The sequence below is a fragment of the Staurois parvus genome, unplaced genomic scaffold, assembly GCF_062004578.1.
Source record: "Staurois parvus isolate SC_StPar_1 unplaced genomic scaffold, SC_StPar_1.0 ptg000989l, whole genome shotgun sequence".
Classification (NCBI taxonomy): domain Eukaryota; kingdom Metazoa; phylum Chordata; class Amphibia; order Anura; family Ranidae; genus Staurois; species Staurois parvus.
This window is the reverse complement of record NW_028318785.1, coordinates 556085-700263: the sequence shown is the minus strand read 5'-3', so window position 1 is coordinate 700263 and position 144179 is coordinate 556085. Positions and strand designations below refer to the sequence as shown.

At 43.2% G+C, this 144179-nt stretch overlaps 1 protein-coding gene across 1 annotated transcript; it reads left to right on the top strand.

Annotated features, from left to right (window-relative positions):
- Positions 1-43674: 43674 nt before the first annotated feature.
- On the top strand, positions 43675-97909 carry LOC149441397 (speedy protein 1-B-like). Its single transcript, XM_089657406.1, has 6 exons — positions 43675-43907; positions 75993-76051; positions 77180-77265; positions 95076-95247; positions 95315-95609; positions 97370-97909. Exons 1-6 carry the CDS (start codon positions 43703-43705, stop codon positions 97438-97440), a joined length of 888 nt encoding a protein of 295 aa, XP_089513532.1. The 5' UTR covers positions 43675-43702; the 3' UTR covers positions 97441-97909.
- The last annotated feature ends 46270 nt before the right edge of the window (positions 97910-144179 follow it).

The following is a 144179-nucleotide window of genomic DNA, read 5'->3' as shown; positions in this document are numbered from 1 at the left end:
CACTCAGTTTCTAAGCACTCCTGTCAGACATTTCTCCCCCTTCCCCCCACTGTTACATGCTGAGTTCTCACCAGTCTGTGGATTCTCCTCCTCCTTGGGCTCCGTCACTCTCTCCTCTCACCAGACCGGACTCGTAGCAGGCTTGCACAATCCACCCTGCGGCCCTCCCCATCCTTTCAGGAGCCTGTCATAGGACCTCCTAAGGACTCTGGGCCCTTGGGTAGTGTGCGAGTGCCTAAAAGCTTATTTTGCCTCTGGTTTCGGCACCCCGCTCCATATCCATCGGCTGTTTGATCGATCTGTCCCTCGCCCCCACTCGCGAAACGAGAGCAGAAATTTCAAGGCCTGGTCTAATATGTTAATTTCCTATAACTGTCAACTCCATCTATATAATGAAGTATTTTCCTGATTGATGTATTTCAGAGAAATACTGCATCATGGGTGCTAGGTGGAACTGATGATCATAGGAAATATACATATTAGGCATGACATGGGGATTTTTCATGACAGCAGTGCAATTTCACACAACTGTTTTCTATGTGCCTTGCTTGCACAATACACATGACAGTGTATAGAAAATTGCAGCTCAACAGATATGGTGCAAACAAGCTCTGACAATCTAATTTGCAGGTTTGTAAGTAACTCATAATATTAGTGCTGAAAAAAAAAAAAAAAAAAAAAAAAGCCAATAAACTAAGTTGTAGTATTCCTAAAGTAATACAAGCATAATGTTTACAGGCTTCCTTCTATTAAAATGTACTGACAGACAATCCAAACAGATGTCCCTATAATGGCAATTTTAAAGGAGCCATATGATATGTGATGGAATGGAATAATTCTATATTGACTTTCATTGGGTTGGTGCTGTATCTGCTTAATTCAACTCTAGAGTAACGTTTCCACATATAGATCAAGCTGCTACAAATATTTAAAAATTGATTCTTGGTAAATATTAGGAAGAAACATCAAACCCAGTTTTAAAAAGGTACTTGAGATAAGCCTACACAGAAGAGGTTATGTGGCAAACACATTAGCCATCATAATATGATACATACAAGGGCTCAGGTACATGGACAATTCAAAGCATTTTAGAAGCCTAGCATAAATATCCTGAGGTCTTCCTGCACCCAGGAAGCCACAGGTACAGCTTACAGCCTGCCATACAAGTGAACAGCTGTACGCAGATGTACTCTTCTTTGCATCAGAATTTATCCGACTGTGAGCATCTGACATATTTCCTGAATGCAGACATTTCACATTCTGAAAAAACGTCAGCCTTGCATGCACAGGTAAATGCTGATACAAGGAAGTATTCCGTTTACAAGGGAACAAGCAGATACAGACATTCACTTGTATGGCCGCCCTGTACAATGTGGTATCAAAAATTTTCTAGACTAGTTTTGTAACACACCAACAGATGGCAGCACAACGCCAGGTGCCTGTAAGCCAGTTTAGAATCATTGTACTGCAACACAGACCCACGAAAAGTGCAAATGAAGGGGGAGGAGCCTGAACATTGCGCTGACAGGGAGCTCACAATGAACACTCCCTGTCAATAGGAGCTCCCTACGACCCACCACATAGAGGAACCCAGGGGACGGCGATTCACCTGGGACCCGGTACTTACCTGGATAAGCCGGGTTTAGGTGACGGTCCCCTGGCCGTGGTGCTGTTGTGTGGAGGGACGAGCTTGTGGAGAGCAACAAGGCAGAGCGAAAGGAGCAGGAGGGGAGACGAACACCGCCGAAGCCCGCAGCAGTGGAAGCCCGGGCAATCATGTGACCGCAGCCACAAAGCGGTACTGGGAGGCCTGACGAGCGGCTGCCAAAACACAGGAAAGGGAGACCCACACATGACGAGCCTGCCCCGGATCCCCAAAGACCCACAGAATTTCATGTGGGAGGTCCCCCCTGGACACTGCATAATTTCTAACTCACTGGAAAACCATCAGAGAACAGCGACAAGAGGGAGGGGGGGGGGCACCTTGACAGTCCGGTTGCAGGTGAGACCCCCGTTGGAGAAAGGCCGAAGGTCGGTGAGTAGACTTAAGAAATCTTGAAAAAAGTTCAAGAAATGGATTTTGGGGACACTACTCCTAGTGGGGTTCAAATCTAGTGCTGCTCAGTGAATACAACCCCCTGACTAGGAAAAAATTCAGTATCAGTTGAAGTAATCCCCAAGACCAGGAAAACCTGGGAAAAAATGAAAAAGGAAAAAAAAACATTATAAAACATCATGAGAAATAAAAACTGCAAAAAGGGGGAGGGCCTAAGATACTCCAATCAAGCTCAATTAAAAAATATATACCTATATAAGATAAACGTATGGAGGGGCAAACTCCAGAGAGGCAACAAGGAATGAGTAGAAGAAGGGAGACGGAAAATGTTAGTGGTGACCACACCAGGTTGTCTATGGGAATAGTTAACATTAGTCAGAATGCATAAGCCAAAGATACAGATAGATAATGAGTTGGCCACCGAGAACCCTGAAGAACAAGAAAAGTCCCTGCAGATACTAACTAAATCGGATATAGCAGATATGTTTATGAGATTGGAAAGATCCTAAAAACAGGAAATGGCGATAATACACAAAAATCTGGGGCAGATTTGGCACGAGTAGAGGAGACTGAAGGGAAATTAGATAAACATGCCCAAGAAATAACAAAACTAGAAAATCAGATGGAAGAAATGAGAAAAGAGCAAAGTGGCCTGGTATATAAATTTGAAGATCAAGAGAATAGAGATAGAAGGTGTAATCTGAGGATCTGGGGGTTGCCAGAGACGGCACAAGAAGAAGATTTGATGGAGATAATGGATAAATTGTTTAATACATTAATGGAAAGACCAACAATAGCGCAGTTGAAAATTGCTAAGAGTACACAGAATAGGAAGACCTCAGGGAAGTGGAAACGGAAGAAAATCCCAGAGAAGTGATCATACATTTCTATCATTACAGAGACAAAATGGAGCTATGGAAGAAGATAAAAGGAAGATCAATAATAAATTATGGAGAGGCAAGCCTACAGATTTTTGCTGATATATCAACGGAAACATTTACTAGAAGAAGAGCGCTGAAACCATTATTTGAACAAATGAGGAAACAGAACGTACGATACAGCTGAGGATTTCCAGCATGCCCGATAGGATGGAAAGATGGCCGCTCTGCGAAGCTGAGATTCCCAGAAGATTTGAGAGACTTCTGCAGGAGACTTGAATTACAGAGACTAGAGGTTCCAGGATGGGGAGAAGGTGGAAAGGAAGACAGGGCTGTAGAACAAGAGAACTGGCAGTTGACCACTAGGGGGAAAAGGCACCAATAATGAAATACAAGGAGGTAGGGGAGGAATGAGAGGAATTATTTTTTTTTGTTTTTTCTCATCCCTCCCCCTTCTTACAGGAAAAACATTTTTTTTTTTTTTTTAGATGAAATAGGGAGTAGCATACATATCCAGACATGCGGACTAGGGTAGAGGAGCATGGTCTGGAGGGGTGCATGTGTTCAGAGCTCCACCCTAGTATAGGATTGACTATGGGGCCAAGACCACAAAATGATCCAAAGGCAAATAAAGGGCCTAAGGGGGGGAAGGGGAGGGGGAATTATGTAAGAGTTGGCCCTGTGTTCCTCTGGAGGGATGACGATACTCATGATGAAAAAAAAAATATATATATATAAACAAATATATAAACATACCATAAATGGAGGAAGTTAGTTTTTTTACCTATAATGTTAAAGGACTGAATAGCCCGGGGAAAATGCATAAGATCCTTAGAGAATTACAACAACGATCGATTACAGTAGCGTTCCTACAGGAAACGAATATAAAACTCTACTCTAAGTGCTACCCAACCTGGTATTATGCAGATTCACCAATTAAATGTGCTAAAGGCGTGACAATTGGTATAGCAAAGCATGTAAGATTTAAATTGGAAGAAAAGGTGGTTGACTCCTAAGGGCGATTTTTATTTTTGAAGGGGAGATTACAAGAAACAGAGTATACATTGGCAAATATTTATTGTCCGAATAGAAACCCATTAGCCTACTTGAAAATCGTCCTGAGGAGGTTGATGGATTTCAAAATGGGAAATTTGATTGTGACAGGAGACTTCAACTTTTGCATGGATCCCCAGTTTGAAACGACATCGCATGGGCAGAGAGAGGAAGGCAGATGTTTGAAATCTATGCGGAAAGTCTTATTTCAATGTCAACTTTTGGATGTTTGAGGGTGAAACACTCCAGAGATAGAGACTATACGTTCTACTCTCTGGTACATGCAACATATTCTAGATTAGACTACATACTAGTAGAACATAGATTCAAGTGGGTTTATTTACTAAAGCTGGAGAATGCAAAATCAGGCTCACTTCTGCTTAGAAACCAATCAGCTTCTAACCTCAGCTTGTTCAGTTAAGCTTTGGCTATATAACCTGAAAGCTGATTGGTTTCTATGCAGAGGTGAGCCAGTGTTTGCACTCTCCAGCTTTAATAAATAAACCCAAAGGAGTCAGTGGTTAACACAATTATAGAAGTTACAACTATATATCAGACCATGCACTTGTCACAATGAAATTACTCTGGGGAAGAAAGCAGGATAAAAGAAACATGTGGAAATTAAACGAGATACTCCTTCAGGATCATGAGACAAAATTAAAAATAAAAGATGAGATTGAACAGTATTTTGAAATAAATGAGACTGAAGGAGATTCGATGGCTACGATATGGGAAGCACATAAAGTATATTTCAAGAGAATTTTGATAGCAATAGGAGCAAAGAAAAAAAAAAAAAAATGGCAAAAGAAAATAAATACGCTTCTAAGGGAACTATACGAATTAGAACAGTTACATAAGAAGAGAACAACAAGAGATACAGCAGAATATCATAAATAAGAGAGAGAGGAACTATGTAACTTAATGGAGGAAGAAACAAGGAGAACATTTAATACGATGGCAAGAGAGATATCAGTGGGGAAATAGACCTGGTAAATATTTAATGAGAGCTCTTAGAAATAAGAAATCAAGGAATTATATTGAGAAGTTTAAAGGAGAAGATGGAGAACTGGTCTATGCAACCACTGACAATGCTAATGTATTTCAAAAATATTATAGTAAATTATATGATGTTAAACTGAAACAGTCAAAAGAGGGGGAAGAAGTAAGAACTAGAAAGACAGATGTATTTGAAAGAGGCAGGGCTACAGAGAGTGGAAGAGGAACGACTATTAGGTCTAAAAAAAAAACAAAAAAAACAAAACAAAAAAAAAACAAAAAAAACATTATCACAAGAGGAAATTCAGGCGGCAATAAAGAGTACAGTGTCAGGGAAGAGCCCGGGGCCAGATGGGTATACTGTGAGGTGTTATAAAAAAAATTTAAAGAAAAACTAGTCCCTAAATTGAGTTTATATATGAACACTTTGGGAGAAGGGATGAAAATGAGGGATGAATCATTACAAGCCTACAGTATATCACAATCATTGAGAAAGGGGGGACGGATGGAACTCAAAGCGCTAGTTATAGGCCCATCTCTCTATTAAATTCAGATACCAAATTATATGCAAAGGTCTTAGCAAATAGGTTGAAAGACCTAATGCCAGACTGGATTCATCTAGACCAGGTGGGGTTTGTCCCCGAGAGGGAGGGAAGAGAATGTGTTGAGATCATTACTCCTCATTCAAAAAAGTAATAAGGAAAAATCCCCCATCTTGATACTATCTGTAGACGCAGAGAAAGCTTTTGACAGGGTAGATTGGGATTTTGTGTTCGGAACATTGGAAGTATTGGGAATTGGTCACAAAATGAGAGCGTGGATAGGAAAGCTATTTAGCCGACCCTCAGCAGCAGTAAAGGTCAAAGGTTCATTGTCAGGGTTTTTCAGGATGTATAATGGGACAAGACAAGGGTGCCCACTTTCGCCATTGCTGTTTTTTCTGTCTCTGGAACCTCTCTTAGCAACGATAAGAAATATAGACATGAGGGGAATACAGATAGGGGAGACTGAACATACAGTGGCAGCCTATGCTAGTGATATGCTATTTTATGTGGTCAGTCCTAGGCTGACATTACCCAACTTGATGAAAGCAATGAAATATTATGGTGAGCTGTCAAACTTAAAAATCAACCTGGTAAAATCAGAAATTATAAATGTTAGTGTTTCGACAACTGAAAAGGAAGCTTTGTATAGAGAATTCCCTTTTCAATGGAGGGAAAAAGAACTAAAAGTATTTGGGAATAAAACTAACCTCCTTCTCAAAGAAGTTGTATAAAATAAACTATATCCCATTAATAAACAAAATTAAGGAGGAATTAAGGAGATAAGCAATAGGACCCACATCTTGGATAGGATGACTAAATCTGGTAAAAATGGTAATAGTCCCGAAAATGTTATATAAATTTCATATGATACCTATACAGGTTCCGGGAACCTATTTTAAGATAATGAAAACAAATTATATTGAGGTTTATATGGAAAAACAAAAGAAATTATGAAGTATTATGCAGAGATAAGGGGAGTGGGGATTAAATGTGCCAGATTTTAGGAGATAATACCACTCAGTATTATTGTCACGCATTTTGGATTGGACAAATAATGTGCCAAAGGAAAAGTTGGGTAAATATAGAAAACAGAGAGCACAAGCACTTATACATGTAATGTAATTAGGGTTTGGGACATAATTCAAACACAAAAGGGGTGGGAATTTAACTCTATAAAAAAAATATAAAGATATATTGAAAGAGGGAAGAAATATGCTCCTTCCAAGAGCTGAAAAATAAGAAGGAACTGTTCTCTAGGTTAGATGAGCGACGGTACTTCCAATTAAGACACTTTGTTATAATGCTACCCAAGCCCCTTAGGACAACGGCGGACTTTAATCCATTTGAACAATTATTTAGTAGAAGAGAAGTACGAAACAGGATACATCTCGAATGTATAAAATTCTTACTGTAGAATTAGGAATTACCCCCCCGTATATGGTAACATGGGAAAGGAATTTGGGAATGGCACTAGACGAGCATCAGAGAGAAAATATATAGATTAACACAGGGAGCTATAGATATGAAGGTAGTAGAAATGAACTAAGTGTTTTGCTATGTGGTATATCACACCGAGTGTGGTGCATAGGCAACAAATAGATAAATCACCCTTGTTTTGGAGGGGATGTGAGAGTGTGGGCACAATGGCACATATTTGGTGGGAGTGTCCTAAGATACAGTATAAGTATTGGGGTGAAATAATACACCAAATACAGGGGATCACAGAGGTTAGTGTCCCGAAATATCCAGGTACATGTTTATTCCATAAAACAGAGACCACGGTAGAAAAATATAAAAATACACTGATATTCCATCTTATAAATGCGGCAAAGGGACTCATACCTAAATTTTGGCAAGAACAAGAAGTACCAAAATTAAAGGACTGGATAAGCAGAGTAGACTATGTGTACAAGATGGAGGAACTCCACCATATGTAGGAGGATAAAATGGTGAGATTTCGGGAAAAATGGGAGGTGTACAGAAAACCATATAATGGAAGAGAGAAAAGAGGGAGTAGGAAATTAAGAAAGAAAAAAAGGGATAGGTAGATTAGGAAGAAGGTGTAGGAAGTTCCGAAAGTATGTTGGAAATAAAGAGGAGTTGAGAGCTAAAAAGAAGAAAAACACAGAGGAAGATGGGGCCAGGGATGGGAAGGAGGGTGGGGGAGGTTGGAAATGGGAGGGGGGGGGGGGGGGGGAGGAATAGTTTTTTTTGGGGAGAGAATTGTTTAAATGAAAATGTCTCTGTATGTGAATAATAAATGATTATTGATAAGTGGAAAACTTGAAAATTAATAAAATACTTAAATAATAATAAAAAAAAACAGATGGCAGCACAAGGCTGCACGCACAGTCACAGGGAGCACCGACCTTCATAAGACAGTGTGCCAAAAGACATCATCCTGTGTACATCGGGAGCTGTGCAACTGGTGCTATTTTGACCATATGCACGTTTGCCATTTCATCATGGACAGCAAGTTAGAACAAAGAGCAAACATGAAATTCTGCATGAATCCTGTACACCCAAGTTTCATTACCAGTAATGACCCTTGACATGAAGGACAGGTCGACCACGGCACGCTGGTGGAGTTCTTGGCAGACTTCAACACAGTATTCCTTCTGCTCCTGGGTCAGCAGCCTTGGGATAAACTTGGCAGCAACACAGTGCATGATCAACTCACACATAAGGATTGCCTGGACTGTTCCGTAGGACACAGACAATGGCAGCAATGTTGTAGATTGTTCTCCGACAATCATCATGCACAAGTTGCCGAATGGTATCAGCACTTTTGGGGGTTGAGCTCATTGAAGGTCTTTCTGATCTCTTGTCATCTTCCAGTAATGCTCTTCCCTCTTAAAGTGCATGTGCCACCCAAAACACCTCGGATGACTCATTGCAGCATCGCCGTAAACTTGCCGAATCATGTCAAACATCGCTGTGGCAAATTTGTCCAGATTCATGCAGAATGTCATGTTTGCTCCTTTATCTAACTTGACGTGGCAGACGTGGTAACGCACGTGATCAGAATAGCACTAGTTGCACACCTCTCGATGTACACAGGACGATGTCTTTTGGCACACTGACTTATGAAAGGTCAGTGCTCCCTGTGACCGTGTGTGCTGCCTTGTGCTGCCATCTGTTAGCATGTTACAAAACTAGTCTTGAAACTTTTTGATACCACCTCGTATGGAGCGCCTACAGTTCCCCTCTGTGTGGGGAAACTTGCTGACAAATTTACATATGTTTATAAAATACCTATAATTGTCTATATTCATCAACTCTAAAAGCACAATACCTCTGTTGAGCACTGAGCACTCATCAGAGGTATTGCTTTGACCAGATATGATCCTCTGCACCTGCAGGAAACATCTGTTCACAGGAAGCCAACAATCACATTTCTGTACAGGTTCTGACATCTATTAATACCGATATGAAACATCTCACAAAGAACATCCCACCTGCCGTTACAGGTCTCTGGCAGAGTAAAGGGAAGGGTACAGGACCAATAGTTATCCCTATTTATGTAACATCATTTAAGTGCATCTCTAGAAAAAGTCTCTTTTTAGTTTTAGAAAGAATGGGGGAGGATTAAACCCTCTTTCAAGTTTTTAATGTTTCACCTCTTTATCTGTACTGGTGATCATTGAAGTAAAGTGAGGTGAAATGCAAAACTTTAGAGTTGTCCCCAGAGTAAGAGTTAAGGGGGAAATCTTTGAATGGGGAAACCTGTCTAAAAGGGGAACTCCCCTTACTTTGGAAGAGTTCCACTAACGTCCTGTTACAGCTTTGGGGCAGGAAGTGAATGCCCCACACCATGAAAAACCTATTTTTTTTCTAACCCTCTTGCCCACCCCCCTCTAAACCATCCTACTTGGTTTTTTATCCTTACCTTGTAAAGCCAGATAAACCCACCTAAATCCCTTCTCCATGGCTTTCGCTGCGGTTTCCAAGTGTAAGGAAAACCACTAGTTCAGCCATGCAATTTAGCCCAAAGCCACTGATCCCCTTTACTCCCCCTCTGTTGATGCTAATTCTCCTTTGGATCCTAAAAGATCCCCAGCTGATGGACATCAGCTGACCACAGCTTACAGCAAGTAAAAAGGGCAATCAGATAGGAAATTGGGATACGAGGGGTAGGCAGGGGATGAAATTTATCCTTAAAATGGGCTGGAAAAAAACACTGACAGATAAGATATTTATAACAGAAGAGACCCTATTGGTCATTAACCATTCTCGCTGCCTATCAGCATTTGTGCGCAAGGAGCCCCACCCCCACATGGCCAAAGAGGCAAAACCCACAAGGAAGATGAGAAGATGGCAGCTTCCCTGACCAAGAGAATCACTTGTCAGGTAAGCCTGTCATAATGTGCTGACATGCTGCACATGCTAGCACATTATGGCTAAAAGCTCCTGGGGCTATAAATGGTTTGTCGCAACCCTCTAACTGTCACTTTTGTAGAACAGCGTGGTCTGTTAAAGGAAATTGAAAAATAACAGATTTATTGGCTGGATCACCAGGTGAAAATAAAGGGAAAATCCTAAAAAAGAAAACAAATGCATTCCTCAAATCTAAGAACTGGTAAGCTGCAATATTCTACTTTTTTGTTTTGTTAATTACCACTGTAAGGTAAGTAAACATTATATCTATCTATTTCATAGGTTTATCCTTCCATAGAGTGGAACTAAACTCACCCCCTTTGTTCCTGCACCGTCATCTTCACTTTCTCATGGGTTCGGAATATTTATCAATATTGACTGGCTGATGGGGAATGACCTAACACATGTGCATGGGAATAGATTCATTTTGGCTCTGAGGTGTGCGGAGGATGTACATGGAGCTTTGCATGTGCAGCATGGTGTACATCCTACAGAAAACTGGGAAAAAAGAAGTAGGCTTGTTTTATCACAGAAGAGACACTGAACACTCATCTGCAATAAAGAGCTTGCCTGTTCACATTTCTTTTTCAGTTTTAACCCTTCCCCTCCCAAAAAAATTGTTTATATACACATTAAAATGGTAGCAAAGCTTACCTGTAGGTAAAATAAATATCTCCTAAACATTGCTCCATCTACAGAGCAGCCAGTGACAATACCGGCCCAAGCGCTCTGAAGGAACGGCATATCTGTGCCGTTCCTTCAGAGCTGTGTGCCGTGGACAACTCCCATGCACATGTGGAGGAGTGACGCGATTGGTGGCTCAGCCATTCAAACAGCCTGCGGACCTAGAAGGAAGGAAGGCGGAGTGAAGATGGAAGCCTTCTGCATCGATGACAGCGTGCTGCTGGAGGGATTGTTCGAAGGAAAGTCTTTCATAATGTGCTTGTCGGTGATGCATACTAGCACATTATATTACCATGCAGAAGGAAACTTTTTTTTCCTAACTTTTATTACTAATTTAAAGCAGAAAGTAGGGGGAAAAAAATGTTTTTAATTTTTGATGGGGGGGGGGAGGGGGTCATCACCTCTGTCAGTTTTTTGCCATCTGTTTCCCACTGGGGAGTTTTCCCTTTACTTCCTGTCCCATAGCCAAAACAGAAAGTTACAGAAAATCCCTAGTAGTCACCAGAACCACAGTCCCCAATGGAAAATGTCCCCTCTATTTCTGCTCTGGTGACAACGTAAAATGTAGCATTTTCTTTACCTTTCCCTCTTGGTGAAAATGGTAAACAGAACAAATAGAGAAAGTGAATCTCCCTAAGGGCTCATTCACACTAGTGGTTGGAGGAATGGTAAAACCCCACAGTTGAGCTGTGTTTTTACCCCCCTCAATCGCTCCCCCCTTTACCTGCAAAGGCTGTGGCTGGAGGTGTACACATGCTGTATCAAGAATTAAGTCGCCTGTCACTTTCTAAGGGTGTAATGCCCGCTGAACACAACTCATTCAAGTAAATGAGGCCACTCTGCAAGCGCTACACATCCGTGCAAGATTCAAGCAGGCAGCGATGACAATATGATGCCTCCTCACCACCTGTCAACTGCTATCTGAAAAACAATCGAAACACAGATCACTCTTCAGAATCTAACACTACTGTGAATAAGCCCTAACAGGGGCACACACAGCAAAAAAACCTGATCAGTGTGCTAACCCCTCTCCATTCTATCCAAAGCAAAAACACTTTTGTCTTTAGACCCCACATTTTCCTCCATAGTGATAAGAAGCCAGAGGGCAGGTGAATGGTGAGCCCCCGACACACCCGATCTGTCACAGGTAATAGGAGTGAAATAAGCAGGCGTCTAACACATTCCTACCATTTAGAGGATTTTACAAATAAAATACAACAGAAGTGATAGAAAGGTGCTGGGATACTGTAATTCCCACCATGCACATCTCTGCCTCCTTCCTGTATAATCTATTAAGTTCCATCACCAGGAAACGAAGCAGTCCCTGATCTGTCCCATCACCCAGCTCTGTACCCTCATCAGGACCCCGTGTGCCTGCTCCTTACCTCTCACCCTCAGTAATCCTGCACAGTCCTTCCCATATATCATGCCTGTGCCCCCTCCAGCCCCTCCCTGCCAGTCACACATCACCATCAGCATTACCCCGCTGGCTCAGTCACAGCTCCGCTCAGTCCCCGATCCTTCCCAGATGTTGCTGTCACTAACACCCCAAAACAGGAAGCGCCTAAATCAACAGACACCTCACTTCCGGTTGGACGTTCCCAAACAACAAAGCCATAGGGGAGACACACAAACCCAGCATCTCTCACCTCGGTGCTCAGCAAGTCTTCACCTGAAGAACTGACATCGCTCAATATAATACGTAATTCATAAGCAGCAAAGACTTTGCACGGGTCGAACCTAGCGCGTTCAGATATAGATTTTTGTATGTAAAATACTCCTATTTTTTCTAAGTGGCACCGTCCTTGCAGCCTCAGCTGGCGGAGAGGAGCGTACCAAGTGTCACACCTGTAGCGGGGTTTACTAGTAATTGGAAAGTGAATGGAAGTTTTTCTATTGGAATGTTGGTTAGTCAGCAGTATCGTTCTACCTTAACTTGTCATTTGTTTTGTTTTTTATTTCTCTCGTATCTTAGAAGAGCTCCGTATGCTCAATATACTCATTGTAAGTCCAAGCTTGTATTAAGACCGTGGCTGCACCTGATTGGCTGTTTCCCGCGAGTATTAACCAATCAGATAAATTAATGAGGCAAAGGAGGTTGACGCGGCCCAGTAATAAAAAAGGGGATTTACTTGTTGCTAGGTAGAAGGAAACATACTTGTTAATTGTGGTACACTTGCTGCAAGCAGTCTAATAAAACATGTATAGTAAAGGTGCAGCGCTAAAATCACAATAAAAGGCTAAATGTATCAAGTGGAAGAGTAAAGTGCATCACATAAGTGTATAAAACTTGCGAATAAAATGAACAGCAAATCGGCAAGCAATAATGTCCGTGAGCAAAAGGCGATAATAGGTGCACTGCAAGTGCAACTAAAATAATCAATAAATAATAATATTACTGATATTCGTGGTTGCACATTGGTAATTAGTAACAATTCAATCAGTGTCTATAGAATCACAAAGTGCAGTAATCTAAAGTGCAGGATGTGGACGTGGAATTAATCACAACAGGGGAATCCACCACCTCGGTCAGATGTACACTCACCAGAAGGTTAATGATAATAACAGGCATATAGGTATGTTACATCTGGAGGCATAGAGGCAGCCAGGGGGTTAAACAAACTGCACTACTATTACAAACATACTTTTACACCTAGCAATTACAACACTGCATTGTATTATAACAATAATCACAGAGATAGATTTCTTTTTTTTTTTCGTTTTTTTTTTTTTTTGCACACTTGTTACAGCTGCTGTTTTTGGCTTTTGACATTTTTTTTTCTACAGCCAGTAAACTACCCAGCATGTTATCCTATGTGTCCATGCACACATAGACTAATCAAAATTTTTGGCAGGGGCATTTTTTGGCTGGAAAAAAACACAGAACTAGTGGGTTTCTAGGGGAGTTTTTTTAGCTGTAAAACACTCCAAATCAATGCCATTCCCACACCCACAACTATCTGCAGCTACATTGTTTTTCTCTTGCGAGACGTGTGGTGGTGCCATTCATTCTGAATGGTACCCACACACATCTCATCCCACAGTACGAAAGCAAGTGTGGGAACCGCACGGAAACCGTATGGTAATAAAGACCATGCGGTTTCCGTGCAGATGCGTTTTGGAATAGGTGCATATACCTTTTCCTTGTGTGAAACACGGGCACAGCAGCCCATTCAAATCAATAGCTGCCATGCCCATGCAAACACAGGCTGCGCGGCCCGCACTAGTGCGAACCAGGGTTAGGTAAATGTTGTTCCCAGAACAAGTGAAAAACACGGCAATATGCAGTAAAACAAGGTGAATCGTGACAAACCAGCATTTTTGCACTTTTTTTAGAAAAAAAAAATTGGGGGGGGGGCCAAAAAAGGCGGCAAAACGCTGCTAAACACTAATGCAAAAATGCTAAAAATGCTGAAAAACGCAAGTTTTTAATGTGACTTTACACAGCTAACGTTACCAGCGTTATTAAAATGCCCAGCGTTCATGGCGCCTAAAGGTAAAAGAAGTATCAGGGATAAAAGAGATACAATTGACCTTCGCTGGTAAACAGTGCAAGGATCAAAGCTGAAAGACAGGTCCTTCAACTGATGCTCCACATCAGAGAATAGAATACTCTGATCCTGGTCTTCTCTGATTTAAACCATCTGACAGTTATACAAACTTTGTGCAAGTGTGCAATGAGAGAAGGTGAATGAACTGACAGTTGAACTGACTTTTCTCTGAGAGAACTTCTGAGTAGATTATGTTGTACCTTATAAAGTGAGCCATGTTGGAGGGTTTGACAACATAGCTTCTGAGTGCTTGCTAAGGGTTAATCATTTTTGTACATATTGCATTGATCCTTGTGCCATTTTACAGGATTAAAGCGGAACTAAACCCATCGATTTAACAGTTTCAAAACAGGGTTACATTCCTGGCATGCCGGAATTGCTAACTGTCGCCTTTGCTCGTGCTCTCAACCAAACTGTCAAACCATCAAATGGCTGGTGTCATAACTGACCACATATGCAGCACCATGGTATTTACAGATCAAACAGAGGCCAAGATGGCAGGTTCCTTGGCTGAAAAGGATAGGAGGGTTTAGTTCCACCTTAAAGTGCCTGGGCATCCTTGTTGAAAAAGAGACGGGATACTTTTTAACACAAGTACATGGTACAGCAGGCACATATCAGGAATATGAAATGTTGGGGTAAGGTATTCCTTCAAGGGGTTAAAGTGTGTTTGTCCCCAACCTTATTTTAATTTTGTGAAGAATGAGGAAGAGCTAGAATTCTTGTCAACTTTTTACTGCTGTCTGTGTCCCTACTGGGGAGATTGATTATCACTATTTGTCCTGTTGGGTATCTTCACTTAAACAGAAAATGATAGGTAAACCAAAAATGTACAGGTGTCCCCAGAACAGGAATAGAGGAGAAATCTTTCAATGGGGACACTTGTTCTGGGAACAACATCTACCTAACCCTGGTTTGCACTAGTGTGGGCCGCGCAGCCTGTGTTTTCATGGGCATGGCATCCATTGATTTGAATGGGCTGCTGTGCCCGTGTTTCACACAAGGAAAAGGTATATGCACCTATTCCAAAACGCATCTGCACGGAAACCGCATGGTCTTTATTACCATACGGTTTCCGTGTGTTTCCCACACTTGCTATCACACTGTGGGATGAGATGTGTGTGGGTACCATTCAGAATGAATGGCACCACCACACGTCTTGCAAGAGAAAAACAATCTAGCTGCAGATAGTTGTGGGTGTGGGAATGGCATTGATTCTCTCACCTGCAACCAGCCCACAGAGTGTGACCTAGTGTGAACCTAGCCTAAGAGGGGAATCCCCTTTAATTTGTGGAGATTTACTGTTACTTCCTGTTCATACTCCATGACAGGAAGTGAAAGGGGTCTCCTCCATCAAGAAATAAACTGGATTTTAACTTTTTCCTGCTGTATCCAAAATTGAAAAAAAAAAAAAAAGTTTTGAATATACAGTACATACACTTTAATACATACTAACATGTAATTTCAAATTCATTGCAATGTGGTTTTGAATGTTCCTAATGAGTTAAAGTCCTACCAAAGCCATGTTATTTATTAATGAGCAGTCAGGCAGCACCCAGTCCCTAGTGCAGGGGCATAGATAAGGGGGAGGTCAGGGGGGTCTGAACCCATCCCCCCCCACAGGAGAGTTGTCAATCATCCCTGGCTGCAGCCCTTACTTCCATCCTCCCTCCCTACCTTCTATCCTTCTACCTCCCCCCTCCCTCCCTTCCAACCCCCCTTCCTTCCATCCTCCCAACCCCCTTTCCTTCTGCCCTCCCCTCCCTTCCTTCTACCACCCCTTCCCTCCTTATACCCTTCCCTTCCTTCCACCTCCCCTCCTTTCCTTCCACCGCCTCCCTTCCTTACTTCTACCCACCCCTTCCTTCCACCCACCCTTCCTTCACTTTACCCCTCTCTTCCTTCCTTCCACTCACCCCTCCCTCCTCTCCTTCCTTCTACCCACCCCTTCCTTCCTTCCTTCCACCTCTTCTTTCCTTCCTTCATTCCACCCCTTCCTTTCTTCCACCCACCCTTCCTTCCTTCCACCCACCCCTCCTTTCCTTCCTTCCATCCACCCCTTCCTTCCACCCACCCTTCTTTTCTTCCACCCACCCCTTCCTTTCTTGTTTCCTTCCACCCACCCCTCGCTTCCTTTTACCCACCCCTTCCTTTCACCCATCCACCCACCCCTTCCTTCCACCCCTCCTTTCCTTCCTTCCACTCACCCCTTCTTTCCGTCCACCCACCCTTTCCTTCCTTTCTTCCACCCACCCCTTCCTTCCACTCACCCCTTCCTTCCTTCCACCCACCCATTCCCTCCTTCCACATACCCCTTCCTTCCATCCACCTCTTCTTTCCTTCATTCCACCCCTTCCTTTCTTGTTTCCTTCCACCGACCCCTCGCTTTCTTTTACCCACCCCTTCCTTTCACCCATCCACCCACCCCTTCCTTCCACCCCTCCTTTCCTTCCACCCCTCCTTTCCTTCCTTCCACTCACCCCTTCTTTCCGTCCACCCACCCTTTCCTTCCTTCCACTCACCCCTTCCTTCCTTCCACCCACCTCTTCTTTTCTTCCTTCCTTCCACTCAACCCTTCCTTCCTTCCACCCACCCCTTCCTTCCTTCCACCCACCCCTTCCTTCCTTCCACCCCTTCCTTCCTTCCACTCACTCCTTCCTTCCTTCCACTCACCCCTTCCTTCCACTCACCCCTTCCTTTCTTCCACCCACCCCTTCCTTTCTTCCACCCACCCCTTCCTTCCTTCCACCCTCCCTTCCTTCCTTCCTTCAAGGGGGAGAAGTTGTGGGGGCGGGGGCACGGCAAAAATGCGAGCTGAGCCCCCCCCCCCCAGATGAAAAAAATATCTACAGCCCTGCACTAGTGTGAAAGAGCCCTTACAGCAGTGGAGGAGAAATGTATGAATGGAGCTGAACTTTAAGGGTGAATTTAAAGCACAGCGCAGAGCAACCAGAGCGATTCACTGCTCTGGCTGCTCTGCGTTCCTGGCTGTGCTAAGGGCAGTGTGATGTGGGATTCAGCTGTGCTGCCTGACATTGCAGTGCGATTCGGTCTGGTGCTCTGCGATAAAATGCAGAAAGTCTGCATTTTACTGCAGCACACTGAAGTGCAGCACTAGGCTGCATTGCAGTGTTAATGGGACACATAGGAACAGCTGTTTCCTGTGTGTCCCTGCAGTGACAGACATTTGCAATGCAGTAAAATGTCTGTCACCACATATAGTGTGAATTGGCCCTAAGGCTTTGTTTGCATTTGTGTACTGTTCCCCCATATACTGCAAAGGCAGTGGAGGAAGGAGTAGATATGATGGAGCAGCAATACGTTTATTCCCTTTGTCGCGTTCAACGGGCAGGAGCACACAGTGAATATGACCCATTTAAGTGAATGGGGATATCCTGCAACCGTGTGCAATGCCTGCGATTGTAGTGCAATAGTGTGGGGTGCAAGAAATTAAAACAGACGGTGAGGAGTCAATACAACGCCTCCTAACTGCCTGTAAAATGTATTTGGATAGCCGTTAGGGTTGTTTTACCCCATAGTGCATGCATAATGTTCATGTACTGACAAGCAGTTTTAACTTGCACAGGGCAGCAATGCATTTTTAGCATGTGTTGCAGTGAATTTCTTAAAACATTTTTAAATGTTGTTTTACCATATAGTAATAATATGTGCTGCAGCGGAAAATGCAACAGGTCCTATTTTTGCTTTCAATAAGTTTTTATTGAAGTTTTGACATAATACAACAAATAACCATCATCACTTTAAAAAATTATTAACACAGAATAAAAGAGGGTAAGGAGCCCATAATGAATACAAAGGAGTGCATACAATCCGCAAGTGTCCAGCTATAACTGCTAACTTCAGGTAAAATCAAAGAACAATATTCATCATCTCCTATGTATCACTTTGCAATCTCCCAGAAAGGGAGCCCCCAGCACCAGATACCTCAGGTGCCTGCTTCAAATACTACTTTGAAACTGGTGACAGACTCCTTTCTGATGCTTTGCCAGGCTCTAACTGCAGCTGTCTTCAGTTCTTTGTGGGTGTTTCTGCCTTTAGTTTTGCCTTCAGCAAGTGAAATGCATGCTCAATTGGGTTGAGATCAGGTGATTGACTCGGCCATTACATAATATTCCACCTCTTTTCCTTCAAAAGCTCCTGGGTTGCTTTTGCAGTGTGTTTTGGATCATTGTCCATCTGTACTGTGAAGCTCTGTCCAATCAACTTTGCTGCATTTGGCTGAATCTGGGCTGACAGTATATCTCTAAACACTGCAGAATCCATCCTGCTGCTTCTGTCTTCTGTCACATCATCAATATTATTATTATTATACAGTATTTATAAAGCGCCAATAGATTGCTCAGCGCTGTATATTACAATACATTACAATAAACACCAATGACCCAGTGCCACTGGAAGCCATGCATGCTCATGCTATCACACTGCCTCCACCATGTTTTACAGATGATGTTGTGTGCTTTGGATCATGAGCTCTTCCAAGCCCTTTCCACACTTATTTCTTCCCATCATTCTGGTACAGATTAATCTTAGTTTCATCCATCCAAAGAATGCTTTTCCAGAACTGGTCTGGCTTTCTTAGATGTTTTTTGGTAAATCTAATCTGGCTTTTCTATTCTTCAGGCTAATGAATGGTTTGCACCTTGTGCTGAACCCTCTGTTTTTGCTCTTGTGAAAACGTCTCTTGATTGTAGACTTAGACAATGATACTTTCATCTCCTGGAGAGCGTCCTTCACTTGCCTGGATGTTCTGAATGAGCTTTCTTTACCATAGAGAGGATCATGCGATCATCCACCACTGTTGTCTTCCGTGGACGTCCATGCCTTTTTATGTTGCTGAGCTCACCAGTGCATTCTTCTTTCCTCAGAATGTACCAAACTGTTGATTTGGTCACTCCTAATGTTACTGCTCTCTCTCTGATGGATTTGTTTCGGTTTTGAAGCCTTACAATGGCCTGTTTCACTTGCATGGACAGCTCCTTTTAATGCATAATGTAGGTTCATAGCAATAGATCTCAAATGCAAATACCACACTTAGAATCAATTCCAGACCTTTTACCTGCTTAATTGATCAAGAAAAGAAGGAAAAACGAAGGAGTAGCCCAAACCTGGCCATGAAACAGCTTTTGATTCAATTGTCCAATTACTTTTGGTCCCTTAAAAAAGGGAGGATGGCTACTCTTATGCACTGTAATTCCTAAACCATTCCTCCAATTTGGATGTACATACCCTCAAATTAAACCTGTGCGTGTGCACTTTCAACCCAAATCCATTATATAACTATAGCTTGAATATGTTTTGGTAAATACCTGAAAAAAACTAAAATTGTGTCTGTGTCCAAATATATATGGACCTAACTGTACATCCCTTGTTCCCACAGACCAATCATAAAGCAACTTTCAAAAAATCTGCCCAGGGTTCCCATGTACTTTCAAATATAGCCACTGTATCATGAAGTATGATAACAACATTTTCCTGCACCATAATCCAGGTGATTTTCTTCTTCAACTGGGTCACAGAAACAGAGGGCTGCTTCCCTACCCTAGCAATGGTCATCTTGCCCCCAGCAGAATAAAGGAAATCAAGCATTGTAAATGTCAAGGAGCATCCTTCTCTGATGCATTAGGCAGAGCCACTGAAGGAGTCTGAAGAATGGACAGCCCTGCACCTCTACGTAAAATAGCAAAGACGCCATTCCAAAAGACTCTCAACCATGGACATTCCTACCATACATGAAACATGGATATATTTTAGCTAACCGTATGGGAACCAAGTACCATTGGGTAAGTAGTTTAACATTAGCTTCTATCAAAGATCCATTCATAATACCAGAGTAGGATCTCAAAAAACGCTTATGCCAGACCTCAATCTCGACCTCTTCCTGAAGATCCTGGTCCTAGTCAAACATATAAGAAAACTTGGAAGGAGAAGCCAGCAGCAGTCTATATATGAGAGGGATACCACCTCCTTGGCCAGTGTCCTGTGTGCACCACTTTTCATATGGAGAGACCCCATATTGAGCCAGCTTATTGGGTAAGAGATACTGCAAAAAAATGCGAGATCTGAAAAAAATGAAACCGTTCCGTTTGGGGCATTTCTAGAACCTTGACACAATAATGCAACATAAAGGGCCCTCTATGGGTAAAATACTAAATAAAGTAAATATATGTGAGCGCACACAAAGAATAAAGCAGCTGTGCACCAGGTAACAAAAAAACCTGTAAACAGACAATGTAAATAAGGAGTGCAGCGCTAAAAGGAAATCACAATATAAGTATTCAAATGTATATACACCATTAAATATACAGTTCATTAGGTGACTTGAAGTGACTTAAGGTGCTCTTGTGTAACTGTATCCTCCTATGGGTAAGGTGCTGTGATATTACGTGCGGAAAGAATGCGCACTCACCAGAACGTGCAATTTAATGAGCGGTTTGAGTATATATCCTGATGTCATCTGCCAGTCCGGAGAGTATCTAGAACCCAGTGAACTCCCTCCTATGGTCCTAGATATTGATGATAGGACATCAGGGTGGTCTGGAATTTCCCTCAGGTGATAGTTTGGGTACTGCCCTCTGGAAGTTATAGAGGCTCCCTCTCTGGTGGTCAGGTGGGTGGATGCAAATTAATACTCCCCAAGGGAGTCAAAGCAAAGACATCTCCATAGTGTAGTATATTAAATTTATTGGAGCATATGCGAATATCCACTTGTAAATGCGGTAAAAACGAGCACAGTAAACAGTGTCCCATGTATAAGATGGCTGCCGGAGCTCCACGATGCTCCGGCGGTGTGAGGTCACGGCGTTGCTGGCTCCTCCTACGCGTTTCGTGCACACGCACATCATCTGGGGTGGAATTGCCAATAACGCCGAGCCATGTGACGTCAATTTATATGCTAGGCGCATGCGTGTTCCGAACACGCCATTTTAAAGGAGACCTGATCTCGTGCGCCGTCGTGACCACGCGGGCGCCATTTTCTTTACGTTTTCAGGTCTGAATATCATACAATGGCAATTTTCAATGCTAGGATGTATGAGCCATAGCAATGGTGACTTATTCTCCTGCACAGATGCAAACAAGAATCGCCATTCTCATTGTATAATAATGGTAATATCAGATCTTACCTATATATATTATTTATGTGAAAATCGAGATTATTTCATAATGAAATAGTATGAGTTTGGATAAAATTATTAAACAATCCGCTAATAAGCCAGGCATTGTCTAAAAAGGATACAAATAGGTTCCGATAAAATAACGATAGCATATAAATAGTCCATAATGGAAATTATAAACAAGTATATAAAAACATAAATAGTACATATTAAAATAGCATAATTAGTTAATGATAATATTATTCATGGTAATTCAGAATCTATAGGTATAAAAATTATTAAAATTATTGGTCGGTTTAAATGCACTTTACTGCTATCTTGATATGGTTGGTTGGTAGTGAAAGAAAGAAGCACACAAAAAACTAAATCATGATAATATTCTGAGAAACATGTAAATTCCTAACTGGATAGGATAAAGCCATATTCCTTCCTATTCTATTCATTAAAATTATAGACAGTTAAACTTCACAGAGTTTATATCAAGGAGATGTTAACTATTGTTAATAAAACAGTTTAGGTCTATGTCTGTATTGTGGCCTTTTGGGTGCAGGGTGCGGAGTTCATGTATCCAACGTGTTTCAAACTGTGAAACCATCCGCACTTTGTTAACACCTCTCCAATGTGGTTGCACCAAATCTATTCCAACAAATTGTACCGAAGAAGGATCTTTATTATGTTTCCGTTTGTAGTGGTATGATAAGGAATAAAATACTGGGTAAAATACTGTCCAATCCGATATAACCCCTTGTCGAGCCACCATTTAAATACCTTAATATCCCGTCCCGGTAGAGAGTTTGGATTATTGAAAATATGAGCCAGTGGACAAAATGGGGAGACCAATGCAGTTAGCTTTGAGCTTGTTCGATAGCAATACCAAAAAAGACAGCGTCAGAGACAATATAGACGGACGATTTCAAGGGAAGCACCAAAGTAAATAATCTAATGTGAAACTGGGGACTGCCTTCCTCTCCATATAGACCCAATCTGGTTTATTACTTCTCCTATACACCACAGAAAGTTGGGCCAATTGAGCTGCCTGATAATATCTATGGATGTCCAGGAGTCTCAAGCCACTCCTGGTCTTAGGATGGAAGAGAATCTTTTTTAGCAAAATGACGGCCCTTGTTGCCCCAAACATACCTCATTACTGAAGACTGGAATTTCTCCAAAACCACAGGCGGGACAGGAATGGGGAGAGACTGAAAGTAACACAGAAGTCATGGGAGCAAGGTCATTTTAACTGAATATAGTCTGCCCAACCAGGAAAAAGTATGAGCCAATCATTTTTGGAGATCTGCCTTAAGCTTACAGAAAAGTGCTGGAAAATTGAATCCATAAAGAGATTCCATAGTGGCCATCAGCTGCACACCCAAATCAGGGATATGAGAGTCACTCCCCTGAAAGGGAAATTAATCCCGAAGTCGGGTAAGTAATCCTGGTGGAACAGAGACATTCAGAGCTAATGACTTCATCATGTTAACTTCCATACCCAACAGCCTGCCAAAGTTTCGTAATAGGTGGACTACCTTAGGGGTGGAGGTCAACATAGAGGTCAAAAACATCAGAAGATGTTAGGCCTTAAGCCTAAGTGTTATATTTGTCTGCTGCGTCCTTCCTCTGCTATCAGCATGAGTCACTCCTGACAAGTTTTCCTGACACCAAGAGAAAAATGGTGACAGAGGAGGGACCTGCAGCAGATTGACAGCCGCAGCTCTGTTCCTGTGTGCTGTGTGGAGGGGGTGTGTCTCTTCCTTCCAATCAGCTGTCAGAACTCTATTCACAGAGAATAACTTGAGCTCCCTGACCCCTTTTTTCTGAACTCACAGAAACCTTTAGAAATTCAGTGCTTTGAACGGCTGTAGAGAAGAGATGATGGCAGATAGACAGGTACAACTTATGTAGAAGGATTTGTTTAATCTCTGTGTATCACCTGAGGACAGTCACGTCACTGAGTATACGTAAGGGTTTACAACCACTTTAAGCATCTTGCCTGACCCTCTGACCTGTGCCATTGCCTCTTTGAATTCAGTAGTATTTCTGTTGCATGCGGGCAAGTCCTTTGCCTTGCAAAACTCAAACAAAACTGCATGCAAAAATGTGCATTGGTATACAACACAGCACTAAAAATGTTCACAGATTGGACTGAGAGGCCTGATCGCACTGTATTCATTGATTTACATGGATACAACAGAGCTAGCATCTTACAGGTAAAACAGGAAATGATTGCACACATTTCACTTCCACGCATAAGATTTGCATCAGCAGAGAGCTTGTTGCTGTAAATGTCTCTTTGTAAAAATTGCCACACAAGGGAATGGCATTATTCAGGAGCAATCAGATTGTCAGATCTCCTGTGTCTTCACTAATGACATTACCACTCAGTGTGAGTCCAGCCGACTTCATACCGGCATTATTTATGTAGCTTAGCTTTGTATGTGCAGAACACTGGAAGGAATTAGCTATGGTTGTTTTCAAGCATTCCATTTACTGTAATACTCCACTAAGATTCTCTGTTGTGATTTTTAAAGCTGTAGATAAAGTTTCTTGAAAAAAAAATACAAAATGTTTCCCCCGGCAGTTTGAAGCCTCCATACTAGCACATTATGATAGACTTAGCTGCACATGGAGTCTCCAACTCTGCCAGTCACTGCCCCCTGGTCCCTGATGCTTCCATCTTTGCCTGGTCTTCATTTCTGGCTCCATATCTATAGCTGCTTGAATAGCTGGGGTGTAGGGATGTCACTGTCATGCATGTGCACAGGAGACACATGGTTGCAGCACGCAGAGCGGCCTGTTGGCTAAACTGCGCATGCATGGCTCAGATCACATTACAGCAGTGATAGCTCTGTATCCTCTAACTGGCTTTTCTTACACACCCCTTCCAGAGCCCCTCCATAATAAGTGCTGGCTCTGCAGTGGATACCCCAAAACTGAACACCCTTCCTAGATATCCTGTTTATCTTCTACCCCATCACATCCCTCTGTGTACACTCTGGAATAAATTACCGCCGAGACATAGCCAATCACTGATCTGCGCTAAACATAGCCCGCCCCCACGTTCCAGCTGCCTGCTAAGTGATTGGCGGGTGGTATGGCGGCTCTATATAAGGAGCGGCATGGCGGGTAGGCGGGACTCCTTGATTGTGTCCGCCCCCCGGCTGGTTAGTCCTCTGCTCAGGTCAGTGCTGAGTGACTAGTAGGATGATGGGCTCTCCTATTTAGAGCGCACCTGAGCCTGGCTCCGCCTACCACCGGGCTTTGTGGCGGGAGCGGGTGTGCGGCGTCCTCTCTGTAGGAGGTATGACGGGGATATGAGCCGTCGGTCACCAATGACTTGTGTGTCTCCTCCGGTACCGGCCTCAGTTGATCACTGAGAGCTCTGGGGATGAATGAATGACGGACTGGGGGCTGCTTGTGCTCGGCCATGGGGAGCCGTGAGCAGGTTGTACTGGGCGGGATATCCCTGAACAAAGTATGACTGACTTATAGAGGCCATTCTAATGGTGGCTCCTGTGCTGAGCCCCGTGTCACCGGTGTGGTTGGGCTCTCTGCCACTGGTGCACATCCAGCGCTCACTAACACATGACTTTTGGCCAGCTGTGGGCGCCCATGAGGGGGGATGGTGGAAGGCCTTTAAGCTGGCTCATATGGGGGGAAAGAGCCAGTGAAAGATGTGTTTTTACCACCCACCTTATGTTTAAATGCTAATGTTGCAGCCAGATGGTATAGTCCACATGCTGCAGGTGATGCTTTGTGTTGCAGCCAGGTGCTATAGTCCACGTGCTGCAGGTGATGCTTTGTGTTGCAGCCAGGTGCTATAGTCCACGTGCTGCAGGTGATGCTTTGTGTTGCAGCCGCAGCAAATTTAAAGCCGTATTAACCATTTGCTTACGGGGCACTTATACCCCCTTCCTGCCCAGGCCAATTTCCAGCTTTCAGCGCTGTCGCAATTTGAGTGACAATTGCGTGGTCATGCAACACTGTACCCATATATTTTTTTTTTTTGTGACAGAGCTTTATTTTGGTGGTATTTAATCACCTCTGGGTTTTTTATTTTTTCTTAGACCTAAAAACCACTGAAAATTTTGAAGTTTTTTTTTTTAGTTTTTGTTATAATATATTTTGTAAATAAGTGATTTTTCTCCTTCACTGATTTGCGCTAATGAGGCTGCAGTGATGGGCACTGATAGGTGGCACTGATATGTGGCAGTGATGGGCACTGGTAGGCACTGATATGTGGCATTGATGGACGCGGGCACGAGATACTGATGAGCACTAACAGCTGGCACTGATGGACACTGACAGGTGGCACTGCTGGGGCTACACTGATGCCCTGATGATCAGCGTACATGTCCCCTCCGCGGAAAGCTGATTTCTGGCTCTCCTCTCGAACTGTCAGCGTGACCGCTTGAGAGAGAAATGCAGATAACCGGCATTTCCCTGTTTACATGTGATCAGCTGTGATTGGACACAGCTGATCACATGACCGAGCCGACATCTTCGGCTCTTTCCGTGATCGGTGATCCGCTGTGTCCCTGAGCCGTGCATGCGCGGTGAGAATGGGAGGACGTCATGACGTCCTCCCAGAACGAGAGAGCCACCTTGCGCCCGTCATATTACTATATGGCGGGCGGGAGGTGGTTAAGAACCAAAATGTAATATTGCAGCTTACCGCTACTTATCTGTGGTGGCTGCATTGGGTTTTTTCTTTGGGGGCTCTTCTTCCCCCCCCCCCCTCTGTCTTCACCTGGTGGTCTGATCAGTACCACCTGTATTGGAGTGCCTCCACTCTGGATGAAGGAGCACAGGGGGCACACAACTCGGCAAACATTTGTGGCCCCAATATATGCTGCTGCAATGTGATTCCTGTGCTGATGCTCAGGAGTGGTGTTATAGCGGCTCGGCCATTCAACATGCAAAGGTACTGAACCCAGAAGGAAGACCAGATGAAGGAACCCATGACTTGCCGGATTGATCACAGCACAGCACTGATGGCTCGGTTTGACAGATGAGTATGCCATAATGTACTGTGCATACTATCAAATCATGGCATAACCCACCTAGGGGCACCTAAAGAAGAAATGGCAGACTTAATTATCGTTTGAAGCCTAGTACACACTATTGGGTTTTTTTTTTTATTCAACCCAGTCGACTGAAAGGAAAAGTAAGGTTGTCATACTAAAACAGGCATTGTTAATGTGACTGTCTCCCGCTCTGTGCCTTTGTGTTGATGGGGGGGATTCCCCCGCAGTTCCCATTTTCGGTCAGTGTGTACAAGGCTTTAGCTGTACTGGCAGACTGCCCTCACACTAGCAGTTAACGGCTCCCAGGTGTGGTTCAGCCCCTTGGGTCACTTCATTTGCTGCCAACTGGGCTGGGGACTACTTGGAACTGGTGGTCCCAAGTACAATTCACTTGCCATCCAGTATGGTTTGTTGCAGTGAGTGCAAACCGTGCTGGAGCACAATTCTCTCCATGGAGAACTAGTAGTAAATCGAAGTTCCTTGCTTTGATACCTGGAAATGTGCTTGGGATCACTTCTTAAAAACCAGTATGAGCGCAAACCAGCAGGGGAGTAGAGGGAAGAAAATCCCAACTCTGCACGATTCACTGAAACCAGCCCTAGATACACTAACTGAAGCTGAACGTGTGCACACTGGACATTTTGGAAACACTTCTTGGGGCTTTTCCTCCTGACAGCAGCATTTATGCAGAAAAAACACCTGACGTTTCTAAATGTTTAGACGTTGTGCACTTGACCATTTCATTGGCCATAACTCTGGGCAGTAAAATGAGTTAATGCTGACGTGCTAAATACAGCTAGCATTTACACACGCATCAAGTGTATTGTTTTTTTTTTTTTTTTTTTTTTTTGTCAAAACGCTGCTGCACCTCGACACACTGGTAGTAAGTTTTTACTGCTTCTAAACTCCTGCCAGTAAACGTTGCTAAAACACATGGGTACATTGGCTAACTGAGGGAAATTGGTAAGTAGGAAAACTCCTGATGCACCTAAAAGCGGCAGTAAAAACGTCTTGTGTGCCTGAGGCCTTATAATCAGTTTACAACTTTTTTTTTTTTTTTCCCTTTTGGGATAAAGATTTTAAAGAAATAAAAGCTGATCATGGTAAGCACCCCTGTCAGTAATGGTTTCTCAACACTCTGCTACACCTACAGGACAACTTATTCTGTAGAAACGCTTACTGGCCAGATCACAAGGTGAAAATAAGGTGAAGTCTAAGCCAAATGCAGCCATCGCATCTAAGAATCTGTAAGCTGCAATGGGTTTGCTTTTGGGCCTAATACTGATTTAAAGTAATTGTAAAGTTGGGTTTAAAATTTGTACCTAAAGTTAAGTATATAGTAAGTGTTACTTGTAAACTTTATAAACTTGTGCCGTTTAGGAGATATTTGCATTGGCTCTAGCCAGTGACGTGCTGCATTCAAGGCACACTGTGCATACTAACATACCATGGCCTTAACCTGTGGGCTTTGGGCTGTTTTTTATTTATCGTTTTAGTGGGTGAACTTGCCCATTGATGTCAATGGCACACTGCACAAACCATATGCCAGCTATGTGGTAATCTAATACATGATCCTCCTTTGGAGTAAAAGGCATTCAGGAGGTGGCAGGATCACCTAGATGCCTAGCGACCTTTGCTTAGACATTTTCCTAGCACATGGAAATGCGAAGGGGTAGGTTTGGCTTTTATTTTAAATGGTATCTTTAACCCCTTGCCATCCTGAGGATTTACCCACTTAGGCCTCTTTTTGCTATTTGGCGCTGCACTGTTTCAACTGGTAATTGCATGGTCATGCAGTGTTGTACCTAAACTAAATTTACGTCCTTTTTTTACAGAGCTTTCTTTCAGTGGTATTTGATCACCTGTGCACTTTTTAAAACTTATGTTTTAAAAAATAAACTATTCTCCTTTCTGTCATAAATATCCAATAAACTAAACTTTTGTCAAATGTTGGCCAAAAAGTATTCTGCTACAAGTTGTTGGTTAAAAAAATCCCAATAAGTGTATGTTGATTGCTTTGTGTGAAAGTTATAGCATCTAAAAACTATGGTATAGATAATGGAATTTACACAGCTTATACTTTCTGACTGCCTAGCACATTTCTTTAGGTGCTAAAATACCAGGATAGTACAAACCCCTTTTCAGAATGTACACCCTAAGCTATCTGCTGAGGCATATTGAGTCCATGGAAGATTTATTTTTTCCAGAAGTTTTTGGAAAGTGACCAACTTTTTTTTTTTTTTAAGTTTTGTTACAAAATTGTCATTTACATTTGCTTCTCACACAAGCCATGGGTATATGTGGAATTGCACCCCAAAATACATTCTACTGCTTCTACTGAGTATGGGGATACCACATTTTATGACTCCTTTTTGGGAGTCTAGCCACATACAGGAGCCTGAAAGCCTGAAGGTGCGGAACTTCCTTATTTCACCTGCTCACTACCTATCCGTTTTGGAGGCCCTGAAATACCAGGGTAGCACCAACCCCCCCCCCCATGACCCCTTTTTTGGAAAGTAGACACCCCAAGGAATTTAAAAAGGCATGGGAAGAATTTTGCAGATTTTTTTTTCTCTCACAAGGTTTTAAAATCTAAAAAAAGAACAGAAAAAATGTTTTTCTTCATTTTCCAAGAACTTGTGGCAACAAATGAGATCTGCAAAATACTTACCATGGTTATCAAATTCCTTGGGGTGTCTACTTTCCAAAAAGGGGTCATTTGGCGGGGTTAGTTGCTATCCTGGCATTTCAGGGCCTCCGAAACTGTGATAGGAAGTCTGGAAGTGTAATGAGGAAATAAAGTCCTTTAAAAGCCTGAAGGTGCTTATTGGATTTTGGGGTCCTGTGCTTGGCTAGACTGCCAAAACGTCTCTCCCCATGTGGTACCCCCATACTTGGGAGAAGTAGCAGAATGTATTTTGGGCAGTAATTCCACTTATAATCATGGCATGTGTCAGCAATAAATTTAGGGGACAATTTTGTGTTAAAAAAAATAAAATTTTTCCAAAAACTTAGTAAAAAATTAAATTCTTCTATTGACTCAACATACCTCTTAGCGAATAGTTTGGGGTGTTTACTTTCCAAAAAAAACCAGAGTTAGACTTACCGGTAACTCCTTTTCTACGAGTCTTCCAGGACAGCCATCTGAGACCTAGAGCTCCTCCCTCCGGATCAGGAAACACACCATCCCCCATACCTTTAAAAGGCGGGCCTCCGGGCCTCACATCCAGTTATTAAAAGAGAACTAGCGGAAGCCACTGAGACACAAATATAGGTAAATACATTTCAATGCAGTCAACCTTAACTCTCTCGGTTGTACATTAGAAGGGTGGGAATTACCTGCTGTCCTGGAAGACTCGTAGAAAAGGAGTTACCGGTAAGTCTAACTCTGGTTTTCTCCCTACGTCTTCCAGGACAGCCATCTGAGACGATAAACGAGAACTTACCCCCTTAGGGTGGGTCCACCGCCTGGAGGACCTTGCGTCCGAACGCCTGTTCCTTATCTGACAGGATATCCAAGTGATAATTCTTCACGAAGGTAGAAAACCTCGACCAAGTGGCTGCCTTACAGATTTCCTCCGGCGAAGCCCCGGCTCTCTCCGCCCAGGACGCTGCCAAGGATCTAGTTGAGTGGGCTTTAACAAAAGGAGGCGAAATCCCCAAGACCTTGTAAGATTCCCCAATTGCCAGCCTAATCCACCTGCCTATCGTGGCTTTAGATGCTGCCAACCCCCTTCTCTGCCCTGAAAACAAAACAAAAAGGGAATCCGACTTCCTAAATTCCCTGGACCTGTCTAAATAAATAAGACTCCTCCTTACATCCAGCAAACCTAGCCTTTCTTCCTCTTTACCTTCAGAGGAAGAACAAAAGGTCGGCAGAACAATATCCTGTGACCTGTGAAAAGAGGATACTTTAGGAAGAAATCCTGGATCAGTCCTAAGCACAACCCTGTCCTTAAGAATGGTCAAGTAAGGCTCCCTAATAGAGAGCGCTTGTAGCTCACTCACCCTACGGGCCGATGTGATTGCTACCAAAAAACTATTTTTAAGGTTAAAAACTTGAAAGCTTACTCCTCTAAAGGCTCAAAAGGTTCTCGGACCAAAGCCCTTAGGACCAGGGACAGATCCCAACTCGGACAACCTCCCACCTTAGTAGGCCTAGCCCTGGAGAGAGATCTGAAAAAATCTACTACGAAGGGATTTTGTTGCAAAGAGCACTGCAAAAAAATACTCCAAGCAGAATCCTGTACTTTCAAGATGCTGATCGAGAGTCTATCGGCCCCCTCCTGAAAAAAATCCAAAACCATTGGAATGTCCAGGGGCCCTGGTCGGTCCAAACACCACTAGGTAAATCTTTTCCAGACCTTTGAATAAATGGCTCTGGTTACTGGCTTGCGACAGCTCACCAAAGTCTTTACTACCTGATCAGAGAACCCCCTGGTTCTGAGGATCTGTTCCTCAAGAACCAGGCCGTCAACCGTAACGTCTTGACTCGCAGATGCAAAAGCAGACCCTGCGCAATCAGATCTGCCCTTTCCGGCAAGGGATACAGGCAAGCTGAAGCCAGCCTGTTCAGTAGGGAAAACCATGGCCTTCTCGGCCAAAAAGGTGCGATCAAGAGTAGATCTGTCCCCCTAAAAAAATTTTTTGCAGGACCGCTGGAATCAGCCTGATTGGAGGGAACGCATAGGCCAGTTTGAAATCCCAAGCGGTCGACAAAGCGTCTATCCCCAAGCTCTGCTCTCGCGAGTTTAGGGAAAAGAACTGGTCGACCCTCCTGTTCTCCTCCCGTGACGCAAAAAGATCCACCTCCGGTTTCCCCCACCTGGACACCAACTCCTGAAATACCTCTTGGTTGAGTGACCAATTGTCGTGGAACGTGGAAGAGTGGCCGTCGGCTCAGGAAATCCGCAAGTGAATTCTGAGAACCCTTTAAGTGTACTGCCGAAATTGATCGCAGATTCTGTTCTGCCCAGGTCAGAATATCGCCTGCGATCCTCTGCAGCGAAGGACTCCTTGTCCCCCCCCCCCCCCCCCCTGTTTGTTCACATATGCTACTGTTGCCATGTTGTCTGTCTGAATGAACCTGCACATGAAGGCCCTTCAAGCCTGCCTGAAAAACCTCCAAGGCTTTCCAAACCGCCAACAGCTCCCGTTGATTTGAGGGCTTTAAGGAGTCCTTCCGGGACCACCTCCCCTGGGCCGTTCTCCCTTGTAGATGAGCTCCCCAACCAAAACTGCTGGCGTCTGTGGTTACAATGAGTGGATCCAATGGCCTCCAATCCAGACCCCTGGTCAAGTTTCTCTCCTTTCGCCACCACCACAGAGATCTCTTGACTCTGGACGTAAGCCAGACCAGCCGCTCCAGATCTGAGACATTTCCGTCCCATTCCTTTAACAAGAAGGCCTGGAGCGGTCTTTGGTGAAATCTCGCCCATGGAACCGCCGGAAAGCAGGATGTCATAAGACCCACTGCCCCTGCGACTTCCCTCACCGAAACAGGCAGGTTGCACTGCAACCCTAACACCCGATTCATCTTTGCGATCTTATCTCGTGGCAGAAAATTTTTTCCCTCTACAGAAGAGATCTCGTACCCTAGGTAAACCACCCTCTGTGCGGGTATAAGATGACTTTTCCCTGTTGGTGAGCCAGCCCAGACCCTGCAGGAGATTCTGGGCTACTCCCAGGTGCTCAAGCAACTGTTGCCGAGACCCGGCCACCAAAAGCAAGTCGTCCAGGTAAGGAACCACCAAGATTGATCTCGGCCTCAGGGGAACCAGAGTTTCTGCTAAAACCTTTGTAAAGATCCTGGGAGCCGATGCTAGACCGAAGGGCAAGGCCCGAAACTGCCAATGGGAAGTCTGCGACCCTATCCTTATGGCCAACCTCAGGAACTTCTGACTTGTCTGATGGATGGGAATGTGAAAGTAAGAATCAAGTCCACTGTGGCCATGAAGCACCCCCGGAACAGGATATTCTTTACAGAATAAATGGATTCCGTTCTGAAGCGTTTGTATTTTAGGGCCTGATTTAGGGAGCGTAGATTCAGGATTAACCTGAAATTTCCTGAAGGCTTTCCCAGCACAAAGACGTGTGAGTAACACGCTGAACCCCACTCGTTCTGAGGCACCTGCACCAGAACTCTCTGGTCCACCAATTCCCCTATAAGACCGCATAACGCCTGAGACTTCCTGCAGTCCCTGGGAAGATCGGTAACCAAGAACCTGCTTGGAGGGCAGTCCTCGAACTCTATCCTGTAGCCTCCCTGAATCGGGCTCCAAATGAAGGGGCACGGGGATATAGAAGCCCACTGAGGGAGAAAGGACCCCAACCTTCCCCCTACCAGGCCATCCAAGTCATTGGGGCTTGGAGGATCCCTGAGGAGGATTGAATAATATCCCTCCCCGGCCACTGTTTTTATGCCCTGTCCAATGCTTTTTTGGCTGAACTTCTCTATTCGGAAGCACTTGGGTTCTAGGCCGAAAGGTTTTCCTAGGAAAGACCTTTTTTTTTTTTTTTTTTTTTCTATTCTCTGGGAAGGCCTTTTTCCTATCTGCCGTATGCTCAAGAGCCTCCTCCAGGCCTGGGCCAAAAAGGTTATCCCCCGAAAATGGCAATGCGCATAAACGTAACTTAGACGCTGAATCCCCTGACCAGGTTTTTAACCACAAAGCTCGCCTAGCGGAATTAACCAGGGCTGAAGACCTGGCCGTGAGCTTGACTGATTCTGCCGAGGCGTCCGCCAAAAACCCTGCTGCTTTCAGAAGCAACGGTAGCGACTTTAGAATCTGCTGCCTCGAGGTTCCTGCCGCTAGGTTATTCTGTAGTTGGGCTAACCAGCACTCCAAATTTCTGGCCACGCAAGTCGCCGACAGAGCTGGCTTCAAACTGACCGAAGAGGATTCCCAGGCTCTTTGCAACAAAACTTCCCCCCTCTTGTCCATAGGGTCCTTTAAGGCCCCCATGTCCTCAAAGGCCAGATCCGTCCTTTTTTGAAATCCTGGACAAAGGGGCGTCCAACTTTGGAACCTTATTCCAGGGTTGCGAGGGATCCTCATCAAAGGGGAATCTCCTCTTTAGGGCACCGGAAAAGAAGGGCCTCCTCTCCGGGCTTTCCCACTCCTGCCTGATAGTCTCAACCAAGGAACTATGGACTGGAAAAACCCTGGCTTTTTTAGCATGAAGCCCTTGATACATGAGATCATGCTTCGACAAGGTCACTTCTTCCTCCTTGATCTCCAGAGTCTCATAAATTGCTTTCAAAAGCACATCCACCTCCTCTAGGGCCAATCTATACGTAGAGCCTGAAGAGGTGGGGGCTTCCTCATCCTCGGACCCTGAACCTAACTGGGAGGAGATCGAGGAACATCTTCCTCTGTCTCCTCTTCCGGAACTACCTGCCGGGAGGGTACTATCCCCAACGCAGACTGCGAACCTATCTCCAAAGGAGACTGAACCCTATCAAGAAGGGACCGAAACGCCTGAAAAGTTGCTGACATATCCTCCTTAATAGAGGACAAAACTTTATGGCATGTCGTAAAAGATTTGTCTCTAACAAGACTATCAATGCAGTTGCGGCATAAAGGCTTCTCATATCCTGCGCCTAACTTGGCTGCACACACTGCACATCTCCTCTTTGGGGCCTGTACCGGGGTCCTGTCCTGTGTTTTTTTTTTTTTTTTTTTTGTTTGTTTTTTTTAGTCTAAAAAAGAAATGACAAAAACAAAACTAGGCACCTGAGAGGAACAATATCCCAGGACCCACACTGCACCCAGTGATGGGGAAAAAACTGCAGCGTGCCTAACACCCACAACCTTGGGGACTTAAGGGACCTCCTAACCCCCCCCCCCCGGGATATAGCATAAAGGGGAGCCTCCCCAAGCTTACCTGGAAGGAGCCGGTACCGGGACCGGGGTCAGCCTGCGAAGGACCAGCTTCCATTGTCCCCCTGGCGTGGAGACAGCGCCGCCGATCCGCACGCCCACCGGCTTTTAATTCCCCTGGTGGTGCCTGCGCCTCTGGAGATCGGAGCCACGTCTCCGGCGCTGACGTCACTGGCGGACTTCCGGCCTGTGGAGCGCATCCGCCCTACTTCCGGTTCCTGGAACGCAAGGCCGTGCCCAACCGGAAGTCCCGCCTCTCCCCTGCACATTCAACTGAATGCCGGGTCAGAGGAGAGGAAACTATCGGGGCAAGCCCCCAGTGACTCGTGGCAGCGCCGGTTACCCACCTGGGCCTGAAGGACACCACCAGATGCCTGCCCCACCACGTGGAAGGCACCGGGGACGGAGGTACAGACCGCACTACACCCTTCCAGGCCAGCCTTCCAGAGGGTGCGAAGATCACCTTGGCTCCTACAGCGTGAATCCTTCCGGCTCAGGAAACACTAAAAGTGGATGTGAGGCCCGGAGGCCCGCCTTTTAAAGGCATGGGGGATGGTGTTTCCTGATCCGGAGGGAGGAACTCTAGGTCTCAGATGGCTGTCCTGGAAGACGTAGGGAAAAAGGTTGTTTTGGGTGGTGGGGGCATTTTATGCCACACATCATTCACTCCTAACCACCTGAAGACCAAGCCTTTTCTGACATTTTTGTTCATATGAAAAAAAATCTTTTTGCTAGGAAATTACTTTGAACCTCAAACATTATATATATTTTTTTTTAAAGCAGACACCCTAGTGAATAAAATGGTGGGTGTTGCAATTTTTGTCACACAGTACTTTAGTATTTTTCAGAGGCAATTTTTTTTTTTTTATAAAAATACATGTTTTTTTACTTAATGCGCAACACTGTATTGGCCAATTATTTGGTAAAATATAAGATGATGGTATGCCGAGTAAATATACCAAACTTGCTTTAAACCTGCTCTTGCCCTGCGTGGGGGGGGGGGGGGGGGTGTCGAGGATGCCTTTTTTTTTTTTTAACCACTTGAGCTCCAGAGGATTTACCCCCCCCCCCCCCCCCCTTAATGACCAGGCCTCTTTTTGCTACTCGGCGCTGCACTAATTCAACTGATAATTGCGCGGTCGTGCAATGCTGCACCCAAACTTTGTCCTTTTTTTTTTTTTTTTTTTTTTTTTTTTTTTTTTTTTTCACACAAATAGCTTTCTTTCGGTGGTATTTGATCATCAGTCAATCATAAGGCGATGACGAAACGCGTCAAGGGCTGTGACGTCAAGACGCATACAGGAACTGGAAGTTGACCGGTGGCCATTTTGGAAAAGGGAAAGACTGTGTGTTGGTCCCTAGATGTTTTCTGGATGGTAGCCTGGCGTTATGACTGTATTTAAATGCGGTTTTGAATTGTAAATGTGAGCAGTTAGAATAAAGTGTCTTAGTGTAATACTGACAAAGTAATATCCACAATTTGTCCCTCATATGCTTTTACTTATATGGTGCCTATTATATGGAGACATGGAGTATCCTGCCCAAATAGTGCCTTGAATGCAGTGAAATCTGGGGAAGCACTACAGGAGGGTCCCATTCGCATGACATTATAAAATACTGAAAGCAAGTTTATTGAGGAGTGTTGGTAAGGGTATGCATTCCTTACTATAATAGAAGTGTCACGGTGTGGATTTGTTTTGGAGCACTGAAAAGTGATTCACAATACAGTGTTTTGCACTATTTTTGAATTTACGTTAACTTGATTCACTTTTTACACTAATTACCAAAAGGAAAAATTATATTCCTATTTGGATAAACACTAGAGTGTTGTCACGAATATTTTGATGTACTAAAAAGATAATACACTATGTGATATTTCTTTCTTTGAGGTTTTATCATCGTGAGAGAGGATTGGAAGGACTTTCATTTTTATTATTTTCATAATTTTTGGACTTATATTTTATTTCTCTTTGGACTTTTTTTTTATATATTTTGAGCACTTTTATAGTAAATATATTTACTGATTTATGGGGTGGATTGTATAAACACTAGTTTGTAAAATATTTCTTGTATAACTTTGGCACATTTTTATATTGCATATCTTCAAGGGTGAAGGTGTTATTTGTGCTATGGGGATTTAAGATTTTGTCTTTATTTTTGAATTTGTCACTTGTTGGATTTAAAATTAAGGAAGTGGTATTTATAGATCTATATGGTATAAATACTGCAACTTACTCCATTTTTTTGCTATACAGCGCTGCACTAGTTTAACGGACAATTGCGCGGTCATGCAATACGGTACATAAATGAAATTTACTTTTTTTTTTCCCCACAAATTGAGCTTTCTTTTGGTGGTATTTGATCGCCTGTGCGGTTAGTTTTTGCGCTATAAAAAAGGCTGACAATTTTGAGGGAAAAAAACATTTTGGACTTTTTGCTATAAAACATGTCCAGTAAAAAAAAAAAAAAATGCAAAAATCAAATTTAGTCATAAATTTCTGCCAAAATGCATTCTGCGACGTGTGCTAAAAAAAAACGTGTATATTGGTTTACGTGAAAGTTATAGCGTTTACAAATGGCGGGAAAGATGCTGGGATTTTTAGGGGTTTTTTATACTAATGGCGGTGATCAGTGAATTATGGCGGCAATCAATGACTTATGGCAGCGACCAGCAACTTATGGCGGGACTGCGGCAGACATTCTGACATTGGGGGGTACTGACTTGGGGTCACTGACATCCCCAAAAACACGAATACGTTGATCAGTGCAAAAAGAAAAACACTGACACTGTACTAATGGCACTGGGGAGGAAGGGGTTAACTTTATTTTGCAGGCAAGGGTTATCTGAATGAGGAGTGTTTTACTAGGGGGTGGGGGTGTGCGCTGGACGGGACAAGGCTGATCGAGAGAGAGAGAGAGAGAGAAACTCTTCTGTCTCGATCAGCTCATCCTCAAGCTGACAAGGAAGTGACAGACAGCACAGCTACTGCAGCTGTGCTCTCACTGTTTACCGCCGATCGCCAGGAAACGGCCACTAAGGACCGGCTGTGACCCGGCGACTGACATCCGCGGCGGTGATCGGCGGGACAGGCCGGCGGCGCGCTTTGCGCGCACCCCTATTTGTTTACAAAACACACGTTTTAAAACGTGGTTTTGCCTGCCAGTGCCGCCCTGCCACTGTATTTCTACAGTGGCTGGGCGGCAAGTGGTTGATCACTTTTTTTTATGCTATCATAGGGAATGCAAATATCGCCTATAAGTTCAATGGGCATTGAGATAGAGAGATATATATTTATATATATATATATATATATATTTTTTTTTTTTAGAAATCTGGGGTCTTGGTCTCTAGATATCTGCTCTGCCCTTAAATTATCTAATCGCACCACTATTGGTGTGATCAGACGCTTTCCCAATTTACAAATGGCGTGGTTTATATCCAGCAAAACGAAAGTGATGAAATGCTCGTAGCTTACAATTTCTTAGGATATAGAGATTGCCACCATTCCAGTCTCTCAGCTCTATGGTCAGCTGGCAGACACACCGGCTGCATTCTCAGGTTCCCCTGATGGCACGGGACTGCCCAAGAAGGCAGTGGGGAAGGGGTATCGTCTCCCTGCTTGTAAAAGCAATCCTGCAGCTAATTAGCCACTAGGATTGCTTTTACATGAAAGCTGATTGTGGGGTATAACCTTTTAAAGTCCAGTGATGTACCAGTATGTCGCTGGTCCTTGGGTATATATACCATGTTTTTGTTGTTTTTTTTTTCCCCCCTTTCAGCCTGTGGGCTGAATGAAAAGATAAGCAATCTCTGCCAGAAAGTGTGTGGTATGTCCACCATTAGAATATACCACCCTGCATCCATCCACTTCTACTGGTGCGTTTGAAATCCAGCAGAGGCTGCAGACCACGCCAAACGGGACGTGATGGAAGCTGTCTCTTCACAGCAAGTGGACCCTGGTTCTGGCACCAGCTCCTCTCAGGTAGGCTTGGGGACAGTCCCTCTTGCTGAGTCCTGGGGGTGTGATTGTTTTTCCCCAGTCTGAGGACAGGTGATGGTGGGGTACACTTCTCCTTAACCACACACCCTGTGCTGGGGGAGAATGTGATAAGGGCTAAGGGTCTTCCTTATTCTGTGTGGTGTGTTTTTTTTTTGTTTTTTTTTTTTTTTTTCCCCTCAGGTTAGGACCCAGGACAGGACCCAGAGTCAGGCCCCAAAGAAGTGTGCAGTGTGCGCAGTTAAGTTGGGTTTTTTCTAATTGTGAAAAACCCTTATGTTGCAACTGTAGATGTGCTGTAAAAGACTCATCTTAAACTAGGCTCAGAGTTCTTGCCTCAATTAAAGATGACAGCTCCATTCCAATCCTTCAGATCCCTGCTGGATAGGATGCAGACACCACTGGGCCCTTGGACCCAGTCTGCTGCTACGGCAGTATCGGCAAGGCAAGAGGACCCTCGGTCCCTTGCTTCTCATGCAGGTTCAGAAGTAGACAACGAGTAAAAAACTAGCTCCTCCAGAAGTTCCAGGTACAAGTTGGCCCTTAGATTGAAGAGGAGGAAGTTTATCTAAGCATGACCTCCATGTATAAGGGTCTTCATTCCAAGAACAGGGTCTTTCTGGTCCATAGCTCCCTGGTTGATGCCATTAAGCAGGAGTGGGAAAACTCTGAAAGGAAGCTTTTTTTTTTTTTTTTTTTTTTTTTTTTTTTGTTCCGGCTAGTTTTTAAGATTTCCTTTCAATGAGGATGGGTCCCAGCAAGGTTCCAAGATTGGATGCCCCTTTTCCAGAGTTTCCAAAAGGATGGATCTGGCACTTGAGGACATGGGGGGGGCCCTAAAGGACCCCATAAATAAGAGGAGAGATCTTGCTGCGTAGAGCATGGGTATCCTAATCCATTAGCCTTAAGCCAGCTCTCTTGGCCACGTGTGGCCAGAAACCTCAAGTGCTGGCTTACCCAGTTGCAGGAACCTCCAGGCAGCAGATCTTAAAATCCTTGCCTTTACTGTTTAAGGCAATAGGTTTTCTCGTGGATGCCTTGGCAGAAACTAACTAGCCGCAAGGACTTCGGCCCTGGTAAACTCAGCCAGGTGGGCTTTATGGTTAAAAACTTGTACAGGGGATTCGGCATCGACGCTGCGCCTCTGTGCCTTGCCCCTTTTCAGGTGACAACCTTTTTGGTCCTGGTCTAGAGGAAGCTTTGGAGCGTACGTCTGACAAAAAGCTTTTCCTGAGAGCAAGAAGAAATCTTACTCCAGGAAGGTTTTTCGTCCAAAAACATTGGATGGGACACATAAATAGGGGGAAAAGGGTGGATTCTATTCAATCCTCAGGGCCCCTCCAAGCCCCAATGACTTGAGCGTCCCAGTGGGAGGAAGACTGGGGACCTTTCTCCCTCAGTGGGCTTCAATCTCCTCGAATCCCTATATTTTGGACCTAATAGGGGGTACGGGTTAGAGTTCAACTCCTGTCCCCCCCGCCAGATTCCTGGTAACCAATCTTCCCATAGACCTAAACAGGGCACAGGCTTTGTGTGGCCTAATTGGAGACTTGGACCAGCAGGTCCTAGTTTAAGTCCCACAAAGTGAGCAGGGGAAGGGATGTTATTCCCACGTGTTTGCAGTGGGGATGCCCTCGGGCAAGTTTTACCTAGTCTTAAACCTGCGCCCCTTAAATCGATCACTGAGGTACAAGCACTTCAGGATGCGATCGATCTTCTATGTAAAGAACATCCTTTTCCTAGGTTATTTTATGACCATGTTGTATCTGAAGGATGCTCATTTCCATATTCCCAGTCGGGTGAGTCTGAAATACCTGAGAATAGTGGTAAAGATGGGTTTACAGATCCTCCACTGGCAGTGTCAGGCTCTACCCTTTCAGCTAGCCTCAGCACTAAGAATTTTTACGAAGGTTCTGGCGGAGGCCTTAGTTCCCCTAAGGATGAAGTCAATTACCATCGCTCCTTATCTGGACGACCTTTGTGGCCAAATATCACCAGCAGTTGGCAGAAGATCTGCAGGTGGCTCAGGATTTCCTTTGGAGCCTGGGCAGTCTCAAATGGGGACAATTCATCTTTAACTCCCTCCCAAAGTGACCTATCTGGGATACGAGATCTCTTTAGTGGAGGGAAAAATTTCTCAAGATAGATCAGACGCTAGCAGAATTGCAGTGCAATCTGTTGGTGTCTATAAGAAAGGTTTCAAGGGCAGTGGGTCTCATGACTTCATGTTTCCCGGAGGTCCCGTGGACAAGACTCCACTAGGGGCCTCTTTAGGCTTTTTTTTTTTTTCTGAAGATTTGGAACACAGGTCTACTTTAGATATGGCAGTCCATCTCCCATCCAGGGTCAAGAGGTCCCTCTGGTGGAGGAAGGAAGTCAATCTGGCCAGGGGTCTCAAGTGGAACCATCCTTCTCTGCTCATTATTACAGATGCCAGCAGTTACGGTTGGGGAGCCAATCAAGGCGATATGGCGACCCAGGGGTTGTGGTTTCGGAAGGAGTCTCAGATCCTCGAATCAGAGCTTAGTTACTTTCGGAACAAAGCTATTGGACCATTGCCTACAAATCCAGTCAGACCATATGGCTACGGTGGCCTTATATCAACAAGCAAGGGAGCACACTAAGCCCCTATCTGCAGGAGATTGCAGGCAGCATTCTATCCTGGGCTGAGTGAAATCTGCTTTTGGTTTCTGCCATTCATTTGAAAGGGTCACAAAACTCCCTAGTGGACTTCCTAAGTTGGTGGCCAGTCAGTCATGACTAATAGTCTCTCTCAACCAAGAGGTGTTTTCAAGCATAACACTCAGATGGGGCATGGCGGAGGCTGATCTTTTTGCTTCCCAGGAGAATGGGAAGGTCAGCTGATTCTTTTCCCTAAATCTGTGAGAGCAGGCCTTGGGGGTGGATGCCCTGATGAGCACATGGGATTTCAACCTCTTTTGCATTCCCTTCAGTGAGCCTGATCCCAGCGGTCTTGCAGAAGTTTCTGATAGAAAAGACAGATCATTCTGATAGCACCATTCTGGCCAAAGACACTGGTTTCCTCTGCTGCAGAGCCTTACCTCAGCTCCCCCATTCCCACTTACGGAGAGGGAGGATCTGATCTCTCAAGGTCCTGTTCTACATCCTCAGATTAGAACCTTGGAGTTGGCTGCATGGTTTCTGAAGAGCAACTCCTGAAAGCTCAGGGGTTTTCAGACACCGTAATTAAAACTTTGGTAAACTGCTGTAAACAAGTGACCAGAGCTATTTATGCAAAGGTCTGGAAGAGATTCATCTCCTGGTTGCTAAGTAAACGGCAGGGCCCACCAGACATTCTGGCAGGCTTAGATTTCTTTCATGAAGGCGCAGATCAAGGGCTCTCCATCAGCACCTTAAAAGTGCAGGCGTCAACCCTGGGAACCCAGTGTTTTCCTTCAGATCTCCCTGCAGCAGGATCCCATTGTAAGATTTTTTTCAGGCCTCAAGTCCAGACTAGTAAAGGTCAAGTCTTGTCCAGTTTGGGATCTGTCCTTGGTCCTAAAGGCCTTGGTCCTCTGTCCCTTTTTGAACTTCTGGAAAAGTCTTCTATAAATTTTTTGACTTTAAAAACTATTTTTTTGGTAGCCATCACGTCGGCCTGTAGGGTAAGTGAGTTACAGGCACTCCATTAGGGACCCCCTTCTGACTGTTTTTAAAGACAGGGTTGTGCTCAAAACAGATCCAGGGTTTCTCTCCAAGGTGTCCTCCTTTCAGGGGTCTCATGATATAGTCCTACCGACCTTCTGTTCTTCTCCCAGTAGTATGGAGGAGGAAAGATTGAATTTGATATGAAAAGAAGCCGTATGGTCCATCTTGGTAGATCCCAAGAATTTAGGAATTTGGATTCCTTTGTGCTTTTTGCAGGAGCACAGAAAGGTTCCAGAGCATCTAAATCCATCATAGCTAGGTGGATTAGGTTGGCTATCACGGAATCTTATAAAGTATTAGATTCCTCGCCCCATTGGTTAATGCACACTCAACCAGATCCTTATCCTGGGCAAAGAGCCAGTGCCTCGCCAGAGGAAATATGTAAGGCAGCCACCTGGTCCAGTTTCTCTACCTTTTGTGAAGCATTATCGCCTGGATCTCCTATCAAGTAAAGAGCAGGCATTTGGGCACAAGGTCCTCCAGGCAGTGGCCCCGCCCTAGGGGGTAGGTTCTTGATTGTCTCAAGGGGCTGTCCTGGAAAACACTGGGAGAAACCCAGAGTTGAGCTTGCCGGTAACTTTTTTTTTTTTTTTTTTTTTTTTTTTTTTTTTCGCAAGTCTTCCAGGACAGCTGTAATTTCCCACCCTAATAATGTACAAGTAATGTATATTTGGTTACTTAAGTGTTTGCATTTCAGTGCTTTCCTATAGTTCTCAGGTAAAACTGAGGATGGAGGTCTGCCTTTAAGGGGTTAGGATTAAGTGTTTCCTGACCTGGAGGGAGGAGCTCTGTCTCAAGGGGCTGTCCTGGAAGACTTGTAGAAAAGGCGTTACCAGTAAGCCTAACTCTGGGTTTGTTGTTTTTCAGGTATTTACCAAAACCTATTCAAGCTATAGTTCTATAATGATTTGGGTTGAAAGTGCATACTCTCGGGTTTAATTTGAGGGTATGTACATTGGAGGAAGGGTTTAGGAATTACAGCTCTTAAGAGTAGCCACCCCCCCCCCCTTTCAAGGGACCAAAAGTAATTGAACAATTGAATCAAAAGGTATTTCATGGCCAGGTGTGGGCTGCTCCTTTTTGTTCATTAAGCAGGTAAAAGGTCTGGAGTTGATTCGAAGTGTGGTATTTGCATTTGGAATCTATTGCTGTGAACTTGCTCATGTGTTCAAAGGAGCTGTCCATGGAAGTGAAACAGGCCATTGTAAGGCTTTGAAAATGAAACCAATCCATCAGAGCAGCAACATTAGGAGTGATCAGATCAACAGTTTGGTACATTCTGTGGAAAGAAGTATGCACTGGTGAGCTCAGCAACATAAAGACAACCGTGGTGGATGATCACAGGATCCTCTATGGTAAAGAAACCCATTCACAACATCCAGACAAGTGAAGGACTGGATGCAGCACCACTAGTGTGAACTAAGGCTTAAGTGTATCGTAGCCCAAGAGCAAAAATGTGACCTATTGCAGCTTAACAGTCTTAGATGTGTGGTTGCATTTGTTTGTGTTTTTTTTTTTTTTTTCTGGTCCTTCTGCCAGTAACAGCCTTTGTTCTATGGTGACTATATGCTTACTCGCTTTACTGTTAAGGAGCTGTTTTGTCACCCTAGGAAAAGGTTCCAAAATGTCTCATGTCCATAACTGACTGTAGTCAAGAGATTGCTTGGAACAATAACCAATTTCCTGAGCTGTATTCTCATCAGTTTTCTGGCAGGATCAACAGGTATAACAACATTTTAATAGTATGGTTAACAGACCAAAAGGGGGACAAATAAGTTTAGTTTTACACTTTTAAAATACTAGTAATGTCCTTCATTTGCAGATCGACCCTCAAGTCTGTGTCTCCTATCTCGCCATGAGACATGTACGCACTTCTCCTCGGGCCACAGTTACTGCTGGCAGCGGGATGAAGAACATGGTCAAGGGACATCAGCACTCAAGGGTTGTTGGAGCGCATAAGCAGCGAATCCCTGAGAGAGAGGTTCCAGCAGCCAGGACAAGGGTGGCAAGGACAGTCAGCCTCCAGCCTCATGAGCGCCAGGCCTTCTACCAGCTCTTGGGTAAGAAACTGTTTTACCAATCTTCCAGGACAGCAACCAGAGATGATTGTTTCCTCCCTTTACAGCACAGGTGTCAAACTGGTGGCCCTCCAGCTGTTGCCAAATATAATTCCCATGAGGCATTGCAAGATTGACAGTTACAAGCATGACTCCCAAAGGCAGAGGCATGATGGGACTTGTAGTTTCGCAACAGCTGGAGGGCCACCAGTTTGACATCCCTGCTCTACAGAGAACAAGTTACAAACCTCTTGCTTCTCAGGTTAGATTGTATTTCCTACCATCCAGAACCAGCACAATGTGTGTATTATCAGAGATGGCTGTTGGGTCAGCTGTCTTCCCCCTCTTAAAACAGATCTCTTGGTCCCCTGGACTTCTGCTGTATCAGAAGGGGTTCCACTTTTTCTGTTCCAACATCTTGGCGCCTGGATGTTGGGGTGGACGACTCCTGAAGCTACACAAGTTAGGTGCCCTTTTTTCCTTCCCACCAGAAATGGATTATGGCTGTGTGGTGCATGTTTGTGTCAGATTGAGGGTTTTTCCCTAGGCAGGTGCAGCCCAAACTGCTTTTGGGAGTGCAGCATTGCTTCTTGTGGGCCAGGATAATGTAATTCTGCTTTCTCCTCCTTGGTCCACAAGTTGGTAGTGTGGGTGATTGCTAAACCTCTCTACCATGATGGACTCAGATTAAGAAAACTTGGTGGCTATGACTGCCTTTTTTTTTTTTTTTTTTTTTTGCCCAGTGTTGTAGTTGTGCAGATGTGGACTGTCAGAATGCTGATTAAGTCCGTATGTCAGGATGTGTCTTCCTCCAGCAGCGAATATAGCCGCACTGGAACGCAAGCCAGCGGTAGGACCAGAATCAGAAGTGATGTTGGGACGTATTGACATTAAAGCATGATGCATGGTAACATGTTTCAGAGCCCACAATAGTTTCTTTGTCAAACCTGCCTTCTAGCCTAGGACTGACTCCAGAAGCTTCTTTTTTGGCTCTCCCATTGTGCAGTGAACCAGAGTGGGGGTAAGGTCTGCAGGATCCGGGGGGGTGAGCTGCCCTTCGGTCTTCGCTTTCCTGCCTGGTCCATGTGGTGCCTCTCCCGTGTCCCAAGACTTTGTTTGGGGCAATTTATGCCACGCTAGATATTGAGGATAAAAAAACCCCTTTCACTGCATGATCAGATGTATCTGGGCATGGAAGAACAAAAGCGGAGAGTTTTTCCCAATCACAAGGTTTGGCGGATACGGTAAAGGAGTGGCGGGATCCTGAGAGGAAGCTTTTTTTTTTTTTTTTTTTTTTTTTTTTTTTTTTTTTTTTTTTTTTTTTTTTTTTAAATCTAAATCCCTCAAACGCCGATTTCCGTTTTGAGGAACCGTCCGCTTTGTGGAACAAAAATCCCAGGCTGGACGCGGCGTTCTCCCAAATTACTAGAAAGATGGATTTAGCTTTTTAGGACATGGGGGTTTTGCCAGATCTTATGGATAGGAGAGCAGATTCCCTCCTTAAAAAAAAAAAATCTTGGGACTCGCCCTTGTCCAATTTGAAGCCTGCCATGGGCACCACGGTATGGCCAGGAACATGGAGTACTGGCTCAGTTACAAGCGCACATTGTGGCTGATTCCCCTAAGGATAGGATCCTTGCGTCTTTTTAGATGTTATTACAGGGGGTAGGGTACATTGCGGATGCTTTGGCGGAGTTGGTGAGGTTCTCAGCACAATCTATATGAATAGTGCAGTGCTAAACAACTACTAACTTAAACCGTGTAGAAAGCATATACCCTTATATACAATACCCACATACTATGATTTAGGTTTATTTTTGTGATATTTGTATGTAGAAAAAAAAACCCCTCTTGATCCTCATCTGAGGGATCATAAATCTGTGCAAATGAGTGTGTGCATCCCTATCCAGGGATGAGAAAATTTGTGAAAATGTGAACCACAGTTAAGGAAATCACAATAACTTCAATACACAAACAACCCCCCCACGTATATTCAATTGAAAGTCCACAACTTTCGTGCTCAAATGGTCATCGCACACACGCAGGTGATATTCTTGTGACTCTGATCAATCCTCCAATAGCCAAATTGCCCCTTCACCTTCTTACAAAGACCCCACAGTGCCAGCACGCTTTGTGGATCACCCTTCGATCCTCACAGGTGGTACTTTTCCTGGGTTAATACCCAGCTTGTGGTCATCAATAGTGGCACTCTCTCCTCTCCTTACAACTCTCCTCCAGCCACTGACACCAGCAATATTAAGTTTCCTCCATGCAGGGCCCCAGTGATGACACAAAGAACATCCACCATAGTATAATACTGTTAAATAAACTGCCAGACAAACACAAAATGCCCCCTCACATATATGTAGATGGGAAAACGCCTTCACACCACACTGTTTGTATTACATAGGTGTAGGGTGCACCAAGATGGCACCCACACCGGATGTGACGTCACCACGTACCGGAAGTTCCTCCCCACGTACCTACGCGTTATGTCACGCTAAATCTCGTGACTTCTTCAGGTTGTTAGTGAGGTCAGCATCCCTTACCAATTCAGCCCATAGTGCCCTTTGGCTAAAAACATGGCAGGGAGATATTGCCGCTAAAGTGAAGTTATGTGGCATTCCTTTTACAGGAGATCTGTTTGGCCCAGGGTTAGAGACTGTTTTAGACTACATGGCGGACAGAAAAGTCCTTTCCCCTTAAGCGGAAAATGCAGGATCAAGGGGAAGGAAGTTTTGTCCCCCCAAAGAGTTTACAGGTCCTTAGGCCAGAGATTCAGAAAAGGGCATGGGGGCAGAGAGGTAGGGGCAAAGGAGCGATTTTTTTTTTTTTTTTTTTTTTTTTTTTTTTTTTTTTTTTTTTTTTTTCCCCCCCCATCCTGAGCAGCCCCAAAAGCCACGATGACTCGATTCCCCCTGGTGGGAGGAAGATTGGGGGTCTTCCTCCCATGGTGGGAAGCGGAGGTCTCCAGCCCCTTCGTACTGGACATCGTGAGAAGGGGGTATCGCCTGGAGTTCTCAAAGCCACTGCCGTGAAGGTTATTAGTAACAAGCCTGCCCAGATGTCCACAAAAGGCTTCAGCCTTACTAGCTTATCTACGGGAGTTAGAGGAGCAAAAGGTAGTACTGAGAGTCCACAATGCAGAGATAGGGGAGGGTTTCTACTCACATGTGTTCGTGGTCCAGAAACCTTCAGGGGCATACAGGTTGATTTCTAAATCGGAAACCCCTGAACGAGACTATCCGATAGAAGTTTCAGATGGACTAAATTTTTACAGTCAAAAGCCCTGCTTCCACCGGGGGGCTTTCTTGGCCTCAATCGATTTGAAGGATGCCTATCTGCATGTACCCATCGCGGATATGTTTCAGAAGTTTCTCAGGCTAGCAGTTCAGGGTCCAGGGGGGACGTGTCATTTGCAGTTTCGGGCCTTGCCCTTCAGGCTCTCCTCCTCTCCAAGGATCTTCACAAAAGTTTATGTCCAAGGCACTGGTTGCACTTCGGGTGAAGGAATTTCAGTGGTAGCCTACTTAGACTATCTTTTTATTCGCAAGCTCAGGGGAGCAGCTTGCGCGGGACATAGCAGTGGTGAGAAACCATTTTGGAGAGTTTGGGATGGCTGTTGAATCTGGCCAAGTCTAATTCCAGCCCAGAGACTTATCTGGGCTGCATACTGGACTCCGCCTGTCAAAACATTTCTAACCCCAGAGACGCTCGCCAAGTTAGACGGGGATCAGGTGGCTACTGGAGAGCCAGGGAATATCGTTGAGGCTGGCTGTCGGTTTTAGGGTTGTTGACCTCGTCCATTCCGGCGGTACGGTGGGCGGGGTTGCATCTACGTCCCCTGCAGCTGTTCATTTTGACAGTTTGGGACCGGCAGCAGAGGTTATGATTCCTGGGTGCTGGTTCCCACCAAGGTAAAAAGATTCTTTTAACAATAAAAACCAGCGCAAACCCACATGATCAATTACATTACTCAGTGTAAAAAAACATTAATGTACTAATAAAATTATATATAATAAATTATATATAAATTATGTTGATACAAAAATATATATATAAAATTATGAATCCAGTGAAAAAAACAAAGTGACAAAAAATCAGAAAAATCCCAGAAAATATATATATATATATATATATATATATATAATTAAAGTCCCGTGACAAAATTAATCAAATTAATTTATAATATATTTTCCATATGATTCTTCCGTGTTACGGATCCCTTCACCATCCACCAGTGCAGAAATCAACATTAACCGCACTCACCAGATAATGGTGAGTCACACGCCTTTCAGGATTGTTAAGGGCTCCTGGACCCCCTTTACTTTCTCTGAGACCTCCAAGTGCTGTTTCCTCTCATGTCTAGGTACCTCTTCTGCTTACTCCTCTCACCGAATCCCCCAAAGGAAAATCAGGAAGAAGAAAAGACCATAGCGTGATACCGCAGTAACTTCTCCTCAAATTAATCTCTCCAGACCACTCACATTCTTTTGCGGGATATAGCCCGCTTTTTATTCAAAACAACAGCGATTCTCTTCAAAATTGATCCACTTTTCATGTACACCGATTATATAAGGATTATATAAGGACCCCACAGTTTAGTGTGCAGCAGGATGGCAGACCTCAGCCACAGACTCTTCTCCTTAGACTAAGATGGCCCCTTGGAACGCACCGCTCGGCGTGCGCTCCACTCACCGGAAATGACGTCAGACGACGGACCAGGCAACCGGAAGTGCGTCAACGCGTTTCGCCCCACCCACAGGGCGTTATCCTTGATAACGCCCTGTGGGTGGGGCGAAACGCGTTGACGCACTTCCGGTTGCCTGGTCCGTCGTCTGACGTCATTTCCGGTGAGTGGAGCGCACGCCGAGCGGTGCGTTCCAAGGGGCCATCTTAGTCTAAGGAGAAGAGTCTGTGGCTGAGGTCTGCCATCCTGCTGCACACTAAACTGTGGGGTCCTTATATAATCCTTATATAATCGGTGTACATGAAAAGTGGATCAATTTTGAAGAGAATCGCTGTTGTTTTGAATAAAAAGCGGGCTATATCCCGCAAAAGAATGTGAGTGGTCTGGAGAGATTAATTTGAGGAGAAGTTACTGCGGTATCACGCTATGGTCTTTTCTTCTTCCTGATTTTCCTTTGGGGGATTCGGTGAGAGGAGTAAGCAGAAGAGGTACCTAGACATGAGAGGAAACAGCACTTGGAGGTCTCAGAGAAAGTAAAGGGGGTCCAGGAGCCCTTAACAATCCTGAAAGGCGTGTGACTCACCATTATCTGGTGAGTGCGGTTAATGTTGATTTCTGCACTGGTGGATGGTGAAGGGATCCGTAACACGGAAGAATCATATGGAAAATATATTATAAATTAATTTGATTAATTTTGTCACGGGACTTTAATTATATATATATATATATATATTTTCTGGGATTTTTCTGATTTTTTGTCACTTTGTTTTTTTCACTGGATTCATAATTTTATATATATATTTTTGTATCAACATAATTTATATATAATTTATTATATATAATTTTATTAGTACATTAATGTTTTTTTACACTGAGTAATGTAATTGATCATGTGGGTTTGCGCTGGTTTTTATTGTTAAAAGTTTTTGGTCTTTTGTACCTGTGCACAGCAGCATCTCACGGGGTTTTATATGGTAAATAGGAAGTCCTGAGCGCTGAGGTTTTGTTTTTTTACAAAAAAGATTCTTTTGGTGGAGGAAGGCAGCCAACTTGGCTCAGGGGTTACTGTAGAATTTTCCGGTGGTCAGGGAGATCACAACGGATGCGAGCGCCCAGGATGGGGAGCTCATCTGGAGGAATCCGTGGTACAGGGCGTTTCTTCTCGAAGAGAGAAGGGAATCCTCAAACTGAAAGGAATTAAGGGCAGTTTGGAAGGCCTTTTGTTCCTTCCAGAGTTGGATTGGGGGGCCCATCGTGTTTGCGTCCTTTTTGGACAATGCGACTATGGTGGCCTATGTGAACAAACGGGGAGAAACGAAGCAGGTCCCTCTGGGGCCTGACTGCGGTGCTACTGTCATGGGCAGAGGTAAATTTAGCCTCCTTATCTGCCGTCCACCTGAAAGGGGAACTAAATCAGGTGGCAGATTTTCTAAGCAGATGGCAGTTGAGAGAGTTGGAGTGGGTTCTCAATGGGGAGGTTTATCAAACCATTGTAAAGAAATGGGGGTCCCCAGCCATAGACCTATTTGCATCGGGTCAGAACAGCAAAGTCACGATGTTCTTCTCACTAAATCGGTGGGATGGGGCCCGGGTGGTGGATGCGTTGGCGCAGAAATGGGACTTTCCCTTTATGTTGTGCTTTTTCCCCCGCTCGCCTTGCTGTCGGCTTTTTTTTTTTTTTTTTGAAATCATAACGGAGAGAACCTCTCTGATCTTAATAGCTCCGTATTGGCCCCGACTAGCGTGGTTCTCGACGTTGATGACTTTAGCAATTCGGCCACCTTGGGTATTACCTCTACGGAAAGACTTGCTATTGCAGGGCCCGGTCCTATGTCCCAGGGTGGAGAGATGGTAAATTGTCGGCGTGGTTTCTGAGGAACAACTCCTGCTAGCGAGAGGATTCTCAGCCAGGGTAGTGTCCACACTCCTAGCTAGTAGGAAGAAGGAAACCCAAGCGATCTACAGGAAGGTCTGGAGGGGTTTTTAATGAGTGGTGGTCCAGGGCCTCTGTAGATACCCATAGCCTGGTATCTGTTCTAGAATTTTTGCAGGCAGGGGCCGATAAAGGGCTAGTGGTCAGTACACTTAAGAGCCAGATATCGGCTCTAACTGTGCGAGTCCCCATTAGCAAAGGAAGCATTATTTTTTAGGGCTCCTTAAAGACAGAGACCAGCAGGAAATAGACCTTTTCCAAAGTGGGATTTGTCAAGAGTACTTAAGGTATTAATGGAGCCGCCGTTTGAGTCCTTAGTTTCCAGCTCCCTGAGGGCCCTCACGTTAAACAGTCTTTTTGGTAGCAATCACCACGGCAAGGAGGGGTAAGTGAGCTTGAAGTCAGAGTGCCTTATTTTCAGTTTTTTTTTTCAGATGGGGTTGTATTCAGGATGCATTCAGCCTTTGTTCCTAAAGTGGACTTAGATTTTCAGAGGACAGGATATTGTTTTACCCTCATTTTGCGCTAATCCTTCAGGTGAAAGCAAAGTAAAATTTCACACATTGGATGTGAGGTGTGTGCTCCTTTATCTGGATAGGACGAAGGAGTTTCGTAAAACTGATTCATTTTTTTTATTTTGCGGGGGCTAGGAGAGGTTGAGCTTCCAGACGCACGGTGTCTAGGTGGTTGAGATTAGCAATAGAGCAGGCATATCAGGCTGAGGGTCTAGAGGTCCTATGGGCATCAAGGCCCATTCTGCATGTGCCATGGCGGGCACACAAGTGGAACAGGCAGGGACCTTCCCAGGACAGATCTGTAGGGCTGCAGCCTGGTCCAGTTATGGCACCTTTGTTAGGCATTACAAACTCGACCTGGTCTCGGTGCAAGAGCAGGCCTTCGGACATAAGGTTCTGCAAGCAGTGGGTCCGCCCTAGGGATGAGTACTTGCTTATCCTCTCAAGGTGCTGTCCTGAAAGACGAAAGGGGAAAATCAAAGTTACTTACGGTAATGTCTTTTCCAGTAGTCTTTCAGGACAGCACCGGTTACCCACCCTGTTGTATAATATTTGAGATGTTTTATTGTTTGTGTCCCATGTTATGTCTCCCCAGGTGACCGGCGGTACTATGCCAAGAACTGAGGTTGGAGGGGAGTGACAGTTTTTATTTAGGGTGGAGGCGTTTCCTCAGGTGGGCAGGAGCTGGGGTCTTTCAAGGTGCTGTCCTGAGACTACTGGAAAAGACGTTACCGTAATATATTTTTTTTTTTTTTTTTTGGACAGATATTTGAGCATGGGGAACAAGCTGGTCACCTTTTGGCATACCTGGCACATCACTGACATGGACCTGGTGGAAGGGGGGTTTCATGACTTCTATTCCACTCTTTATTCATCCGCGATGACTAGCTCTGCCACTGAGCATGTGAATTTACAAACCATACCTTTTTACTACCCTTACCCCATCTCCAATTGCTAAATTGGAAGTCCCCATTTCTGGCAAAGATTACTGAAATCGTAGCTCACTTATACCCCTCTAAAGCACCAGGTTCTGATGGACTCCCATTAGTTTTACACTTCTTGCCAGGACTCCATTATTCCTCACCTACATAAATTGTACCAACATATCTAAAAATCCGCCTCTTCCTCAGTCACTGAGTGGAGCATTAAGGGCTCGTTCACACTTGACTGTTTTACCAACGCTTGCCAAACGCCCCTATAGCGTTTGGCAAGCGTTGGTCTGGCGTTTACGGAGTGTTTACCGCTCGGCAAATGCCGCATGCGCGGTTTAGCGGCGGTTGCTAGGCATTTGCAGAGCGTTAAACGCCCCACAAACGCCTGTAATGAAGTTTTAAATGGTGTTACCACTCCGCAAACGCCGGGTGTTTGCGGAGCGGCACCATAGACTAGAATAGGAAGCTTCAACGCCTCCTGACTCGACCAGAGGCGTCCGTTTTGCCGCGACGCTAACGCTCCCGTTAGAACACAATGTGCAGAATTGTCCGAGGCGTTTGTGAAGCGGTAAAAACTCTTCCCAAACACCTCTCTGCCCCCTGCACACAACGCTAGTGTGAATGTAGAATAGTCATTCGTCCACTCCTCCTTCTCATTTTCCTCTCCTCCGTTCCCAAAATGCATTCACTATATCCCTCTGCTCCTCCGAAACAATTGTATATTGTGTCCTCACTGCTTCCTTCACCCCTCTACGGCACCCACCACCTCCTCCTATTACTGCACTCTCCCACTGACCCGAACACCTCCACTAGTAATTCCCATATCACCTTTCTCACCCTTCTCCTCCTCCTCCTAACCGCGGGGGACATCTCCCAGAGTCCTGGCCCTCCACCCCCCCCCCCCCCCCCTGTTTTCATGTGCACTCCTGAACGCCCGATCGGTGTGCAACACAAGCTTACCGCTATCCATGACCTCTGTTTCCCGCTCTCTCAACCTCCTAGCAATTACAGAAACCTGGATCCAGCCCACTGACTCTACCTCCCCTGCTGCACTCTCCTACGGAGGTCTCACCTGGACCCACTCACCCAGGCCTAACGGTCGTAAAGGTGGTGGGGTTGGTCTGCTCCTGTCACCGCAGAGCACCTTCCGAGTCCTCCCAAACCCCCCCCTCCCTATCCTTCTCCTCCTTCGAGGCCCACTGCGTCCGACTATTCTCCCCAACCCCCCTGAAGATTGCTGTGATATACCGGCCTCCTGGATCCATACCCAGCTTCCTGGATGACTTTTCCTCCTGGCTACCCTTATTCCTCTCCTCTGAGCTACCCTCCATCATCCTTGGGGATTTCAAAATCCCTGTCAACCTCGACAACCCGGACACATCCCATCTCCTCCACTTAACCTCCTCCTTTGCACTTGCACAGTGCATACAATCCACCACCCACTCCAACTGTTATATTCTTGATCTTGTCTTCTCCAACTGCTGCGCTCCCCACAACCTCACTAACACCCCCTTTCCTCTCTCTGACCACAACCTGATTACCTTCTCTATCTCCTCGTCCTCCAACGCCTACCCCTCCAAATGTCACACTACTACCAGCCGTAACCTCCATAACCTTAACCCTGCCCCCCTCCACTCTGCAGCTGATCAACTCCATGACAGCATCCTCCCCCCGTCCTGCCCCGACTTGGCTATGACTGCCTACAACAACACGCTGTCAACAGCCCTTGACTCACTAGCGCCTTTAACCACACGCAACATCAGACCCCGACCGCTCCAGCCCTAGCAGACTGATCACACCAAAACCCTCAAACGACAGTCGTGCCCTGGAGCGACTATGGCGGATAACAAAAACCCAACAAGCCTTCACCCGCTACAAATCTGCCTTCCACACCTACACCTCCTCCCTCCACGCAGCCAAACAAGCCTACTTCCTGACCCTCATCAAGACCCTCTCCTCCAATCCTCGCCGACTCTTCTCCACCTTCAACTCTCTACTCTCTCCACCCCCGCCTCCACCCAGCACCTCACTCACCACCCTTGAGATTGCCAATCACTTCAAAAACAAGATTGACACAATTTGCAAGGACATGGCCGCAACTCACACGCCCTCTCAACCCATCCCCTCACACAGCTACCCCCTCATCCCCCCTCCCCCTCGACATAACCCGCAGGGACTTCGTCGCTGCTCAAACTCCCTCCAACCCCGTTCTTCCCCCACCCCCCCCCTCATCACCCCTCTCCCACGGCCCCACCACTGCTCTGACCTCCACTTCCACCCCACCCTATATCCCTCATACTGAAGCTCCCCCAACACTCCGCACCTTTGACCTTACTACCATCGAGGAAGTCTCAAAGATCCTCTGATGCCTGCCTCACCACCTGCCCCCTCGACCCTATCCCCTCACTACTCCTACGACCTCCCTCCCCCTCCATCCTATGCTCCCTCACCCACATCTTCAATCTCTCCCTCTCCTCAGGCACTTTCCCCTCCCCTCGGAAACATGCACACATCACCCCCATACTTAAAAAGCCCTCCCTGGACCCCAATGACCCGAACAACCTCAGACCCATCTCCCTGCTCCCATTTACATCTAAACTCGAGCGCCTCGTCTACACCCGCCTATGCTCTCACCTCAACGACAACCACCTCCTCGATCCCCTACAGTCTGGCTTCCATCCCCTACACTCCACCAAAACTGCCTTGCTCAAACTCTCCAACGACCTTCTAACCGCCAAAGCTAATGGCCACTATTCAGTGCTCCTACTCCTTGACCTCTCTGCGGTGACAGTAGACCACCACCCCCCCCTCCTCCTCAAAAAACTACACTCCCTCGGCCTCAGAGATTCTGCTCTCTCCTGGCTCTCATCCTACCTGTCACAACGCTCCTTCAGCGTTACCTATAATGCTACCACCTCCCCCTCACTCCCCCTCTCTGTTGGGGTCCCTCAAGGCTCTGTCCTTGGGCCCCTTCTCTTCTCCATCTACACCTCCTCCCTTGGCCAACTCATACATTCTCATGGCTTCAACTACCACCTCTATGCCAACGACACACAAATCTATCTCTCAACCCCCACCTCATCCCCTCAGTCTCTGCCCGAATCGCACACCTACTGAGCGACCTATCCGACTGGATGTCGCTCCACTTCCTTAAACTGAACCTCTCCAAAACCGAGTTTCTTGTCTTTTTTTTTTTTTTTCCCATTTGGTCAAAGATATATCTTGCCTTGGTGTGTGCTCCAGCCTTTTCTTGGGCTACCCACCCCTTCAAACTTTTATTAACCACTTGACCTCCAGAGGATTTACCCCCCTTAATGACAGGCCTCTTTTTGCTACTCGGCGCTGCACTAATTCAACTGATAATTGCGCGGTCATGCAATGCTGCACCCAAACGAAATTTATGTCCATTTTTTTCACACAAATAGAGCTTTCTTTCGGTGGTATTTGATCACCTGTGCGCTTTTTTATTTTTCACGCTATAAACAAAAGGCCAAAAATTTTGATAATTTTTTTACTTTCAGCTATAAAAAAATATATTGTAAACTCAAAGTTGGTTATAAATTTAGGCCAAAATGTATTCTGCTACATGTTTTTGGTAAAAAAAAATCCCAATAAGTGTATATTGACTGCTTTGTGTAAAAGGTATAGCGTCTACAAACTATGGTATAGATACTGCAATTTACGCCTTTTTTTTTTTTTTTTTTTTTGCTATACAGCGCTGTGCTAGTTTAACGGACAATTGTGCGGTCGTGCAATACGGTACATACATGAAATTTACTTTCCCCCCCCCCCCCACAAATTGAGCTTTCTTCCAGTGGTATTTGATCGCCTTAATGCAGTTTTAATTTTTGCACTATAAAAAAAGGCTGACAATTTTGAGAAAAAAAATATTTTGGACTCTTTGCTATAAAACATGTCCAGTAAATCAAATTTAGTCATAAATTTCTGCCAAAATGCATTCTGCGACATGTCTTTGCTAAAAAAAAAAAAAAAAAAAACCCCGAATATGTGTAAATTGGTTTACGTGAAAGTTATAGCGTTTACAAATGGCGGGAAAGATACTGGGATTTTTAGTGTGTTTTTTGTGTTTTTGTTTTTTTTTTTTATACTAATGGCAGCGATCAGTGACTTATGGCAGAACTGCGGCGGAGATTCTAACATGGGGGGGTACTGACCTGGGGTCACTGACATTCCCAGTGACACCAATACAGTGATCAGTGCAAAAAAAAAAACACTGACACTGTATTAATGGCACTGGGGAGGAAGGGGTTAAGTTTATTTTTCAGGGAAAGGGTTAACTGTGAGGGGAGTATTTTTTACTAGGGGGCGGGGGTGTGTACTGCACAGGACACCACCTGATCGGGAGAGAAACTCTTCTGTCCCGATCAGCTTGTCCTGGAGCTGTCCGGGAACTGACAAAGCACAGCTACTGCAGCTGTGCTCTGTCAGCGATGATCGCTGGGACATAGCCGGTAACGACTGGCTGTGACCCAGCAACTGACATCCGTGGCTGTGATCGGCGGGACAGGTAGGGCGGCGGCGAGCCTCGCACGCACCCCCTACCTGTTTACAAAACACACGTTTTAAAACGTGATTTTGCCCAGCCGTGCCGCCCTGCCACCGTATTTATACAGTGGCTGGGCGGCATGTGGTTAAAGGGCATGCGGGTCCCCTCAATTATGGATGGCTGCAGGGGATTGTTGTACCACCACTGGAAGATTTGGTCATTGGCCTCCAGTAACTTAAGTCCAATGCATACACGCCTGTTGGATTTTCTGAGACACATATACACATGTCTTGAGGCGATTATGAATGAAAGCCATTGAAGTAAAGTGATTTTATTCTATCACACTGGCCTAAAATAACAAAGCAAAGCGTATCATGAACAGTTCCATGTATATAAAACCAGAAATATTAAGCAGACGTTTAAAGATGTCATACTTTTTGTTTAGTATCTTATGTGCTTCTTCCATGTTCTGTTTGTCCTGGAGTCTTTGGGAAGAAGCCGGAAGTAGATGTTGGTGACTATTTCATATCTTACGGCACCGGTTTCAGCTTCTCGGAATGTTCTTATGCGTGTGTGTGTGTGTGTATAGGGGTGTGCCAGAGACTGTCCCTTAGGGTCATTTTATGAAGCAAGTAAGCGTATCTTAGGACCTTGTATGGCAAACAATACTGCTTAGCAGAGCAATTTCATTGAAGGGAGGGGATGCTACATATACTGTCTTTTGATTGACAGGTACATATGTAGTTACCATAAATTGACCATATTACATTACCCTGCTCATATGCTCATATGACCAGTTTCTGATTAATATAAATTAAGAATGTATCTTTACAACATCTCAATGTTGTATAACCACAAATTTACGTATGTAACAATATTACCAGTTTATAAATCAAACTAAATACACAGATACTATTAGAATACATTATGTAATCTTTTTTGGTTACTCCATGACATTCTACATTAGTCTTCTAACCAGCTATGCCCTATTATCGAATATTCAGCTCTCAGCTTATAACTGAAGAACTTAACAATATCTATCATTTGTCCAAGGCCATTCACACATTAATATTAATTATGATCATAAAAAACAAATATTTTGCAAGCTTGCTATCAATATAAGTGCCGAACTATAAATTTGATAATATTTATCAACGTCTACACCCCTTTATGGGACAACCCGAACCTCCCTGAATTGCTTACTCTTCCCGATTTATTTTATTCCCCCCGCCCCCCCAGGTGTTCACCAGTGCTGGTATTAAACCCTTCCAGACCTTAAATCCGAATTTGATCTCCCTAACTTCATGCTCTTCCGCTATCTCCAGCTTCGCCACGCACCGCATGCTCAATTTGGTGACTCCACCCCGCAGCTGGACTCTATATCTTATGGATGTGATTCTGGGTACAGTCCAAAAAAATTGCATCAGCATTCTACAATGCTCACATTCTACCCCCTGCATTGACATTGGCATATAGACTTAAAAGCTATATAACCAACAAATTTCAAACCATTTTCTTATAGGAAATGTTTTACGGCCATATTGATTGCTCGTGCTTGGCTTCAAGCACTACCACCTACATTTCTGCAGTGGGTCGCTGCAATAAACAGTACACTACCATATAAGGTTACTTATATGCATAGAGGATGCTCTGCTAAATACCATTAAATATGGGATAAATGGCTTGACTCCGTTCACCTGTGGTGAGGAGGATGTGTGATTGTGGTTTATTTTTTTCTTTTCTTGTGATGTTTTTCTCCTTGTGGTAGCATGTTAGCTGAACTGTTTTACTTTCCTTGCCCATGGTACGTTTTCTAGATTGTGTACCAATTCCTTTTGCCAAATGTTTTCTCTTCGCCTCTATTGTATGATGTGGCTACATGTGTTCTCTTAATAAAGAGTTTGCTTGTTAATGCATTCTCTGTAAAGTAAATAACTCACGTTTCACCTACCCACTTATCTGAGCCTGATCTTGATCCACTACTGTGCCTGTCTGTAGCAGCTTTTCTCCCCTCTTGTCAGATTTGGCAGCAGTGTGGTCCTTTTTTTGACTCCTGCTACTGTCAAAGACTTTGAGGAGGCCTGAGCTATGCTATGTCTATGGACACATGCAGCCTGGCACAAGGTTGAGCCCACATATCTGATGAAGACGAGTGAACAGCGCCAGCAGGGGACCCCGGAGGAGGAGATTTAGGGCTGCTCTTTGCAAAACTTTTGCACAGAACAAGGAAGTATGACGTGTATAAAAAATCGGCTTAACAAAAACTTGAATCTCTGGTTCTAGCAGATCTTTAAATCATGCTCAAGGAACTTTAATGGCATTTAGTTTATGGAGCATCCTTTTGGTCTACTCAGGATATCTTTTGCTTAACCCTTCAGTTGGAGGTTCTCTTAAACCCAGACTGAGCATTTGGCAGGGAAGTTCTGGCAGTAGCCCACCATGAGGTAGGCTTCTCTTATTTCTTGCTTCTCAGGTTGTTGTCCTGGAAGACTGGGAAAGTTCCCCATTAAGTCATAGCAGTAACTTTTTTTCCCCTTTCGCCTTTCAGGACAGCATCTTGAGACCTTGGCTCCTCCCAACCTGAGGAAATTCCTCCACCCTAAAAGTCTAAAAACTGCGATCCTCCCTTGGTGGGCTGCAGGGCAGGAGTGTGATCCCTGGGTGACAGGGCAGGATCACTAACCTGCTGGCTGTCCCCGACCCCCTCTGGTGAGTTGCGGGTGTCGGGGCGGCCTCTGGATCGGGGAGGAGTTCTGCTCCTTCCCACGCTGGCGGTCAGTGGAGCTTGCTGGATGTTGTGAGACGGCAATTCCGGTGGAAGGGGCAGGGCTTCTCCTGTGGTTGCGGCTTCCGGTCGCGGCCCTATACACCGGGGCCGGCTGAGAAGATGGCGGTGCATGGCTGAACAGAGCCAGGGGGACAGGCTTTCGCTGAAGGCGACCACCTTCCTGGAGAATGTCGGGCGCAGAGGCACCAGGACCAGGCGAGGCCTGCACCAGCGGACCCAGGTAAGGTGACTGAGTCCTCCCCTATCTGTGGGCCTCTAGCGCCTGGGGTATTCCCGGACCTTCTGGTGGTCAGAGGGTTTTGGGCGGGGGGGGGCCTATCGGGAGGTGTCAAGCTCTGCCAGGGAAGAGGGGGGGGGGGGTTGTAGAACAAGTGCCCTGTGGGTGATAGGCTCTTTCTGCATCCTTTCTGTCTTTCAGGGCAAGGCCAGAGAAAAACTTAAGCATCAGGAACCTAGGCAGAAATGCCCATCCTGTAAAACTGTTCTCAAGGAGTCATGGAATAAGGTTCTCTGTGGGCCCTGAGGGGTTAGTGAGAGAGGCCAGAATAGGGTGACCAGGTCAGTGAGGCAGCTGACCAGTACCTTTTTGACTCATCTAAACTTAATGGAAAGTTTATCCATTCCCTTGGCAACCCGCCCCCCCAGTGGCCCCGTCAACTAGTCGGAGCAGGGAGCTCCCTGAGACTGGAAGAGGAATCCTCTGACTCAGAGGGGAATCGGCAGGGGAGTGCCCCTCGGGAGACCCCAGGAGTTCGTCCCGGTATAAGTTATCCCTGGAGGAAGTGGACAACCTCTTAGGGGCGATCTATGAGACACTTGCCATTAAGGAAGAGGTTAAAACTCTATCCTTACATGATCAAATGTACCAGGGTATGGAGGAGCAGAAGCATAGGGTATTTCTAGTGCACGAGGTGTTGGTGGACACCATTAAAAAGGAATGGCAGGACCCTTTTTTTTTTTTTTTTTTTTTTTTTTTTTTTTTTTTTTTTTTTTTTTTTTTTTTTTTTTTCCCCTCTAAGGTGCTTAAGCAGAGGTTTCCGTTCAGTGAAGACCCAGGGGCCTTGTGCAACAAAAACCCTAAGCTGGACGCAGCTTTTTCCCAGACAGGAAAACTGATTTGGCGTTCGAGGACATGGGGGTTTTGCCAGACCTATTGGACAGGAGAGCTGAATCCCTCCTTAAAAAGGCGTGGGATTCAACCCTGTCAAGTTTGAAGCCCGCCATGGCCACGACTGTTGTAGCCAGGAACATGGAGTACTGGCTGACACAGCTTCAAGCCCATATTGTGGCCGACTCCCCCAAGATAAGATCCTGGCATCGTTTGAGACATTACTGCAGGGAGTGGGGTACATTGCGGATGCATCCGCAGAGTCGGTGAGATTGAGGGCTAGGTCAGCGGCTCTAACAAACGCAGCCCAGAGGGCCCTGTGGCTTAAGACGTGGCAGGGAGACATCACGTCTAAAATTAAATTGTGTGGCATCCCCTTCTCAGGTGATCTCCTGTTTGGACCAGGCTTAGTCTGTTTTGGACCGTACGGCGGACAGGGAAAAGTCCTTCCGCCCCCCCCCCCCCCCCAGTGAAAGTTGCAGGATGTGGGGGCCAGGAGATTTCGTCCCCCAAAAAGACAGAGCCTCAGGACAGGAGGACTTGGGGGCAGAGAGGGAGGGGTGATTTTTCGTCCTGAACAGCCCCAGAAGTCGCGATGACTGTCCCCCTGGTGGGAGGTAGATTGGCAGCCTTCCTCCCACAGTGGGAAGTTGAGGTCTCCAGCCCTTTTCATCCTGGACATTGTAAGGAGGGGTTGCCAACTAGAATTCTCGAGACCACCGCCAGAAAGATTGTTGATGAGCCTGCCCAAGTGTCCTGAGGGCCTCAGCCTTGCTAGATTCTCTTCGGGACTTGGAGGCACAGAAAGTGGTAGTAAGAGTCCCTGAAGCAGAAGTGGGAAAGGGGTTCTATTCCCACGTATTTGTGGTTCAAAAACAATCGGGGGCCTACAGACTAATCTGGAACCTGAGACCCCTAGACAAAAGATTCCGCATGGACTCAAACTTTATGATCAGAGCCCTCCTCCCACCAGGGGCTTTCATGGCCTCTATCAACTTGAAGGATGCATATCTACACATGTCCATTGCAGAAGCTTCCCAACGTTTCCTCAGGTTAGCAGTTTGGGGCATAGCAGGGATGCACCATCTTCAGTTCTGAGCCTTGCCATTCGGACTCTCCTCCTCTCCAAAAATTTTCACCAAGGTGCTGGCCGAGGTGTTGGTTCCCATTTGGCTGAGATGAATAGCGGTAGTAGCTTACTTGGACGACCTGCTCCTATTTGCAGGCTCGGAAGTCCAGCTGAGGCGGAACGTTGCAGAGGTGAGGATACATCTAGAGAGCCTGGGTTGGCTATTGAACCTGGACAAATCCTGCCTGGTCACCTCCCAGAGAATTACCTATTTGGGGTACATTCTAGATTCCACAGGACAGAAGACCTCAGAAAAACTCGCCAAGCTAGATGGAGGGATCAGGCTGTTGCTGGGGAGCCACGGCATAACTGAGGCAGGCCATGTCAGTGTTGGGACTGTGACTTTGTCTATCCCGGCAGTTCAGTGGGCAGGATTGCATCTTCGTCCCCTCCAACTTTTTATTCTAAGGGTCTGGGACACAGGTACGGTCCTTAGATACCCGGCTTCTCGTTTCTCTCTTCCCCCCCGTGTAAAAAGATCCCTGTGGTGGTGGAGGAAGATGGCCAATGTGACTTGGACTGTTCTGGAGTTTTCCGGCGGTCTGGGAGGTCATGACTGATGACAGCGCCCAAGGTTGGGGGGCCCACCTAGGAGTCGGTGATTCAGGGAGAGTGGTCCCCAGGAGAAAAAAGGGAATCCTCAAATTGGAGAGTTGAGTGCGATATTGGAAGCTCCCCGCTCTTTCCAGAGCAGGATTGGGGGCCAGCATGTCCGTGTCCTGACGGACAACACAACAGCTATAGCCTATATATAGGCAGGGCGGAACAAGGAGCAGGTCGCTCTGGTCCCTGGCGGCAGTGGTTTTGTCTTGGGTGGAAAGAAACCTTGCCTCGTCTGCCATCCACAAAAAAGAATTGAACCAGATAGCCGACTATCTGAGCAGAAGACAGCTCAGAGTCAGAATGGGCCCTAAATGGAGAGATGTACCAGGCCATTGTAGTAAAGAGGTGGGGATCCCCCCCCCCCCCCCCACGGTTGCCCTGCTGTTAGTGGTATTGAGGAAGTTCAGGGCAGAGAATACTTCACTCATCCTGATAGCTCCATATTGGCCCCGGAGGGCGTGGTTCGCAACACTGAGGGCCTTAGCCACTGGGCCGGCTTTCGATCAGCACACTCAAGAGCCAAATTTCGGCTCAGTGTTTCTGGAAGCCCCTTTAGCCAAAGAAGCACTGGTAATCAGGTTCTTTAGAGCCCTGACAAGACAGAGACCTCCTGGGAGTGGGCCATTTCCAATGTGGGATCTGACTAAGGTACTTAGGGTATTGATGGAGCCCCTGTTTTAGCCCTTGGGTTCCTGCTTGCTAAGGGATCTCGCGCTGAAAACTGTCTTTTTGGTGGCAGTTACCACAGCAAGGAGGGTGTGCGAACTGGAAGCCCTGTCAGTCAGGACTCCCTACTTGCAAATTTTTCCAGACAGGGTGGTGTTTGAAACTTGTGGGCCACCTTCAGAATGAAGGATGGGTCAGTTCTAGAGGGAACAAGATAGTGTTGCCCTCATATTTTCCTGACCCGGTAGGGGAAAATCAGGATAAATTTCATTTGTTAGACATTAGAAGGTGCGGGCTACTTTACCTTGAAAGGACTAAAGGATTTAGAAGCACAGAATCATTTTTTTGTTTCCTTTGCAGGGGCGGGAAAAGAGCTTCTAGGAGAACAGTTGCTAGATGGTAAAGACTGGCAATTGAGCAAGCATACCGAGCAGAAGGGTTAGAGGTCCCGGAGGGAATCTGGGCACATTCCACCCGGGCCATAGCAACTACTCAAGCCGAGCTGGCAGGAGCTTCCCCAGGACAAATATATGTAGGGCAGCAACCTGGTCCAGTTTCGGAACGTTTGTAAAGCATTAGACTTGACCTGGTCTCGGTGCAAGAGCAGGCCTTCGGACGTAAGGTTCTGCAAGCAGTGGGCCCGCCCTAGGGGTAAGTACTCGCTTATCCTCAAGGTGCTGTCCTGAAAGACGAAAGGGGAAAAATTAAGTTACACTTACGGTAACGCCTTTTCCAGTAGTCTTTCAGGACAGCACCAATTGCCCACCCTTGTGTTACTGTATATTCTAGGAGATGTCTTCTTATTTTGGTCATGTTATGTCTCCCCAAGTGACCGGAGGTACGGATCGAGAACGGAGGTCGGAGGGGAGCATAGACTTTTTATTTAGGGTGGAGGTGTTTCCTCAGGTGGGGAGGAGCCGAGGTCACAAGGTGCTGTCCTGAAAGACTACTGGAAAAGGCGTTGCCGTAAGTAACTGATTTTTTTTTTTTTTTTTCCTAGGAATCTTCCAGGATGGTACTGCATTCCTGTTCAAATCACATGCAATTCTCGTCAGATGTGAGCCATTCATTTTTGTATGGCTCAAATTGTGCTTTGTTTTGCGTTGCAGTCGATCACATGGGCGTTCACACCTGTGCAATCCAATTCAACCAAACCAATTGCACTGCATTTTGCAAACTGATTTTGGGAGTGTCTTTAACTTTGACACCCACAGCGATTTGCATGAATGGAGTGAAATTCTGATGTGGTGTGGGAAACTCCTAGAATTCACTGCAAATCCCACACATCAGTGTGAACCAGGCCTTACTGTGTTCTTCCCCTCATGCACTGGTGGAGGTAGTCTGTCTTCTCAGCTGAGGGGAGGAAGGGATTTTCTGTTCTGCTTGTATCATGTAGAGGAAGGAAACCATTCTCGCAAGTTGCAGTCCTGGAAGATTCCTAGAAATAACCATTACCAGCAAGAGTGACAGGGAATATTATGCCTGGAGTTTGTATTGAAGTAAAGAAATATTGCTAGTAGTATCAGATCCCAGTTCTGGTTATAAAATTATTGAATGTTGAGAAGCTTCAGGGAGGAGCAGACATTTAAGTATCACTGGACTCCAGTCAGGGCAGTTAATTAACATCTTATGCCATCTTTTTTGAAATTGCTCTAAACAATCTAGTTTTATAGCCAACTTTTTTTTTTTTTTCTTTTTCCTCAACTTCCAGGACAGCCCCTTGAGACGTAGAGATCCTCTCTGGGACAGGAAACACTTAAGCCCAGAACCTTTAAAAGGCGGACCTCCAGGCCTCCCTCTTCAGGTTTTTTTTTTTTTTTTTCTTTTTTGACAGATATGTTCAAAGGAACCTGTACTGGAGCCCTAAGCTCAAGGGTGGTACTGGTGGCTTCTGTTTTTGGTACGGTACTGCTTTTTCCCCAGTGTGATCCCTCAATGTCTGCAGAGGAGTGGGGCTGCACTCCTGGTGACCTTCAAGTGTCTGAGGACTGATGACTGTCCAGTGATGCTGGCCCAGGCCTGCTCCCTGGCAACCCCCTTCCCTCGAGAGGTTTGGTCCGCACACTCCTTATGCCGTAATAGTGTGGATAGATTAAGGATAAGTCACTTAGTCTGCCATAGGATTCTCACCTCCATTAGGATGACATAAGTACATTTCAGTTATTTAGATCCCTGCTGGATAGAATGCTGGGGCATTTAACCCAGTCTGTGGGTACAGCGGTACTGGAAGCATTAAGAAGGGAGGAGGATTGGCCTGAAGGAGGTCATCTACATCAAGGGCCATCGATTAAACCTTACAGATCATAGAGAAGGAAGTATGTCTGAGCATGACCTCATGTTTCAGGGTCTACATGCTGAGAAGACTAGTTTTTCCAGGCCATAGTTCCCTTTTTGATAAAAGGAGATTTCCTTTTGAGGAAGACTGATCCCAGCCATGGAACAAAATTCCAAAGTTAAATGCCCCCTTATCTAAAGTCTCTAAAGGCAGACTTGGCATTTGAAGGGATGGGGGCCCTAAAGGGCCTGGGATTCCACCTCTATTGGCTTTAAGCCGGTTTTGTTAGCCACCTGTGTTACCAGAAATCTGGAATGCTGGCTTGCCCAGTTGGATGCATCTCTTGGCAGGGACTTCCAGGCAGCAAATTCTAAAATCCTTTCCTTTTGCTTTTTTAAAGCGGTAGGATTCCTGGCAGATGCCTCCGCTGAATCAGTTAAACTAGCTGTGACAACTTCTGGCCTGGTGAATTTAGCTAGAAGGGCATTATGGTTAAACCTGGGCAGGAGACTCGGCATCCAAGCTGTGCCTTGCCCTTTACAGGCGATAACCTTTTCGGTCCAGGTCTCGAGGCTCTAGAGTGTACGGCCGCTAGGGAGGGCAATGTCAGAGTAAAAAGATCTTACTCCAGGAAGGTTTTTTGTCAAACGCAGGTCCAGCAAAGCTGGGATGTTCAGCCCAAGAAACATTGGACAGGGCACAGAACAATGGTAATGGGGAATCTTATTCAATCCTCCTCAGGGCCCCACCGTCTCAATGACTCGAGCATCTCAGTGGGAGGAAGACTGGGGACCTTTCTCCCTCAGTGGGCTTCAATCTCCTTGAACCCGTACATTCTGGACTTGTTAGGAAAAGGGTACAGGTTGGAGTTCGACTCCAGTCCCCCCCGCCAGGTATCTGGTAACCAATCTTCAAGGATCGGGAGAAGGCACAGGCTCTGTGTGGCCTAATTGGAGACCTGGTAGATCAATGGGTTCTTACTAGAGTTTCCCAGAATGAGCAGGAGAAGGGATATTCCCATGTTTTTGTAGTGAAAAAGCCCTTGGGCAGGTTTCGCCTTATCCTAAGCCTGTGCCCTCTCAATCGGTTTCTAAAGAACAAACACTTCAGGATGGAATCGTTCTTCTCCGAAGAACATCCTTTACCCAGATTGTTTCATAGCTATGCTGGATCTGAGGGATGCATATCTTCACATCCTCATTCAACATGCGTGTCAAATACCTAAATAGCGGTAAGGATGTGTGCAGAGATCCACCACTGGCAGTGTCAGGCTCTACCTTTCGGTCTGGCCTCTACACTGAAGTTTTACGAAAGTGCTTGTGGAGGCCTTGGCTCCTCCAAGGGAACGATTGTAATATCTCTCATTCTATCTGGATGATATCCTCTTCGTGGCCAGGTCTCTCCAACAGTTGACAGTGAAGGAAGTCCTGAGCAACCCACAGATTCTGGGGTGTCTAATAAACAGGGACAAGTCATTTTTAGCTCCCTCCCAGAGTTTGCCTATCTGGGGTACAAGATTTCCTCAGATCTTCCTTCCACGGGGGAAAAAATTCTCAGGATAGATTGGGTGCTGGCAGAGCTTCAGACCAATTGGTCCATGACAATAAGGGATATCATGAGGGCAAATAAAGAAAAAAGACCAGAGGGTAAAGGAACCAGAGGCCAAAAAGGGGGTCCAAATGAGGACAAACTGCAGCTTTGGAAACCAAATAATGAACAAATTTAATTTGCAGTAAAAAAAAGTACAAATATCACAAAGACATATATGGCATAAGCCAAAATATACAAACATTACACAAAAAATTACCTCACCACCACCCAGGGGGAAAGGAAGTCAAAAGCAGAATGGCAAGATCAACCTGGACAACACTAGACATGCAAAAAGTCCCATAAAGATGTGATGAATAGTAGACCTGTGATGAATGGTATAGTCTCAAAATTTGAACAAGACAGTGAAGATGACAAGCAGGTGATAGCTCAAGAAGGTATGGTGAGTACCAAGGACAGGATTCATGTATAAATCGCAACCATATAAACATACACGAGAAGTGCATAATAATCAATCTAGATCAGTGGTTCTTAACCTGGGTTCGATCGAACCCCAGGGGTTCGGTGAGTCAGTCTCGCGGGTTCGGCGGAGGTGAAGACCCACACCCGACTCATATGATTCGTGCAGTAAATATTCATTATTATGTTTTTGTTTTTGTGTGAAAATCATGTTTTAATGGTTTTTGTTCACGGTTTTGTTCATTTTGTGCACCTATGTATAAATATATATATATATATATATATATATATATATATATATATATATATATATATATATATATATATATATATCTATGTTTTGAATTTTAAAAATCATATTTTATTTTTCCAATTAAGAAGGGTTCGGTGAATGCGCATATGAAACTGGTGGTGTTCAGTACCTCCAACAAGGTTAAGAACCACTGATCTAGATAAACATGATCCTTGGTGCAACTGTCTAAAATAATTTATATAATCCCTAGTATCAGGGTAAAGAGCTGAAGGTCATTCCTCAGGTATCGGGTAAAGTATTACAGATCTCTCATCAAATATGCGGTTATGCTTGTGGTGCAACATTGTGTAGAATACATCTCCTCAATATTGCAAGAGTGGTTTGATGATGGAAGGGAAATGGCAATATATGACATAATATGCCCAATTTCTCAAAGGTCATATAGACAGTCAATGATAATCATGTAGACATGTATCATACAGATGGCATAATAGCTTGGTGGAGCCCATAATATGCAGAATATATAGATGCCTTGGATACTTGAAGCACGAGGGGTTGTCGGGTAAAGACCCAGTTCAGTAAAAGTCCACAAAAAATGCAGATATGGTAAAGTGGAAAGCTTGTATCAAACCTGTAACGGCTAATAGTCATCAACCGACCTGTAGCCCATGCGGGGATAGTTGCTGAGGTCAGTGGAGTTGAATCCTGTGTGTTAACAGGTGAAGATCCTCCCAATATAGGGAAAGCTATCAGCCACTGTTGGGTCAGATTCCTGTTGCCAGCCCCAAAAGTGCTGTGATAATAGGCTTGTAATGCAGAGTTATGTAGAAGACATCTCTATAATATATCAAGAGTGGTTAGATGATGGCAATATAGGGCATCATATGCCCAATATCCCAGGGATCTTTTGTAATGCAATTGTAATGTAAACATATATCATGCAGATGGCATAATTGTTTGGTGGAGCCGGTAGTATGCATAATATATAAATGGCTTGAATAATGGCGCACAGGAGATTATCATATAGAGACCCAGTTCAATAAAAGTCCTCAAATACAGGTATAATAAAGTGGAAAGCTTGTGTCAAACCTGTAGCAGCTGATCATCCTCAGACCTATAGCCCATGCAGAGATAGTTGCTGAGGTCAGTGAAGTTGAATCCTGTGTGTTAGCAAGTGAGGATCCTCCCAATGTAGGGAAAGCTTATCAGCCACTGCTGGGTCAAACTCCTGTTGACAGTCCAAAATGTGCCATGATGATAGGCAAGGATTGATATGACATACCGCATATAGCGGTGCAATATAGTGGCTAAGGATGGCAGCCGTACATGCCGTAAGGAAGGCCGTGGCTCCACAGAGAAAATGTATGGATGTCAGGTGCTGCAGTCTGACTGAGCCACTCCGTGGGACTGCATGTGCCAGCGTGTCCAGGAGGTGACGTTGACGCGTTTCCCCACTGTCACATGGGCTTCAGATAGAGGCAGCCATGTTAATGGAGTCTTTATATAGTAACACAAAGCCCTATAACTGCCAATAGGTGTGTTCTTTAAATTTAACAATGGCTGAGAGGGAACAAAAAAGATCAATGACATTCACCAATAAATGCAGTTAACACTTAAAAGAAACAAAGAAAAGCGAAGGATCAAACTGGATCAAACTATATCAGATATATATATATATATATATATAATATAATATAATCTCTCCACCGTAGATCAGCCATAGATAGAAGACCTATATATAAATGGCTGAAACCGGTAAATAAAATCAAAACAAAAGTTTGTATGAACAAAAAGATGAAAACAAAAGACAAGGGATATGGCACACCCGGAGAAAAAAAAAATTATATGCAAAAGATTGATCAAAAAAAGGGGGGGGGAGGGGACCTATTTGTTTGGGAATGCTTGGACGCACTTTAATAACTAAAGACAGCAAAGTTAAGGCTTCAAAAATGCCTGGAGGCTAAACTCCATTGAGGCCAAAGGGTACCATGGATCCTAATTTAAAGATCCATTCCTTTTCTTTCTGAAGGAGAACAGTATCAAAGTCTCCTCATCTTGAGGACAGTTTAAGCACATAAATTACCTTGGCACGCAAATCAAATGGAGAGGATTGGTGTTTTAGAGAAAAATGCTCAGCCACTGGAGTGCGATCTGTATTGGAAATATTGCTAATATGTTCCCCTATGCGTATTCTAAATGATCGCTTTGTCTTACCTACATATATCTTGTCACAAGGACAGGATAACATGTATATTACACGTGTTGCACAATTTGCTAAATGTTTAATGTAATAAGATTTAATTCCACCAGCATCTCGGAAAGTGTCAGTGCGGTCAACGACTCTGCAAACCGAGCAATGGCCGCATGGATACATGCCACAGAGCGGGGGAAGAGAGGTCAACCAAGTTCTAGAAATAGAACGTGTAAATTCTGAATGGACAAGATGGTCTGATAGACTTGCAGCTCTCCTAGCTACCATAAGTGGACGAGGGCCCACAATAGTGGACAATTCTGGTGTCTGGATAAGGATATGCCAGTGTTTGAGTATAGTACGCACTGTACCCCAATAGTACGCACTGTACCCCATTGGGCCCCAAACCTAGTAATTATGCAGGTAGAGGGAGGAGCTTGGTTAGCAGGTGACACTTTTGGAGATGTTTGTAAAAGTTCACCTCGATTACATTTTAGATGCCTTACAGTGAGATTTTTTTTTGAGATTCATGTGTGGATAGCCCCTTTCTCGAAATCTGGTGTATAATTCCTGAGCCTAATCTTTATAGTCATTATAATCTGAACAGTTACGGCGTATTCGAAGGAACTGACCGGTAGGTATACCTCTAATGAGGGATTGAGGATGATGGCTTGATGCCATTAACAGGTTATTTGCTGCAGTGGTTTTACGAAAAGTTTTGGTAAGTCTATCGACCCTTACCGAGATTGATAGATCCAAAAAGGAGATCTGATATAAATCAAAAGTATAGGTAAGATTAATGTTCCTATCATTCTGATTAAGCTCAACAAGGAATTGATGATGAAGGTCTGTGACACTACCCGTCCATAGCATCAAAACATCAGCAATATATCGTAACCATAGTGTTGAGTGATTCAAATATAATTTAGAACGATATATTATCTGCTCCTCCCACCAGCCAAGATGTAGGCAGGAGCCCAAGGGGCACCCATGGATGTACCGTGTACCTGGTGATAGGAAGCCCCAAGAAATTGAAAGTAATTGTAATGTAAAGCTAAATGCAAGAGATCGATCAAAAATTCATTTTGAGCACCCATCTGTGGATATGATTGATTCAAGAAGTGTTACCGCCTTGATGCCCCAACTATGTGGGATCGATGTAGAAAGTGATTCCACATCAATACCAACTAGGAGAGCCCCAGGTGGGACAGTTACAGAGGATATTTTAGAAAGTACGTCACGTGTCTTGCACATAAGATGGGAGTCTAAAAACCATTCCTTTAATTAGGGCATCAAGATATTTGCCAATTCGTTCAAGCGGCCACCTACCGCGGAGATAATCGGTCGTCCAGGGGGGTCACTAAGCATTATGTACTTTTGGTATAATATAAATGGTGGGAGTGTTATAATCTTTAACCTGAAGGTATTTGCACTCATGAGAGATGAGACCAGCTTCACATGCAAAGGTTAATTTCCTTTTCAAAAGATCGATCAATCTCGGAAACCGGTTAGTATCCAATTTTACATAGGTAGATTCATCCTGAAGTTGTCGCTGGATTTCCTGTTTGTAATTAGTGGCAGTCATCAAGACTACATTCCTCCCTTTGTCACTCTGCTTGATAACAAGATCATGGGCATTACCAAGCTCATTTAATGCACGACGTTCATCTTTAGTGAGGTTATCTCCCCCCTTAACTGTCCAATCAACTAAGGCCAAGTCACGCTGTACCAGATCGAGAGACTCTAATCCATTTTTCCTAAATGGTGGCATTTTAGTACATTTAATGCGAAGGTCTGCTGATCTAAGGGGAAGTGCACTGAAATGCCCCTCCAGATCATCACTTGAGACATTCTCCTCCAAAAGGGATATCAAGGTATCGAGAGTCTGAGTGTCTGTTCCCTGAATAGAGGGATTTAAATTGATATCCTCCAATTTTTGTTGGAGTCTGCTGATGCAAATAACAAACTTTCCTTAGAAAGAAACTGTCTTTAAAAACCTCGAAATGGTTCATAGTATTTACTGGGGAGAAAGATAGACCTTTCTGGAGTAAACTAAGATGTCCATCTTCCAAAACAAACTGAGATTGATAATTTTAAGATCAGGTTGAGAAGATATTTGCTAATTAGTTACCATATCTAACAACGTTTCTGACTCCTGGTCTCGCGTCCTTGATTTCTGTTTTCTACGTCTTTTCCTTTTCCTCCTTCTGCACCTGCGTTTGGGTAGTTGGTTCTGTGTCTCTGTGGTTTTGAGAATACCCAGATTTCCAACTACCATCTTTGTCTAAAAAAGCCACAGATTTAGATTGACCCTCCATCACTATCGGATGAATGTTTGATTAGGGTTGGAGGAGGAACGGAAACGACGACGTTGGGATCTACTGCGATTACGTGTATTAGAAAGATTAAATATTTCACCACGGGCCCAATCGTCAAGATCACATTGGAACTTAACCTGTTTTGTAGAGCGAAGATGTCGCTGAGTCTTATCGATCTCCTTTTTAAGGAGATCGTTCAATTGAGTAAAATCGGCATTATCCTTATATTGTTCCAGTGCTTTAGAACTTTCTTCTATCGCATCTTTTAGCTCAGCCAACTGGACCTGTTCTTCCTCAACAATCCATTTCATAATATTGAGCCCGTGTGTAATACATGTTTCTCTCCATTTGGAAAGAAATATATCCGTATGTAAATGCTCAGCAGGGATCACCCTCTCTCTCGCAGCCCCCTAGGAATGCCACCTTGGATGTAGGATTCCAATGAGGAAATGTCCCATTTGCTCTTTAAATACTTAATATTGAGTTTTTTTTTTTTTATGATTCTTGAATAAATTTTTAATTGTATCCAATTCAGGGGTGGCCGCATCCCTAGTATGGCTGGAGAAAGTGGAACGGATCTCAGCCTCCATATCCTCACCGACATAAGCCATGGAGAAAAAAAAAAAAATTCTATATATGTAAATCAATCACCGGGCGTGCCACATCCCTGAAAAAATTAAATACAATCCTATTGCTAATTAAAAATAATTATAAACCCACAAAGGGTAAAGTGAGGTGACCGGTAATAATAATAAATCCAAAGGAGACACTGCAAATTATAAATTAATAAACAAAAAATTAAATGAAAAAATGGCCGTTGGTATCAACTGTTGCAAGAAAACTCTAAAGGTAGAGTTCAAAGACAGACCAAATAAAAAAAAAAAAAAAATAAAAAAAAAAATAAAACTCACCAGGATTCCCAAAGCTCAGGGTCAGAAATTACCAAATAAGGATAGTGACCCAATTATGAATAATGCTGACTCTCATAGATAGATATAGATATATATATGGTATCCTCTGGGCCCTAATCATAAATGGGAAAATAAAGAAAGGACCCACAGGCCAAAAAGGGGGTCCAAATGAGGACAAACTGCAGCCTTGAAAACCAAATATTAAACAAAAATAATTTTAATTTGCAGTAAAAAAAAAAGTACAAATATCACAAAGACATATATGGCATGATAAGCCAAAATATACAATTACCTCACCACCACCCAGGGGGAAAGGAAGTCAAAAGCAGAATGGCAAGATCAACCTGGACAACACTAGACATGCAAAAAGTCCCATAAAGATGTGATGAATAGTAGACCTGTGATGAATGGTATAGTCTCAAAATTTGAACAAGACAGTGAAGATGACAAGCAGGTGATGATATAGATAGCTCAAGCAGGTATGGTGAGTACAAAGGACAGGATTCATGTATAAATCACATAACCATATAAACATACACGAAGTGCATAATCAATCTAGATAAACATCCTTGATGCAACCATCAAAAAAAATTGATATAATCCCTAGTATCAGGGTAAAGAGCTGAAGGTCATATCATGAGGGCAGTGGGTCTCATGACATGTTTCCCAGCTGTCCCCTGGGCAAGATTCCACCAGCAGCCACTGCAGTCTTTTTTTTTTTTTTTTTTTTTTTTCCCCTCTTCTTAGGGTTTGGAACTGGGACAGATCTGCTCTGGATCTTGCAGTCCTGCTCCCTTTCAGGATCAAGAGATCCCTTTTGTTGACAGCAGTACAATCTAGCCAAGGGTGTGGAATGGAATGCACCTTATCTGGTTATCACAACCAATGCCAGCAGCTTTGGTTGGGGAGCCCATCTAGGTGACAAAGCAGCCCAGGGGTTGTGGTCCTTGGGGGAGCTCACAGATCCTCAAATCAAAGGGCTTCTAGCAGTCCAGCGAGCGATGGATGCCTTTCAAGCAGATCGAATACTGTCACCTGCAGAGCTGTTCAGACAATGTCTATGGTGGTATACATAAACTGGTACAAAAAGCCCTCCTCTGCAATCACGGACAGCATTGTCTTGGGCCGAGCAAAACTTTCCTTCTATATCTGCCATCCATCTGAGAGCTCAGAATTCCGTAGCGGATTTCCTAAGTCGGCATCCAGTCAAGCATGACAAATGGTCTCTCAACCAGGAGGTGTTTGCAACAATCACTTTGAGGTGGGGCATGCCAGAGGCTGATCCCTTTGCTTCCCAGGAAAACAGGAAAGTGATCCAGTTCTTCTCCCTAAACTGCGAGATCAGGCTTTGGGTGAAGATGCATTTGCAAACATATGGGCGTTCACTCTGTTATGCATTCCCTCCAGTGAGCCTGATCTCAGCAGATCTGCAGAAATTTCTGTTTGGAAAGGACAAAACTTATTCTGGTGGCCCTGTTTTTGTCAGCCCATGGGTTTCTCTGCTGTGGAGCCTGGCCTCGGTTCCCCTGTTCCCTTTTTCAGAGTGAAGATCTGGTCTCTCAGAGGTCCAGTGCTGCACCCTCAGGTGAGAATCTTTCAGGTTAGTGTGGCTACTGGACTGAAAGGTCAGGTGTTTTCTGACAGTAGTAAGGACTTTGTTGAACTGCCACAAGCCAGTTACCAGAGCTATTTATACGAAGGTCTGGAAGAGATTCAACTCCTGGTTGGATAAGGGTAGGAGACCTCCAGATATCCCAGCGGTGTTTGGATTTCTTCCAGGATGGGGCAGATGAGGGCTTTTCAGGTTAACACTTTAAAGGTGCAGGCCTCAGCCCTTTAGTGTCTTTGGTCCTGAAAGCTTTGGTCCTTTTGTCCCCTTTTTTTTTTTTTTTTTTTTTTGGGAGCGTGGAAGGGTTCCAAGGCTTCAAAGTCCACCATAGCTAGGTGGATTAGGATGGCTATCGCGGAATCGTTTAATTAAAAATTCCACCTTCATTTGCTAATGCACGCTCAGCCAGATCCTTGTCAGAATCCTGGGCAGAGAGCCAGTGCCTCGCCAGAACAAATCTGTAAGGCGGCCACCTGGTCCAACTTTTTCTACCTTCAAAGGGCATTATCACCTGGATCTGCTTTCTAGTGAAGATCAGGCAAAGTCCTCCAGGCAGTAGCCCCACCCTAGTGGGTAAGTTCTTGATCATCTCAAGGGGCTGTCCTGGAAGACGTTTTGAGTAAAGAGTTACTTACCAGTAACTCCTTTTTATAGAAGTCTTCCAGGACAGCTGGGATTTCCCCTTTCTAAGTATTGTATGGTAATGTGAGTTTATGCATAAATGGTTGTCTTTTAGTGCCTTCCTGTGGTTCTTGAGTAAAACTGAAGAGGGAGGCCTGGAGGTTTGTCTCTTAAGGTTCTGGGCTTGCGTGTTTCCTGTCCTGGAGGGAGGAGCTCTGTCTCAAGGGGCTGTCCTTGAAGACTTTTAGAAAAGGAATTACTGATAAGTCTGACTTTTTGTGACTTCACATTTTTGCTTGCTTGCACTGAGTTACACCCCCCCCCCCCCCATATCCTTGAGTTCCTATCTGTAGGACTGGTGGCAATGGAGTTTTCAATGGAAAAATAAGCTACACAAGAGCTCTAACATTTGAGCTTTCATAGACATGCAGGATCCACATTTTTGGTTTTTTTGTTGGTTTTTTTTTTATATAAATCTGCATGTTGAATCTCAAATTTATGCACATTGCATTTCCAAATTTCCCACTGCAATGTTTTGAGGTGAAATCTCTACATTGTTCTGGTGTAAATTTTTTTGCATTTTTAGAATGTTTTTGGAAACTTTGTGTATTAAACCAGATTTTATATAGCTTAAGCCAGTATTCACAAATTTTCCAAATGACTCCAGTTAGAAAAGTCTGTGAACCTTTTTTTCTAAATGAATCCCCAGGAGTTAGATATCCACAAAATGGTATCCTTCACATGTTTTCAGGCACTATTGTCTGAATGTAAAGGCTGGCCTGGACCTTTCTTCAGATGTAAGGTTTTTGGGTGCTTTTTTTTTTTTTTTTTTTTTTTTTTTTCCCCCCCTGAGTTGCATCCTGAGAATTTTCATGAATGTGGGCTAATAGGCAGATTAGTCTTGGACTCCTGCTTGTAGTAGGTTGGCGAACTGTCTGGGCTAGTGTGAACATTTGTTTACCAGGAAGTAATCATGCACTTTTTGTTTTTAAACCAGGCTAAGCAGGTAAATTGTATGACTTTAATCTACAGATTGTGACATCATTCAGCAGTTCCTGTCAATGGATGTTTGCCTTCGGATCTCTGACAAGGTTGGTTTAAATTATTATAGAAATGATCCAGTGTTTTCAATACAGGTTTTAATGGTAATTTGTTAGTCACAAAGGCCAGAGGTAACTTGCCCAAATGAGTCCAAAGACATCAGATGACATTAATTGTTTATATCCTATTGCTGCAGCTTCGGAATCCTTACAGCTCTCCAAAACAGTGAGACTCCAGAAGCTGAAAATAAGAGCACACAGGCTTTTAGATTCTAATCAAATCTAAACTTTTTTTTTTTTTCCTTGTTTTATCCTATGTATTTCCTGGTGGTTTGTGGTTCTTTTTTAAAAAAAAAAAAAAAAAAAAACTGAGAAGCTGCTTTTTTTTTTTTTTTTTTTTTTTTTTTTTTTAAAAAAGGTGCTCGTATAAAAATTTTATTATAGAGCAGACACCACGCACACTGCTACATGGGAGGAGAGGGCAGCAACAAAAGGGATGTTTATTTGCTGCTAGCACAATGTGCTTTGGAGGGCGGAGCCTCTTCCCCCAATTTTGAAATGGGAGGCTCTGTCTTCAAACACAGGCATTCTGAAATTGTTTGCTTTTTTTCCTTAAACATTTAGTGGCCCTTGGATACTAAAGAATGCATTTTCCCCAACAAAGACTAGGATAAAGTGTCTTAATCATTTCTAGGGTGCTGGCGTTGTATACAATGTGGTGTTCAAAAGGTAAATTTTAAAATCCTTGTGACTATCTGATTGAGAAGACCCTCTAGTTTGGCCACTCTTATAAATTGAACAAGCTAGGCTTATACCACACCCAATGACACCTTGAGTGTAAGGTTTCTCTCTCCTATAAAGGTAATTATCCAGTCTTGATTGGCAAGCCACAAAAATGGCATTCTTATGAAAATTTAGTAGATGGCTGTTCCCTTAAACTTTTGTGCTTTTCTCCATCTTGGTGTTGGACTGCCCTACACCAAGGGTATGGGTAGACTGAAGTAAATGTGGTATCCTGTCCATTTTCAGATTGGTTATACACTTGGTTGTGCTGCCTTTGTGATGAAATAAAGCTGAATTACAAGTTTGCTTTTCAAATGTGCTTTGTTTTTGTTCAAACTAAATTTTTTTTTTTTTTTTTTTTTTTTTTTTTTTTTCTGAACTTTGTTTTTCATGCAGTATCTAATAGCAATGGTGCTTGCATACTTCAAACGAGCAGGCCTGCGAGTCAGAGAATATACAGCAATGAATTTCTTTGTTGCTCTGTAAGTATCACATTAAACCCCATAGGTTTATGAAAACTACCTATGTATGGTAAACCATTACATCTTTAACTCCTAAACAAATTCAATGATGTAAACCCAGCCATACATTTTTTTTTTTCTCATAAATTTGAATCAAGCCTCTTGTATGACTCATTTTCTGATAGCAATTCTACAAGCTTCTCATGTCTGCTGAATTTTTCCTGTTTTTAACAAATATTCTTTAAGCCTTGTTAACCGCTTCCCGTCCACCCTATGGCAGATATACTGCTACAGGGTGGCACGAAGGTGCAAAATTATGTGTTTGCAGTGAAGCCCCCTAGTGAAATGTGTGTTTGCAAAAAATAACTGCACAGGGGATCAAATGCCACCAAAGGCTCAATTCGTGGGGAAAAAAAAGATTCAAATTTCATTTGGGTGCAGTGCATGACAACAATTGTCAGTTAAAGTAACACAGCGCCATAACACACAAAATGGCCTGGTCAGGAAGCAGGGTAAATCCTTGAGGGCAACTGGTTAAAGCCCATCTCCAGAGAGGATTGTTTCCTTACTGTGTGGCTGCCTAGGGGCCACAAAATTCTTACCTTATCTTTACACCCTGGCAGCAGGTGCTCTTTGTGTTCGAGGACTGTCCCTTCAGCATACACACCTCCAATGAGCTCTATTACTTGACATCCAGCCTGTAACTGCTGGAACATAGGGGAGGAGAGGCTGTTGGAGTGGGGTTTGTGTAAATAAAATTTGCTCCCCAGGCAGCCCAACTGCAAGGGAGTCATTCCCTTTCCCTGAAGTTTGGCTTGTCATACAGTTGTCAAGGGTACACTAGACCAGTGTTTGCAACCTGTTTCCAGTCATGGCACCCTTAAAATTTCTTTAGTCTCAAGGCACCCCAGTCCAAGGCTCTGTTCACGTTCCTGGTATGATGTGGTTGAGATGGTTTTTACCACCCAAACGGCTTTCTTTAGCTAGAGGAAGCAGTCACGGCTGGCCACATGCTGTGGCCATGGCAGGAAGTACATCCCCCAGATGCTGCATTTAGGGGGTTAAAACAGGCAGTGAGAAGGCGACATATTGCCTTTTCTCTGCCTGTGAAATGCCTCTGAAAAGTGAGAATAGATGCTTTTCAGAGTAGTAGAAATATTTTCCACTATTATAAATGAGCCTCAAAAACACATTCTGATTGTACAAGCTTTAGGGGGTCAAGATTAAGTTTACAAGTATATGGGTTTGGGGAAAGGGGGGTAGGTAGGCCCACACATATAGCCTTTTTTAAACACTGAAGTACTCTTATCTGCACTTGTACTGCTGCTGTTTTCTGTACTATAGAGGGAGGCAGAGAGGTCAGGACTCGGACTCCTCCCCCTTCCTCTGCTTTGCACTTCACTGTCCTGATTGCACTCCTGCTGTGCTGATGTGCAGTTTGGCAGAGCAATGGGAGTGCAATCTCTAATCTGAATGCCTTTCTCAACCAGAATGTTGTGGCACCCCTGATGACCAGACAGTACCCTGGTTGAGAGGCTGCTCTAGACCCAAATTGTAGTCCAGAAATACAACACATGTTGAACAAATAGGCGTTTTAATTATTGCACAAAGATGCTTTGGGTCGGAACTTTTAATAACTGTTAAATTGGTCACTTTTGACCACCTATTCAATGAGCAGGACCATGATTGCTTTTTTTTAGATTTCACCACCTTGCCAGCTGACATCCTGCTAGTTTATACATTCGGTGATTTTTGGTGTTATACCAGCACTTTTCAGGCAGGGAAACAAATACCGTATTTGCCGGCGTATAAGACGACTTTTTACCCCTTGAAAATCTTCTCAAAAGTCGGGGGTCGTCTTATACGCCGGTATACGGCATACTGACACTTTTTAGGGGGGCGGCGCGTTGCCGCCGCCACCCCCCCCTTCCCCCAATGGAAGGGACACTAAGTACAGGGGTGGGCAGCGGCTGTTTCTTACCTGGTTCCGGTCCCACGACGATCCGGTCCAGGAAGCGCGGCTGTGCCTTCAGTTCGGCCACTGGATGTTCGTGCGGCTGCTCGGCTCCGCCTCCTCACCAGTGATTGGCCGCCAGAACTGTAGCTCAGGAAAGGCACACAGGCGGCCTTTCACCGGCGAGGGGGTGGAGCTGAGCGGCCCCACGAAAATCAAGTGCAGGACCAGCAGGTAAGTGGTCAGTGTAGAGGTGCTGCTGCAACCACATATGCTGGCTGCAGCAGCACCATACGAGAACAGGGTCAGCAAGTGTCAGTGGGAGGAATAGTGCCCCATCATTGGTGTCACTGATACCAATGATGGAGCACTATTCCTCCCACTGACACCAACGATGGGGCACTATTCCTCCCACTGACACCAACGATGGGGCACTATTCCTCCCACTGACACCAACGATGGGGCACTATTCCTCCCACTGACACCAACGATGGGGCACTATTCCTCCCACTGACACCAACGATGGGGCACTATTCCTCCCACTGACACCAACGATGGGGCACTATTCCTCCCACTGACACCAACGATGGGGCACTATTCCTCCCACTGACACCAACGATGGGGCACTATTCCTCCCACTGACACCAACGATGGGGCACTATTCCTCCCACTGACACCAACGATGGGGCACTATTCCTCCCACTGACACCAACGATGGGGCACTATTCCTCCCACTGACACCAACGATGGGGCACTATTCCTCCCACTGACACCAACGATGGGGCACTATTCCTCCCACTGACACCAACGATGGGGCACTATTCCTCCCACTGACACCAACGATGGGGCACTATTCCTCCCACTGACACCAACGATGGGGCACTATTCCTCCCACTGACACCAACGATGGGGCACTATTCCTCCCACTGACGTGCATTGGAAGAGGGGTAGTCTTATACGGCGAGTATAGCTAAAACGCTAAATTTTAGCAGGAAAAGTAGGGGGGTCGTCTTATACGCCGGCAAATACGGTATGTAAATTAGATGAGCATGTAGGTTTTCAGCAGTGCATTAAAGTTCTGATTATCTGTTCCAAGTTAGTTGACCAACTTCTTATGGTTATGTTGGTCAGGGATCTTTGCTAGGTACCCTACTGTGTTAAGTGGGAGTTTGCAATCATTCAGGCTAGCTGTAAATGAAGATTTTTATTTTTTTCCTTGTCAATTGAGAATTTTATTAAGCTATACTGCAGCTTACAGGAGGTTGGGACATACTCACAGAATAGTAGGCCAAACCCCAAATAACCATCCTTCGTCTGCCTCAGTTTTGCCGATGCTCTAGGAGGCTTGGTTGCATTTTATTTAGAGCTGCTGGAAAAATCGATTTCTTTTGCTGGCCTTTAAACAAGTCACCAAGGTTAACTCTGCTTGTGTTCCCACCCCCAATTTCAATTAAGGCTGCTTGCATATCACTGCTTGAGCTGGTCTTTACATATGTGGAGAGGCTGATCCTCAACCAGCAATGTTATGGTATGGCCTCCACAGCTACTGCTGAGTGCAGGGCTAGTCTGGAATGTGGCTTTTTGGGACTGGGCTATGCATTTTCCACTTTTCAGACCAGAGTGCTTTTCAGGCCCAGAGCCATGGCACAGCCCCAGATGTGACACTGTCTTTAGAGATCCAATTAAGGAGTAAGGCTGTAGCACTGGAGTTACCTTGCTATTGCACCATTGGGTGCAGGCAGGGTGGATAAAAATCGATTTAAAAAAAAAACTTTTTTTTTTAAGATACATTAATTTCGTTAAGCATGAAATGGAGCTTGGTTATGTAGCGTGAGGCTGTATATTCTGCAATATTTACATTATTGGTGAACTCATTCAACAAATGCAAGCTGAGATGACATGCACTGCATTGATGCATTTTCACAATTTCACAGTACGTGTGAGAAAAAAACATGAAATAAAGAATTTGAGTAGCTATCAACTATGTGCTATTAACCCAAAATCTGTTCTGATAATGCTGTTTTACTAACCTGGCCACTTCTAAAAAGGAAACAATTTGGTTTGCAAATATTAGATTCTAACTACCAGCAAGAATGAGTTGAATTCCTTACCCTTTAAAGAGCACTTGTCATTTTAGATCAATCATGGCAGCGCCTGTTAGCAATTTATAACAAAATTGGTGCTGCGCGCTTATACTTATATAAATAAATAAAAAATGAGGTTTCAATTACACCCCTAGTGAATCCTTCTGTGTGTAATTATCCTAAACTCAATTCTTCATATTATACAATTTTTATGCAGTGAGGTTTGATAAACCATATAAAATGTGCAAAGCGCATAAAAACACAATACATAAACCCACTTGTGTCCCTAAGCAGGGTGAAATCACAAACCTGTATTAAAACACTTGGCATAAATAAATGCCCAAAGGTGCAGTGAAAATAGACTGACAAATGGCGCTGTTGTGCCTATAACAAACAATAGGGCGGTCAGAATAAATGGACCCTAACTATAAGACAATCTAAAAGGACTAGAACAAATCCTTCAACATAAATGTGCGACCACCACTCAACAAGTGCCTACATGTACCAAAGTATAAATTGCCGTGCTCTCATCCCTAAACTTGGGACTATACTGCTATATAAACAGCAGGAAGAAAAAAAATTTAACCACTTGACCTCCAGAGGATTTACCCCCCTTAATGACCAGGCCTCTTTTTGCTACTCAGCGCTGCACTAATTCAACTGATAATTGCTCGGTCATACAATGCTGCACCCAAACAAAATTTACATCTTTTTTCACACACAGAGCTTTCTTTCGGTGTAATTTTATCACCTGTGTGCTTTTTATTTTTCACGCTATAAACAAAAAAGCCAAAAATTTTGAAGAAAAACAATATTTTTTACTTTCAGCTATAAAAAATATATAGTAAACTCAAAGTTGGTTATAAATTTAGGCCAAAATGTATTCTGCTCCATGTTTTTGGTAAAAAAAAAAAAAAAAAAAAATCCCAATGAGTGTATATTGATTGCTTTGTGTGGAAGTTATAGCGTCTACAAACTTTGGTATAAATACTGCAATTTACGCCATTTTTCTGCTATACAGCGCTGCGCTAGTTTAACTGACAATTGCGCGGTCATGCAATACGGTACATAAATGAAATTTACATTTTTTTTTTTTTTTTTTTTTTTTTCCCCCACCAATTGAGCTTTCTTTTGGTGGTATTTGATTGCCTGTGTGGTTTTTATTTTTTGCGCTATAAAAAGGCTGACAATTTTGAGGAAAAAACAATATTTTGGACTTTTTGCTATAGAACATGTCCAGTAAAAAAAAAAATGCAAAAATCAAATTTAGTCAAATTTCTGCCAAAATGCATTCTGCGACATGTCTTTGCTAAAAAAAAAAAAAAAAAAAAACCCAATATGTGTAAATTAATTGGCTTACGTGAAAGTTATAGCGTTTACAAATGGCGGGAAAGATACTGGGATTTTTATTTGGTGTTTTTTGTTTTTTGGTTTTTTTTTTTTTTTTTTTTAAATACTAATTATGGCGGCGACCAGTGACTTATGGCGGGACTGCGGTGGACATTCTGACATTGGAGGGTACTGACTTGGGGTCACTGACATCCCAAAAAACACTAATACAGTGATCAGTGCGAAAAAAAACCCACTGACACTGTACTAATGGCACTGGGGAGGGAGGGTTTAACTTTATTTTTCAGGGAAGGGTTCTCTGAGTGAGGAGTGTTTTTTACTAGGGAGCGGGGGGGGGGGGGTGTGCTGAACGGGACAAGGCTGATCGAGAGAGAGAAACTTTCTCGATCAGCTCGTCCTCGAGCTGCTGTCAGGGAAGTGACAGATGGCACAGCTACTGCAGCTGTGCTGTCTGTCACTGTTTGCCGCCGATCGCCAGGAAACAGCCGGTAAAGACCGGCTGTGACCCGGCGACTGACATCCGCGGCGGTGATCGGCGGGACAGATAAGGGCGGCGGCGCGCCCCCTCGCATCTGTTTACAAAACACTCGTTTTAAAACGTGGTTTTGCCTGCCAGTGCCGCCCTGCCGCCATATTTCTACAGTGGCAGGGTGGCAAGTGGTTAAATAAGAATTAAAATATTGAGTGAATCCACAAATGAAAATCCAGTGACACTATGATAAACACATAACCTAAATTTATAACAAAGTCCACAAAAACGTGCCACCAATTATTCATAAACAAATTGTGTGTAATCTTCAATATGGCTGGATATATAGATACTTCCAGCGATCAATCTAAATCTGGCAGGTGAACAAACTGTAATCCTTCGCCAGTAAGATTTCCCCCCTCACCTTCATGAAGTGACCACACAGGGTCAAACCGCTTTTTTGCTATTAACCTCCCTGGAGGTATTCCTTAGTGTAGCTCGGGGTAAAGTTTCAGCACCACAAGCGGTAACCCCGAGCTACACTCGGGAATACCTTGCAGTGTTGCTCCGGGATCTCTTCTGCACTTACCTTGTCCTGTGCTCCCGCGATGTTCCCACCCTTCCCCCGCGCCCCCCCCCCCCCTGGCAATGTCCTCCGGCCGATGCCAGCATCTGTCTTCGGGTTCCGTTCCCTGCGGCGTCTGGATGTACGGGGATGGAACTGGCGGGAAATTTTAAAAGTAACACTAAATTCTTAGTAAAACATTACTGTATCAAAAACAATTTCACATTTTGTCCTGTGCCCTGCCTGCATTTTTACTGTTCTTTCTGCCTTGAAACTGAAGTCCATGGCATCCAAAAAGTGTCCCTTTTTTAGGTCAAAAGCGGTTTTAGACCAGCTAGAGAACACTGATAGTAAATTAGAACTACTTGCAGAATTGCGTGATAATAATGAAATTCGTCATCAGACACTGAAAACGATTTTGCGACTTTGCTCAGTGGTGTGTGAACTGGCGCTCTGTTTAAAATTTCAGTGTTTTTGGTTAGAATTTAATAATCATAAAAAAATTTAATTCAATATAAATCAAATTTATGATTTCGTGTTTCAAATTTTAACATGCCGGGAATGTTTACTAGACTCTTGTTTGGACAGATTTCAGTGAGTTATTCCTAAAAATTACAGGCCTACGCTAAAAAAAACGACATATATTTCCATGCAAAAAACTGTACCGCTTTGAGCACAGAAATATGGGCATAATGGTTTGGGCTTTCTTTGACCAACTGGTATGGATCTCTGCTAGGCTGCCCTGTAGGATCCCTCCTTAGTACAGGAAAGATGGCTTGATTCCGTTTGTGCTCGGCAAAGGCATGTCTTAGCGGCACAACCCCTTAACATGGACTAATCCAGACAGCATGGGTTCCTAAATCAATGCTTCTAGACCTAAATAATTTTTTTTATATATTGCCTCTGTCCAAAATATACTCCAATTTTTCTGGTGAGCTTTCAAGAAATTCTGTTTAAACAAAGACTCAATCATTGGGTCAAATCAACCATGTGTAATTTAATCCACGTGACAATTGGGTTTCACTCCCTCTTAAACAGCCTTCCCTTGGGATTTTTCACTTTCAGTCTCCCTCATAAATGTACAGCAAAACTGTCCTAGTGCAATATTGTAAGAATATAAAATATTGAAACCGGTTGTGCTTATGAGCGATCAAACTTCAAAACTATTAATGTGCTATTCCTCCCACCACGTCACTTGTCAGTCCACCAGATAAGAATGACCATGTTCAGTCTTATACATTATGGGAGTAAAAGTCCTCCTTGGTCCAGAGATGACTGCTTTTGCCGCTAATAAACTCCAAAGCGGCTTCATAGTACAGTATGAAAAGCCTTTCAATTTTAACAAATGCTTGTGTTGGAAAATGGCATTCCATCATACACTTCAGTGCAAATAAAGATGGCTCTCACTTCCTTAACTAATGTCAGACTTTCAAGTGCTTATTCAAGCTCTTGAACACCTACCCAATGAAATGCATAGAAAGCAACATCACACCAGAGTTTTGTGTTTTGTTTTTTTTTTGTTTTTTTTTTTTCCCCCTACATGCTGTAGAAGACTGAATGTGGTCATTTTATCTGATGAGACTCCAAAGCATGCAGGTGACACATGGTGCAAGGGGAAATAGCACATTAATGGTTTGAAGTTTGATGACTTGCACTTATGTAAGCACAATTGATTGGGTTTTTGCACTATGATTTATTTCTGTTTCAGTATTTTTATTACAGAAACTATTACTGACGTGATACCTTTTTTATTTGCACTAACATACAATTTTGAGGACAAGCTTTCCGGGTATGTACCCTTCAAGGTCCAAGCAGTACTATTACGAAGTACTGCTTGGACCTTGAAGAAGGGGACATACCCTGAAAGCTTGTCCTCAAAATTGTATGTTAGTGCAAGTAAAAAAAAAGTCACGTCAGTACTCAATTGTTTCTGTCGCAAATGCACTAATACGGCTACAATCACCTCGTATTTTTATTGAAATTTCAAAGTTATCAAGCCATGGTTTGCCCACACAGGGGCAACATCAGACAGGCATGTAGAGAAATTGTGTAAGTATGCATAACAAGTAACAACTGTAAAAGATTGGGGTAATGCTGCACTATCCCCTAGAGGACAAGTCTTCATTAATAGCCTTAATGTCATGAATGAGGGGGAGAGGGAGAGTACCACGGACATAGGACCTGAACAAAATATACTTGGCCATAGCTAGTCGGGGGCAGGAAAGTGCAACTTATCCACAGTTCCCAGACTATCAAATTTTGCATGTAAATCCTTCAGAATACTGGACATCTGCTCTTCAACAATCAGAGCGGTCATCCTGGTTTTCACCCCCTGAAAGGCAAGTCTTCCAGGCTTGAGCAGTGGTTAGGTAGGCAGGAATAAAAGGTATGAGGCTATATTCTGCTGGTGTGCGAAAAGACCCAATTTTTATAAGGTTTCTTTACAAACAATCACATGAAATAACGTCTGCAGTAGGTCAAAGACTCTGAACCAGAAGCCGATCAGATGAGGGCACGACCACCATGTATGTAGAACATCCCACTCTGACCATAATTCCAAAAATGTCTCACTGCTGTTAGGATAAGCATGGGCAAGCCTAGCCAGGATCCAGTACCACCACAAAAGCACCATGTAACTGGCCTTGAGGGTGGTAGTGTTGAAGGAGCATTTCACCATCTTTGTCCAAGCCTCACTCCAATCTTCCCCCTAAATACTGGATCCAAGACCTCACTTCCATTGGGTCACATAGGAAAGGGACAACTGACAACCTACCATTAAGGGAGGAGTAGAGCATCAAGACCCGGGGAGTGTAAACAATTATGCTTAAAAGATATCTTGCAAAAAGACGATTGGCTCCAAAATTTCTGATGTGGTCTGTGTTCTGGGCAGCCATCTTGTAAGGACATCTACCCATTTGTTGAAAACTTGGACACTCTCTTTAAGGGCTATTTAGTAAGCAGTCAACATTCAGGGGAAAATTGGTCTTTTTGCATATTGGCATGTATCCGAACGCAAAGGAAAAGTTTGGAATCATTTTTTCAGACCACTGTAAGCTCACAAGACCTGTTAATTTTCTTTTAGCTGCTACCTAGGCATGGCTGCTTTACAGGTGCTTAAATGGCTTTCATACACTGGGTGCAGTCTTTAGGCTTTTAAAGTGGAAGTAAGGTCCACTTTGTAAGTTGTAACTACAGGTAAGCTTGTAGGTACAGTGAATATCTCCAAAACTTGCACAATTTTAGGAGATTTACACAGCATGCAACCAGTGATGTCAAAGCACATGCACTCGGGGACAGCAAAGAGCTCTTTGACATCATCGCAGCGCTGGTCATTCCTACTGCTGGAGCCTGTGAACCTGGAAGACCGGATGAGGATGGTGGTGCCGGAGGGAATTTGTACAGGAAAGTCTCACAATGTACTAGTATGTGGCGCATACTAGTACATTATGACCCAAACCTGCAGGGGGTCCATTATTTTTGTCTTTTTTCAGGCTGTTTACTACCCCTATTTAGCAACCCAGAGCCTGCAGAAATTTCTCCTCCACTTGTCAGATGCCACTTGGTCTGAGCTTGAGAGGCAAAAACTTTTCAGTTGAGGATTGTTACCTGGTATACTATGGCCTTCACTCGGAATTCAGTTGTTTAGACTGCTATTCTTTTGAACACAACTGTAAATGCACAAGCAGTCAGAAATCACTAACTTTATCAATCACTATTTTTGGTAGAAATATTTCTACATGGCAAATTTACTAGCAGGTGTAGTAGAGTAATAGAAACCCAACAGTCATGACATGCATGCTGCTGATTCTGTGTAATTGAATCACTAATTGAAAGGGGCATGTTCAAAATAGCAGTGTGGAGTTCTATTCGTGAGGTCATTCGTTCTTTGAAAAACAGGTGGCAATTATTGCCTTTATTTAAGGAAGGAAGGCAGCAAATGTTGTACATGCTGGTTACAGTGCATTTCTCTCTGAAATTCTGAGGAAAATGGGTCGTTCCAGACATTGTTCAGAACAGCGTACGTTTATTTAAGAAGATGATTGGAGAGGGGAAAACATGAAGTGCAGAAAATGATAGGCTGCTCAGCTAAAATGATCGCAAATGCTTTAAAATGGCAACCAAAACCTGAAAGACGTGGAAGAAAGCGAAAAACTACCGTTCGAATGGATAGAAGTATAGCCAAAGTGGCAAGGACTCAGCCAACAATCATCTCCAGGAAGATCAAAGGTCTAAAGTTACCTGTGAGTACTGTTACAATTAGACTCCTATGTGAAGCCAAGCTATCTGCAAGAAGCTTCCGCAAAGTCCCACAAAAAAAAGTGCTGTAGAGGTTAGTTTGCCAAAGAGCACATGAAATGGCGCAACATTTTGTGGACTGATGAAAGTACCGTATTTTCCGGCGTATAAGACTACTGTTTAACCCATGAAAATCTTCTGGACGATCCGGTCCGGAAGCGCAGCTGCTCCTTCATTCTGTTTGGCCGCTCGATGGCCGCTCGGCTCCGCCTCCTCACTGGTGATTGGGCGCCAGAACTATAGCTCAGGAAAGGCACACAGGCGGCCAATCACCAGCGAGGAGGCGGAGCCGAGCCGCCCCACGAAAATCCCACTATTCCTCCTCCCCACTGACACCAATGATGGGGCACTATTCCACCCCCCACTGACACAAATGATGGGGCGCTATTCCACCCCCCACTGACACCAATGATGGGGCGCTATTCCACCCCCCACTGACACCAATGATGGGGCGCTATTCCACCCCCCACTGACACCAATGATGGGGCGCTATTCCACCCCCCACTGACACCAATGATGGGGCGCTATTCCACCCCCCACTGACACCAATGATGGGGCGCTATTCCTCACACACTGACACTAATGATGGGGCACCATCATTGGTGTCAGTGGGAGGAATAGCACCCCATCATTGGAATACCATACTGAAATACCATACCGTATTGAAATCAAATCTGATTTTTAATTTTTATTTGGTGTACGTTGGGGGTAGTCTTATACGGCGAATATAGCCCAAACCCTATATTTTAACAGGAAAAGTAGGGGGTAGTCTTATACGCCGGAAAATACGGTAAGTGATCTTTTTGGGTCTAGTGGCCGGAGACAGTTTGTCAGATGACCCCCAAACACTGAATTCAAGCCACAGTACACTTTGAAGATAGTGAAGCATGGTTACGCAAGCATCATGAAATGGGGATGTTTCTCATACTAAGGTGTTGGGCCTATTTATCGCATACCAGGGATAATGGATCAGTTTGACTACATCAGAATACTTGAAGAGGTCATGCTGCCTTATGCTGAAGAGGAAATGCCCTTGAAATGGGTGTTCCAACAAGACAAGGACCCCAGACACCAGTAAATGTGCAACATCTTGGTTCCAGACCAACAAGATTGATGTTATGGAGTGGCCAGCCCAATCCCCGGATCTTAATCAATAGAAAACTTGTGGGGTGAAATAAAAAATGCAGTTTCTGAGACAAAACCAAGAAATAGAGAAGAACTGTGGAATGTAGTCCAATCATCCTGGGCTTGAATACCTGTTCACAGGTGCCAGAAGTTGGTTGACTCCATGCAACATTGATATACAGCAGTTCTCAAACAGTGGTCATACAACTAAAAAGCGATTCAAAGGAAATCAAAATCTTCAAACATTTTTCAGTTTATATAGTGAATGTTTGAGTTTGTAAAGAAGAATACAAACACTGCTATTTTTTTTGAACAGTCTAATCACTTTTCACTTTTGTTAGAGGAACACAAATTTGATATATTTTTCTTCATGTTTTGATTTGGAATAGAATGTGTAGTGTTCCCAATGCATTTGTGTGTATGGAAATAAAAGCTATTAGAAGGATTTTGAGCTTTATTCACTTTTTTCAACACTATTATTTAGAACACAACTGTACCTCAGTGGTTATGTTAGATTTTCCCACTCGTTCTTTTATTTTCTAAAGCTGTAGCTCTCCCAAGTTATGTTTTGGGCCCAAAGGTATTATGTTGTACTTTCCATCTGGGGCCTGATGTGGAGAAACAATTTGGTGCTAGTCAGGTGGCTTTGCATGGTGAGTTATATCTGCACGGCACTCGTATGTCAACATTTTTTTTTTTTTTTTCCAGGAACTTAAGTTGTTTAGGTTCAGTGTTACTATGCATCCCGCTGCTGTATTTCACCTCCTACTGCCACCTGTCACAGGGAAATAGCAATGATTGGGTTGTATATTTTACAGCTTGGGCCTTGCATGCATTTTTAACAGCCTCTAAGGACTGGATTGCACCAATGCAGTTTGTGATTTGTTGGTTTTGCGGTGCATTTTTGCACTTTTTTTTTTTTTTCTGGGGAGGGGGGGTGCGCAACTTGGTGGGCAGACTAAAAGATGCAAAACGTGTCAAATGCACTACATGCATTTTCTGCAGTGTCTATTGAACCAAAAATGTAGTTTGTTTTAAAAGTCCCTGCCCCCTTCCAAAGACATAGATGTCAACATGTCCCATAGGAAACCATTGTTTAGTGCTTTTTGCAGAAATGCACTACAGTCCACTTAACGCATTGATGTGAACCTGGGCTAATATGGGTAATTGTCCACTTGTGACAGAGGCCTCAGGTTCATTGTCCTTGCCTCATGTCTTTACAAGTGGATTGTTGTATTGATTATCTACACCACTTCTATGTCCTTATGCATTGTGCAGTGCCTTTTTGGATATATTTACAGACCCTACATTGGGTCCCTATTTTATGTATTTGTTAGGGGACCTTTTTATATATTTCAAAATGTAACTTGCTAAATGGTGGGGGGGGGGGGGGGAATTATGGTGTTCAGGTGTGGCAACACAGCAGTGGGGCTTTCTAGGAACAATCGTGTTTGGTAGCAGGGGTCTCTTACATGTTAGTAGTGTCTGCAGAGTTGTTTAGTTATTGGCTTTTTACAGGGCATGGGCTGTGCCGTTTTTGTACAGACTTTATTGGGTGTTATCCTATACCACAATATTAGTCTTAAATTACTTGCTCTGTATGTTCTGATGTGAGTTTAAGTGCTTTATGTAATGGCTTTTTACCACATGGTAACACTCCTAATTTAATTGGCTGCAACACTAGACCAAAAAAGAAGTCCTTTGCAGAATGTAGCACCAATGTACTTCCGGTGTTGTCCGTCTCTTACTGCCAGTGTTAGCCTCTTTCACGACTTTGTCTATATGTTGGGATAGTCTGTTGCAGAGGCTTTAGACGTTTAGCTAATGGCTTTTACTATATTGCAGCACTTGGTGTTGAACACGTTAACTGGCTATACTACTGACAAACCAAGACATTTACTGGACGTGTGATCTTTACACTTTGGAGTTCACCTTAGAACAGCTGTAAACTTTATGCAAAGGTCCTGGCAAATGGACTAAAAGTCTTGATGCCAAAATGGATACACGGGGATCAGGGGGGTTTTGTCCCGGGAAGAGAGGGTAGAGACCGGATTGAGATCACTGTTGCTCATTCAGGAAGGGAAGAAAGGGGAAAACCCCAGTAATATTGCTGTCAATAGACTCTGAGAAAGCATTTGATAGCGAGTTGGAGATTTATGATGGACACCCTGGAGGAGATGGGGTTGGGAGATAGAATGAGGAAGTGGATTGGTAACCTATATAGAGGGCCTACTGCTACTGTTATGGTTAATGGAGGAAGATCAGAGACTTTTAGGATGTCAAATGGAACAAGACAGGGATGTCCTCTATCTCCACTGCTGTATATCTTATCGTTGGAGCCACTGCTGTCTATGATGAGAGAACATAAATATAAAAGGAATAAAGATAGGAGACAGAACACAAAGTAGCGGCCTATGCGGATGATTTAATGTTCTATGTTGGAAACCCTCGGATATCACTCCCAAATTTAATAAATACTGAAGTAATATGGGGAATTATCAAACTTAAAAATTAATCCAACAAAAACTGAAATTTTAAATATAAATCTTAAATAGTGACAGAAAAAATACAAGAATTATTCCCTTTTTTGTTTGGAGAGAGAGAATTAAAGTACCTCGGGATAAAATTGTCTGTTTCAAATAAAAATATGTATAAAATTGACTATATTTCGCTTTTAAATGAGATCAAGGAGGAGTTTAAGAGGTTGGGGAGTGTTAATCCGTCTTGGATGGGTCGTATAAACTTAATAAAAATGATAATTGTGCCCAAAGTTTTTTTTTTTTTTTTTTTTTTTTTTTTTATAAATTTCAAATGATCCCAATTAAACTTCCAGAGGTTTTCTTTAAAACACTTAGAAAAATAATGTTGAGGTATATATGGAGGAATAAAAAACCTAGAATATGTTATGAAATGTTGACTAGAACTAAAGAGGTGGTTTAGGACTCCCAGATTTTAAGATATATTATAGAGCGGTGATAATTGCGAGAATTTATGACTGGACTCATAACCCAGGGAAAAGCTGGGTTAAAATTGAAAACACACTGAGTAGGACAAATATAAGTAGGATTATATGGCTACCAGCACAATATAGAGGATTAGATGTTAATACAAGTGTGTACACTTTTGTTTTAAAAGTTTGGGAAATGTTACACAGACAAAGGGATGGGTTTTTAACTCAGTTAATGCCACTAAGAAATACAGACTATTTCGTTCCCAGGAAGGAAGATATCACAGGGAAATGGATCATAAAACAGGACGCGCAATTAAGAGATATAATGGTGGGTGAGGAAATAGGTACATATAGAGAGTTGGAGAAAAAAAGGGGGAGGTTTTTAGTAGAATGGATGAGATAAGATATCAATTGAAACATTTCTTTGAGTCTCCCAAAACCGGTGAGAACTAGAAAGGAGTGGAATTTATTTGAAAGATTACTAGAAACATGGGGAGATGGGAGACACTGTTGCAAAAATATATAGAATATTAATGGAATTGGACACGGGCGCAAAATTAATTTATGTAGAGAAATGGGAAGGGAAATAGATGAGGAGCAGCAGAAGAAAATGTTTAGATTAATACACAAAAATTTTAGCATGCGGGAAGTAGAGTTGAACTACAAGTGTTTAGTTAGATGGCACATTACACCGAATGTGGAACACAAATTGAATGGGGAGATTTCACCGTTGTGTTGGAGAGGGTGTAGAGAAGTTGGTACGACATATCACATGTGGTGGGAGTGTTCAAAGATACAGGTGTTTTGGAATAAAATTATTTAGTAAGAAAAATTAAGTAAGAAGCCCGCCTCACCACCTGCCCCCTCGACCCTGGCCCCTCTCAGCTCCTACGACCTCCCTCCTCCTCCAGCTTACGCTCCCTCACCCACATCTTTAATCTCTCACTCTTCTGGCACATTCCCCTCCCCTCTGAAGCACGCACACATCACTCCCATACTCAAAAAGCTCTCCCTCGACCCCACTGACTCGAACAACCTTAGACCCATCTCCCTGCTGCCATTTACATCCAAACTCCTTGAGCGCTTAGTCTACAATCGCCTAAGCTCCCACCTCAATGACAACAACCTCCTCAACCCCCTACAGTCCGGCTTCTGCCCCCTTACACTCCACCGAAACTGCCTTACTTAAACTAACCAATGACCTACTAACCGCCAAAGCTAATGGCCACTATTCAGTGCTCATACTCCTCAACCTCTCTGCGGCTTTTGACAGTTGACCACCCCCTCAGAAAAAATTACACTCCCTTGGCCTCAGACTCTGCTCTCTCCTGGCTCTTGTCCTACCTATCGCAATGCTCCTTCAGCGTTGCCTACAATGCTACCACCTCCCCCTCCCTCCCCCTCTGTCGAGGTCCCTCAAGGCTCGGTCCTCAGGCCCCTTCTCTTCTCCATCTACACCTCCTCCCTTGGCCACCTGATACACTCCCACGGCTTCAACTACCACCTCTATGCCGACGACACACATCTATCTCTCGACACCCCCTCATTCTCCGCCCGAATCACTAGCCTACTGAACGACATATCAGATTGGATGTCGCTCCACTTCCTTAAACTGAACCTCTCCAAAACCGCTCCTAGTCTTTCTTGACTCCAATCTATCCTTCCATCCCCAAGTCCAATCGCTAACAAACTCATGCCGACTCCACCTCCAACATCGCCAGAATACGCCCATTCCTAACCCTGGAAACCATTAAGCAGCTCATCCACGCCCTCATCATATCACGACGCGATTACTGCAACTCCCTCCTCACTGGCCTCCCTCACCGCAAGCTATCCCCGCTTCTGTCTGTCCTGAATACGGCAGCCAGACTTCACCTTACCAACCGCTCTTTTTCTGCCACCCCCCTCTGCCAATCCCTCCACTGGCTTCCGATTGCCCAACGGATTAAATTCAGAATGTTAACACTGACATACAAAGCTGTCCATAATATCGCCCCAAACTACATCTCCGACCTAATATCCAAATACCACCCAAAAAGCACTCTCCACTCCTCACAAGACCTGCTTCTCTCTAGCTCCCTGGTCTCTTCCTCCAGGGCATCACCCATCCTCTGGATCTCCCTACCCCAATCCATCAGACTATCACCTACTCTCCTCTCCTTTAGGCACACCCTGAAAACCCACCTCTTCAGGGAAGCCTACCCCGCTTCCTGCTAACTGCCGATCTCCTCTTCTCTTCCCACCACTCCATCTCCCACAGCTTTTCCTCCCGTACCACTATCCCCTCCCTCCTAGATTGTAAGCTCCAAGGAGCAGGGCCCTCGAACCCCTCATGTATCACACTGTATTGTCATTGTACTCTCATGTATTGTCTCCCATTGTAATGTACAGTACTGGGCGAACTATTGGCGCTATATAAATACTGTATAATAACGCCATTTTCCTCCTTCAAATCTGCATTTTTTTTTTTTTTTTTTTTTTTTTTTGCTTAAAAGGCAACTAAACACCTCAATGATATATTTATTGAAAGCGGATGATCTGAATAGATGGCTGTTGTGCAAATATCCCCCCCCCCCCCCCCCTTTTCCAATGTCTCCCGTCTCTAGCAGAAAATCATTCATTCTGAAAAGAAATTTCCAACATGTTTGTTCTGTTGCAGCAGGCACACTGATGTGAAAATTGGTCTATCTAACTTGCTCATCTATGACCTGTCTAAACTTCCCATGTTCAGTAAGAAGAATAGAAAAACTATCTTTTCTTTCTATTTCACTGGTCTGGTTTTGGGTTATTTTGTATGCTATGTGGCTATTTTGTGCCCATTCAAGAAATCCTAAACCTGTTGTATGTTTGCTAGTTATGATCTTGTTTTTGTTCAAATCACTGAAGGTTTTATTGCATGGTCTGCTGAGCATGTTCTTGTTTAGGGATACCTTGATTACTAAAGTATAATCTACTTTTTCTAATGTTCAGAGAAGCTGAAAAAATGGTGCTTATGAACAGGGTAATAACTTGATCTGTTACATTGGATTTTCTTCAAGATACCTTGCAAATGACATGGAGGAGGATGAAGAGGATTACAAATATGAAATATTTCCATGGGCTTTGGGTGAAACATGGCGTGAGAGCTACCCCCAGTTTCTACAACGCCGAGACAACTTGTGGGCCAGAATGAAATACAGAGCAGTTGTGAGCAGGAAGTGCTGTGATGAGGCAAGTTTATAAGTCTTTTATGGGTTCATCTGATGAGTCATGAAGATAAAGGCATTTTTGCTTTCAGGTGATGTCTAAAGATTCCTCTCATTGGGCGTGGCTCCGTAACCGTCCAATACACCATAGTGGGGCACTCAGGAGTTACCTTCGAAATGAAGATCTCTTTCCTAGAGGTCCAGGTGTGACTCCAACCAGCTGTGCTCTGTGCCGGAGGTCAAGCACTGATGAATCTGATACCATGGCTAGCAGCAACTCTTCACCAGAATCCAATTCATTTACTTTTTCAAATGTCGAGTGGTCTCAAGACCTCATCTTGCCCTCACCAATGCTTCTGGATCCAGAGTCTGTCTATGATATCAACAGTGAGTTAACTCTAACACATTGCCCTAGTCTAACATCTGTGAATAGTGCAAAATATATTATAGGTTTTGTAGCTGGGACTAAAGTGAAATGATTCACCTATCACTGAGGTATCACAACTTGAACTATCAAAGCAGATTTCATAGGTGCTTTGGGATAAAGTTGTTTCTTTCAGATAAAGGTTGTGTTTTTTTTTTTTTTTTTTTTTGTGTATAACCAGTGGATTTATGACTTGCTATTTAAAGGGGAAAAGAACAAAAACGTTAGAAAAGCCTTGCTTCCCTTTCTAGTATAAAACAAATGTCAGGACAGTACAAATGCGTCTAAAAATTACCCCTTAAGTCACCCAAAAGTAATTTTTTTTTGCCACAATTTCTTGTAAACCAAGAAATATGCCAGTTTTGAGATGGATAAAAAAATAACCACTTGCCTACTGGGCACTTTTACCCACTTTGTGCCCAGGCCAATTTTCATCTTTCAGCGCTGTCACACTTTGAATGATTGTGCAGTCATACAACACTGTACCCATATGGAAATTTTTTTTTCACACCAATAGCTTTCTTTTGGTGGTATTCGCCACTGGTTTTATTTTTTGCACTATAAACAAAAAGCAAAAAATTTGTAGAAAAATGTTTTTATATTATAAAATTTTGGAAACAGGTGATTTTTCTCCTTCACTGATGTGTTTTGAGGCTGCACTGATAGGAAGCGCTGATGGGCATTTCTGGAGGGCACAGGTGGCACTGATAATCAGTGCCGAATTCTCACAATTGCCGGTTATCAGCCGTACTTGTGCTGTGAGGAAGGTGCTGCCGATAACCAGCAACTGTATTTGCTCTGTGTTCTGTGTCATTGAACACAGCTGATCACGTGATAAAAGGCCGCTGTGATTGGCCGGGGCGTACGGGAGGGCGCTTTCTGGGAGGACGTCATGACTCCCTCCCAGAACTGCGCAGTAGCTGTCATTTGACTATAGCATGGTTGGCAAGAGGTTAAGATGCTATTAGCCTTGGTCATCAAGTGGAAGTGTTCCATTGGTGGAAGTTCCCTGTAGGATGAATTTGCACTGTGCACAATTGCTAGATGGGGGAGCGGAACCCTTAAATGGCTCATCACCCCACAACAATCCAACACTCGGTGACCATGTAAAACCAGAGCCCATCATTGGTGTTCAGTTCTTTAAATGACCCCTAAACAATCCCACAGTTCTCAAACAACGCTTAAAGTCCTGCAGGTTGAACCTAGAGACCTTGGTTCACAAATGGTTAAGGTAGCAGCAATGACTGCACTTGATAGACAATGTGCTGCCTATATGCAACCCCTAACAAAACCACCTAATAGACTCCTTTTTTTTGTCATATGAATGTCATCATAAATGTGACCTGGAAAATGGGTCTTCGTAGGGGGGGAAGACAGAATTTGCATTGTTTGCTTTACATTTGTTGAGTAATTTTACTTTAGGTCAGCAAGATCCTCCTGGCTCCTGTGTAACATCACTCAGGCCTTCATGGTGGAGCAGGGGGGGTATTGGATGTATCCCAATATTTTAAGTACCAGGCATTCATTTTGAGGATTTGATGGATAGGCAACTTTGGAGACCACAGACTCCTTATGGTGTTAAGCATATTACTTTATTTTTAGCAAATCTAAAACTAGCATTGCGTTGGTTTGCAATGTGCCATTGAAAACATTAGTGTTTTTACTTCACGTGTCAAACTATCTGTTATGTGTTCTATTAGTGGTAAGACTGTTCTTGTTGCAGTGTTTCAGGAACCACTTGTTGGACTGGAACCTGGAGGGACATCCCTTGAATGGTGCCTCAGTGCTATGTGAATGCTCTAGAATACACGTCCAAAGCCAGTATGCAAGCAACTTAAAGCACTTTTTTCCTGGATCCTTCATTGCCTTATGTAGAACTGGGGACCTGATTTGTGTTGGTTTATGAATATTTAATTAAGCTATAGAATGTTTTTGTTTGTATTACAGTTTGTAAAAGTGGTAAGTTCTGTGGTTTGGTCACAAATGATCACCAGGTGTATATTCTTGAATCAGTTGCTAAAAGGCATTGCAAAATGTTCCATAATCACTATTGAGTCCCATGTCTGAAGTATGGCACTTTTTTACAACCTGCACTTTAAGTACAAAAAAATTGACGTCTATAGATGTGATGCTAGTCTGGAGTTTCCGGCATTGGCAGCAACTGCAATCAAATGTGATTGCCACAGATTGTGGAGAAGTTTTGCAGTAGTTTGTATGCTGTTCATGTATGTCCACTTTTAAATAAACAAATGTTTAAAGTCTTCTCGATCTTGTTGCTTTTAATGGTTGTGTGAAATATATCGGTTTATATACACTTAGCAGCCGATTCCCAAAAAAAGGTACATAGTGAGACATTGAGCTAAATGTAGCTTTAAAATGTACAGTTAAGGTTGGCCATACATTATACAATTTTCTTGTACTATTTTCCTTTACCAAAACAATGAGGTCACACATTTTGGGTTGTCCTAGAACCGTAATGTGAAATCTTTTAATGGGGGACACTAGTTCCAGTGACCCTGGTGACACCCTGGGAATCTCTTATTTTGGAGGACTTTCCTCTTCCTGTTTTGGCTATGGACAGGAAATGAAGGGAAATCGCCCTATGGGACACAGATGGCAAATATCTGATGGGTTTTAACCCTCCCTTGCTCTATCCAAAGTGGGGGGGAGAGTTTTTGCTGTTTCAGTCCCATGCTTTGCTGTCTCACATTTCCCATACAGCTAAATGTCTGCAGGTAGATGTCGAGAGCTTGCATGTAAGATGGAGCAAAAGGGGGACAGTACACTATACTTGTATGTAAACATTGCATTTATTTTATAAAAATGTGAGTTGACTTTTTTTTTTTAAACTGTAGGTACTGTCTGGTGTACCCCCATGTAAGTGAGAATCAAACATTTTGCTAGTACATGATTAGGTGTTTTGAAGCTTACATAGGTTCAGGATAACCTTTGCAAAGAGAGCAGCTTCTGTTAAAGAATTTTTTTGTTTTAGTAAAGGATCCCATTTGCTAGAAACACAACATCTTAATTGTACTGTGCAGGACAGAGGATGTGTAGTTGTAGGTCAGCGATTATATGCTGCTACATTTTAAGCATATAGACAAAATTCTTCACTGGGGTCAAGAGGAAATATGAGTGAATCATTCTTTTAATTTGTATCCCAAATTGTTCGCTTTACCCAGAGTGTAGCGCTATTTACTGTTGTATAGTGAATATATCCCAAATGAAGTAAAAACAAGTTTCAAAATGTGAAAGTTGAGCATCTTTCATAAATTAGCCTGTGTATGGACAATCTGGAAAGTGCTTAACTGCTTCCCGTCTGCCCTATAGCAGATATACTGCTACAGGGTGACACGGGTGCTCAAAATCGTGTATAGATACGCGATTTTTGCATTCTGGGTAAGGGCACATGCCCTTCCCGCGCCGCCATTGGTGGATGTCAATCACCCGGTCCCAGCCAGTGATTACTCTCCTCCGCCTGGTGTTTGCCGAGGATCTCCGTCAGGGTGGGGAGAGAACTGTTGGTAAACAAAACAGTTATTCTCCCTGTCAGCTTGTGCACAGCCATGCAAAGCAGTGTGCTTGCAGTGAAGCACACATGGTGAAACACACCCAGCACACAGTTAACCCTTTGATTGCCCCAGATGTTAACCCCTTCCTGCCCAGTGCCATTAGTACAGTCAGTGCTTTTTATTAGCACTGATCACTGTATTGGTGTCACCTGGGGATGTCTGACAGTCCCCCCCAGTTTCAGAATGCCTGCCAGTGTCTGTATATAAGTTGCTGATTGCTGCAGTTACTAGTAAATATTAAAAAAGGGGAAAAATTCCATTATTTATACTGCCATTTGTAAACCAATTAACACATTTGTTTTTTTTGTTTTTGTAGCAGAATACATTTTGGCCTAAAATTATGACTAGATTCCATTTTTTTTTTTTTTTTTTTTTTTTGTGTTAATAGTACAAATAAATGCAGAGGTGATCAAATGCCACCAAAAAGCTCTACTTGTGGGGAAGGATGTAAATTTCATTTGGGTGCAGCGTTGCATGACCATGCAATTGTCAAAGTAACGCAGCGCCATAACACAAAAAATGGCCTGGTCAGGAAGTGGGGTTAAATCCTCTGGAGGGCAAGTGGTTAAAGTGCAAATACATATGAGAATCAATAGATGGTGACTGATCTTTGATTATATTGGAAGACGTATTAATGTCCCAAAAGGAATTCTTTTGGTTCCCACTTAAGAGCTAACTTCCAATCTCTTGACTTCTGTAAATTCCACACATTTCACAATGGGCCAAGTGAAAGCTTTGCTTGCATTGTATGTTCATTCACTTCATGAGACTCCAGTTTTCTGCTGGTGTGCTTAGGTGATCTCTATTTTGAAATTTGTATATACTTTTTTTTTTTTCTCTATACTGCTTCAACTGACTTATATAAACATGAACTGCTTATTGCCTCAACTCACAAGCTTCTTCCAGATTAGTTGTCTTGACTTATATCTTGAAACTGTACCTGAAGCCTGCATCAGCAGGGCTGGCCTGTAATGTATGCATTGGGAACTGGATCTTGTGCTCACTACTCACCTTGGCACATAGTGCTAGGAGTGTCATTTGCTGCAGGGTGCTATACTGTTTGAGTCTGTGGTCCATTCCCGTGGTAACCATACTCCTGAATACCTATCATGGTGGACATAACACAAAAAGGGGTCAAGTTTGGTCCTCTTCAGCAGCCTGAAGCATGGATAAGGTAAGACAGTTTCTGTTTTGCACAGAGCAGCCACAATCCTCTACTTTTTGGGTCCCCTGCCAGCAGTCCTGGAATTAAGGTTAAAAAAAAAAGCAGGGTTTTTTTTGTGGTGGGTTTTCAAATGCAACATTTTGTTGATACCAGTTACCATTGCCTTCAGCTGTGAATGCAAAAAACATGTTTGTGTCTCTGCTTTGTACTAGCTGCTTCTCCACAGGACATCAGTTAGTGCCTGGGTTATAGTATTGCCAGATGCAAAAATGCATGGCATCTATACAATTTTGTGAATTCCCCCATAATGTATCGGATCTCACTTGTCAATGGTGACAAAGCAGAGGAGCTGAGAAAAACGAATTGATCTATAGATGGCCCTGAGGAAAACCACAAGATCCTAAAGGTGATGGCTGCCCCTGCACCAGAGCAAGGTCCTATATTTACACAGCCCCCTTCCTCTGTTAGCTTCATTTTCAGGTGTGAAACATGGCATATGCTCTGACTCTCAATTACTTGAAGTTATACAGAAGTATGAGCCTGATCCTAACTTCATTGAGGACGAGATAGATGCAGAAGAGGATCCTGAAGGGAAATGTTCACAACCTGCATTTTGGGGGACACAAGCTAAGGCTTCATGTCATATACAGTTAGGCCCATATACAGTCAGGTCCATAAATATTGGGACATCGACACAATTCTAACATTTTTTGCTCTATACACCACCACAATGGATTTGAAATGAATCTAACAAAATGTGCTTTAACTGCAGACCCTCAGCTTTAATTAGAGTGTGATTACATCCAACTCAGGTGAACAGTGTAGGAATTACAACAGTTTGCATATGTCTCCCATTTGTTAAGGGACCAAAAGTAATGGGACAGAATAATCATAAATCAAACTTTCACCTTTTTAATACTTGGTTGCAAATTCTTTGCAGTCAATTACAGCCTGAAGTCTGGAACGCATAGACATCACCAGACGCTGGGTTTCATCCCTGGTGATGCTCTGTCAGGCCTCTACTGCAACTGTCTTCAGTTCCTGCTTGTTCTTGGGGCATTTTCCCTTCAGTTTTGTCTTCAAGTGAAATGCATGCTCAATCGGATTCAGGTCAGGCGATTGACTTGGCCATTGCATAACATTCCACTTCTTTCCCTTAAACTCTTTGGTTGCTTTTGCAGTATGCTTTGGGTCATTGTCCATCTGCACCGTGAAGCGGCGTCCAATGAGTTCTGAAGCATTTGGCTGAATATGAGCAGATAATATTGCCTGAAACATTTCAGAATTCATCCTGCTGCTTTTGTCAGCAGTCACATCATCAAATACAAGAGAACCAGTTCCACTGGCAGCCATACATGCCCACGCCATGACACTACCACCACCATGCTTCACTGATGAGGTGGTATGCTTAGGCTCATGAGCAGTTCCTTTCCTTCTCCATACTCTTCTCATCATTCTGGTACAAGTTGATCTTGGTCTCATCTGTCCATAGGATGTGAAGGATTTTTAGATGTCGTTTGGCAAACTCTAATCTGGCCTTCCTGTTTGAGGCTCACCAATGGTTTTACATCTTGTGGTATTCACTCTGGTGAAGGCTTCTCTTGATTGTTGACTTTGACACACATACACCTACCTCCCTGGAGAGTGTTCTTGATCTGGCCAACTGTTGTGAAGGGTGTTTTCTTCACCAGGGAAAGAATTCTTCGGTCATCCATCACAGTTTTCCGTGGTCTTTTGGTGTTGCTGAGCTCCCTGGTGCATTTCTTCTTTTTAAGAATGTTCCAAACAGTTGTTTTGGCCACACCTAATGTTTGTTATCTTTCTGATGGGTTTGTTTTTTTAGCCTAATGATGGCTTGCTTCACTGATAGTGACAGCTCTTTCTCTCTCATCTTGAGAGTTGAAAGCAACAGATACCAAATGCAAATGGCACACTTGAAATTAACTCTGGACCTTTTATCTGCTCATTGTAATTGGGATAATGAGGGAATACCACACACCTGGCCATGGAACAGCTGAGAAGCCAATTGTCCCATTACTTTTGGTCCCTTAACAAGTGGGTGGGACATATGCAAACTGTTGTAATTCCTACACCGTTAGCTTTAATTTGAGAGTATTTACATCCAAATCAGGTGGACAGTCAGCAGTTAAAGCACATCTTGTTTGTTTCATTTCAAATCCATTGTGGTGGTGTATAGAGCCAAAAATGTTTAGAATTGTGATGCCCCAATATTTATGGACCTGACTGTATATTTGGACATGGGCACAATTTTTTTCCAGATATTTACCAAAACATATTCAAGCTATAGTTATATAATGGATATGGGCTTAAAGTGTACACTCTCTCAGGTTTAATTTGAGGGTATGTACATCCAAATTGGGAATTACAGCTCATAGGAGTAATAATCCCTGACTGGAGTTGATTCTAAGTGTGGTATTTGGAATCTATTGCTGTGAACTTTTTTATGTGTTCAAAGGAGCTGTCCATGCAAGTGAAACAGGCCCTTGTACGTCTTCAAAAATGAAACCAATCCATCAGAGCAGTAACATTAGGAGTGGCCAAGTCAACAGTTTGGTACATCCTGAGGAAAGGAAACCGCACAGGTGACCTTAGCAACATAAGGCATGGACGTCCATGGAAGACCACAGTGGTGGATGATTGCAGGATCAACTCTGGTAAAGAGAAACCCATTTACATTATCCATAAAAGTGAAGGAAAATAGATGTAGGGATACAACAGAAGATAATTTTGAAGAGAGCAGAAATGGAAGATATCATGGAACAAGATGCTAAAAGTTTTCAATAGAGTGGGTAAAAGGTATCTGTTCTGCCCATATTGTTGAAAATAACGTATGTAATATACTGTTATGTGATCTTGCTGCCATCTATTATAGTTATTATGCCTAGTTATATTGGGATTTCTCAGGAAGTGGTAATTTTCACATCGAGGCAATACCCTCTGACCTTGAACTTCCTCTGACCTGGAACTTCCTATCTATTGTGTGACAGTTTCTGAAACTAGTAAGTAGCATACAGTGGAGCTTCAAGCTATTCCTGGCCTAAAGGTGGAATTGTCTGTGAATACACTCACTGATGGGATGAAGCTGTTTAATGTACTGACACATGTTTTGTTTGTGCTTTATGTTGTAGTTTTACAAAGTTATTCAGAACAAAGAATACATACAGATCTGATGTCTCACATTTCTTGACTTCTGAATTATTGTTAGACTGTCTGACTAGTGTTCTACAACAGTTCAATAATGTGAAGCAGAACAGTATCAGTGGGGAAATAAACCAGGAAAATATCTGAGAAGAGTAAGAGGAAATCAAGGAGTTGCATAGAAATAAACTGTGAAATGGTTTATTCAACCACTGATTAGAGCTAGCACAGTCAAAAAATATTATAGCAAGTTATGACTTAAACCCAGTAACCTGAAAGAATTAGAGGGGGAAAGAGGCAGCAATTTTTAAAGGAAGCAGTATTGCCCAGGACAGAGGAAGAGATTGTTAGCATTTAGAAAAATTAATCTCCCATAAAGAAGTAAGGCATTGAGAAGTACAGCAACAGAAAAAAAAACCCAGGACCAGATGGTTTTATGCTGAGATGTTACATGAAGCTTCAAAAAACATATGCCCAAATTGTGTAGATATAAACACAGTGGGAGAAGGGATGGATATGAGGGAGGAGTCTCTGCAGGCAAATATCAGTTATACTTAAGGAGGGAAAGGACCCCTCCCAATGTTCTAGTTATAGGCCAATATCACTCTTAAATATAGGTACAAAACTATCTGCAAAGGTTTTAGCAAACAGGAGGAAGGATTTGATGGCAGATTGGGTACATATCAATCAAGTAGGATTTGTTTCAGGGAGGGAAGAGACAATGGATTAAGATCATTACTTCTTTTGCAAAAAAGTAAGCGGGGTTCGGCGTTGATAATGTTGATCGATGCCGAAAAAGCATTTGACAGGGTAGATTGGGGGTTCATGATGAGCATGCTAGAAGCATTGGATAAAAGATGGTGCAGCGGATAAAAAAAAAAAAAAAAAAAATTATAGCTTTCCTTTGACCGCAGTGAAGGTTAATGGTTCATTATCACAATTCTTCAAAATGTGTAATGGGACAAGGCAGGGTTGTCCTTTGTCACCACTTCTTGTTATCTCACTGGAACCACTTCTGGCGACCGTTTTGAAAGTCTTTTTAGATGTGAAAGGAGTTTTGATTGAGAAGGAAGAACATAAGGTTGCAGCTTATGCAGATGACATTTCACGAACCGTAGAATAACATTACCCAATCTAATAAAGTTTTTAAATACTTTGGTGAACTGTCAAATTTTGAAGATCAATTCCTCAGGTATTGAATATTTTAGTCTCAAAGTTCGAAAAACAGAACTTGCAGCAAGCCTTCCCCTTTTGTTTGGGAGAAAGAATTGTTATTTAGGAGTAAAGCCCACTCCCTCTTGGAAAAATCTGTACTGAATAAACTATATCTCACTTGTAAATGAAGTTGAGGAAAATGTCTGTCTGTTGGGGCACTCCCATGGTTGGGCTGCATAAGTATTATAAATATGGTTATAGCTCTGAAAATCCTGCATAAGTTCCATATACCTAAGAAAAATAAGTAATTTAATTTGGTCAAATAAAAAAACCAAGGGTTAGTTTTGAAGTATTATGTTGAGATAAGGCTAATGGTGGTTTAGGTTTTCCAGGTTTTAAGAGGTATTATTACACTGTACTAATTTCATGAATAATTGAGTGGATTTACAATACACTGGGGAAGATATGGGTAAAATAGAAAACTCATTAAGTGGGTCACAGATAAGGTAATATGGCTTCCACAACAATACTGAACTTTTTCAGAAAATGTAAGTATTTTAACACGGAATGTTTTAAGAGCATGGGATAGGAATATAATTCACTATTCCACTGGAGGTACCTTTTTTTTTTTTTTTTTTTTTTTTTTTTTTTTTTTCTGTTTCCCACCAGGAAAGGAAGATGTTGCAGGTAACTGGATAAAAAAAAAATACAAATGCATGTTTTGTGGCTGTAGGAGGCTCTGGATGAGGATAAAGAAGGAGCAAGTGCCTCTAAGTGTAATACAGTCTGGTCCATAAATATTGGGACATTGACACAAGTCTAACATTTTTGGCTCTACACCACCACAATGGATTTGAAATGAAATGAACAAGATGTGCTTTAACTGCAGACTGTCAGCTTTAATTTGAGGGTATTTACATCCAATTCAGGTGAACGGTGTAGGAATTACAACAGTTTGCATATGTGCCTCCCACTTGTTAAGGGACCAAAAGTAATGGGACAATTGGCTTCTCAGCTGTTCCATGGCCAGGTGTGTGTTATTCCCTCATTATCCCAATTACAATGAGCAGATAAAAGGTCCAGAGTTCATTTCAAGTGTGCTATTTGCATTTGGAATCTGTTGCTATCAACTCTCAAGATGAGATCCAAAGAGCTGTCACTATCAGTGAAGCAAGCCATCATTAGGCTGAAAAAACAAACCAAACCCATCAGAGAAATAGCAAAAACATTAGCTGTTGCCAAAACAACTATTTGGAACATTCTTCAAAAGAAGGAACGCATTGGTGAGCTCAGCAACACCAAAAGACCATGGAAAACAGCTGTGGTAGATAACCGAAGAATTCTTTCCCTGGTGAAGAAAACACCCTTCACAACAGTTGGCCAGATCAAGAGCACTCTCCAGGAGGTAGGTGTATGTGTGTCAAAGTCAACAATCGAGAAGACTTCACCAGAGTGAATACAGAGGGTTCACCACAAGATGTAAACCATTGGTGAGCCTCAAAAACAGGAAGGCCAGATTAGAGTTTGCCAAACGACATCTAAAAAAGCCTTCACATTTCTGGAACAACATCCTATGGACAGATGAGACCAAGATCAACTTGTACCAGAGTGATGAGAAGAGTATGGAGAAGGAAAGGAACTGCTCATGATCCTAAGCATACCACCTCATCAGTGAAGCATGGTGGTGGTAGTGTCATGGCGTGGCCATGTATGGCTGCAAATGGAACTGGTTCTCTTGTATTTATTGATGATGTGACTGCTGACAAAAGCAGCAGGATGAATTCTGAAGTGTTTTGGGCAATATTATCTGCTCATATTCAGCCAAATGCTTCAGAACTCATTGGACGCCGCTTCACAGTGCAGATGGACAGTGACCCAAAGCATACTGCAAAAGCAACCAAAGAGTTTAAGTGAAAGAAGTGGAATGTTATGCAATGGCCAAGTCAATCGCCTGACCTTAATCCGATTGAGCATGCATTTCACTTGCTGAAGACAAAACTGAAGGGAAAATGCTCCAGGAACAAGCAGGAACTGAAGACAGTTGCAGTAGAGGCCTGGCAGAGCATCACCAGGGATGAAACCCAGCATCTGGGGATGTCTATGCATTCCAGACTTCCGGCTGTAATTGACTGCAAAGGATTTGCAACCAAGTATTAAAAAGTGAAAGTTTGATTTATGATTATTATTCTGTCCCATTACTTTTGGTCCCTTAACAAGTGGGAGGCACATATGCAAACTGTTGTAATTCCTACACCATTCACCTGATTTGGACATAAATTCCCTCAAATTAAAGATGACAGTCTGCAGTTAAAGCACATCTTGTTCGTTTCATTTCAAATCTATTGTGGTGGTGTATAGAGCCAAAAATGTTAGAGTTGTGTCGATGTCCCAATATTTATGGACCTGACTGTATGTAGTACATTTATTGAACAAATTAATAACCACTTAACAATGGTAAGGAAGCCAACAGCCTTGGGCATGTGTGATGAATCGAGGGGCAAGGTAGCGTCCTTGATGTGGGCACCGTGGTCAGCGCTGGAGGAGACTCGGGATGTGTCACTGAAAGCCAGCCGACGTGTGAAGGACAAAGATGGCAGCCAGAGTCCACCCTGGAGCGCAACGTCGGTGTCAACGTAAAAAGGGAGTGCGCCTTTGCCTTTCACTGGCCTTGCTTATACATCAGAATGTGTCACATTGCATGCTGGACATCCCCACGTCATCATGTTGACGCTGCGCTCCATGTTGGATTCCGATGCCGTCTTTGTCCTTCACACATGCCGCCTAGCTTTCAGTGACACATCCCAAGTCTCCTCCAGCGCTGAGAACGGTGCACACATCGAGGACGCTGCCTTGCCCCTCGGTTTATCACACATGCCTAAGCCTGTTGTTTTCCTTACCATGTGAGTGGTGCTTATTATGTTGCTCAATAAATGTACTATGTATTACACTTAGAGGTGCTTTTTTCTCTCTTTTAGAAGAGCCCACTACTTCTATCAGCCTAGGCCAATATCTCACTGGCATGATGCATTTCCAACTCAGCCCTAGAAGTTTTGGGAAATCTTTCCTCCCTGGGGCTGTGGTGGTAATGAAATAAATTGTAGATCCCACCTCAGGCTAAGTCCAGGGCACCAAGGCCCCACATGTGTTGATGTAGTCATAAATATTCCAGACCTTTGGGCCATCCCGTAAGAATAGAGTTGGAGGCTGTGCCCTATATATTTCAAATGAGGGAAACCAGAAGTTGGGAAGCTCTAAAGGAGGCAAGCCTGATTCTTGAGCAGAGAACTATGTTCCAACACTCTTGTCCATCCACATATTGCAAATGGTCTTCCTAAGTCTCACAATACCTGCACTTGCCAGTTGTATGTTTCATCCTGAGGTTCTGCTAGAACTGGAGAATAATAAATGTGAACATTATGGCCTCCAGATTCAATAGGAAACTGAAAAGGTTTGTGATCAAGCCTCATGTCTGGCCTTTGCATTGGTTTTCTTGATGGACAACGGTCAGTCTGGTGTATGCATTTCTTCCAGTGCAACATTGCCCTTGACTACTCTGCAAGATAGCATGGGAATGGTTTGGTTTTGGTGATCAGATCTCCTCAAATTGGCCCAGAATAACTGGGTATACAAACATACTCCTTGTGGGCAAGTGTTGGCCTCTTCCAAACAAGACAGACCTCCTGGCACAGGGCCACCTGCCATGGTTGTTGAACCCAGCTCCTAAATGTTTTAAATATGAAAAAAGGGAACCACAATAGAACCTTTTATTTGGCTGATATACCACACAACATAAAATGCATTTACATGATCAATAAATAAATCATTCCTTAACACATCCATAATCAGCAGCCCATCCTAAGAGCAACTCCTGCCTGACCACCTGCGATCCTCAGCTGTTCAGCTGAAGATGAAGCACACTGCCAGGAGCTCTGTGTGTAACAGCAACTTGCTGTGCAGGATTGGAGCCCAGGGAGCGTAGGAACTGGAAGAACCACTTGCGTCCAGCCACCCTGCCAGCGGACAGTGTCAAGCACCTGTGTAAGTGGAGGCAGCAGGAAGGGGACCGATCAGGATGGACTCTGTATGACCGAATGCTAAGGCGCTTACTTACTAAAAGTTAGGAACATTACCGGTTATGTCACTTCCACCTCATGCAAACTAAGAAAATCAACTCATTAGATCTGTCATTGCAGTTGACAGGTCTAATTTGGCTGGTGTAAAATCGGGCACCTCAACACTTGAGAATATTCTATCCAAATTTTGGCCATCGTCCGTTCTGGTCTAAACCATCATCTGGCTCTTGTTACTCCTACCTAAGGGGACAAGTTTCTGTTCAATATTCTGTTCCAAAGACATTTGATGTACATGCTTGTTAATCCCCCAATTTTCCCAACTGGTGTCTCCATGGTACTTTTGTTCTTCAAAAAAAAAAACTCCCTTTGAAGTGATCCTGGATACCCCACTGGTGGCTTTTCTCAATAATGGTGGCCATTGCCTCTGTCAGGTATGTTTTTGCATTGAAGATCCAGACCCCCACACCTACCTTCTCATGGTGGTTGCTTCCCTTTCCATTGTTTGGATGTGGTTAGAGCAGTTAAAGTGGTTGTAAACCTCTAAAGTGAACAAAACAGATCTTTCTTTAATGTGTACTAGCCTGAATGCAAAGCAACAAGTGTCATTCCTCTCTCAACTCTGTTGCCTCTGCAATCTGCACGAGTCACCGATACGACTCTTAAGTTGCCACAACAATCATCTGAGAGTCTCAGGTTTGTTTCCTCGTAAGCCTGTTTACTGTGTTGCGCTGTCTTATGTCAAAACCTAAACCAATTAAGGAAAATTAATATCTGAATAACAAATAAATATGACACATTCAGTGTATAATTAATAGTAAATATGAATAAAAAGTCCCAATTATGAAAGATCATAAAGAAAGTGAATAATCACAATAAAGTGCATAAAACAGGTGCTCCACTTGTGTATCTAGCAGCACTCCTGTGCCTCCACCCTTCATCACTGTGCACTCCACCAAATAGAATATCAAAGCCTACTGAAAATTTAGACCCTCCTATACAGAAGGTTTAAATGCTCTTAAGGGAAACAAATCCTCATTGGATGGATGGATCACAGCTTCAGCCATTGGACTGTCAGCACACCTAATGGCTATAGGTATCACCCTCTATTGATGCTCAACACACCACAGGATAAAATATCCAACTCCCAGCAAAGTTGTTTGCAATATACAATGCAAAAGGAGGTGGGGTCGCTCATCGTATAGCAGTTAAAATTTTATTTAGGTTAAGACCTCTACTTACAATCATGATTGAAAATCAGGCATGTCCTACAAGCAGCGCCGAGCACCTCAGCGGGCATTATGATGTCACCACTAAAACTGCTCAATGTGTTTTGTCCAAAAAGATGTCACAGGGGCAAAGGAGATCTGTGTGTCCATGTGAGTGCTGGATATGGGTTCTGAAATCATGCTGTGTTCTGTTTTCACTGGTGGATTCTACCGCCTGTCCTGAATTTAACTGAACATGCTCCTTGGAGTTCAGTGTATGCAAATGCAGGACATGTCCATTGAGGGATGCTGGACTTTGACCAAATAATCCAGTTGTTTGCAGACTCTGATAGCAGAGGCTCTATTTCCCTGTCCAGCAGATTCTATACCTAACTTACCCCCACAGCCTTAGGGGTTGATTTACTAAAACTGGAGAGTGCAAAATCTGGTGCAGCTCTGCATAGAAACCAATCAGCTTCCATGTTTTGTCAAAGCTTAATTGAACAAGCTGGAGATAGAAGCTGATTGGCTACCATGCACAGCGGCACTAGATTTTGCACTCTCAAGTTTTAGTAAATCAACCCCTTACTATCTTCTGAGCCATTGGCTGATTTTGAGGCTCTCAAATCCTTGACTGATGAGCTTACCTCTGTGAAGTTAGTCTACTACTACTACTACTCCCAAGCCAAAGGAAGTTTTGACTCTTATTGATGCAGTGTACACAACTAAAGGGCCAGTTCTGTTTCCAACCTTGAGTCATATAGGGCACAAAGAAGAGCAGACATTGCTGGAAGTGGCAGCAGAGGAGCACTCCTGTTGTGGCTCGTTTGTGCGAGCTATTCTCCCTACGGTGGAATATATCGTTTTAGCTGGTTTTGTCAATGGTGGAGAGGGACCCTGAGACATCCCTGTAATGCAGCTAGAGGCAAGGGTGATGTTTGAAGTCTTCCCTGTTATGCTGTGAGAAGCCAGTGGGGTTTCTTTCCTGTCTCCATACTATGATCATACGGATGGAAGCTTTCCCTACCTGCGGAAGAGCTGGATATATTATGCGCATATAATATGCACTTCTGGTGAGTGCATTCATACAGCATTTCCTAGCATGGAGTCACTTTCACTGATTCATCACGGAGCGTATTTGGACAATTTTAGCAGATTTTTTTCTTGAAGTATATTTCATGTTGGACTGTTCACCATTGTCACTTTAATTAATAAATATATATATATATATTATCACTTTTCTCGCTACCAAATGGCGAGACACTCATGGAATATTGTTCACGTTAGCGCTTAATTTTATGTGCCTCACTTTGTATTTCTCACTATTGTCACTTTATTCATTGATGCGTTAGTGCCTTTGTTTTATCATATTTTAGTGCTGCATTTCACAGTATTTTATGTTTGAGGATATAGGGATGTATTTACCACAAGGAAAACAAGGCAGTTGCCTAGGGCGACATTTTTCAGGGGGGCAGCACTGTCCCCTGGAAGAAGGGACTCTTGCGACATGGGGATCAGAGGGGAGCCGAAAGAGGCTGCAGACTGCTTGATGGTGTATGCAGAGCCCAACTCTCGTTCCCAGGGATGTCCAGAGTTGTAAAGGTGAGTGGTTTCCTCTCTGGGTGGGGGGGGGGGGCAGGGGTGTTGTTGGTCAATGTCAGGCGAGGGGGGGACGACGACAATTTTTGTTTTGCCTAGGGCAGCACAAAACCTAAATACACCACTGTATAGGGGTTCATCCTTTCATGACAGCTGCTTTATGTTCTACCTTGCACTCGCTTGTTCTGTTTTTATGATATAGACCCATTTGCACCTGCATTGTTGATCTGGCCCTGTCTTGGCAACTACTATACCAGTGGAGGATTCACCTGCCTTTTTAAGGACCCAGTTAGCTGGAGACTTTCTAGAACTCCTGATCTGTACCTGATTGTGGCTGTGACTTTGTCATAAAAATGTTAAAACCCCTAAAAAGTATCTAATCGCTATTGCTTGTTGAACATTTTGGAGCAATGGGTTGTAATTAAATTTTAGTTTTGACGGCTTAGTGGAAACCACTTGTATTATTTCTTGCATGTGCTTCATGTCTGTACACACGCGTATGGCACTTTTCAACTAAAGCGCTGGACTGTAGAGTTCTCTTGTAACTGCATGGCCTTTTAGGGAACAGCACTTCTTTGAAGCAGTTCTGCATAATATCAAGGATGCTAGTGCTGACAAGAGTACCCATAATCTCCAGCAGAAAAAGCCTAAGGAACAGACTGTGAAGTCATTTTTTTTATTTTTCCACTCCCTTGACTTGTGTCAAGGCCCTGCAAGCTTGGCTCCCTGACCACCAGCAAAGGCTGCTAAATCCTCAAAATCCTCCCGCCACATGAATATGCACCCCCCCGGGGTATGTCTGTTGACTTTTTGTGGACACTTGACAGTTAGCATTTGAGATACTTGGGCGCAGCAAGTGCTGTTCCAGGGCTAAAGACTTAGGTTTTGTTCCCTGCATATTTATTGGTTTCTTTTTTAGGCCTCCTGCATCCCTGGAGTCTCGGACTCTACAGCCATCTTACTCTCCACTTCTCCATGAGTCTTAGGGCGCTTGGTCTCCACACTAATAGGTGTCCTAGGTGATGGGTTTTGACCTCCAGGTTCAACAACAAGCTGGACAGGTTTGTGTCCAGGTACAGTAATGCTCTGGTTTCTCTGTGGTTTCAGTACACCCTGATCTATGTCTTGCTATCTCGGAAACCTCTTGTCTTTCCTGCTGTGCAGGATTGAGATTTATGGCATTCTGGTAATCTGGCTCTAATAGCATGGCTGTTTAAGCCCTGGTTCCAGGGACAGGGGTATCTGAGTCTGTGATTCCTATGCCAGCAAGTCCACTGCCCACAAGGTCCATCATCCGTTGTGGAAGGTTTGTTTCACTCCGCATTAGTCTAGGTGCTGATGTTTCTCTGTGGGACGATCAGCATTTGGATACCAGTACCATGAAAATTTAAGTCTCTGCTCTTTCTGTTTTTGTAGTACTGTCAGCTTCACTCTAAGAGCTCGCTCACACGTGTGTCAATACCATGTGTTTATGCGGCATTTACTCAACATTTTTAAAACCTCAGAACCTCCCTTCAACCCCTGCCATGAGTATTACAATGGCACCACAAAGTTTTGTTCACAGAGGAGTGATAGCATTGTGCCATGTTAAAAATTAAGCAGCATGTCAGTTTCATTAGACATCTACATTTTTCACCTGCCTCAATTGATTTTAAAAGTAATGCTTTGTAACTGCACCTTAACAGCTCCTAGAGCATTATGATGTGTTAACTTGGCATTGGAAGAAAGACGGCGGAGGCTCAGTATCCCAGACTGCACTGGGAAATGAAAGAGAACTAGGACAGACACTTTGTTGTTGTACAGAGCAGATGTGTGGTAGCACCATTTTGCTTCTGTGTGAAGGCAAAAACATCAACCAGCCGGCAATAGGGACAGTGTCGGGTAGGAGCAGAGGCACTGAGCATTATTGCCAGTGACAAAGTTTTTTGTTTCAGCACAGTTGAGCTGGATCAAGCCAAGTGTTCAAGAGATCAAAGTATATGAATTTTTCTTGCACAGAATTCACAAACACATGCTATCACATCATAACCTAACCACGCCTCAAAGTAGATAATGTCCTCTACACTTTTCCTTTACGAACCCCCTACTAGTAAAGCAACACTTTCATGGGCATTTATCAAGCATTCTGGAAGCTTTTTGTAATGCTTCATAAATGCTGTAGGCAAGTTGTATGAGCATTGCTTCGTTTTTCATAATCCACACATAGTCATCTGAACCCTAAGACCTTTGTGCACAGAGTCTCCCATATGGTCTTCTCCCCAGATATTCCCCTGTGACACCATGTGCCTTAGAAGCAACTATTTAAACTTCCTATAAAACAAGAGGTTCAAGTGCTGAAAGCCAGGATTGGGGGGGGGGGGGCACTTGCACACTGCTGCTAGTGTCACACTGAAGAAAGTGATAATTGGATGCAAAAAGCAGGCTGGGGTGACTGGCTTGAAACAATGATAAATAATTATATAAACCCCACATCAGTTCCATAAGAGTGTACTTTATTTTCGTTATTTAACTTAGCTAAACTGTATCCAGAGATTGCCCAGCCTAGGAACACAGGTAAGCGGATATTCCTTCTGTCATGCCTGGGCCATACCGCTGCTTCCGGATTATCTCTGGATACATTTTAACCAAGTTTGCATGAAATAAAGTACACCTCTTATGGAATTGATATGGGGTTTATATCATTTATCACTGTGTCAAGCCACGGTCACCATCAGCGCTGTTTTTTTGCATCCTATTTAAACTTCCTGAATTCATTCCTCTCTACTCTTCACCCACAAGGTTGTTTTCCTTGTAGCCATCACCTCTGTGGGGAGTAGGTCAGAACTGGCAACTTTATCTTGAAAAGATCCATTTTTGGTTGTGGATAGAAACAAGATGGTACTTCCTTCTGGCCTGACAGTCTTCCTTTCACCTCACCTAGGAGTTTGTTTTACTGTCCCTTTTTGTCTTGCTTAAATACATCAAAAAGAGGTTTCTCTGCATTGACTGGATGTGGTTTGGGCAGTACAAGTTTATTCTCACAGCCACTGATTCTCTTTTGTTACTCTGGATGGTCCACAGAAGGGTGCCCTTGTTTCTGGGTCCACCTTCTCTAGGTGGCTCAGACAGTCTATTGTTAAGGCTCATAATCTCAAGGATTGGGTTCACCCCCCTTTTGCTCTTACCGATCACCGCACAAGGTCTGTAAGCACCTCTTGGGCTTGTTGACATCAGGCTACTGTTGCATATGCATAAGGCTGGTCTTTTCACATGTGCTCGAAGTTCTACCTGTTGCCTCATCTGATGAAGGTTTTAGGGTTACGTTCTCTCAGGTAGCTTTCAGTTGCAGGCTATGCAAGTTTAAACCTGAGCCTAATGGCATCGGTTTGCCTAATTGCCCACCTCTGTTTATCTGCTTTTGGTTGGCCTGTGTCCCCCAATTGACCTCTATGTGTTTATAATCTTTTTTTTTTTTTTTTTAATTTAAATATTTATTAATTTTTCACATTATTACAAAAATCCATAAGAAGAGACACAATACATATAAATATCAATACATTTCTTCTCTGTCCCTTCTATGTTCCTCTTTTCTATTCCCTTCCCTCCCAACCCACCATTTCCCCCCTCCCCCCCCCCCCCCTCCCCTCTGCAAGCTCTCCAATCTCTCTAGACCCAGTGACTTCGAGTAACTTCCTAGATTAGAGTTTTCTATATTTCTCTTTCAATCCCGATTTTTCCCATCGTGAATAGTATATTTTCATCCTATCTTCCTGGATATGATAAGATTTTTCCATTCTGCTAATCTGGTTTACCCTATTGATCCAATCCTCCTCCGTTGGTATCTCTGCCTTCCGCCAATACTTGGGGATCAACCCTTTTGCAGCGCTTAAGTAGTACCATATACCTGATTCTTTATATTTATTTACTGTTGTCTCAACACTATGTAGGAGACACATGGTTGGGTCTAATCCTATGTCATTTCCAGTTATTTTTTCTATTAATTTGACTATTGTCTTCCAGTAAACCTGAATTTTTGGACATTGCCACCATATGTGAAACACCGTGCCCTCTTCCCCACATCCTCTCCAACACATATTTGAATTCTCCCCCCTCATCCTGTGCTCAATGCTCGGTGTAATATGCCATCGTGTCAAACATTTATAGTTAATCTCAACGTCTCTCATACTAACATTCTCGTGAACTAGTCTAAATATCTTATTCTGTTGATCTTCATCTATCACCACCTCCATATCTCTTTCCCAATTTGTTATAAAAATTAACTTTGTGTCTGTGTCTATTTCTGTGAGTATTCTATACATTTTTGTAACTCCGTGTTTCCCATCTCTACGTGTTTCTAATAGCCTTTCAAACATGTTCCACTCCTTTTTTAATCTCAAGGGTTTTGGAAGAGTTCCTATAAAACATTTTAATTGATGATATTTCCACTCATCTATTTTAGTAAACATATCTCCTCCCATCTCTTTTAATTCTTTTAATGTTCTCAATTCCCCCTCTACCAATACGTCTCTCAATTGGATATCTTCCTTTTTAAACCATCTCCCTGATATCTCATCTTTTCCTGGAGGGAAAAATTCCGTGTTTGCAAGAGGCATTAATATAGAGTTGAATTCCCATTTCATGTGTTTATGTAAATTGTCCCATATCCTTAAAACAGTTAAAGTGTAAGTGCTTGTGCCCTCTTTAATTCTTCTATAATGTGCTGGAACCCAGATCATCTTACTCAAATTAATTCCACTCAAATCATTCTCTATTTTTACCCAACTTTTCCCCTTATGATTAAAAGTCCAGTCATAAATTCTTGCTAACATTACTGCTTTATAGTATCTCTTGACATCAGGTAGTCCCATCCCCCCTTTCTCTTTAGTCCTACTTAGTGTTTCATATGATACTCTTGGTTTTTTATTCCTCCATATATATCTTGTTAACATTTTTCTCATTATATTAAAAAACACCTCTGGGAATTTGATCGGGATCATTTGAAATCTATAGAGTATTTTAGGTATAATTACCATTTTAATTAGGTTCATACGTCCTGACCATGATGGATTTCCTCCTTCTAATCTTTTTAGTTCATCTTTAATTTCATTTATCAGAGAAATATAGTTTAATCTATACAGTTGTTTATATGAGGTAGCGAGTTTTATTCCTAGGTATTTTATTTCCTTTTCTCTCCAAATAAAGGGGAATTCTTTTTGTAGCCTTTCTTTTTCGCTCTTTGGTATATTAATGTTCAAAATCTCAGTTTTTGTTGGATTAATTTTTAGATTAGATAGTTCACCATATTCCTTCAGGATCTTCATTATATTTGGTAGTGTTATTCGGGGGTTGCCTACATAAAACAATAGGTCGTCCGCAAAGGCCGCTACTTTGTGTTCTATATTTTCTATCTGGATTCCCTTTACCGCTCCACTATTCCTTATTATTGATAGCAGGGGTTCCAATGTCAATACATACAGCAAGGGGGACAATGGACATCCTTGCCTTGTTCCATTGGACATCCCAATGGATTCCGACCTCTCCCCATTTACCGTGATGATTGCGGTGGGCTCCTTATATAGTTTACCTATCCATTCCCGCATTCTCTCTCCAATCCCCAACACTTCCAAGTTGTCCATCATAAAGCCCCAGTCCACTCTATCAAACGCCTTTTCGGCATCAATTGACAAGAGCACCACCGGGGCTTTCCCTTTTCTACTTTTCTGGATAAGCATCAGAGTTCTCAAGCCATTATCTCTACCCTCTCTCCCCTGGACAAAGCCCATCTGGTCTCCATGGATCCATTCGGGCATTAGCTCTTTCAGCCTGTTTGCTAGGACCTTTGCGTACAACTTAGTATCAGTGTTTAATAGTGAAATTGGTCTGTAGCTAGAGCACTGAGAGGGATCTTTTCCCTCCTTGTGGATGAGAACTACATGGGCCTGAAGGGATTCCCTCCTACCCTCCATCCCGTCTCCCAAGTCATTCATATATTTCTTTAACTTTGGTAACAGTACTTCACTAAATTTTTTATAGTACTTAACAGTATAACCATCCGGGCCTGGGCTCTTCCCTCCCCCTGTACTTCTCAATGCTACTTCTATTTCTTCCTGAGAGATTTCTGCATCCAGGGAGTTCAGTTGTGTTTCACTAAGCTTTGGCAATCCCGCATTTTTTAAATATATCCTCCTTTTTTCGTTAATACCTTCTCTAATTTCTTTTGATGTTCCTTGGAGGCTGATGTTATACAACTTTCTATAATACTCCGTGAATACTTTAATGATTTCTTTAGTTGAGTGGACCATCTCCCCCTTAGGGCTTTTTATCTTTTCTATATAATTCCTGTTTTTCTTCTTATTCAGGGCTCTCATTAAGTATTTTCCTGGTCTATCACCCCATCTATATCTTTCACTTAATACTTTATTATATACTCTTCTCCTCTCCTCGTCCATCAATCTCTCTAATTCGTCTTTTTTATCCTTTAACTTCTGTCTTGTTTCTATTGTTATTTTTTTCTTATGTATCTGCTCCAATTCCAGGATTTCCTTTAAGAGTCCACTAACCCTCTCTTTTCTTTCTTTTTTCTTCCTTGCTCCCATCGCAATCAGGATTCCTCTTATATATACCTTATGACTTTCCCATACTGTAGCTGTAGATACTTCCTCTGTTTCATTCTCCTGGAAATATACCTTAATCTCTTCGCTGATCTTCTGCACAATATCCTCATCCAAGAGAAGAGCCTCATTTAACCTCCATCCTAAACCTCCCGTCCACCTTTTTCCCCATCCCATTTTCATTACGACTGGGGCATGGTCCGAAAAAGTTCTTGTCTCTATTTCTATTTTAACCAGCATTTCAATGAGTTGATGATCTATTAAAATGTAATCCAGTCTCGAGTATATCTCGTGTGCATTAGAGAAGAAGGTATAGTCTCTATCCTTCATATGCATTATTCTCCAGGTGTCCACCAGTTGGTACTCGTGGATCACCTTCCTCAGAGCTCTCAGGGACCTACCCCCTTCTCTCTGCACAAGGGAGGTTGCATCTATTTGTGTGTCCATACAGAGATTCAAATCTCCTGCTATTATCAAACGCCCTTTTTTAAAATCTATCAATTTTTTTAGCAAACCCTTCAGAAAGATCTCAGGTTTCTTATTGGGGCAATATATATTGGCTAGTGTACATTCAATTCCCTGTAGTTTACCTTTCAAAAACAGGAATCTTCCTTCCGGGTCAGTCCTTCTATCTTCCAACTCAAACCTCATATTTTTTGCCAATCCTATTGCCCCACCCCCTTTGCTCTTTTAATTGGAGAGTCAGCGTAATACCATGTAGGATAATATTTGGATTTTAGTTTCACATTAGATTCTATCTCAAAATGTGTCTCCTGCAAAAATACCACTGACGTTGCCCTATGATGTAACTCTTTAAACAACTTGAATCTTTTCCCAGGGCAATTCAACCCATTCACATTATATGTTATAAACTGTATTTCTTCCATCCTTCTTGATTTTGTTTATCTCTCTTCTAATTTGTCTCCTCTTATTAGTCCCAAATGACTTGCAGAATATTAGCCCCACCCCCCCTCCCCCCCTTCCCCCCACCTACCCCCCCTCCCACCCTCTCTTTTTTTTCCCCTACCCATTTTTAGGCGTATAAACTGCCTACAAATCATTTGTGGATCCATTTCCACCATTGATTTAAAATTTAGGGCGTAAGCTCCACCTATGTACGGCTCACCTCTTCTCCGACCCCCCCGATTCCCTCTCTCTATAGTCTAGACTCAGCGAGAGTCTTTACTCTTTACTTCCCCCCCCTTAACCGTAGCCTCTAAGTGGGTCTCGACCTCCGGAGGAGGAAGACCAGTGGCGGGAGAGTGAAGTAAGAGAGAGAGAGAAAAAAAAAAAACTCAGTCTCTACTTAATTCTCCCTCCCCCCTCCCCCCGACGTGCTGCCAGTCCTCTTTTCTTGCATTAGTTATATTTCCTTTGTCTTCTTTTTCATCTTCCCACCCAGCTATCTCCATTCTATGCAAGTCCAGTCTATCACAAAAATCTCTCAAATCTTCCGGAAATCGCAAATACGCTGTAACCCCATTTTTCCAGCCAATTAGAAATGCTGAGGAACCCCATCTATACTGCACATTCTGTTTTCTCATTTGCTCCAACAGGGGTTTCAGGGATCTCCTTCTCCTTAGGGTCTCTACTGTTAAGTCCGCATAGATTTGGATACTCAAGTCTCCAAACTTAATTAATGATCTTCCCTTGGTCTTCTTCCAAATCTCATCTTTGACCCCAAAGTTTTGGAACTGGACAATTATGTCCCTCGGTCTTTCCTTCTCAGTAGCCTGATTGAACTTTCCTATTCTAAATACTCCATCTAACTTGATCCCGTCTGTTTCAGGTCTATCTCTTATGGAGTTTAGGATTTTTTTTACTAGTTCGTATAATATTTCCCCTTTAGCAGTCTCTGGGATTCCTCGTATTCTAAGATTACACCTTCTTTCTTTATTTTCTTGGACTTCCATCCTATAGATCATTTTTTTCTGGTTATTTTCTAATTGACTTATTTTTTTCCTTAGATTATCTATGTTCTGGGCCTGGGTTTTAACTTTCTTCTCCGTTTCTTCCATTCTTGATAGCAGATGTCCTAAATCGTTTCGAATAACTGTCATTTCATGTTTTATCGTTTTTTCCAGATTTTGAAACATTTCAGTCATCTCCTTCTTATTTGGTACCTGTAGTTCACCTTCAGATCCTTTCCTTCTCAGGCCATCCACTATTTGTTGGCCACCGCTGCTATTCAAGCCCAATGATAATCTAGGACTACTTCCTGAACTAGTGTCCAATTCCCCCTTTGCACCTTGGGCCCTGGCGTAGTATTTCCATATGATGTATATTTCTTTATTGTTCCTGATTGGGACCCTTTGGGCCCTGCTCCCTTGGGGCCTTTATTCTTCATGTCCTCTAAATATCTTGGTAGACTTGCAATTTTTCCTATATCCTTTACTCTCCTAGGACACTTGGGCCTCCTCTCTTCTTATCTTCTAACCCCTGGGAATCCTCCCCCTCCTTCATCCCTTAGTAGCCTATGTCACTCAGGGGTTCACCACACAATAAGCTCCCAGCATTTTTCACTCACCCTTCCCTTCTCAGGACGGTGACTCCATACTTGTGTGGGGGATCTTCACTGCTGCTCAGTCCTGGGGGGGGATTCCTCAGGGTTTCCGATACTATATTTCTTTCTTTCCTCCTCCTTTCTCTTTCCTTTCTTGGTCTTTAGAAGTCGACTCAGGGAAGGAGAGTAGTTCTTCTGGTATTTATGGATCTCCCTGACCCAGGATCAAACAGCCGACCAGGGGGTACAGGGAGCTATACGCCGGCAACACCCTGTCACATCAGGGCGCCAGCCAGCATCCACTTTCCCTCAATGGTCCTCCGTAGCTGGCCCCTTACTCCTGCAGCATCTCTCCTCCTCTAGCCGCACAGGTTCCCATTCATATGGTGCCAGGGGAGCCGACGTGTCACTGCCTCTCTGCGAGGGAACCGGCCGGCGTCTCTACTACCCAGTCGTCCTTTGCGGCGAGCAGCGTGCTCACACCGCCCAGCCTCGTTTCCCCGGCAACCCGGCAGCTGTCCTGGGATCTCACCAGCAAGTTCACCTCCCGGAGGTCCGTGCAAGCTCCGTTCTCCCCTCTCCACACCCGCCTCTCTCTCCCCAGGGCCCTCCACAATCCGGTGGGGCTTCACTCCGTGAGGGTCCCGGGATGGTCAGGTTTGAGATTATCGGAGAGCACTCACATCGTGCTCTCCGACGCCGCCATGTTTAGGCCCCGCCCATCCTGCTGTCACCACTTGTATGTGTTTATAATCTTGTTCTTGGTACTGTTGGGTATAAAATTTGAGGCATGCTGTTAGTAGGAGGATTTATACCCAGAGTTAGCATACAGTTTTTGTTTGCCAGTTCCAAAATACTCTTGTATGTAGGCTTATAAACCAAAAGATTAAGACTTCTATTGTCCCTCAATTGACTCATCGTGAACTGATGAACTGATACAGTCAAGGAAAAAAGTGAATGTAAATCCTAAACTTAAAAGTCCTGAAAGTAAGAGGAAATCTAATAAGAAGAAATGTTCTTTTTTTTTTTTTTTTATAATTTAAATATTTATTTGTTTTCAAAATATAGCAATATAAATATTTCCAACACAAGAAACAATAAAATACAACATAACAACTTTCTTCTAAAAATACTTATTGCATATCATTTTCTCCCCTTAACCCCCTTCCCTCAACCCCTCCTCCCTCCCACCCCTCTTCAATAAACCCCTGACATCTGTCCGATTCCCATCTTTATTCTTATTTACGGAGTGACTTCTTTCTTCTTTGCTCTAAATTCCTCCCATTTCTTCCATTTTGTATTATAAACCTCCATCCTGTCTTCCTGTATATAATATAGTTTCTCCATTCTAACAATCTGATCCACTCTGTCTATCCAGTCATCTACCTTCGGTACCTCAACTTTACGCCAAAACCTAGGTATCAATCCTTTAGCTGCATTTAAGTAACACTCTATACCCATATCTTTAAATTTTTTCATTGATATTTCTGTGATATGAAAAAGGCATATTTCAGGGTCCAAACCAATCTCAATTTCAGTGACATTCCTAATTTGATTTATAACCTTTCTCCAATAAACTTGTATTTTTGGGCACCCCCACCACACGTGATACGTTGTGCCCTCCTCTCCACATTCTCGCCAACACCCAGGTTGTTTCTCCCCACTCATTTTGTGCTCTACCATCGGAGTGATATACCACCTACTTAAACATTTATAGTTCAATTCCACCTCCCGCATGCTAACATTTCCGTGTACCATTCTATATATTTTTCTTTGTGTATGTTCCTCCCACTCCACCCCCAAATCCCTTTCCCATTTTTCTATATATCTTAATTTTACCTTACTATCTAAATCAGTGAGAATTTTATATATTTTAGCAGTGCTGTGTTTCCCATCACCTCGAATTTCAAAAAATTTCTCAAATAAATTCCAATCCTTTCTATTTCTAAGGGGCTTCGTCAGTTTCCCCACGAATTGTTTTAATTGATTATACCTCCATATGTCTATCTTAGTGAAAATCCCTCCCTCTTCCCTTTTCAAATCCTCTAGTGTTCTTAAGTTTACCCCCTCCATTACGTCTCTCAACTGAGCATCTTCTTTCTTGATCCATTTACCCGTAATTTCCTCTTTACCTGGGGGAAAAAACTCTGAATTTCTTAATGGCATTAACAGTGAATTAAACTCCCAATTCCTTAGTTTGTGCAATCTATCCCATTCTTTCAAAACAATCCTAGTGTATGGACTTGTGCTCTCAGCTAATTCTCTAAACTGTGTTGACACCCAAACAATCCCACCCAAATCTTTCCCACTTAGTGTATTTTCTATTGTAGCCCAGTTTTTACTCTTTGTATTGTGTTTCCAATCAAAAATTCTTGATAGGATCACTGCTCTATAATATCTTTTGAGATCCGGCATTCCTACCCCACCCTTTTCCTTATTTATGCTCAGCACTTCATATGATACTCTAGGTTTTTTATTTTTCCATACATATCTTGTTATCATTTGCTTAATTGTTCTAAAGTATGTCCCTGGGAGTTTAATGGGAATCATTTGGAGTTTATACAAAACATTAGGGAGAATTACCATATTTATTAAGTTAATACGAACTAACCACAAAGGATTTCCTCCTCCGATTCTCTTCAATTCCTCCCTAATCTCATTTAACAATGGTATATAATTTGCTTTATAAAGATTTTTCTGTGAAGAAGTAAGTTTCACTCCCAAATATTTTATTTCTCTATCTTTCCATATAAAGGGGAACTCTCTCTGTATCATTTCTTTTTCACTCTTTGGAAGATTTATATTTAATATCTCTGTTTTACTCTGGTTAATTTTTAGGTTTGCCAATTCTCCATATTCTTTCAATGTTTTCATTAGGTTAGGAAGTGTTATCCTGGGGTTACCAATATAGAACAATAGGTCATCCGCAAATGCGGCAACCTTGTGCTCTATCTTTCCTACATTAATTCCCTTTATATCTATATTTTTCCTGATTGTTAATAGCAAGGGTTCCAATGACAAAACAAACAACAATGGGGATAGTGGGCAACCCTGTCTAGTTCCGTTTGTCATTAAAAAAGATTCTGATCTCTCTCCATTTACCATTATCATCGCGGAAGGCTCCTCATACAATCTTCCAATCCATCTCCTCATCCTGTTACCCAATCCCAAAGCCTCCAACGTATCCATCATGAAACTCCAATTAACCCTGTCAAATGCCTTCTCCGCGTCTATTGATAGCAATAGTACTGGATTCTTTCCCGTTCAACTTTTCTGAATAAGCATCAGGGATCTCAACCCATTATCTCGACCCTCCCTTCCTCTAACGAAGCCCACCTGGTCCCCATGTATCCAATCTGGCATTAGATCCCTCAACCTATTCGCTAAAACCTTTGCATACAACTTCGTATCTGTGTTCAGCAATGATATCGGTCTATAACTTGAGCACTGGGAGATATCTTTACCTTCCTTATGAATCAAAACCACCTGGGCCTGTAGGGATTCCTGTCTCATCTCCATCTCTCCTCCCAACGCATCCATATATCTCTTTAATTTAGGTAGTAGTAAGTCACTATATTTTTTATAGTACCTCACAGTATACCCATCTGGGCCCGTGCTTTTCCCCTACTTAAAGCTTTTTAATGCTGTTTTTAGTTCTTCCTGTGAGATTTCAGATTCTAAGGATTTTAGTAGTTCTTTGTTTAATTTTGGTAATCCTGCATTTCTTAAATATTCTCTTCTTTTCTCCTCATTTACCTTTTTGATCTTATTTGTAGGGTCGTTGGGGGTAATATTATGTAATTTACTATAATAATCCTTAAAAACTTTTGCGATTTCTTTAGTTGAGTGGACTAATTCTCCCTTAAAATTTTTTATTTTATCTATATAGTTTCTATTTTTTTTCTTCCTCAGAGTTCTCATCAAATATTTTCCCGGTCTATCTCCCCATCTATATCTTTCTCCCGTGATTTTATGAAAAATTCTCGTTTTTTCTTCCTCCAACACTTTCTCTAATTCTTCTCTCTTTTTTATCATTTTTTCCTCTATCTCTTTCGTTATATTACTTTTATGTAGAAGTTCCAATTCAGCTATTTCCTTTAAGAGCTCACTAATCCTTTCTCTCCTTTCCCTTTTTTTCTTTGCCCCAATCGCAATTAGGATTCCTCTGATGTATACTTTATGCGCCTCCCACACTGTAGCCCTTGATACATCTCCCGTTTCATTTTCCTCAAAAAATCTCCCTATCTCCTCCCTAATTTTCCGTTCAGTATCTTGATCCATGAGAAGTGCCTCGTTCAACCTCCATGTCAGTCCTCTCGACGACCTCCCTCCCCATCTTAATTTTAATGCAACAGGGGCATGATCTGAAAGGGTCATTACTTCTATCTTAGCACTAGACAAGTCTTCGATGAGCCGATGGTCTATCAATATATAATCTAATCTGGAGTATGTTTTATGAGCGTTAGAATAAAAGGTATAGTCTCTGTTTCTGTTGTTTACTATTCTCCAACTATCCACCAATTGGCTCTCTCTCATCACCTTCTTCAATATTCTCATCGACTTGTTTCCCTCTCTCAGCCCTGTAGAAGTTGTGTCTATTTGTGGATCCATACATAGGTTAAAGTCTCCTGCCACTATTAAATATCCCTTAGAGAAATCCATCAATTTCTTCAGAACCCCTTTCAAAAACATCTCTGGTTTCCTGTTAGGGCAGTATATATTTGTTAGCGTACACTCGATATCTTGCAATTTGCCTTTCAAAAACAGAAACCTCCCATCCGGATCGGTATTCCTATCTTCTAGTTCAAACCTAACATTTTTTGCAAATCCTATAGCCACCCGCTCTCTTAATTGGGGAATCCGCATAATACCAAATTGGATGGTATCTAGATTTCAATTTAAGATTTTTTTTTTAACTCAAGGTGCTTTTCTTGCAAGAATACTACTGAGGCCGCTCTGTGCTGTAGTTCTCTAAATAACCTAAATCTTTTACTTGGGCAGTTCAGCCCATTTACATTATGAGTTATGAACTGTATTTCCTCCATCTTTTGTTTATTTGTCGTCTTTCTATTTTACCATCTCCTTTCTTCTTCCATTTCCCTCTATCTCTTCTTTTATGCCAGATGTCAGTTTTGAAAAACCCCTCTCCCCCCTCCCCTTCCAATTCCCACCCTCCCTTCCGCTTTAGACCTATAACTTGCCTTCCCCCCTCCTCCTCCTCCCTCCCACCCACCCATTTTAGGCTTGTAGTTTACTTATAAATCTGTTGAGGATCTAAACCCTTCATAGATTTTGTACCTTGGGGTTGAGCCCCTCCCATGGATGGCCGCTCCCACCTCCCACCCCCCCCAGATGCCCCTTGTCTATTTCATAAACTCAAGATGATTCCACTAAGATGTACTTCCTTCGGGCGAACAGGAAGTAGGAAGAAAGAGAAAGAAAAAGGGAGAAAAAAAAGAGAGAGAGAGAAAGAAAAAAAAAAAAAAAAAAAATTCCTCCTCTATCTTCCCCTCCCAATTAACTGCCAGTCTTCCTTTACTCTGGCCCCACTATCCCCTACCTCCTCCTCCCAACCCAAAATTTCTATACTTTGCAAATCAAGTCTATTACAAAAGTCTCTTAAATCCTCAGGAAATCTCAAGTAGGCTGTAGCTCCATTCTTCCATCCGATTAGACACTCGGAAATACCCCATCTATAGTGCACATTTTGTTTTTTCATTTGCTCTAACAGGGGTTTCAAAGATCTTCTTCTCCTAAGTGTCTCTGTTGTCAAATCTGCAAATATCTGTACATTTATTTCTCCATATTTAATATTTGATCTTCCCTTAAACTTTCTCCATATCTCTTCTTTATCACACATCTTTTGGAATTGGACAATTATGTCTCTGGGTTTCTTTTCTCCATTTCCATGTTGGATCCTTCCAATTCTAAAAACCTCTTCCAGATTCACCTGTTCTGTTTCTGGTCTATCTCTTATGGAGTTTAAGATTTTACAGATAAAGTCTCTCACTTCCTCTTCCTTCACGGACTCCGGGATACCTTTTACCCTAAAGTTCTTCCTTCTTTCTCTGTTTTCCTGTACTTCCATCCTATACAACAGTCTTTTTTGCTCTTTCTTAATATCTTTTGTCCTTTTTTCTAAACCAGAGATAGATTGGGCGTGATTTTTAATTCTTTCCTCTGTCTCCTCCATCCGCAATAGTAGCTGCCCTAAATCACTCTGTATAATTGTCCGTTTTTGTTTTATTGTTTTTTCTAGACTTTTGAACATATCTGCCATCTCTTTCTTATTTGGTGCTTGCAGTTCACTTTCCAGATTTTTCCTCTCCACATTCTCTAATATTTGTTGGCTATTATGCTTTATTCCCAGGCGTCTTCACTCTCGAGCCGGCGTCTTCACTCTCACTTCAGATGCCGGCCGGCTTTCTCCCCTTCCCAGCAATGCCCCGCGGCTCTCCACGTGTCTATCCGCTTTGTGACTCCCCGCTCTCCCAGCAGCCCCGCACGCCAGTCCGGACCTCCTGCAGCAAGCCCCGCCGTCCAGCACACCCTCCTCTCTCCACTCCCGGGCCGCCGGACCCGCTCCAGAGCCGTCGCTCGTGGGTAAGTCCCCGGGTCTCTCTTATGCTGGCATCTGGGGTGGTGTAGGTGATTCGGAGAGCACCCGCTCCGTGCTCTCCTACGCCGCCATGACAAGGCTCCTCCCCTCGGGTGCTGGATGAGAGAAGAAATGTTCTATCACCAACTGTGTAACATAGGAATCCCCCCTCCCTTTGAGAAGACCCAATTCCTGTAGTGTCCCTGAGACAAAAAGTGAAGGGAAATGTCCACTGTACGACCCAGACAAAAAAAGCAACTTCAGGTGGTTTTAACCCTTTTTCCTACTCTGGAAAAAATATACATATGCTTCAGAAATTAGTGCCACACTGTCTTTAATTATGCATATACCTACATACCCGAGTTTAAAAAAAACCCAAAACAAAATACATAAAGTATAGCTATAACCAAACTACTTTTCCATCTTATTGTTGGTCCTTGTAAAATAATATATACTAATATAATTCAGAAATATTATTTTTCATATGAACTGATTCCAGTCTTAAAAAAAGCTATAAAATTGTCTGGGGAAACTGCCATTTCCTTAAACTGAAAGTGTGGCTTCCAAAACCCTAAGCAACCGTTCACACCATGGTACAGAGCCATCAGTTTTTCTGCAAGGGCAAAACAAAATCAATTGTTTTCTATGTGCCCTGTTCACACCACAACAGTAGTATCATGCGCAGATTGTTTTCTGCGCAGGACTCTGCAACGTGTATAAAACTCATTGAAGCACACATGGAAACTGATGTCTCTAGTGAAATCTGCACATCAGTTTCCAGTAGTATTTATGCACGTATGGTGTGAGTGAGGCCTAAGTGGGTTTTTTTAACCCTTTTTCCATGTCTTTTTTTTATGCATGTTAAAGTGATACTAAAGTCTTTATTTAATAAAAAAAACCCCAAAAAGTCATATTTGCCTGCTCTGTGCAGTGGTTTTGCACAGAGCAGCCTGGATCCTCCTCTTCTCGGGTCCCCTGCCAGCGCTCCTGGCCCCTCCTTCATTTCTAGTGCCCCTACAGCAAGCAGCTTACCATGGGAGCAACCAAGCAGGCACGCTTCCGAGCTGCGGCTCTGCATGTCCATTCACAAACAGTTGCGGCTTGGTCCCTTCCCCTCCCTCTCCTGCTTGGCTCACTGGTTGAGGTTGACAGCAGCAGGAGCCAATGGCTCCCGCTGCTGCCTCAGCCAATCAGGAGTGACAGTCCCCAGAGAACCGAGGCTTTTGTGGACATCGCTGGATCAGGATGGGGCTCAGGTAAGTATTAGATGGGGCTTGGGGGTTTGCTACACACAGACGTTTTTTACCGTCATGCATTCTATGCATGAAGTTAAAAAAAAAAACCTTGAGCCTTTAGAACCGCTTTAAGCATTGTTACATCCCTTCTGGTGACTTTTGAGCCCATTTTGACACATTTCTGCATCTGAGTGTTTTGGAGAGACCGGAAAATAAAATCTTGTTTTGGATCCTGGCTCAGTTAGTTCACTCTATTTTTAGTTCTTGTGCTCAACTGTATGATCTATTTTTGTATCCTGTGCTCAACTGTATGATCTATTTTTGTATCCTGTGCTCAACTGTATGATCTATTTTTGTATCCTGTGCTCAACTGTATGATCTATTTTTAAATCCTTAGCTCAACTGTACAATCTAATTTTAGATCCCAGGCTCAACTGTACATAGGGCCCTTTCACATGTGTGTTCAGTGTAGATTCATCTGTCAGTTTTTCAGATGTCTGAACGTACAGTATGTCTATTGTGTCTCATAGTGGCTGGGTTTCCCAGTATGCCTAAAAGGTATATTTTGGGGTTTAGGGGTACTAGGGAGACAATTAGATCATAAAGGAATTGGATATTCTGTTCCCAATAAGCAATTATCACTGGGCCATCCTCCAGCATGCGTTCCCAGTCTTGACATTTTAGACACAGTGGGCTAGAAGAGGATGAAAATTGCATCAACTGAGATGAGGTTGCATAGGATCTGTGTAGAATACAGAGACATGTAAGCTTATCAGACATTTTAATGGAGATGGCTCTGGACTGTTAATGCTTCCTCCTCCTTCCTCATCAGCAAGGGGCCCCATCTTTCTCTCCCAAGATTTGATTTTTTGTGGAAGGCAATCTGTGGCTGTAGGGGTAAAATGTCTAGCGTATAGCTGAGCCATCAGTCTGTCTAGGTAGAGAGATATGGGATTGTCCTAAAGAGTTAGGGGACCATCTATGAATTGAGGAGCCACTGTGTGATGAAGCAGAAAGAATAACTAACACCTAGAACAGAAATGCAATATATTAAAGGATTTTTTTTTTAAATTACAAACATCTCATATTTACCTGCTGTGTGTAATGGTTTCGCATACAGCAGCCCAGATCCCAGCTGGCGCTCCTGGCTCCTCCCCTTTGACCAGTGCCCCCAGTCGCAAGATGCTTGCTAAAACAAAGCATAAGGCAAATTCATAGTGCTTTCTATGTAAAACAACTTTATTAAAAACATGAAGACAAATCACTCACTGTGCCATGCATTAGATCTTATGCACGCAGATCATAAACCAGTATAATCCTATTCCTGGCTCTTGCGATGGATGCAGACATCAATACTGCCGTGACATCAGACATCCTCCTATGAATCTGATGATGTCACCTTGACGCCATCCTGTGCGTTGCATCCACTTACTGTAGCAGGGGCCCCTGCCCTATGCCATTCATCCAACCTCTAAATTATGACATATATTATTTTGAAAAGGAAAGTAGTGGTAAAAGACCACTTGTGGGTTTACAGCATTTCTAAACCCAGAAAACCGATAAATTGCAGCTTATCAATCCTTACATGTGGTGGGTGCATTAGTTTTCTTTTTTCAGGCTCTTTTCATTTCACTGGATAATTCTGCAAGTAATACATGTCCTGTCCTAGGATGGCAACCCTTACTCATTCTTACTATATCTAGGGAGGCACCAAGCTCTGTAATCCTTAAAGCAATGTAACTGATAACAATATAACACTGGGAGTTATCAGCTGATAAAATACCTGTTAAGCTTGCCATAAATTATTTTTGCACTTGTCAAACAGATTTACCAAAACACTTTCATTGGTCAGCTCCTGAGCTTGGTGCTCTACGTTGGCTGCCACAGACTGAACCCCTGTGGGGGCCTGCAAGATCCACTATTATTCTCAGATGAAATTCTAGAACAATGCTGCGATGAACAGCCCCTTTCCCATCGCACTTTTAAAACACTGCTTGAGACTAAGGTGGTTAAAGGGTCAGTACATACAGTATCTTTGTCCCTTTAAGGAAAAAAAAACTGGCAAAGTTCATACCAGACCCTTATACAGGCCAGCAGCCTAGCCCCTCACAATTGAACCAAGCCAAACCTTCCCGCCCCCGCAAGGCACCTTGCCCTTATGTTAATTTAGACAAGAGTCTTATCCTCACATCTCTGGCTCAGTGAATATGGTGAATCTACCGGAATCTGGAACCTCCTGTAGAATAAGGGCCCCCCAACATATCCAGCTCCATCTACATGAATAAGTACAGGATATATAGTATCCCTTGCTGCTCCATTCCCTACAAAATTTGAAAATGTAAATAAAAACATAGACACCATAGAAAGAAAAAATACATATGTCCTATAATGAAAATCAAACATCAATCCTGTTGCCCAGCGATGTAAATCCAGCACCAATCGATCTGTCAATCTTTTCCTACTGCACAGAAGGATCTGCAAACCCAGTCTAAAATGTGAAAGTGCCAAACATCGCAGCAAACCCTACTGAAGTCTACAGAAGCTGAGTTTTGCAATTGCTATGGCTGTTAACCACTAGGGGACCGCCCACAGTACATATACTGCGGCAAGCCGACCCCTGTGCACAGGATCATGTTTATAAACATTATCTGCATTTTGAGGTAGGGGGCGTGCGCCCGCCCTACCCGCAGCACCGGGTCCCAGCCGGTGATTACCCGCCGGAGCCCGGTGATTGCTGGCAAACACTGAGCTCTCCTCCCTGTCAATTTGAGCACACTGATCTGGATTGCTGAGCTCAGCCTTCCAGATCAGTGTGCTTACAGTGTAGCACACCCCCTGCCCCCTAGTAAAACACTCCCCTCACACAGTTAACCCTTTGATTGCCTAAAAAGTTAACCCCTTCCTCCCCGGTGCCATTAGTACAGTGTCAGTGGTTTTATTTTGCACTGATCACTGTATTGGTGTCACTGGGGATGTCAGTTCCCCCCAAGTGTCAGAATGTCAGCAGCAGTCCCACCATAAGTTGCTGATCACCTCCTTATTTGTATAAAAAAAAATACAAATTCCAGTATATATACCGCCATTTGTAAACGCTAACCCCTTCCTCCCCAGTGCCATTAGTACAATGCCAGTGCTTTTTTTTTTTTTTTTGCACTGATCACTGTATTGGTGTCACTGGGGATGTCAGTGACCCCAAGTCAGTTCCCCCCCAGTATCGGAATGTCTGCCACAGTCCTGCTATAAGTCGCTGATCGCCGCCATAAGTCGCTGTTTGCTGCCATAAGTCGCTGTGTGCCGCTATTAGTATAAAGAAAATCCAGTATCTATACCGCCATTTGTAAACACTATAACTTTCACATAAACCAATTAATTTACACGTATTGGGATTTTTTTTCAGCAAAGACACAGAATACATTTTGGCCGAAATTTATGACGAAATTTGATTTGTAAATTTTTTCACTGGACATGTTTTATAGCACAAAGTCCAAAATATTGTTTTTTTTCCTCAAAATTGTCAGTCTTTTTTTTTTCATAGTGCAAAAAATAAAAAACGCACAGGTGATCAAATACCACCGAAAGAAAGCTCAATTCGTGGGGAAAAAAACGACGTAAATTTAATTTTGGTGCAGCATTGCGTGATCACGCAATTGTCAGTTAAAAATGCAGCGCCATAACACAAACTGCTTATGTAACCGCTTCCTGACTGCCCTATAGCAGAAATACTGCTACAGAGCAGCACAGGTGCGCAAAGTAACATATATATACGTGATTCGCACTCCCATGGCTTTCACGCCCCTCCCAGATAGCGTCAATTTGCCCCTCAGTACACCAGTAATCACATTTAACTCCTGGAATTCCAGGAAGACGCTCATTCACAATAAACCTACATTGCTGTAAAGTGTCGGAAAAGATCAATATCTTTGATCAGATCAGCACTATACCAGTGTTCACATTAGTATAGTGTCCCCAAAAACGCAGCGTTAGCGGGATCAGCCCTAGCACCTGCATTTAGCCCCTACGCTTACCCCCCCCTTCTCCCCCAGCAAGTGCAGCGTCAGTAGGTCACTATCACTTTATATATTATACACAAAACCGCAGTGTTCGCAGAATCAGGCCTGACCTCTGTTAGCACTTACCGGTAAATTTTGATGATGCTCATGTACAGCAGAGTGCCAGTACTAGTGCTGAGCTATCTTTTAGTGAACTGGCTAGCACTAGTGGCCTAGTACATCCTGGTCTTTCACATACCTCTTAGATTGTAAGCTCCAAAGGGCAGGGTCCTCCTAACCCTCTTGTATTGAACTGTATTGTTGCTGTATTATCTCCCGTTATATTGTAAAGCGCTGAGCAAATATTGGCGCTATATAAATCCTGTATAATAATAATATTACCAGCACTGCAGTATCACTTGGTGACGTGGCAAGTCCCATAAGTGCAGTACAAGCTGATGCAGTGGCGAGCACAAGTATTGTCCCACAACCACCAAAGTATCCTTCCGGATGTGCTTGCAAATCCCGATTGGCAGCCCACAAATTCTGCAGCACCTGTACTTCCCCCATTCACTGCAAAACCCAGAATTCAGGTGGAAATAGCAAATTTAACTAATCCCCTTGATTTTTTGGAGCTGTTTTTCACGGAAGATCTGTATGCATTGATTGTGGATCAAAGCAATTTATATGCACAACAATTTGTTGCCGCCAACCCAAATCCAAACCTTGCCAGACCATTTGCATGGAAACTCATTACAGTTTCCGAATTTAAATTTTTTTTGGGCCTAACCCTCAGCATGGGCATTACTAAAAAAATGAATTGTGGTTGTATTGGTCCACAGACCCCATTCATCAAATGCCCGTGTTCTCTGCTGCCATGACAGGTATAGATATGAAAGTATAATGTGTTTTATGCATTTCAACGACAATACACTCCGTCGTCCTTGAAGTGACCCTGAATTTGACCGTCTCCACAAAATTCAGCCCCTCACAAATCACCTTAACCAAAAATTTGCAGATGTCTATACTCCCCAGCAAAAAATCTGCGTTGATGAGCCCCTCATTAATTTATCTGGCCACCTTGCATTCAAACAATTTCTCCCCAGCAAGTGTGCCAGATAGGGGGTCAAGATGTAGAAGACCTGTGAGAGGGCAACAGGCTATACTTATAAGTTTCGGATTTACGAGGGAAAAGACACGTGGAGCCCTCCAGATGCCAAGACTACATGGGGAGCAGTGGCAAGATAGTTTGGAACTTGGTGTCATCCTTTTTCCATATGGGGTACCACCTTTACGTGGACAATTTTTATTCAAGCGTGCCACTATTTAGACATTTGTACAATCTTGGAACTGGGACATGTGGCACAGTGTGACTTAATGCGTGCCCACCATTAGAAGTGGGTGGATGCAGGGCGGTATATTCTAATGGAGGGCATACCACACACTTTTTCTGGCAGAGATTTCTTCTCTTTTTTTCATTCAGTCTACAGGCTGCATACAAAAAAAAAAAGAACATAGCATATACAGTAATACCTCAGTTTATGAATGCTTCTGTTAACGTAATTTTTGGTTTACGAATGAAAATCCATTGAAAATAATGCCTCAATTTACAAACTTTTTACTAATTTGTTTTTCACAATACGAAGTGTATGTCAGTGCTGATTTTTAAATACAATTGCCGTCTTTTTTTTTTCTTCACTATTGCTCACAGCATTAGCTATCACTTTCCCCAGAGCTAAAGGATACTTTGTATCTTTTAAGAAACTGAAAGGAAACTTTGTTTCTTTTAACTTGGGGAAATAAACTAAAAGAAAATGTATCTTTTAGCTGGAGGGGGAAAGTGACTGCTGAATTTCTGAACTACTGTATAGGGAAGAAAACAAAAATGGTATTTACATTTAAAAACTGGCACCTGACAGTAATTTTTTTAATTGGCAGCAATTCTTTTACATTCAGCTGTCAGTGGGGAACCCCGCTGACAGCTGAAACATTAACACATGGTTGTCACTACTAAAATACCGCATGAGTTAATAAAATAACTTATGCGGTATTTTAGTAGCGTTTACTGTTTTTCTGACCTTCGGAATGGATTAATTGGTTTTCAATGCATTCCTATGGGAAACAGTTCGGTTTACTAATGTTTCGCTATCCGAAATGTCCTGCAGAATGAATTAAATTCGTAAACCGAGGTACTGGTACATCACTGGACTTTGAATGGTTATACCAGGATGATGTCTACAGCTGCAGGTATCATCCTGGTATCAGGGGCGGACTGACCATTTAAGCACTGCCCAAGGGCCTGGGGTCAGTAGGGGGCCGCGCGCCTCACGCTCGCCACCTAGCATGTAAACAGGATGTTTATAAATGTGATCCTGCCTACAGGGGACACTTTGCCACAGTAAATGTACTGTGGGCAGTCCCCTAGTGGTTAAGGTGCTCACCCATCCAGTGCATCCAATATTGTCTTGATGAGATCCACTTCTCTTCTGCTCCCTGCTCTGCCCCGCTCCACCATCTTCTGTGACGTCTTCAGGAAGCTGGTGACTCTCACAATGATAATAACAATTGATGCTGCGCTACTCAAAAATTAACTTCAACAGAAATAATGATAAACCCACAAAGCATTAAATGCAATCAAAAGTGAAAATCACACAAAAAATGTGACTAAAATATAATAAATAAATAAATATTCCTAAATAAATGATTAAATGCAGTGACCTAAAAATAGTAATGGCCAATATGCATAAGTGAACTCATAAATATTGTGAATAAATATAAATAAATAAAGATATATATAATATATATATATATATATATATATATATATATATATATAAATTGTGAAATAAATGAATAAAGTGCAAAGTCCCAATCAGTGTATAAGTGTTCAATAAACTGTGAATCAACCAGTGACCACTGCAAAAAATCCTCCACCAGCTGCACGCTCACCTCCAGCCATGACCCATAAAGGGTCATAAATACTTTAAATAAATATGCTCAGCGATGGTATTTTTGCATGTCCCCTCGATTCTGTGTCAGGGAAATCCTCTTAAATGGATGAAATACCAAGTCTGGCAAGATCATGCATGCTCCAAATAAATGCACCCAGCAGTAATGCCTCGGATGTCCCCTCCGTGATGCACCAAAAAACTCCTCTCACTTGGGCCACACATGGAAAAATAAATCACAAGGGACTTCCCATAGTGCAGTATGTTTCACAAATATATTAAAATAAAAATGCAGAGTGCTTACTCACATAAAAAACGGGTTCACAGACCCATACAGGCATGTAGGTGAAAATAGCAGAGATGGGTGTACCAAAATCGGTATATCAAGATGGCGGCTGCCATCCATACCAGAAATGACATCACAGCACTTCCATCCTACGCATTGACTTCTAAGGGCTCTCCCAATAGTAAGGCACTAGGCCCACCTCCTTTCTCAATGAAGGACTATGCCTCTAGAGATTTGTGACATACAGATGCCTGGAGGCACAGCGGGCAAAGTGCACATCATTCACCTAGGTGAGTGACATGTATTGCAGGAGGCCAGAGGTTTCTCATTAAAAAAAGTACATGGAAAAAAAAGAGCCCGATTTGCATAGTGGAGGGGAGGGGGGGTAGAATTGAGGCAACATCATATTGAGGGTTAAGATCTGCTTTAGGAAGGTGTGGCAGAAGTCACATCAGCCAGTTCCAGTGTCAGGATTCTCAAATTAGTCGTTTCCAAGATTTGCCTCCTGGTGATCAAGACTTTCCATGGTATGTATAGGTATCACTAGGCATTGGCAGTTTAGCCCTGGTATTTTATAGTACCATAAAGAGTACTGACTGGGCTGCTGCCAATGGATGTGTGATATCAGCCATGACAAAACCAGAAATTGTAAGATTTTATTGGTCGGTTTGACAAAATTTAGCAACAAATGTGTAACATGTTGACCACCTGGTACCCGCACTATAGCCAAATGACAGCTACAGCGCAATTACCCAGTTCTGGGAGGGCGTCATTTGACGTCCTCCCAGAACACGCCCTTCTGTGCACCCCCAGCGGCGCACACCTGACGATCTCCGTGATTGCTGTGTCCTACTAACACAGCTGATCACATGATGAGGTAAAAGGCCAATCACAGCGGCCTTTTACCACGTGATCAGCTGTGTCCAATGACACAGCAGATCACGGAGTAAATACAGTTGCCAGTTATCGGCAGCACTTACCTCACCCTATCACGGTGTGAGGAAAGTACTGCCAATTATCGGCAGCTGTCACAGAACAGATCAGCACTGATCATCAGGGCACTGATGATCAGTATCCTGCAATGCCGCCCAGCAGTGTGTACCACCAGTGCCCAGCAGTGCCACCCATCAGTTCTTCCCAGCAGTTGCGCATTTCAGTGCCACCTATCAGTGCTGTCTATCAGTGACCCTCATTGCTGCATATCAGTGCAGCCTATCCATGCCACCTCATCTGTGCCCATCAGTGCAGCCTCATCAACGCACCTCACTGAAGGAGAAAAATGACCTGTTTGCAAAATTTTATAGTAGAAACAAAACAAAAATGTTTTATTTTAAATTTTTTGCTTTTTTTTGTTTATAGTGCAAAAAATAAAACATGCCACCATTAAATGCCACCAAAAGAAAGCTCTATTTGTGTGAAAACAATGTTTAAAATGTCATATGGGTACAATGTTGCATGACCGCGCAATTGTCATTCAAAGTGTGAGAGCGCTGAAAGCTGAAAATTGGCCTGGGCAGAAAGGAGGTATAAGTGCCCAGTAGGCAAGTGGTTAAATAGAGTGGAGCTATAGTGGAGCTAAAAAATATATATATATAGTTAGGGGTCCACATATATTTGGACACAGGCACAATTTTCATACTTTTGGCTCTGTATGCCACCAGAATAAATTAAAACAAAACAATCCAGATGTATTTGAAGTACAGACTTTCAGCTTTCAAAATTGGTACAGGAACTGAACCCAGCATGGGAAACTGATCCAGCAAACTGAACCACGGTTTTCTCATCCTTACTGATGACCAAGTCAGATACACATAGACTAGAATGTTGCCGCCAGCCCACATAACACAGTGCAATATTAATGGTTGATTGAGAGCCAAAAATACGTGCCAGTGTGGCACTCAAATAATCTCACTCTTCAAGGAGTCAGTATCAGAGCCGATAACTAGGACTCTGGACAGAAGGCTGGTTGAAGACAATCTGCATGTTTATACCTTTTAGGTATCTATTCAAATACTGGCATGCACAACTCTCTAGACCAGCCTTTCTTAACCAATGTTCTGTTGAACCCTAAAATTCTTCCAGAGGTTGCTCCTGCTTCTCAGATAAAATGATCTTTTAACCTATCTGTGGGGGTGAGGGGTTAATTTTTAAAGCGGAGCTCCTGTCAAACCTAAAAAAATAAAAGTCAGCAGCTACAAAAACTGTAGCTGCTGACTTTTAAAAAACCGCCATTCACCTGTCCCACCATCCAGCAGTGTACTTACTGCATCCAGTTTCACCAACTGTCCTCACTCCCTGGCGCCAGCATCCTACATGTGGGCACCCAGTTGTGACAGCTTGTGGCTTCACAGTGGGTGCCAATTGCACATGTGCACGTAGCGCTGCACCTTGTGAATGGTACAGTCATCTGCTGGGACCTGTCACATGTCCTAGAAAACTACAAGGAGGGAGGGAGGACAACTTCTGCTTCCGATCGCCTAGGTGGTTGCATCGGAAGTGGGAATGGGTACCTGTCAGAATCTGGTACCCGCTCCCCAAAGGTGCCAAAGAGGACCAGTACTAAAAAAGTTGAACTTCACCTTTTGGGTGAATGTGAATGACCATCACATTAATGTATGGTGAGCTGAGGTATAGTAATTATTAGCAGGATTCCCTGAGACTGGAAAGTTATTTCAAGGGTTCCTCCGTTTTAAAAAAGGTTGATAAAGTCTCCACTAGACACAAACCTCTGACTCTCAATAGAGAATGCGTGTAACATGCATGAATACAATACATGGGTTGTACTTACAATGCAGCCATGATGCTTTGCTTGGTGGTGCAGCAAATATCTCTACTGTCATGTTTGGCAGACAGTACTAAGTAAGTGAGGCTGTGCTGCAAACACAAATAAAAGGCTCATAGTTATGGAATGGTATTCCCTTTAAAAAAAACCTGTTCGGCTGTCAAAAAAAAAAAAATACAGCATTCTGTAAGCAGCAGTAAAGCCGCTCCTGAAAGCATTGCAGCCTTGTCTGCACTGCTTTCTGAAAGGCTTTCCATTGCAGATCGCTCTTCAAAGAGTGACTCAGGTGGAAGCTTAAGCAGCATGGGTCCAGTGTGCAGCAGGGCAAAATGTTCAGGAAAGTGAGGTCTGCAGTGACATATGCCATGATGAAGTAGCACAAACTCAATGAGTACTCATCTGCAATGGCCAAATGCACACTTGGTGTCCAGCTCCGGTGCATGAACTCTAGGCTTTTAGATGTGGATGGAAGGCACAGGTCAGTGCTGAGACAAGGTCAGCTAGAGCCCAGGGAAAACATGCCAAATTGCACCCCCAAAAATGTGTGAGCATCCCCCCCCCCAAAAAAAATCGAGCACTAATCTGCATGCTTATCCCCTAAGCATAAATTCTCCCAGTACAAATCCACCCCCCTACTGAAATCCCCCCTCCAAGCACAAATGTTTGCCCCCCTCTGCTCAAATCCTCTCTCTTCCCATAGGCTCCATCATAAATCACCCCACCCCCCAAAAAAAATTTACGCCTCCATGCACAGATCCTTTACCCCTCAAATTTCCCATCCAAGCACAAATTTCCTTCCCTTAATCCCCCATTCTAGCACAAATACCCCCTCCTAGCACAAATACCCCCCAATCATCCCTACTTGTACAACCCCCCAAAAGAAATTTCCCCCCCCTAACACAAATCCCCCCCCCACACCTATACAATATCACCTTTTCTAGCACAAACCCCCCAAATTCTCCCTCCTAGCACAAATCATCTTCCCCCCCTCAACACAAATCCCCCAAAATCACCACTCTTGGCACACCTTCCCAAAATTCCTCTCCTACAATTCTTACCCCCTGCCACCTCCCCAAATACACTTGGTACAACGCCTAGCTGTTGCTGAAACACAGAGCTCTTGCATATTGGGTGTTTGTCCCTGAGCTCATACTGCCCTAAACATTAGTACTGCTTGGTGTACCATCCAGTCACAGCATCTTTTAGCTTCTTTTAGAGTTTCAGAGGCTGCTAGCAGCTGGGCTGGACAGTGTGTCTGTGACTTTCACCTGCACCTAAACCCCAAGATCTCATGTACCAGGGATAAACACTCAGTGCACATTAGACTTTAACCGCCTTCCGCCCGCCATATAGGGAAATGATGGACGGGTGGTGCATTGTGTCCATCGGACACAGCGGATCACCGATCGCAGTAAACGGCCGATGACGTAGGTTCTACCATGTGTCCAATCACAACTGATCACATTTAAACAGGAAATGCCAGTTATTGGCAGTCCTCTCCTCACGCTGAAAGCGCATGAGGACAGGAGAGCCAGTAAGCGGCATTCCGCAGAGGGGACATCTACACTGATAATCAGGGCACTGATCATTAGTGCCCATCAGTGCCAAATATCAGTGCCCTTCAGTGATGCCTGTCAATGCCCATCAGTGCTGTCTATCAGTGCCTCCTCATCAGAGCATTCTATCAGTACCCATCAGTGCCACCTATCAGTGCCCATCAATCATACCTATTAGTACCCATCAGTGCTGTCTATTAGTGCCTCCTCATCAGAGCATTCTATCAGTACCCATCAGTGCCACCTATCAGTGCCCATCAATTATACCTATTAGTACCTATCAGTGCCTATCAATCATACCTATTAGTACCCATCAGTGCCACCTATCAGTGCCTGTCAATCATACCTATTAGTACCCATCAGTGCTGCCTATCAGTGCTGTCTATTAGTGCCGCCTATCAGTGCCACCTATTCGTGCAGCCTTATCAGCACACATCAGTGAATTTTTTTCAAAATTTTGTATTTCTTAGTTTGTTTATAGTGTGAAAACTAAAAAAAACCCAGTGGTGACTAAGTACCACCAAAAGAAAGCTCTCTCTGTCTCAAAAAAATGATAAAAATTTTGTTTGGGTAGAGTGCATGGCTGTGAAAATGTCATTCAAAGTGCTACAGCACTGAAAGCTGAAATTGGCCTGGGCTGAAAGAGGGTGAAAGTGCATGGTAGGCAAGTGGTTAAAGTGGAACTTGAGTATTGGGGGGAAAAAAAAACACTATTGATAGAGCAGAGTGAGAAATTGCAACAGGTAAATCATGTGTGAAACTGACACAAAAAAAGTGGCAAACTGTCACACATTATCTATTATGCTGCAGTGACCTTGGTTTATAAGGAGTCCAGTGCCCCTTACTGCATGGTACACTAATGTGACTATTCTATGCACCAAATATATATGCAATCTTTTTAATTATATGTCACAATTACTGTAGGGGACTACAGCCATTACAGAGTGGTAAGTAAATACCTGGATGGGGGAGGGGAGGGGTGACCTAGGTTAGTATATGTTTTAGGGGACTAGGAATAGCAGGCTTGTACTTTAAAGGAAGCCTGCATGAAGAATTATTGAAACTTCTCTTGCTGACCTACCCTTCCAAAAAGTATTAGTTCCCTGTCTGCCATGCTGATCCAACTATGCATATTATTTCTGATTTTCCTGGTCTGTATGCTTGCTTTGGGTTAGTTATTGAACTCAGAGACAGTGAGACAGTCATTTTCTAAAGTAGAGCAACAAGTAAAGTCTTTGCACTTCCTTCAGTACAGGTTTCCTTTAATGCATCCTTTAGATTCAGCATGACAGTGCTGGCTGCTGCTTTAAAGCCCCCAGCTCAGGCTCCCTCTTCCTCAATGGAACACACCTGAACCCACAAATAAATATCAAGACATTTTTTTTCTGGGTGTCTGCTGTCTGGCCTTGTGACATCACAGGTCTTCTTCACCTTGCTCTTTCTCTGGCAGTAGATCAGTCCTAAAAGTCAAGTAATGACTATGCTCTCTGCAGTCCAATGTGAGTGCAATGTGAGGAGCCTTCCGCCCTGGGCTCTTAGGAAGTGGGCTGGGTGACTCTAGCATCTTTTCTTGGCATGTGATTCTACAGACCATCTTTCCTTTATTTTACTGTGTATGTGGTTATTTGCTTAAAAATATTAATCTAGGGGCAATATACACACACACACATTGGCTTGCCTGGAATTGACTGCTTTTTTTGGAACTGTCCTGCAGATCTAATTTAAAAACATAAATTACATCAAATGACACATTTTCACAAGAAAGAACATGCTGCCTTCTGTTTCTTTGCCACTGGAGGGAGCTGCTCAGCTAATTTTTGTAAAGATATCCCTGAATCTATATGGATGAGTATAAAAATGTACAAATTTGCTAAGTGTTACAGATAGTTTGCTTCTAGTCTACAGACAAAATGGGCCCTTCCTCTCAGTAGTTAACATTTGATACCCAGGATTGGTCATTTGTTTTTTCATCCCCCACCTCCAAAAAATCTGCTTTTCTAAGTGAGAAAGGGTGAGTCCCCGCTGCCAGAATACAATAGCACAGCAGGGAGGATTCCTCCATTCAGATTCAGAATACTTTATTAATCCCAAAAGGAAATTATTAAAATACAGTTACAAAGTACAGGTGTACCTCGGTTTACGAATTTAATGCGTTCTCCGGGATGTTATTTATTGCGAAAAATTTGTAAACCAAAATGCGGTTTCCCATGGGGATGCATTGAAAACCAATTTATCCGTTCCGGAGGTCAGAAAAAAGTTTTGAAAATGTCGCTGTCACTATAGGTCAGTGCCAGTTTTTAAATGTAATTTAAAATTTTTTTTTCTTCACTATAGCTCAGAGAGTATGCTGTCACTTTCCCCCCAGCTAAAAGAAAGAAAGTTTCCTTTTAGTTTATTTACCCAAGTTAAAAAAACAATGTTTCCTTTTAGTTTGTTGCCCGAGAGAAAAGAAACAAAGTATCCTCTAGCTCTGAGGAAAGTGACAGCTAATTCTGTGAGATATAGTGAAGAAAAAAAAAGCCGGCAACTGAATTTAAAAATCAGCACCAACATACACATCGTATTGCGAAAAAAATGTGTAACAAATTCGTAAACCGGGGCATTATTTTCAATGGATTTTTATTTGTAAACCGAGAATTACGTTAACCGAGGCGTTCGTAAACCGAGGTACAGCTGTATTAATAAAGAATCCATCCACTCTGCTTGTGTGGATAGGAGAATCCATTTGTTTTTTGGTAAAGGCAAAAAATGCGGATATCCCTGAATCTATACAGATGAGTATAATAATTTACACATTTTCTAAGTGTTAGAGGTAGTTTGCTTTTAGTCTACAGATGAAATGGGCCCTTATTCTCCGTGGCGTACCTACAACATCTGATACACGGGCTGGTCATTTTTACCCCTCCCCAAATAAAAGGAAAATACTAAAAGGAATGACAGCATGCAATGCCCATAGATTTTAACAGGGCAGTGGAATGCCCATAGAGAATAATGGAGCAAAAGGGAATGCCCATAGAGAATAATGGAGTCAGAACCATTAGACATATCGCATAAATCCTTAGCAGACATAGTCTCCAAGTTCAGTGGTGATGTTAAAAATTTAAATTAAGTGGGATTATTATTGTTTTCTACAGAATGAAAAAAGTGAATGATAAAAGGGAATGCCCATAGAGTATAATGGGAAGCAAAATATAAACTCATTTGCAGACAAATCTGAGAAACATAACAATGCAACTTTCGCCACAGGTGTTCTCCAAGTAGAGTAAAAAAGGTGTCTGGTGCACGTATAAGACCATGGTCAACTGGCTGTTAGAACGTCCTTGGAAATGCACAAAAGTTCATTAAAGTCCATAAGGAGAACTAATTCCTACAGTGGCAGTGTAGCCTGTCTTCCAGTCTGTCTCTCTCCCCAATGATGTCACTTCTGCTTGTGCGTTCCAACCTGGCCCAGGAGGACTTCCCATTTCTTCCCAAGGTGTCCATGCTTCTACACCACATCTGATACACTACAGTAGAGTACAGGATAGAGATGAGAGCTGATTACACATTTATATTATGATGAGCGAGTTTTATCTTCAATCTTGTGAGTGCTTTTAACCTTGGGTTTAATAAATGGTACAATTTAATATTACACTTAGGTGGCACTTCCCCCTATTTTTTTCTCCAATTATCCCCAAGTAGAGTAGCAGATTGTAATAATAAAAGTATTTGGAATTATGGCTGTTTTCTTTGGAATGACAGATGAATGACACAAAGGAATGCCCATAGAGTATAATGGGAAGCAAATTGTGACCTGGAGTCAGAACCACTAGACATACCACATAAATTCTTAGCAGACATACTTTCCAAATTCAGTGGTAACATTAAAAATTTAGATTAAACAGGATTATTATTGTTTTCTATGAAATGACAAAAGTGAAATACAGAAGGCAATGCGCACAGAATATAATGGGAAACAAAATATAAACTCATTTGCAGAGAAATCTGTGAAACATAGCAATTTAACCTTTACCACAGGTTTTCCCCAAGTAGAGTAGCAGATTGTAAAATTGGAATCATTTGGGATTATAGCTGTTTTCAATGGAATGACAAAGCTGAATGACAAAAGAGAATGCCCA

Bases quoted from the DNA above. Each gene is read 5' to 3' on its own strand.
- LOC149441397 (XM_089657406.1), top strand. From the start codon at position 43,703: ATGAGACATGTACGCACTTCTCCTCGGGCCACAGTTACTGCTGGCAGC. The intron at 77,266-95,075 runs GTAAGTATCACA...ATTTTCTTCAAG, and splicing joins ATGAATTTCTTTGTTGCTCT to ATACCTTGCAAATGACATGG. The intron at 95,248-95,314 runs GCAAGTTTATAA...TTTTGCTTTCAG, and splicing joins GCAGGAAGTGCTGTGATGAG to GTGATGTCTAAAGATTCCTC.